The sequence below is a fragment of the Bombus huntii genome, chromosome 13, assembly GCF_024542735.1.
Source record: "Bombus huntii isolate Logan2020A chromosome 13, iyBomHunt1.1, whole genome shotgun sequence".
In the NCBI taxonomy this organism is placed as follows: Eukaryota; Metazoa; Arthropoda; class Insecta; order Hymenoptera; family Apidae; genus Bombus; species Bombus huntii.
In genome coordinates, this window is record NC_066250.1 from 4,652,971 (window position 1) to 4,756,431 (window position 103,461).

Here is a 103,461-nt window from a genome sequence, read left to right on the forward strand (position 1 = left end):
CAAGCATCAATGAGATACGAAGATACGTTGTACGTGTGCGCACTTGTTTATCTGTACAGTTAATTCTGCAGTGGTTGAATTGATTACGGAAAAGGAGCGATGAATCTTCACTATGGGAAATTAATCTTACAGACGACGCTAACAGTAGAGGATTTTTCTCATTTCCTTTTAGAACGTGACTCACCTTACAGGAACGTACGAATGTTTGACCGTGATCGTGACTTTCATCAAGTAGGTTAGAACTTGTCCGTCTTCTCTGTAAAATGGATTTTACACCTTCGTGAACTTACGCAGAATACCGTCTCTATTACGAGTTCTTCGTAACGATTAACAAATTTTCCTTAATTAACATCATTATACCAATTAACCGCTTGAGGCGCAACCGTTCGCCGAATAGAACGCTTCTATCATCTCGGGAAATCGCGGCAAGAAGTGAAAGATATAGCGATCTGTTACGTAAAATTAAGCATCAAAGGAGTTTGAATATGCGAATCAGATTAAGGACGAAGAAAGATTACAAATCTTCCATTCGTATATCTTTTTTCGTGAACAAACATTTATTTAAATACAACTTCGTGCTTATCGAGGACTCGATAACTTTTCAACTGTAAGAGCGTGAACCATTCTAATTTTCTATCCTTTTTAACGTATTCTCATTCTTATCTTTCATTATCGTAACAGATAACGAAATGTTTCTATGTATCGTACTGTTACGATACAATTTCATTGATCACTGCAGTACCTACTCTCAAGGAAAAGATCCCCAAAGCATTTAGGTCGTGACCCCATAACCATGGGAAGGCACCCGCGAGAAGGAATGGGGAGAAACAATCGATGGTCATGACCCAGGACACGCTTGACAAAACTAGGTCAGAATTTAGCTGCGTCTTTTCACGTTCCGCGCATCATTTTTCTTTACCGTTGCTCATACGAATTTACAAGGCTTATAAATATGCGGGCTAAACCTTTCTCCTTCATCCCCTCTTTTCATTCTCAATTTTTTTACAAACAAAACGAGTCGTAGATTTCACTTTTTCTCCTAATAACTGTACCGGTAAATATCGCGGCCTATCGATGTAATGGACTTTCTAAAATAAAATTGACCGCCAAAATTTTCTAACTTTCATACCCATTTTCGGAATTCTCACTTCTAAATTTGTTTCGAAATTTACCAATGAAATCACGATAGACGTATCTCGTTACAATGCTAATGAAATTTCAAGATGTTGCGTATAACGCGTAATATATTCATAGGGGGTGTTTGCAGACATCGGAATAATCTCGCGAATCGCAGTATCTCAATTGCGATAGTCACAAAAAGTGTTAGAGTCCTCGATTCGAAAATACGCAAGCAAAATCCCAGTACAGCAAAACTACAATGGTCGTGTACTATGGCGCCGATAAAGTCTACGTGACGTCATTCTAGTCTACTAAGGTCAGACCATGACCCTGCCCGAGTACGATGGTGATTCGAACAAAATCTGTTGATCGATTAGGGCGCAGTGGCGCGCCAGGCGCCGACGCACCTCGTCCTCGACGTCGTATCGCTCGTTCTAGCCCGGATGAGATCCTTGCAGCGTACCACTTTTCTATACTCTGTTTGCATGTTTAATCGCAGTATCATACGAACGCAACCTGCTACTTTCATTTCGACAACCAAGACGAGGACTGTAAAAAATTAATCGAACACTACGAACGAACACGAGACGAATTTCGTATTTATTATGAGAAATCAGTTTTAGAATTCAGTATTCATATTCAGATTAGAATTGTCTTTATGTTTAGTTTTGGAGCCACCTGTCTTTTACGATATGGGTAATAGAATATTATCTTTTAATATTTTTCAAAGTATCAAATTTGTTCGTCATAAAATATATACGTAACGTACTTATCATATCTTTATCGTGTGATCCTCGGCTACAATAATCGCATGATCAGATATTTCTAATTAAACCATCGAATCTTTCCACGTACTATACACAAGCTCACGAACATTTTCCACGAAGAACTTCTATTATCGTATCGTACGTATTATATTTCGCATAGATCGTAAAATACGTGAACCGTCAATTATCTATTATACTGATAAATCTGGATATTTCGTGGAATCATATTTAACATTTACATGCTTGAAATGATTATTCGTAATGTACGTCTTTTACTAACATTTCTTTCCAATCTCGTAATTGTAATCTGTATAGATTCTCAGATTTGTTTCAAACTGTATCGGTATGATCGTAATAATGACATAACAGCACTAATGACACTGTAAAATATTTCGTATTAAACACGTAATACATTTTCGTATATTCGTAAAAGATATGTACAAGTGTTCGAAGACTTTCGCGAACTCGTCTTCGCCTTTTCGAGGACAAAAATATTGGCTAGGCAGGAATTTGCATGGTTTGTGTCACCATCGGTGGGTGAAGGCCGTCAATGGCTTCTTCTTGACTGCTACCCGCACGGTTTCGTGACTTCATAAGGAAAAGGCGGAGGTAGCTGGCTTTCTCCAAAGCCACTTAACCCGGTCCAGTAACATCCATCCATGAACCGTCACGTCTGTGACATTTTCGATTGCTTTGTATCAGCCACGGTGTAGAAAATCCCTTACGATTACGTTTTCATTGTAACACCCGCGGTATGCAAGAAGTCGGTGTAAACACGTAATTTTACGATCTTCATGGGGCTTGGCAGGATACATAAACCGTGGCGAGAAATTACAAACGATTATTGTTTCTCGAGACACCAGCGGTATTTCATGCGGTTTGTAACAGTTACATTCTTCTGTTACTGTTCCAATTAGAGGTTACACGTCGAAAGGAGAGGCCAGACATTTAAATTACTCACTTTTCCATGAAATTAAAATAAATTACTTAGCACCGAACAACGGTATGCTGTATGTGGATTAACGATAATAGCTTGGCTACTTCGTGACTGAAACTAATAGCATAAAGAAACAATGGTACGAGCAAAACTTCATCGAATTTTCGTCGTTCCTCTTTCGAAGCAACGAACCTTCATCGAAACTGAAATTTCGTCGTATAGCCACGGTGGGATATACATGAAAGGAGCATCTCGCGAAAATAGGTCTCAACAGCTTTTTTCCCTCCTGCTTTTCAACAAGTGCTTTGAACTGAAGTCACGGATACGATGCAAACATTTGGAGAGCACATGCTTTGAGTCACTCCAAGTGTAATTACCTGCTCAATCGACGATAAAATCCACGGAATGCTGTCGCTTATCGCATACCATAGTGTGGAATTTAAATCAAATACGATAGTAACCCGAAAAAAAGTAACGAGATTCGCGATCTAAAAAAGATAGATAAAAGCTTCTATGTTATAGATCGAATCGCGAAGACGGAATTGACGTACCAATGAAATGGCGTGAAAGGAGAGAGAGTTACATTCCCGGCAACATGCTGGCACAATTGGGCGCGACGATCTGTTTGTCCCATTCGACCAGGTCTAAAAACCGCGATACTTTCTAGGCCAGACCGTCTTTTAGCGAGAAAACGAGCGTAAATAATCTTCTGCCCTTGTCTTTTTTCTCCTTTCTTCTCTTTTTGTTATCTGTAAGAATTACATGTAGCTGAACTATCTCATCGATAATTATAAAAATAGAAGTATCGACCTGATTATAATAGTTGGCAATTGCAGCGGATCGCAGTCTTTGGAATCTCTTCAATGATAGATAGTTAAGATTTTCGTTATTTGTAACTATCGTAACAACGCCGAGGTATTAACGTCATAACGCGTTTCTGTTTCGTTATCATAAACTTTCCAATATAACGTTAGGTCAGTTTCTAAAGTGAAAGGCATAGGAAAATTAATGAAATAATCTACATGGGATCACGGTGATATCATGGACGATATAGGAAATACGTGTATGGTTAAGCCGCTCGTTAGCAATGCTCATTGATAAGATATCACCTGGAAATACATGTGGCAATAAATGTGTTTACAAATTCCATGAATTGGAGGTTTCAACTTGTTCCACGGCCACCTGATTCACTTGATTTACGATCGATATCTCGTAATTTCGCTTGAGAAATTAATCAATAAGCGAGCAGCTGACCAAAAAAAAATTAGACAATAGTATTTTTATCTTTACGTTTTGCTAATCAAATGAGCTTCCTGCAAATGTGACGTGATGAAAAGAAACGAGCAAGTCGCAAACCAGTTGATATCCTGTAGATAATCGAATAAAGATTAAATCAATCGTTAATTCGGACTCTTTATTGAGTTAACTATAATAACATAATGACTCGTTGAACATTTCCTATAGATTATTCCATGGAAAATTCTGCTCCTTCGTCCTGTAGCCAAAGTTAAGATTCTACTTGCCTCGAAAATGTCTCACTTCAAATGTCTTTCAGTTAAATAGAAACCACTGTTGGAATACCAATTTCGCATCTACTTCGATTCCAATCAGAAGTAGATCACGTTCATGTAGTTTTACACTATTGATACGGATGAGTGCGAATTACATACTTTACGTAAATGCCAACCGATAATGATATAGCATCGGAAGAAGTTTTCAAATTTTATGGGTATTTTTAACGTTCGATATCCACGCGTTGTAGAAAGTTTTAGAAAATCGTTCCGCTTCCACGAACATTTTTATGAAAAAAAAAAAAAAAAAAATCGATCCGCCTTAATACCGTAATCAGTGGTTATCGCTAATAAGGAATTGTATTTAGTTGACGATGGAATCTCGTACATTTCTTTAATATGGTTCGAAAGAGTACATTATGAAGGTCACAAAAATATTTGTAAAAAGTACGGAGAGAAACAATCAGATAACACCAGGTAGAAATTTCCGTGTTTTTATGTAGGATTATTTTTAACTGAATACAAATAGCTTCTTTTGGTCGAAAAATATGTTCGATTATGTTGTGTCATCAGACACATGCAATATAAACTGCTGTTTACATAACTTTCTTTCGACTCGCGATAAAGAGAGATACAGTGACACACGAAATTATGTAAACACTTAAAGAAACACTTTGTGAATATATTTGTATGTACGTATCGTACAAAATATTTTGAAATTTCATTAGCACAATAATAGAGGACGACGTCATAATTATATAGATAACGTTTGTTTGATAGTTCTTTAGTGCGACCATTTTTAGCACTACTACTACGGTCGAGTACTATTGTTATTCATTCCGTACACAATTTTTCATTGAATGTATATTTACAGCAAATATCTTGTAACTTCTATATACATCTTCAGTTTGGTTTTAAATTTTAACGATATAATCATGGCAGTCGTGTCTCATTACGATATTAATGAAACTAATTAATAATAATGAGTTCATAAAAATTTTCTATGGTAAGTGTTCAAATAAGTACTTTCGTGAGCCACTCTAAATAAAGTACTTGTAAGAGGATCGACGATCTCCATTGCGTTTTCTCTTCCCTTAAATGTTTCATGCCACCTGCTTAATAATCGTTTGCTCCTCGTGACGCTTCGGCAAACAAGCCGTTCCATTATTCTAGAATTTTGCTCTCGCTCTATACAGTTGCAGGCGATGGTGTGGGCGTTGCGTGTAGGTGAGATTTGAACTCTCACTTGAGACCGATTCGTAAATATCAACACCCACGTTGATTGGTTGCGAGGACAAACAAAGTGGAGCGAGGGATTGCACTTGACAAGCAGGTAATTCACTGAGCCTTTCCTCGATGAGGAACATCGATTTTTTTTTTGTCCGTTTTAATACTCGATTGGTAAATACAAAGGCACCGAGGGAGAAACGTGATAGTAAAACAGTAGAAAATAACAGATTGTAATAGAATGAAACACGCACCACCAATCGATCAATTATTTACAAGCTCGGGGTTTTGTATATTTTCACAGCCCCAACTACAACATATATTAATAAATTATTTGTTCGCATACACGACTGGCTATACCAGCGTGTGTATTGTATCTGTACATACACTCGTACAAATATAAACTTTCGTATAAATTAAATTAAATAATTTCTTTACCTTAGGCAATTTCGATCGCACGACAAACGACGTGTTTAGTTTCTTCTTTCTTCCTTTTGTTATCGAATGCTAATTTAGTTTCTTATATACGATTTACATCGTTATTTTATTACATACGATGATATTGCGTGTAACGATAGTTGGTTGTATTTGTCAAAAGGGTAAAGATAGTGAGCACGTTATTTTTACTTTCGATTAAATCAGTCGATCAAATAACAGATCGATTCGTAAACATATTCGTTGATCAGTATTTTGATAAATTACGAAAATTAACGCAAACAGCATCGGGTTCCTCATTTGATATCAAATAAAACTAAAATCATGTAATACCATTAACAGTCTCTATGTAATTCGATAACATTGCATGCGGTATCTACAGCAATTACGGAATTATATCTTATTGAAGGATTCATCCTTGCTTCACGTTAATATTACTAGAAGAGTCGAATCTTTGACGCTCTACATGTTTGTACAGCATATTTATTCTAATTGTTATATGTTATGCACGCGATACTACTTGATAGAATAATATCAAAAGTCACATTGCACGCGTTATTCAGGTTCTAACACCTGAAATATTGGAAGTAACTGGAATTATTGGAAGACGTGAAAATAAACCTGGAAAGAGCCTAGAAGTTGTTGAATATTATGTACTTCCTTCGTCAATTTTCTTCGTAGTTCACATCGTTTTTTCCCGTCCTTACGACGCTGGATATTTTACAAGAAGTACAATTCGTCGTGGTATCGTGATAGGTATTTAATTACGTCTAATTTTGCAAAACTTCTCAGTCAAACGAGAACGTTGCAAATAGTTATCATCGGTCGGTTCGAACGATTCGCTCAGATAATATTCGCTATTAAATGACGTAACGCGAATCGAGTCCATCGAGAAGCGTTGATATCATTGACACGATATAGCTGCTAAATTAACCTTATCATTAACACATATTATTGTCATTGGACATTTGTGAGGGGAACACCGTTGGTATCGTAGAAAGCTTTTCTGTCGACCGGTGTTCGCTCGCTGAAATTGTGACACGAGCAAAAGGCGGCATTAATTATCTACGGACGATCACGCATAGTTTTACGTATGAAACTATGCAACATATAAGCGTGACATACACTGATCAACCCAAAGTCCACCTACACTTAATAACAGAGTCGCGTAATGCGTCATATAAATACATCACACAGTACAAAACATTAATCTTACTAGATATCGCGTTTGATGACATTTCGTGAGAGTAGTTGCACGTACATACGACGACTCGTATTTTTCCTTTCTTTTCCCTTCTTTTCTTAATATCCGCTACGTGGAAAGTTTTCCGCGAGGAAAACTGTCTTTGCATACGATTTGTATAAAATAATATTATGTACAGCCGCGCGGACTTCACTACATTCAACTTGTACATCTTTCGAAATTAACTTTCGAGCGATGGTCTCTTGTCTCGATGTCTCTTTGTGATGGTTTCCACATGTAACCATCATTTTCAAAAAGATACGTGATCCGCTGCTCGGAACTTCCGTCTAGAATTGAAGAATTTGGTTTATCCATTCACGAAATTCGGAGATGCGAGTGTAAACTCCTGGTTGGTTGGGTACCGCACAACCTATTCCCCAACTGATCACCCCAGCAAGTATCCAGCGCTTATCGCGCGCCCTTTGAATCACCATAGGCCCTCCACTGTCACCCTGCAACGATACAAACTCTTGTTTTAGTTCTTGCAAATTTTGTATTCATTGGATGAATGGAGTTACGTATTTCTCTTCCTTCGCTTATAAAAGTACATAAACACTTGTCGAAACTTTTCATGAATACATCGTACATGCTTTCGGAAATGTTTGAAATTTAATTAGCGTTACGTTGAAACACGACTATCATGATTATATCGATTAAATTTGAAACGAACTTGAATACATATGCAAAAGTTACGAAACTGAGCAACCATTTATTCACAGTATTTCATTTTTACAGTATTAAATTTTTTATGTTACGTGAAAGTACTACTAAATGACGCGAAATTTCATACAATTGAATTTAATTAATTAGTATGTGCTACAATGGTGTGCAAATACACACATTTTCAGACCGATTAAAAATTTTACCAACATAACGATGGCAGCCGTGCCCCATTATAATGCTAATAAAATTTCAAAATGTTGTTTGTGATAAGTGCTCAATTACTTTCGTGTGTCATTATATTCGCATCTACATACAGAACGAAGAGAATTAGCATACCTCACAGGAATCGTATTCGCCATTTCGCCATCCAGCGCAAATAAAAATATGTGGAATATGTTCGATGTATCCGGCATTCCTGTACATAACCTCGCACATTGTGTTATTTATAACTGGCACAGCCACTTCTTGAAGAACTGATGGTAACGGGCCCTCTAAGAATTAAGTTTTAATCAATATACCATTTAAATTATGCCATTGCGAGAATACTTATAAAATGAACGTATTGGTACCGTCATAAAGTCGGCCCCAGCCAGTGACATAAGCAGTACGGCCAACGTAACTTTCGTCGTCATCCGGCAAGCAAATAGGCAGAACGTTTGGTTGAAACGGTAACAAAGGTTCGTAGAATCTCAACAAAGCAAGATCATATTCGAAGGTTCGAGGATCGAATTGTGGATGACTGGCCACGATTTGAACTCTTCTTTCTTGATAGCCGTAAGGTTCGTCTTCGTTGGCAAGGTCATGTTCGCCGATTCTCAACAATAAATCGCTTGGTGGTACGCTGCAGATAAAAAATCATATTCAAAGAAACTTTCAAACGAACACTCTTTTTAGATAAAGATATATTTTTCATAAAACTGCGGTTCGATAATATGCTCAGTTAGTTCTTGGAATCGATTAATCGTAATAAGGAAATAATATAGATCGAAGCTAATCGCAATGATAAACATGATACCAACTTTTCGACGCAATGCGCTGCTGTTATTGCCCAATTCTCATTGAGTAAAGCTGCGCCACATTTGTGCAGATACGTCGACGTCCTCCATTGTCGTAACGAGATCTGAAAAGAAAACATCGATCTTACTTAACGATGCTTGGCTGTGCTCGACTTTGTATATCAATTACATGAACACGCAACACGTGTGATATGGTCGTTTACACACACATACATCGATGTACAAGTACGTTGTATAACACAGTGACTGATAAACGATCGCGAGATTTCCACTTTAATTCTGAATGATTTAACGAAGCTCCGAGAACTTTCTCGAATTGTACTCACCTGCCAAGGCCATTTTCCAAACGAACTACGATTCCCACCGACGATTCGCGACTCTGGGAACAATCTTCTTCCGCACACTGCAAGAACAAGCATCGTCGAATTTAAGCCCTTCAATAAATTCGCGAATCTCAATGACACAGCCATGTTGGAGAACGAGTCTTCTATATTGGTCCAACTGGATGAACCGGTACCATCGCGAGCGCCCCTTCCCAGCATGTTTTTTCTTCCTCACACCTCTAATTATGCGTACGATTCTGCTTCGGGTTTGGCAAGTGAAAAAGATCATCGCGTTTTCTGACCAGTTATTCACGATGCAGTCATGAATGGAAACGATTTGTCAATGTTACCTCGCGCGCTTAGTTTTACATATGCAAATACGTTTTTTCATTCTTTCCTCTTTTAATCTTTGTTTCTCACGACCACGCGTTATAATCGTATTGTATAACGTTCAGGTTTCTATATTATCGACTATAGATTCTCATTTCATAGCAGCATTTGCATAAATAAGATTTAAATAAACGTTCTATCGGTTCTGATATGATAGCAGCAAGATTAAAGTTATCCAGAAATTACGAAACATTATCGTCATCGATCGAGCTACTCTTTATACGAACGGAGATTAAACGATTCTATAAGATAAGCTCACCTTGCTTGTAATCCGACATGTTGAGTGTTTCCATCGGTACCGGAAGTTCGGTATCTATCGTCACACTGGCGATCGAGGACAGAGTTGTCAAGATAGTGGGTCTTTTCGTTACTTCGTGTTCTGTACCAGTTTCTGTCGTTGGTTTAGCTAAATAATTGTGAATTTTTTTTTTTATGAAAAACAAGATTTTAAATAAACAACATTTTTAATAAAATTATTAAAAAATAGCTAAAATATAGAGCAGAGAAATCGAAGGACTCGTAACAAAAGCACCGTTATCTATATGTTTGCCCCTTTCCAGAAAAGCGAAAAATTACTCTAGCATCTTTAATTTCAGTTTATCGCGTTTCAATTCTTTTAAACAAAATATTAGCCTTGTTACGTAATTCGCGCATGTCATTATTTTTGGTTTTCGAAAAACCTTTTAGTAGTAAAAATTCGGAAGAATTCATTGGTAAAAGAAATAATCGATAATTGATGGAATATTTCTAAAAGAAGGCGCTATATAAAATATTCGATAAAATATTAATTCCACATTCTATGAATTTATTTCACATTTCGCTACGAGCTTTCGGAATAACTCGACGTTTGCCTCGGGTTACCGTGTACCGAGTAGATAGTTGTTTTTGCAACATCGATCGCATATTGTGCGAGTTCTGCTTGTGATTACCAACTAGATCGATTATTATCTGGAAAGTGAACAAATTTGACGAGCATCGTTTTTGTTTCAAGTCCCTCAAGTTACTTAATCATCGTACCAGAAGTCGAGAATTGCGATGTAGATTCTGGAACAAGCTTATCAGTCGTATCTTCTACCGTTTGTGGTTTTTTGGTAGTGGGTGACTGAATCATAATCCAGCCATCTGGAGTTGTTATCGGAGTCCACTCGCTTTCGGTTTGATCTACAGGATGATTCAGGATTATTAACGATCGATATCGTACATTCGCAGAATTTTCTTATTCGCGCGTCTAACGAATAAAAGTAATTGGAAGCATTCGAAAACTAGAACGGAGTGCAGTTATCGGAAAATAATTCGATTCGTTTAAATTACAACGGAAGAGAGAGGCGAGAGATGGAATGGGAGATCGTGGATGCTGCTCGCGTGGCATTCGAGAGGAAAGATTACGGTGGACGGTTTAAACCGTTACAACGTTCCGACGCAACAGAATTTCATCTTCTATCGATGCGCGGAGAATATGTACGGCCTTTCCTTCTTTAACAAATTACCCGTTCCTAGACACGACGATTAAGACGTCGTATACGGGAATTTTATTTTACACTTTTGTTGCGTGTACGGTTTGGAATGCAATTACCGACTGCAAAGTGAGACTGAACGCGGTCAATAGATACGGCAAAATATTGGCGAATTTCTTCAACTATATCGATGCCTTCGCTGTTGTCTATTTACGAGTAATAAACAGTTTATTGTACAATCGAATGCTCTTTCTAGGTATACTATCGTCCATGAGTACATACGGTGGAATGAAATTTCGCTCACACGATAGCTTTTAAGCGTTAAGCAAAGTGAATATTCCATCCTAACTATGGAATTAATGAATTAATTAAAGAATCAACAGTAGAGAAACGTTCTTCGACAATAGCTTTGAAATTATAACGAAGATATCTACCTATAGATCGAATTGCATTGCGTAAATATCTATGGACGATAGCGTAAGTTACGTGGTAACTTAACAATGTTTCTTATCGAAACATACGATACATGTATAAATATATTACTTAGAAACGAATGATATAGAAGTTCTACTAATTTTGAAATCTAGAAGTTTCTTTAAAAAATATCATTATCTGATAGAATTCATCGAATTTATTAGGAGTACGGATGAGAGAGTAGATAAGAAGATCCTGAGTAATCGATCAAATTCACGAGGCTCCCACGATTTTCTTAATGCTACATAATTAATGCAGGAGGCGTGCAGCTCGACGTGAATTGCCACCGAGATGATTTCCTATGGACGACAAGAACGTCACGTTACACAATGGATATCCGTTTTCTTCGATTTCACCGAGCATCAATTACTGTTTTCGCTCAGCATGCGAATGGAAACTGCAAATGGCCGCGCTCAAACTGATCGCGTATACGAGTTTAATTACCAATTATATAAATTTTACATCGTCCAATTAGATCACGCGTTGTTTAATTGAACTTATTAATTGGATTATACATAGCTCAGTACCGTTGCCGATAAATAATTCAATTTATTAAGCCGGGACTTTGCAACTCGAAAACCTGTATGCAGTAACTTAATAAAGCACCGATAAGACAAAATCTTCATAACTTGAAGATTTGAATTTTAAAACTTTAAAATATAACTATATTTAAATAGATGGTAAATTAAGATTTAGTTTGAAGAACTAAATTAAGGTAGAAACTAAATATATCAAACGTGCACATACTCAAAAAAGATGGTAATAAGCATAAGCCTCGATGTAACAAAAAATACAATACAATACCATGATTTGAAGACTTTGAGATTCCAGTTATTAAGTTTCAAATTCTGTTTTATAACATTGTAGCTATTAAAAAACATTCCAAGGATTTGCATCCTTATTGGACTGCGGATTTTTATGCAAATTCATACTTTTATAAACGTAACTAAAGAAATACAGCCCGAGCAAAGATTTGCCCTATTAAATATCACAACGTGTACTATACTTCAAATATTTTATACGTATTTTCGTATACCATATGCATTCTCTGTATTTTCATACATTTTCATATCTCTCATAAATCCATAAATATCGCTAATCTAATTATGAGAAACTATGGGAGAAATTATAGGAAACTTTGCCCTCAATGGGTTAACTGTTCCTACTCACCCGGTTGCGTAGTTGTCGTTGAAAACGTCTCCGGATTCTTCGTGGTCGTATCGTCAGAACTCGACGTCCATGTAACGAGTCCAGGTGCATAAGTTGTATGAGAAGTTTCTCCAAAGGTTTGATTAACAACCGACACCTTTGTCGAAGTAACGTACGCTGGTGTGGTGGTCGTCGTATTGATGGAAGACGACGACGCGAAACTGATATTCGTTACGGTGGAACTAAGCAAAGTTGTGGGTGTCGTCGAAGAAGGCTTGCTGATAGGTTTAATGGTAGGCTTAACAGTAGGCTTGCCGATAGGTTTGCTGGTAGGCTTACTCGATGGTTTCGTAGGCTTTGTTGATTCTATCGTTGGCTTAGGTTTCGTAATAGCAACGGTAGTAACATTAATCGACGACAAAGATCCAGTTTTTTCGGTGGTTGTTGCGTAGTCGGGCTTGGATATCAGGCTCGGAGTCGTCGTGCTGATCTTCGTTGGTTTTGGCTTTGGAACAGTTGTTAACGGCTTTGGAGTAGTTGTTAACGGCTTCGGAGTAGTCGTTAACGGCTTCGGAGTAGTTAACGGCTTCGGAGTCGTTGTTCTAACCGTCGTAGGTTTCACCTTTTGGGTAGGCTTTGTTGTGGCGATGGTTGTGAATTTTTGAGCAATCACGGTTTCCGTGGTTGAGCTTATTGGTTTCGTCACCGTGGAGAAAGCAACGTTCTCGGTAGTCGTCGCGATGGTTGGTCGTTTGATGGATGTCAATAGAGGTTTCGTGGTAGTCGTTGACGATAAAGTACTTAAAGTGGTATTTACAGACGGTCTTATTGTGGTAGAAGAAGGAGGCCTCTTCGAGGGTGTAATGGGCTTCTTCGTGGTAGCTGTTGGTCTCCTTGTGCTGCTACTGATTACCGGTTTTTTAGTACTGGTAGTAGGTTTTCTGGTGGTAGCATGAGTCAATGGTCTCGCGGTTGTTGCGTTTCTTGGTGGGAACCTCGTAATTGGAGTGATCCTTTGAGTAGTCGTGATTACAGTTTTCGACGTTGTTGATTCGGTTGTTCGATCGACAGTCGATTGAAGAGGTTTGGGTGTGGTTGCATTGGTAGGTCCATGAACAGTCGAGTGGACTGGTTTATACGACGATGAGTGAGTTGGTTTATAAGACGACGAGTGTGTTGGTTTATACGACGACGAGTACGTAGGTTTATGCGTCGTGGTCGAATGAATCGGCTTCTTGGTAACGAATTTAGTCGTTTCGGCAAAGGTTTGCGCGGTGGATAGCGGCCTTGTCGAGATTTCTAATGTCGTTGGCCTTTGAGTGGTCGTCGCCACTGGCTTTTTAGTTGCCACTTTTGTTGTTTCTTTTACGGTGGTTGGTTGCGTGCGGATACTCTGTGTAGTGTACATGCTAGTCGTCTCCTAAGTATTCGTAAGGAAGAAGAACTGGATTATTTCACCGAATGACTATTGGCTACAGCTTATATAAAGAGATGAAGAAAAAAGATTCGTTCTTTGAGAACTTCGATATGATTGAATTCAACGTTGTTGAGGCGATCGTGAGAACGAAACTAAATCTTGGTAAGTATATTCGAAGCCATAACTCACCTCGGTGGAGTACGTCCCAGTTGGTTTCTTTTCGTTGATCGGCTTCGGCCTTGAGAAATATTCAGGTATATCGTTGCTCTCAATTGGCCCATGAGTCGTAACGAACGGCCTTGAAGGAGAACCATCGTCGATACTGTTGTCTTGAGGAAAAATGTCAGGTTCTTCGTCTATCTTACAACAGCTACCGAAATAGAAACGGTCGATGCAAGTGCCAAGATGCGTGCCATTCGCCTTTGCGCAGGTAAACGCGAACATGCAAACACCAGTTTCGCCAGTTCTTCGAGACACACATGGCAAGTGCCTGATATTCCTTCCCGTACCTACGGACATTTTCAGTAGAAACCTTCAAATGAAGTCAGGAATGATGTAGACTAATTTCATCTTTAAAGATTAAATACTGCACCGGCAGTGTACGTTAAACAATTTTAAATCGAACATTGTAATTGAATTTTGAGATCAGAAGATCATTTCTTTTCCTTTCTCTCTTCTATAAGGAAAAAAGAACTGAAAGTTTAGAGAGAAAGAGAGAAAGAGAGAGAGAGAGAGGGAGAGAAAGGGATACGGAGAACAACTTCCGTATTCCGTGATCTCTAATCGAATGAACGTTAACCTTTGCTCGATATCAATAGCTGTGTATTCGCTGTACGCGTTCTACATTCAGTGTGTAATGCTTGAAAATAGGTATCGTCATCGTTTATAATGGCCCTTAATCGTCCTACTATGCAGCCACGATCCTGTCATAGATAATGAACGATAGCAGGTAGTATAATCAATTAATAATCGCGTCGAAAGAAGCTGTAAATCTCTCGACGGAAGCGGGTGTGCTGTTCCTGGTCTTTAATTGCATCCGTTATAGAACGATTATTACGGAACGGTGGGCGTAATTGCTTTAATGGACTCCAAATATGTACTTATTAAGAGGGTAGATCGTGAACAGCGCAGAAAAATTCCAAGATATCGCAGATAAATGCGTAACTGCGTATGGTTTATGATTTATAAATATCGCAAAGTGTTTTGGTTTCATTAAATTCGAACATGTGGATGGGTGAGAATCACAATAACGCGAGCCAATCCGTTGCTTATCTTATAAAACGGTGTTACGCGTTTATTATCATGATAAAATTATTCTATCTTTTTCAAATTAGAGTTGATATACTAAATTAAAATTCTCAAAATTTTTGAAACGTGTAAATCATACGTATCGATCGAACCGACAACTGTTTAGTAATTTTCAATCGTTTATGGAACGTAGCCGATATGTAATGTAGTATAGCGGGCGTTATCGAAGAACGAATTGATGTCAGGCAAAGCAAAGCATCTTGGTACCGTTACGTTTCGATGTATGAGCTAGATGCCCGACCCAAAAGTCGGTCACAGTCATAGCCTAATGTAACAGCCCGTTTTCTTCCAAGACACCTCACAATCTTGGCTTCTCCTTCTCGTCCTATTACGTGTTGGCTACCTAACGAATCCCTCTCGCACATTCCAAGGTTCTTTGACTCAACGTGATTAAATCGACATACCTGACCCGACCCATCTCGCCGGAACAGACACACCTATATAATGAACGTCTGTGGCAGACTTGTTAATAATATATCCCTCTTACGAAAAAACTAGAACGAAATGGCGAATATATAAATCTACTTTTTATTTGTATTACAACCTGGAAAGAACGATATGAAGTAACAATTAATTAATAGAAAATAACACGGAAAATTTATCGAGTTTCTTCGAAAGAAATTCTTTCGCAATTTCTCTTCTTCTTTTGCATTTGAATTTCTAAGACCCTGATAAAGATGCAAATTGAATGATCTATGAAACGTGGGAAACTAGAAGAAACATGTTCGAAATTAGACTATAAAAATTATGAGATCGACGTTGTTATAGATGATAGTAACGCGTTTTTCTCGGAATATTTACTTTCTTCTTGGCAGTGGAGGTTGATGGCCGTAGCGAGTGAAAATCGACCGTAAAATTATATACAAACCCGGCACCCTTGCTTTCGGGTCAGTCGGCCAGTTCCCTTGTCCAAGATGTTCTACGTGTTTGGTGTCCTTCCGCGTAGAAAATGTATGCTACCGGAAGTGTCGTCTGAGTCACAGTCGTGAAAGAAAGTTACCGATTTCATTACGCACTTGTTGGAATTTCAGTCGTGGCTATACCAAGCGCACATGCTTGCGCGTACATGCCCACGCGAATTCGTACCATCGAAAGGATTTCACTGATGGTGATAATGTATTCCGTCAAATCTCGTAAAAGATCGGTCGAAAACAACAAACTTGAACGATGCATAAAGCGACTCGCGAAAGGATTTGAATTGTTAACATTTCATTAAGACTGTTACAAGATACGGCTGTCGTAGTTCTATCGGTAAAATCTAAAACCAATCTGAAACTGTATACAGAAGTTACAAGTCATTTATGGCAAACATATATTTAGTAAAAAAGTTAGTATACAGCACGAGAATTAAATACTGTAACTTGTCAATATACTTAGTAGTTTGGAAACCTCAATCGAGATATGTTATCTTCATCTTCCAATTAGTTTCAAATTTTGCCAGTATGATCATGACAATCGAATCTCGTTACAACGCTAGTAAAAAGATGTCTCGTATGAAACGTAATAAAAAAAGTTTCTATCAATAAGCATTTAAATAGTTTTGCGAGCTGCTGTAATTTCACTTGCCATATCAATAATCGGCAGATTCTTCTCGTTCAATTATGTCGATTAAGGTCTTTAGTTTGATGACCGATTTTTCGTTGAGACCTCGAAGTATGGCTTGAATGAAGCGATCGGAATACCAATGAGAACGAAGATGACAAGATCGGAAAAATCAGTGTAAGTCGTGTACACGCCGATGACCGGGGCTGACCTACTTGTATAGATAACTGACCAGTCCGCCCACGTTGCATTCGAACTCGAATCCAAGGTAGGTTCAATGTCGTCCTGCGACTCATATAGGTAAATAACCGCGCGTATACAACAGGCGGGTACTTTACATGTGCTCGAATACATCGAAGAATATGTATATACAGGTTTAGCCCTGCCCATGTCAGGTATTTGCGTACCGATCCGTTATTCGGCTGACACTCGGGGGAAATCCAAGAATCGCGGAAAGAAAACAACGTGTACGCGAAAAAAGAAAAATTTGTACTGGTCGTTCGTAATTGAACCATGCTACTCATGTGAATGTGTACATATACTATAACTCATGAAAATATTCGAACACTTGTAGACATACTCCATAGATATATTATATGCGTTATACGAAACATTCTGAAATTTCGTTAGCACTGTAACGGCTATCGTGATTATGTTAGGAAAATTTGAAACGAACCTAAAGATGTACATAGAAGCTGCAGAATATTTAGAGCAGGTACGTATGTATTTTGCAGAAATCACAAGAGAATTTTAAAGAGAAACAGATTTTATTAAGACAAATATCCATACTGTATGTTAAATTTTTACGTTTTTAACTAATTCTAGTAAATATCTGAAATTCTATATATATATCTCAGACTTGTTTCAAATTTTACCAATTAAATGACGGGGATCGTGTCTCGTTACGGTGCTAATGAAATTTCAAAGTGTGTTGTACTGAAATTTCAAAGTGTCTAATATAGGTGTTGAAATAATTTAGTGAGCCACTGTATAGTTCTAATGGCGGATTCGAGAGCGAATACGAATTTTGGAATCGAAGCTGTTCGTTAAGGTACGTTTACGTTGGAGCTGCGATAAACGATAAGAGCGGCGATGAGAGCGAAGCCTAGAAGCACGCGTAATTGTTTTACATGCATACACATGTACATACATAAAATAATTGCATGTATTTCTACGCTTCGCTCTCATCGCCGCTCTTATCGTTTATCGCAGCTCCAACGTAAATGTACTCTTAAACGAATGAAAGAGCGTTGATCTTTGCAACGTTGATGATTTCTGTGTTGGAATTTGGATATGTTGAACAGTTTTGGAAGTGAAACGAGTACTTGACACGAGTTTCACTTCGTTCCCGTATACCGGTTGAAAGGCGCGCGATATTTTCAATTTGAGAATAACTATATTCGAAGTGACTTACTTCCTGGAATAAATTGTGGGACATAGATCGGGGAAGCGGTGACGGTATTCAACAGCACATTGGCTAGGAAGACGACGACCCAGGTTTTTCTTTCACGATCCCACATCTGAAAAAGGAACAGAGAAAAGAACATGAATTTTAGATGAGTGCGAAGAACACGTGACATTTAAAAAGTAAAAAGTGGTTAGCGCATTAACACGTTCACAACAATGTCACTCCTTTTAAGAATTGCTGAGAAAATTCTCACGAGATAATTAAGGTATGATTCCTCTTATCCACTGATTAATCTACGCTTTTTGGTATTCCACGATTTAAGTTCTTGATATCAGTTTTAATTTAATAATTGGATAAGCACGATATTATAGATAAAGTATCGTGCTAAATGATGGAAATCGTAAATAGATATTAATAAATGTGACGCAGTTGTAACGCGATAGATTTGTATGACTTGCACAAATCATTTGGATAAGATACAGTTGACCACTTTATCAAAATTATTGCGAGTTGGTTGGCTGTAATTCTAGCTACTCGAACTGTTCAAGTAGAAGGAAAGTACTCAAACAGTCGTTCGTTATAAAAATCAATGGAAAAGATGTTCGATTACGATGTTTTGCGAAAAATATTAGAAACATAAGAAAAATATCTAGATTGATAATTACATCGTGAGAATGGAAAGGTTGGAGTGAACGACCTTATGAGAACAGACATTCGTTTTCAGCAGTAGTACAATATTACGTGAAAGCAGCAATAACACAGAGAAACAAATTCTTGTATTTTCGCCGCGACGTTCAAGTACTTTCCATATATTCTTCCTTTTTATCTGTCCCAACGACGTTAATGTCGTTCACGAGGCTGACGCGACATCAAGCCATGGTTACCCGATATTCATCGTGCAAGAACTAAGTTACAGTTATTCAGAAGCAAGAATTCGGCTGTAACGTTATATCCTGTCCGGTTGAATCACGGATCGTCTTAGACTCGTATATCGTCGAATCCATTTGAAAGAACGTGTCCTTCTTTTCCATTCTTCCACGATTTTTACGCCTTTATATTACCAGGTGAAAAAAGGACAAAAGTAATCGTAACGAAGAGGAAAAGAAACATGTTAGGTTCGATGTGATAAAGATGTAATTTCTCGGTTTTGCTTGAAAATTCAAGTAATTCTCGTTTTCCTTCGAGTTGCCCGAAGAAATGCAATGATCTCATCCAGTGTGCACTCGCTCCTCCTCTTTGAGGAAGTGATAAAAACCGTTACAGTTACCCAGAGGCAGGAATTCGGGTGGATGAAGCAACAAATGTCTACGTGAGTTGTGTCGGCTTGTCGATGGTCAGGTTACTGGTTTTCCTGCTTCTGATTAGTTAGGCGACAGTTATCTTCCCCGTCTCGATTTGGAACAGAATATTCCTTTCTTTTTTTTCTTCTTCCTCTTTCTTTTCGTTTTTCTACGAGCCAGCACTTTTGTAGAAAATCGTACATGTTACCGTAACGTTTCTTCGAGAAAACAAATAAGTAAATGACTTCCTGCGAAGACTATGAATAACGAACGTCGAGCAGATTAACCAGGTGATTATTAGAAATTATCGTTTCAAGTATTTAACGATCACTATTTGATAGTTATACGATGTGATCGGAAATTTGTGTTTCGTATTCCGTTCCATTTATAAGATACTGTAATATCGTATGCAATCATTTAAATGCAAATACCCGTGTCGTTGCTGTTTTTTTTTTTTTTTTTTTTTTTTTATTCTTCATGTATAATCGAATAATTTGATATATGTACGTATTCCCGAAGACGAATACGATAACCACCGGCGTTGAATCGCAAGGTGAATCAAACAAACATCGATACCTAATTTTCGTAATTTCGTAAGGTTCGAGGACGAACGTACATGCGTGTGCAACCGTGTCCCTATATAAAAAGCTTTTGTTGTAGCCTAGTACGTAAGTTGTAACGGTACAAGCCACTTTCATTTGTACGCACGTATCTAATACAAGGCGCACATGTGGGTTGGCGCCGAAGTACGGTTCAGTGGAATAAAACAGCCATTTGGAAGCGAAAAAACGACCGTATCAAGCCGAAATTCGTTAAAAGTACAATCGTAAATACTTTTTGGCTTGATCGATGGGCCTGTATCCGAAGCCACGTCTACCTGTGTATATCCTGAGCAAGATATTTCAGCGCGAAAGAAAGTCGTTAATTGGATATAAGATTAACACAGATACGTTCCAAACTTTGTACAGCTATGTGGATTTTCGAACGGAATACTTTTCCTGATAGCTGTTTGGGGTTGATTACTTCGAAAATAACTAATCGCGGTATAACGTGATTTATGCGTTAGTCGTCTCCGATCGTGAAGCGAAATTATAATGGAAAACAAGTATTTAGGCGTGACCTTTATCGATTTTTTTTCACTTGATCTGCTCGTGAATGTCATACGAAACAAAGTGATATTATCGAGAGGATGACATTCATACTAAAACGTGGCGTTTGTGAAAGTTTGAATTCTGCTTAAAGAAACGAACGGTATTCGTGAACGACATACGGCTCGCATTGGCAAATCTCTGGCAGTTCTGCGATTTCTTTCGATCGGTTATCCGACGAACGGTCTTTCCCTTAACATGTTTTATTAAAACCTTCGAAATTAATCATGAAACAAATTGTCAGAATTATTAGATTTAGACGTAACGTACTATGGTTGCAGATTATATCGTACAATTATCGTGTTCTTTCTATTACAATGGTAAATATTGCTTCGATATATCACGGTGCTTCCCTTCTTTTCCTTTTTTTTCCATTAAAGCGAGGTTCTCTCGAGTTGAAACGATAAGCTTACCTTTTCTGATGACGTCGAGCGACTGCAACGATGAACGCTACTTCGTCGTCAGATTCCGAGGGACATCATCCCCCCAGCAAGCTTAGAATTCTCACCCTCCCGAAACGCTTTCGTAGCTGTGTCGAACTTTGTACACCTTCGAAGAAAATTCACCCTTGAACCCAGGCCGAAGCGTAACAAAATTTCGACCTGCTCACAACAGGTAGCACCAATCGAACTGGTTTGTCGGTGGTCTTTGCGTAGTTCACGACTTCTGGATCATCGATCCAGGTGCTCTCCGGTGCGCTCCGCATGCACGAATCCCAACGCGACGCATCGTTGTCCGTGAAGGCCCCACCATGACCGATAGAACGAAGCCAAGCTAAACTACAGGACAATTCCGCACGGTAGACCGTGGCAGGGTCGAGGATATTCCTCGTGTTGAGACTTTAGCACCGGCTCGAGGTGAGGTGGTGGCAATGACCGTTCTCCTCCGTTGCTTCTCTCCTTCTAAACGAACGATTGTCCTTCTTTCTCTACGAACGGCTACCTTCGTGCCTCCTCTTTTCGAGGGCCTGTTGGTTAATGCTCTTCTGGCCTTTTCAACGTTCCCACTTCGACCTGGTTGTCGTCGCGGGTCGTTGTATAACCAAGACGTGTAACCTCTTCCCGAGCGTTATCCTTGCCCCTTTTCGATCGTTCCTTCTTCCTAATTTCCACATCGAGATCTCCTTCTTCTTCCTCGATCTACTTCTACAACTTTGCAAATTGTTAGCCCCCTTTAGATATATAGAATAGCTTCACGCACAATGATGACAGTGTATGGTTTCGTGAATTGTCGATGAAATAGTACATATAAATAGTTGCTTTAGTCGACGAACATTGCCGTTTGATTGATCGAACAGATCCTAGATCAATTAAAGCAAAAAGTCGGGTATTAATTTATTGGAATTGTTAAATCTTATTCGTAATTACGAGATTATCATTACAGGGTTTGTATATCCTTCGCGACGAAAATTCCTCGCGGAATCTTATTACCATTACTTGGGACTTATCTCTAGACGGTAAGTCTTTCACCTGTTGGATCGACTGGCTTGTCAAGCAATAGCGGTCACAGCGCCCTCCGAGATTTTTAATGCATGCCTATTTAAGATGAAGATTAATAAGTGAAGCGGTCGTTTCAAGTTCGAACGAAGGTATATTTCGCACGGCAGATCTCTTATCTGTTAAATTAATTTCTGTCAGTTTCAATTTCTTATAAATTATAATCCTTTACTTTATCGAATGTATAGAATATACGCGTAGAAAGCCAGTAATCAGCAGAGAATACATAGGATAGAAATTGTAAATCAATCGAACGATAACGCTTGCTGACGAATGTAAAATATAATCACCTAAGAGAGATAAGGACCCCTTTGGTTTCAACTGAAAATGAGTTTTTAACTGTCAAGGAAATCTTTAGCATACTTCCATATTATTGTCAAGTTTATGAAATTTTCTAATCGTATAAAAATACGATTCGATGGAAAACGACACGAGGAACGTAAGACGGTTAAAGTAAATTTACACGAATCCTTTTGTAACAGTTACAGCCAACTATCGTATGATTGTAGTTGCAAATACGAAGAATGTGTCGGTCTTGGATTTTGTCGGAAATTATGAACGAAAACATTTCGTCGAAAATATTGAAACGAGTATGGTAACCTATTGAGAGACGCTATACCCCTGATTCGTAAAATCTAGTTAAGATCGACAAACACGAACATATGTCCTTATTCGTCGAATCGAGAGAACAGTTATCGGAATGACATTTAATCTTTGGCTGTACGAGCTAATGCTCGTCGTTCACTATTATTTATAAAAGGTTTTGTGTTGTATCGATCGGCGAACCGCACACTGAAATTCGAACGATCGAATCCCGAATAAAACGAATTGAGGAAAGATTTCGGGTACATGGAGAAAAGATGCGAGACTCCGTGACTTTACACGTTGGTTGCAACGTCAATTAGTGGCCCACGTTTTACTAAATTTCCTAGAACGTTTAAAGTAAGATAAACTTTTTGGACTAGAAACCTTTCAACATTGTGAACGAATTAGGTAACACCGTCAGAAAAAAGTGCACAAATACAATATACATAATATTCTGCAACAATCGGATGTTACGGTGTAGTATGTACATGTTTATGTATATCTAGTGTATGCTTCAATTTATTACGATTGTCATGGAAAAGTATAGAAAATTCGCGCGGCAGTCAACGCGTTAACGAGAGCCTTCCGAGTAACTTTTATATCCTGGAATCTACGAAACCTGTAGGGTGTCGTTTTATTAATACAGTTTCTTTCCCATGGAGCGCGTACAATGATCCTGTGTGAGAATGTATCTACAATCTCTTGTAACGCATCTATCGATATGCTCATCACGATTCAATCAAGCCAACGTATACACGAGAAATATTACGTCAATATTACATCCATCATTTCTAGCGCGCGTGGCTTTCGAATCGTTATCGTCATTCTTAAGTTCCGGAAAGCCTTGTCTCGTGTTTAACGATCTTAAGATTGACGAATGTATCGCGCGGATATTTTGTTTTTAAAGTCTCAACAGTGGATATCCGTTCGAGTTAGGATCACGTTTTACTTTAAACATAAAGTAGATTGAGGAAACGAGGGTGATTTTGTGAAAACTTAAACGGCCGAATCCGGACAAAAATAATTCAGATGCGATTCAAATAGTAAATTGATGAAGGTACAATTAACGAGACGATTAGAAGAAGAAACCAATGCTGGTGAATAAATCGAATGCTTTTACTTTAAAAAGGAGCGGCTATTTATTAAAATTATTGTACAGTTTTTATCAAAAGAATACTCGCGAAAGTAATATCCGTTTTTACGTCCTACGGGGATGACTTGGTTGCGGAAACGTTTCATAAAATCCACGCAAGACTACATTACAATCTGATTACACTTTTACAGACAGTACTTTTATTGCTCGCAGGAAAGGAACTGCTAGGAAAGGACATTTATCGTAGAATACTACGTTGAACGTAGACATCGCCTTTATAAACGCGCTTCTTTTTTCATCACATTTTGATCAGAGCATATATTGAAAATGTCGTTTCACCGTAACATTACCATAGCATAGAGGAAAGTATTTTACACGATTGACGTTAAACCGCGAATGATAAAAATTACAAAGGAATAATCGATACGCCAGGGATCGTCCTTGTTGGGATAAATCGATCTTTTAAATCGAATTGTTAAGCGTAATCCTTATACAAAGATCGAAAGAAAAGGATCGACGAAGGGATAGTGGGGAAAGTGACTGGTGGGGTTGAACCGCGTGGATTGGCTGCGCGATACGCGATTTGCCGCCGAGGGGGTGCGACAGAGGGTGCGTTCCCAGGTATATATACTCCTGTCCTGCGGTGCGAGCGGCCGATTCGATTTCAACTTCTGAATATTCCATTAGGATACAGGAAATCTTTTCGTCGCAACGGATTGATACTTCAACTAATCGGTGAGTAATAATAATTTACGATAAAACTCTTGAACAACAAGGTACTGATCACGCAAGTCTATCGTTCATGTTGCTTTCGTGTAGTTTACTTTGATTAATAAAATCGTTTTTATCAAACTATGATCATCTATAAACTATACATCCTGTAGTAATATCTTTGTAGTTAGATGCGTAGTTAGATCTAAGTTTCGAAAAAATTCGGCGATTAATGTATCCATATCTATTTCGACATTGATAACATCTTATACGTGATTACACATTTACCTTCCTTACGAGTAACAAAAGTTACGATTTAATTCTACAAGTATAGAGCTCTATCGCTTTGGACTAATATAAAATCATTGTTTTTCGTCAATTCGAAGTAATTCTTGTACTGATAATTCGCATTGTTCTTAGAAATAATTAATAGCATACTTATTATTGACTATTGGAACGTGTTAGAAAGATACAGACAACCAGCACGAATCGTGTTCAGTGTTCTCCTCGTTATTAAAAAAAACTTGAAACGTTTTATAACTAAGACTCGATAGTATTAATGAGATCTTGTAGGATGGACCTGTAATAGCCAGAATCAGCTAAGTTTGAAAGTAATATATCGTGATAGGTTCGATAACTCGTTATTTCTAACGTTAACTCGTTATATTTGATATATATGTGTGTGTGCTACCGTTGTTTGACATAACAATTAGTTTTACATATTCAATAAGAATTATCTTTTTGAATAAGAATTTTTCTTTTCATGAATATGAACTGCACGTATCAACCAGATCGATGCAAATGAACTTATAGTTCAATTATTGTGCGTAGTTACTCTCCTCTTGAACTTTCGAGTTAACATGTTCCATTAATTAAGTCGTTCTTCGCATTCATAAATCTCGCGATATTTAATGCGCCATGAAAAGTTAATGCATTTATAAAAAGACGGGATATGAAACATGCAGCGTATTAAATCTTGTATGAATATTCGTTCTCCTTTACAATCACATTTCTTGCTGGATTATCAAGCTTACGAGAGTATCTTTTATGTAGCTAGTTTACGCCAAACGATGTGTATTCTTTTAGACCACAGACCTCTATAAAACGAGGAAATAGACGACTCGGCGCCCCCTTTATAGCGAGCAATCAATCCACAGCACAAATTAAATCATAGATAAACCTCGCATATTATCATTTTAATGACTCTTAATTGTCACGTAATTAGTGTCGAAGTTTCTTTGTGATTTTCTTAAAATCATATTATCCGTAAAATCAATGCGTGAAAGTCGATTTGAGACGATGGTCAAGTCGGTCAAGACGGTCTAGTTTCGCGGGACTTTGAAAATTTCCGTAAATTACCGTGACCTTGACTTTTGAGACACGCTGCCTCGAATAAATTAATCCGCCGATCAATTGCATTTCAATATTAAATTTTAAATCATCAACTGCTCCCCGCGGAAAGATTTCAATATAGATGAGGTTAAACTCGACTTCATATTCAATTTCCATTTGCATCTGTTCATTCTGTATCATGTTATCCGGAATTGTTCGAAATTGCTTTTCATAATTCACGCTATGCTTTCACGTACACTTAAATACCAATCGAGGGAATTTTAAGCTACAGTTGTACGGCTTATTAAATCAAACAATCAAATGATATTTCCAATCACGATGTACGGTTAGAACGAATACGATTATTTATGCTTTCTGTAGAACAGAGTTGAAACACATGTGAAACATGCTAAATATTATACCAATGAATTAATAACGATGAGAAAATGAAACGATTCGTACGATACCTTTGGAAATCAACCGTTCATTTTATTGTATAATACAACGGTATTTGAATTATGATAGTGAAATATTCAGTGAGATGTCAGGCAACTTGAAAATGAAATGCTTATTGAAACAGTTGTGTTCGAAATATTAAGTGTATTATGAAACGGGGAAATTTGAACAAGTGGATAATGTGCAGCACAGAAATTTCTGTTGATTCGTGAATATTGTGTGGCTTGTGTTTTATTACGTAATTAAGTATGCAATAAAATGTCAAGAAAAAGTGTCGTGTCTACCAAGAATAATTTTTTTTTTTTCAGTAATCGGTGACTTCTGACGAGAAGAATGCAATCGTGTTCGAATAGCATCTACTTGTTTCTCGTTCTTTTTATTCTTGGAACTGGGATTGTTCATGGCGAACCGGGACCGATGGCCAGACCAACTCGGCCAGAAATATTTAAGAATCAGGAAGAATTAAGAAAATACCTCGATCATGTTAGTGATTTCTATTCCCTTAACGGGAAAGCGAGGTAATAATGTATTCTGACGTTATCCGATATATTTTTTTGAAATGTATTGAATTTTCGGTAATTGGTGGTACCTATAATCGAGCAAGAGGCGATTTCTCGTGAAAAAATAAGTCAAACATGTAGAATAAAGTTTTTCCATGACATGAGACACCGTTCCCGAGAAAAGATGTTGATAACCTGCTCGATACAGTGTGTATCAATTCTATGTTTCGACCTGACAAACTTTTGTTCTCGATGTTTTATTAAATCAAAGGTATATTTTAGAAACAAAAGATAAGGGTGCACGATACGTTACAAGAATTGTATAATAATTTAGATCAAAGAGCATAATTGCATATGAAATATTATAGTCGATATTTTCAACAGTTTTCACGTTAATAAAATTAATTTTTGACAATATACATACAGGCCTACTCTTATTTACAAAATCATTTGGGTGAAATACAATAAAAAACCAATAATACAGATCGACAAGAAGTATGATGATCATAATGATAAGAAGCAAATAATCACATTGCGCATATCTGCATAAAAAGACGAGCAGAGACAAATAGAATCACACCTTTTGCTCGGTTGTGTAACGTATTGTTTGACGCAATTAATTCGTATCGCGTTTACAGCAAACGTATAAACAATTTATGAATTTTGATGAATATTGTAAGAATTTGAAACTTTTCCTTCGGGCGTGATAATTGGTAGTTTGAACATAAACGTGTGTATTTGTAGGAGATACGGTAAAGTTATTATAACATTATTATAATGCTTCTAATACGTGAATAGATATGGAAAAAGGGGAAGTGTTCTCTCCTCTGTACCGGAAGTTAATTATGTTTGGGATTCGATGAAAACAATCCTGGAGAATTCTCAACGTTCGCAGCAACCGAAAGCAAACCGACAATTCGAAAAGAGGAAGCAAGAGGAGAGTGGATTCCTCGATGAGGTGGAAAAGTCTGACCCTAAGAAGAGCACTTCACGAATCGATTCTCCGCCTTGTCACGTATTAGACACAGTTGAAAAATACTACGACGATGTGCAATAAAGTAATTTGCGTGTCCTATATCCTGTTTACGACATATACATCCCGTTACATTCGATTGTTTGTCAGTTGCTCTATTTAAATTGCTTATCAATATTATGATAAAAATAATTCTCTTTGTAAACAAGTTCGCCTCAATTTGCAATTGAAGGCAAAAAGTGCCTCCATGAATTTAAAAAAAGGTAAAAAGATGACAACTAGTCGTCTCGTTACGATTTGTGCGAAATAGGAGGTATTAGTACGAAATAAACGACATTTTATTTGATATATTTTTGAATACTTTATTATTAATTAGAATTTCACAATACATATATTTCAATTTCTCCATTACACTGAAGTATAGATATTATGAAAAACAACTATAAGAATTATATACAGAGTTAATAAATGTAAAAGCATTATATTATGCTCCTGCAATTTTACGGGACGGGGTGTTTTTTTCTTATAAATTAAATCTGTAGCAAACAGAAAGATCTTTCTTTTACATTCATCTTACTCACAGCGAACATGTTCTTTCAAGTCGCACGCACCAATTATAGGGTTGTAAAGCGTACCTACTGGACATACTTTTACAGACGATTTTCTTCCATCGTGACATGTGTAATACTTATTGCAGTCAGTTTCATGCTGTATATGTACGACTCCACTTGATGGACAATTACTTACTATTGGCGCATGAGTTGGATTATCATCAGACGGCGAGGTCGATTTCGATGGAGTAGTTGGCGAGGTGGTCGGTTCCGGTGGAGTATTTGGCGAGGTGGTCGGTTCCGATGGAGTAGTTGGCGAGGTGGTCGGTTCCGGTGGAGTAGTTGGCGAGGTGGTCGGTTCCGGTGGAGTAGTTGGCGAGGTGGTCGATTCCGGTGGAGTAGTTGGCGAGGTGGTCGGTTCCGGTGGAGTAGTTGGCGAGGTGGTCGATTCCGGTGGAGTAGTTGGCGAGGTGGTCGGTTCCGGTGGAGTAGTTGGCGAGGTGGTCGGTTCCGGTGGAGTAGTTGGCGAGGTGGTCGGTTCCGGTGGAGTAGTTGGCGAGGTGGTCGGTTCCGGTGGAGTAGTTGGCGAGGTGGTCGGTTCCGGTGGAGTAGTTGGCGAGGTGGTCGGTTCCGGTGGAGTAGTTGGCGAGGTGGTCGGTTCCGGTGGAGTAGTTGGCGAGGTGGTCGGTTCCGGTGGAGTAGTTGGCGAGGTGGTCGGTTCCGGTGGAGTAGTTGGCGAGGTGGTCGGTTCCGGTGGAGTAGTTGGCGAGGTGGTCGGTTCCGGTGGAGTAGTTGGCGAGGTGGTCGGTTCCGGTGGAGTAGTTGGCGAGGTGGTCGATTCCGGTGGAGTAGTTGGCGAGGTGGTCGGTTCCGGTGGAGTAGTTGGCGAGGTGGTCGGTTCCGGTGGAGTAGTTGGCGAGGTGGTCGGTTCCGGTGGAGTAGTTGGCGAGGTGGTCGATTCCGGTGGAGTAGTTGGCGAGGTGGTCGGTTTCGGTGGAGTAGTTGGCGGGAAGGTCGATGGAAAAATGTCATAGCATTTTGCTTCTAGTTCTGGTATTTCAAATGGCCAGTCACAGACCTGCTCTTTAGGATTGAAGACCAGCCGATTTTGTCCAATGCCGAACCTTGGACAGCATAGTAGGCATGCAATATGTCCTAAGCATTTATAATATTTATGACAGTCGTCGAGATAAGGAATATGATGCGTATACGTCTTGTTTCCTTTACCAATGCATTGCTGCATTGGAATACAGTCGTGAGATACTACTTCAGGACAATTTTCGTCCGCCGTCGCTACAGTGACAGCAATGAACAACAGATATAACACTGAAATGTATGAAAAGAAAACATTATTGTAATTTATCAAATTTTATCTTTAACTTACATCTTCAACTGTCATTATTTATTAAGCGTACATATTGAGAGGGTTCAAGCATTTTTGTTTGCCAGTTTGTAAAATAAAGTGCCTGCCGTTTTATTTAAACTACATCTTTTTGTCTCTTACTTATTGTACTAATGGGCATCGCTATCTTCTTTATGAATTTTTTCCTACGAGAAATTGTTAAAAATATTCAAGTTACTTACCCTTCATTCTGTATAATAAAACGAAGTCACCATTCCTTATCTACAGAAAACTGACAAATATAATCTATGCGAATCGACTTTTATAATGGACTGAATCTTATCATTAACATATCATTTATCTTATCTCTGCCAATACGTACATCCTTATTTAACTTGGGATCAGTTTACCGAAGTTTTAGTTGATCATCATTATTCTACCATTTCCTTTATATTTAGAGCTTGATCTATCGAACCAATAATTACATAGGTACAACGTATTCAGCAAATTAAAAGTTTCGCTTTAATGTGTTACGGCATAGAATAAAAGTACTGTTTTACATATAGTATAAGAGAAACAACCCAACTGGATCACCTTAAATATCTCACGTATTTTTGATAAATAAGGAAAAATGACAAAGGAAGCATTATTTGTTTGGAAGTGAAAAATATTGTAACGAACAGAAAATTTTTCTCAATTTTTCGAGAATAATAAAATCGTCTTGCTATTCACCATACTTCTTCAAAATGAGGTTATATATCGTTATCATTATGGCGTAATACTCGAAATCAATTAAATAACTTACTAATAACATGATTTTTACTCTCTTTCTACTAAGCTTTTTAATCTTAAGTACGATAGATCAAAATAGAAAACAATGAAATAACTCTAACAGAAAAATAAATTATTTTATTTCATTATTCGTATTTCATTAATTTATTATACCTAAACAGTTGGACATTTTTCGGACTGAAGGTTACGTGAATAATAATGTATTGGGTTACAAGATTGATATTGATTTTTATTAATGATAGTATGAAAGTTATGTTGAAACATCCAACAATTCAACATTCATTGTGCATTCATGTATAGAACAATGGAAGTTCTGATTTAAGTTACAGAATATACAAATTCCATCGTTAAAAGCGATTTCGAATCGATATCTTATAATATTGTTTTGAAACCGAGTTAGCCACATCAATCGATAAAATTTAAGTGGTTGTGGACAGCAATGGATCCGTTAATGAAATTACCTAAAGTCGCTTTTTCATGAAAATTTTCTATACCTATACTTATACTTTTGACAATTTCAGTTTTTGATAAAAAAAAAAAAAACAAATATCAGCAAATGTTTTAATAAAATGTAATGCGCGCAACTTACGCCAAACAGATACACTACGCAATATACACGATCTAAGGATATTTATTCTTTATTTCAATAATATGTGCGAAATTTGGTAGTACTGTGATATTTTAAAATTAGCTATAAAACTAATTATGATTTACCTCATAACCTTCATAACCCATACCTCTATTGAGGAAACGATGGGTTTCATCGAAAACTAAAATATATTCAAAAATAAAATACAAGTACTTTGCAACAAAAATTATCGTGTTTCAATTGAATTTTAATCTAGTTTTGAATTAGTTCCTTTTAATCGAATCGTATTTCGATATCGTTACCTTTATCAATTTATATTCTATCATAGTGTTACGACCTACATCACGAGTATTGATATGTCTACGTCATGAATATTAATATAACCTATTAAGTGAAAATATATTTATAATTTTAATATCATATTTAACAAATGATTGAGTTAGGGTTGTAAAGCTACCGAGACCATGTCAATGAAAATTGCTAGATCGCGTTTGAAAAGCGCGCAAATTTGGTATCACGATATCATTCATATAATTACGCGCAACTAGTAAACAAAAGAATTAGAATTCATGAATATAAAGAATGTATTTTATCGACGATGTACGTCTCCATATTCAACTTTAAACTATTTACTGTGTATCCATAGGTAAAGGAAATTAAATTAATGTCAGTTAGACGTATATTTCATACCTTGTATAATCTACATATCTTGTCTGCATATTTTACTCTTATTCGTATAAATTGCATTACATATTTATCGGTGGTCGGTTTTCAAATTATTTTCTTCGTTTTTATCGCTCCATAGGTATAGCCCAATTTGATTATTCGACTCCCCTCACGAGTATGCCGGATAATAGGAATTCTACCGTATCTACATCTGGGGGATATTTCGTCATTGCGAAAATCATTTAACATATAGAATACAATGCAATATCGAACAACTTTTATTTCCATCGAATGTTTTACAATCCAATCTTTTGTATTTTACATGGTATCTTTGATTTACGTTTGCTATGTATGTAACTACCATATTTATGGTAATGTTTTTGCTAATCAATCACACTTTTACAACATAAAATAGTAACAATATACATAGCGATGAATCGAATATAATTAAATTGATATAGTTTCATGCTACGCATACATATAACAATGAATGTTAATTAAATGGTGTCACATATCTTTAATTTTATTATTTACAGAAAATTTGCGATCTGTGGTCAAATTTAATGCAGTCATCCTAGAATATTACATAAATTAGACAATATATAAAAATGGCATTGCGTTTTAACCTTGTAACATCGTAATATTATGGAATTCAGAGATACTCTATGAAGCTATTACGACAAACCATTTATCTTTAGCGATTATTCTATGAAAGCGTTTCTTTTTGATTCCACGATTCATTTCCTAGCTTTTAAAGAAAATTGCTCACAAATGGTATATCCGACCACAAAGTTTTCTTTGCCCGTAGGTCGCAGTTGCAAAGATTTGAAGGTACACAGGTCTGCAGTTGACTGTCATACTGACTACATTCAGGGCAATTGACGATATAAGGAGCTCCCATTGAACATACGCAGTATCTGTTGCAATCTTTGTGTTGCAAACGGACAATCGGACTAGAAGACGTCTGCTCCGGACAGTGCCCTATACAGGAATTGATTATATCAGGTGTCGAAAATTCATGATAACAATGGGGCTCTTTATTCACACAGGTTCCGAGTACATAATCAAAAGATGATGCACCAGGGCATTCTGCGAGATATTTGACTCCTTCTATGCATTCATAATAACGTTCACATTGACAATTATGGGGTATAAACTTGGAAGTTCTGGTACAGTCAGTTATGAGCGGGCAGTGCCCTAATGTTAAATTTACGTTTTCAGGCCAGGCACATTCTCCTGACTGGATGTCGTAATACAGACCGCTGGCACAGTGCTCGATATACACGTTCCTACCGCTGCATCTACAATATTTTTGACAATCATCTGCGTAACTACTTGTGTTGTGTTTTGTGGCCTCACAGGTTCCGCATTTCTTAATTGCTTCACATGATGGGCTCACATAACAGTGAGCATATCTACTATCAACGCATCTTTCTGTTCTATAGTCAAAGTGTTCCCCGTTTCCACACCATTCAATTGTTTTCGAATTCCCTGAACAGCTATAATATCCGTCACAGTTACATTCATGAGGAACATAATTGATACCGAAGCTACAGTCGGAAGGATTACACTGCGTCCTCCAGTAACTTATATCTTCTAGCCACTGGCAGTTTTGTGTACCTCGGTCGTAATACATATGGCGGGGACAGGTTTCAACTGTGGTGGTTCCCCGGTAGCATGTACAATACTTGCCGCAGTCCTTGTGGGGCAACCGGCTAGTGCTTGACGAACAAGTGCCTTCGCAATCTTTATTTTCATGGTGGTAACAGTTAGCTATGTCTTGTGCCACACATTCTGACAGTATCCAATCAAACCATTTGCCTGGGCTACACCTGAACCATTGGTATCGTTCGTGGTGACATTCGTAATATTCACTGCATTGACACTCGTGATGTAGTCGCTGTCCTTCAATGCAACGGGGCGGCTTCGTAGTGGGAGTCGTGGGCGTGGGCGTGGTTATGCTCGAAGTTGTGGGTATGCAATGTACATTTTCTTGATAGTCACAAATCTGATTTATATGGTCGAATACTAGATTTCGAGGACAACGCTTTATCACTTTCTGTCCATTTTCACATTGATAATACAGATTACAGTCTTCTGGATAAGCTGACCGAATAATACAATTATTACAATTACACCAAGTGCATTCATTGTCTGTATTATTAGGTGTCGTATCGTCAGGTTCGTTACTGCCACCACCGCCGCAGCCGGGAACGTTCTTAGGTAGATCACACAATTGGAGATTTGGATTGAAGACATGCCCTTCAGAACACCTCCGAAGACATTTCGCACCCCCTTTGCACTCGTAATAAAACCTACACTCCTTATGAGGGAAGCGAGCATGGCTATAGATTGGACAGTCAGTTGAATTATAACAATTTGGATCTAGGTAATTGTCGTCAGTATACATTTGGTTCCAACATATGGCGGTACGCGATAAATCGCAAACTTTTCTAATATAATCATACATCATGCCTTCAGGGCATTGTTGTATAAATCTCTCTCCGTCTTCGCAAGAGTAATATTTGGTGCAAGAGCATTCGTGTGGTAAGAATGTATATCCCTCTGGTGGACAATCTATGATATTTTTTTCCTTCGAACACTCGTGTCTCGGAGACCAAGTACATATGCCCTTGGATTCGTCGAAAGACAATCCATCTTCGCAAGCTTTCTCTACCTTAACACCATCCATGCATTCGTAAAATAAACCGCAATCCGTCTCATGAGAAATTCTCTTAGTGCCGGTTCCAGGACAATAAACTTTAGATACACATTGCCTAAGTTCATTGTCGAATACATGGCCCGATGGGCACCGTCTGACAGCATCTTGTCCATCGATACATTCGTAATACAGCGATTCGCGATAGTGCGGGAGAAGTACAGCCTCCAACAACTTACCTGTTGGACATGAATCGTAAACTTTACACTTGGCGGCATCTTTGTCTACGCATTCTAAAGAGTCAAAATTAAATAGCTGTCCCTCGTCACACATTTTTAAGACTTTCTCCCCGTTCTCGCATTTGTAATATAGGCTACAGTTGGTGGAATGAGGTTGTATGAATTCGTCCTTTGAACAATCCGGAGCTCTTGACGCGCAATTTGCCTCCCATGGGAAAGTACAATTTTGAAGTTCAGGGTCGAAATGTAGCTTCTGTCCCGGGGCAAATTCTGGGCAATTCGAGAGTAGCTTCTGTCCATTGGAACACTCGTAAAACTTGGTACAATCGTGTTTGTGAGCGAGCTGTACGGTTTTGCCTGCAGATTCTGGACATTTTGTGGGAATTTCGTGTATTTCGGCAAAAGCGTTCCCCGTCACTGCCAAAACGGCACTGACCAGTAATAATAAATCTGAAATAGAAGAAAATATCGAATCTGCCATTCTGTATGTCAATACTATTCTGCGTGTCATGAAGAAAAAGCTAATTTCTGTTTAAGTGGAAACTAATGTCCCCTACATCTTAAAGAAATCTTGCAAAAACTTGTTTTGATTATCATCATCAGTGACGGACTAAAACGAGTCCCATCATTGATCATGATTATTGCTAATGAAAATAATTTGGTCATCGTTAATGGTTATAGGTAACTAAAAACCGTATTGATCGTGAGTGTAGCAACCTGATGAATGCATATACGTAGCAGTGTTGAATATATGGGCGCCAATTGTAGCAGTTAACAGCGTAACAATTTTCAATAGTGGTTTCCAATAAGCAAAAAATGTTCGTCTACGATGATTATTCGTAATTGAAAATAGCTTCCTTCGTCGGTAATGTTCATCAGTAACCGAATAAATTTATTTCGTTCTCTATATTTTCTCAAAGAATATACGTCTAAAATATGCGATATAAGGACATACCAAAGTAAGATAAAGCCCCGAAAGCAACATACGTGGTTGCGAACTATATCACAAGTAAAATTACTCACCTCTCATTCCAACAGATATATTTCTGACGATTGAAAAATAACACACCTTCCTATAGTCAGTTTTTAGGAAGGAACTGACATTACAAAATTATAAGATTTGACTTTTATAGGTAACTTATCGGACTATCAACATATCTTGCTACTTTGTACCGGACGATACAATCATTTAACAATGTAAGTTTAGATTATTTTCAAACGATAATTCCTGTTATTACTTTACTCGTTATTTTAGATTTATCGCTCTGATTTAAATTGGCTTATCGTTTTGGAATTCACATATCCAATGATGCGATGGGGCGACAATAGTGCTTAATAACGATACAGAAAATATGTTACATACTTAGATATATATTTAGGACGGCTGTGAATGCAAACTGTTATCAAAGTCTTGAGAATGTCGAGAAATTCGAAGCAAACGATTCTGTACAACAATTTCAATGAGAGAAGTAGACTACTCGTAGAAGAGTATCATAAAAAGAAGTAAATAATAACAGACAACTATAATACATACATGGTATAAACAGGATCACACTTTACATACGTAACAGAATCGAATCATTCAATTGGACTTTACAACGTACTAATAAAGATATAGAACGCAATTCTTAAAATTCTTGTCCTGTTACACAATAATACAAATAAGATCGTAACAAGATTAGATTGTAATATAACTTCACCGATCAAAATATAGATATCAACAATTATAAATTGGAAATATGTTATTCATTCCGCAGATTTCGTATAGTTATCGTGAAACATGTAATAGGAAAATGCCAATATATTATATTATATATATGTTTTTTATTAATTCTTTTATATTAATAATAATAATAAATTAAATATCTCCATGTTTTATTCGTATATCTTTTCAAGGTTTAGTCGCCAAAGCCTTTTATGATTTCTGTTAAGTAAAAGCGATTACGTTTATCTACATATTCCTACGATGATGATTATCTTAAACAACGTTATCAGGGAAGAGAAATTTAGCCTAGATTTCTAAAATATTATGAAATACGCATTATATAGCGTTTTTATTCAATGGAATATTCGCGTACTTTACTTGCTCTTCCGGCCACGTCCGACTAGAATAAGGTTGATCTACTGATTCAGCAGGTGACACCGTTGAATATATTCAGATATTCGATGTGGATTAAACTGGATTTACCTGTGACGATAATTTTTATCATATCAGAGATGACTTATAGCTCATTAAATGCAAAGATACGCCGATTCCTAACCATAATGGCACCCAAATTAGCTTAGAAAATTTTGGTTGTCTATAGAAGGCAACAGTTTGTTCAAGTTAGTTAAACGATGATTATCTTAGTCAATTTACAAAAAATTGAAATTCTGATTTATCCGTATTTCGAATTTAGATGTCCAGTTTACACAAACAAATTTTGGTTAAAATTGTCAAATATTTACAAAATTTAATGAACGAGGATGTATTGAAACAGATGGATTCTTTAAAATCTATTTATATGCTTATATTTGTTGATGAGAATATAAAATTTATCGATAGGCATCTATGCATATTTTGAGAGTTTTCACCTGCGAAATGTGAACGATGGTCGGCAAAGAAAAAGTAGGTGATCCGTATTATTAGCTGCACTATGAATCTACAAATTTTCATCAAAATCGGCATATCACATTTATCGTAGGTAATGTGTCCTGTAGGTATTCAAATAAGGTGCTTTCTTAAGATACTGTATTGTACGAGGTGACGATCTTTGCCTCGGCCCATCTAATATTGTTGCTAGAGAAAATAATCGTTCGACTGATGCGGTAGATGAAAGAGGCTTGTATTGTTCAGAAAACTGTCTCTTATCGAATAATCATTTAACATGAACAAATCGGAGCTTTTATCTTGCCAATTAAAATTTCGATTTAGTTATTTATTCTTATCTTCGGATAACACTCGTGGAATTATTATTGTTTCATCTTCGCCTCCTTCACACTCGGAATCGTTATTTACTTGAGATTTTTCAATAGCGTTAATTACATCTTCGTAATAATGCTTTGCTGATATGACCACATTAATAAAAATTGAGCGTTAAATGTTCAATGTTTTATTTGCCACTTCTAAGAGTCGACGATTTTTAAATCTACGATGTGAAAAAGCAGCAATGACAGCTTCGTAGGAATTGGTATCCAAAGACAGAAATCTTTTGAATCTTTCGTTAGGACTTGTTCTAACCGTTCCTAAGATAGTCTCCCAAATTGGATAGCTTCGAAGTTTTGATTTATTAATTTGCTCCCGAACATATAGGAATCATGATATTAGACGTCCATAGTACATATTGTTTTCAGCCTGCACTTTATATATAACAGTTGCAAGAGAACGCAGATATATCAATGATTCATCCAAGTAAGACAAATTGAAATCTTTCTGTGAAGTTACATAACGTTTCTAGTGTTTCATGTAACGATAAAATCTTCTCTACGTTAGCTAACATTTGAGAAAATGAATCATTCTAGTTTTTTTCTTCAATAATCTCACAGTTCTCAGGACAGGACGACAAATTCCAAAGTGGAGCACATATTTATGATACGCCGTCATGTAAATTTTTGAAACGCAACACGAATAGACGCGATCATAAGTATGTGAATGAGCTCTACGATGAAGATGTGAAGTAAGAAAACCGTCATTGGCACGAAAGTCTATAATTCCCCCAAAATGCACCACATCTGTTTCGTATTGTACACAAAAATTTGGAAAGGCTTTGACAAAATTCAGCCTGTTCTAAATCACTATTGCACCAGTTTTAAGAAAACTTAACTTATACAAAGCGTAAACGTTATGCAATTTCAGAGCAACTTGTTCGAAATGAGCGAATGCGTGCGTTTGAGGCGACGCTATGACGAAGCCAATGATCTTCTTTCCACTTTATTCTCAGGCGAAAAATATCACCAATTTTTCCAGGACCAAATAACAACAGTAGCGGAAACATATTTTACGTTTTGCAATGCTTTTGTATCGTTAGTGACTAGTACTTTATATGCACCATATAATGCCCATATTTTTAAATGTGGTTTTGAATTTTTTATTTTCCATAGCCGCCGAAGGTACAATTTTGTCGACGATGTACATTTCAATATTCGTCTTTAAACTATTGTGGCGGATGAAAAGAGAGTCGTGCGTTTCATCTCGGGACTACCGGCGGACTCGTCAGTAAGGCTATGCCCAGTAGTCCCTGCCTTAGACGTAGAGGGAGTCTCGCTGGGTGCGGTATTTGTATCAATCGCTCGTATATTCGACCGCTAGCGAGTTAGACAGACTCGTTGTCGTCGTAGCCCTCTAGTGTTGGCGGCTGGTACCAGCGGATCGCCCGGGAAGTGTTGCGCCGCGTTGATACCTCAACCTGTCTGTTTCCTATTGATACCGATCCGCCACACTATGTACTATCTCTAGCTACTGGTAAAGGAAATTAAATTTTTATCACTCCGTAGGTATAGATCCAATGATAGGTGCACATCCAATTTGATAAATCATTTAACATATAGAATAGAATGCAATATCGAACAACTTTTATTTCCATCGAATGTTTTACAATGCGATCTTTTATATTTTACATGGCATCTTTGACTTACATTTACTTTACATGTAACTACCACTGTTTCGACCACTCGCGGGGAGACGCAATCGCGAAGAAGTACGTCAACGGGAGTCGTAAATTCCCGTTACGATTGGATAATCGACGCCACGAAGTGATCGATCCCCTGATTTCGGTTGCGATAATAGGGGTGGTTAAATTGATTTTACACTGAAGTAACGAATACAACTAATGTTTATTCCAACAACTTAACTAGAAATGTACAATTAAGTCGATTGATAGCTAGAGTAACAAGGTGTTGTACGCGACGCACGCTTAGATGCTGAAGGTTCAAAAAGCGTATAAAGACTGACTTTCTGTAACGATGATGCAGCGGAGGGCACTTGCGATGGGTGGGTCTAATGATGCGAGAAAAGCTGATTTGTTAAGACGAAGTTCTTGTTGGGAGAGTGAGGGAAGGACTTCTCTGGTAATAGGTTAATTTTCTGGATTGGTGTGGAAGAGTGGAGGAAGGGTGTTAACCGCCCCGAGAGAAAGTTGCCAGGGTAAAACATCGTACATGAGAAAGACGAACTTCTCCTATCTTTCCGTAGTAAACAATAACCTTTAGACAGTGACTTAGTGCAGATGTTTGGCTTGGTCTGAAGGACCTTAGAAATTCCTCTAAGATTTATAATCGGCTCTTAAGACTATTGAAGGTACGCAGTGAAGGCGTGCGGACATCTGGTTGCCATCCTGTCCGCGGTGTGTGGCCTGGCCTGGATAGAATGTCGCACGACGGTACAACCACATTTATGGTAATGTTTTTGCTAATCAGTCGCAATTTTACAAAATAAAATCGTGACAATATACATGGCAATGAATCGAATATAATTAAATTGTTAACGTTTCATGCTATGCATACGTATAAGAATGAATGCTAATTAAAGATGTCATTTATCATTAATTTTATTACTTACGGCTAACTTGCAATGTATAGTCAAATTCAATACAATCATCTTAAAAGATTACATAAATTAGACAATATATAAAAGCAGCATTGCGTTTTAACCTTGTAATATCGTAATATTCTGGAATTCAAAGATACTCGATGAAAGTGTTACAACAAACCATTTATCTTTATTATTCTACGAATTCGTTTCTTTTTGATTCTACGATTCATTTCCTAGCTTTTAAAGAAAATTATTCACAAATGGTATATCCAACCATATAGTTTCGTTTGCCAGTAAGTTGCAGTTGCAACAATGAACATTTTTACTCATACAGCTTCCGAGTACAAAATCAAACTTTAATCCAGTATCGCATACCTCGCAGTATTTGGATCTTCCGTCGCATTCATAACAAAGTGTACATTTACAATAACGGGATGCAACACCAATATTACTGCTACAATCAGTTAGAGACGGACAGTTCGACGATAAATTTATGTTTTGAGCCACGTTCTCCCGATATCGTAGTACAGAACGCTGGCACATTGCTCGATATACACTTTCCTACCGCTACATCTACAATATTTTTGATAATCCTTAATCAAATCTTTACATAACAGTGAGCATATTTACTGTCAACGCATTTTTCTTCTGCATAGTCAAAGTATTCTCCACTTTTACACATCTGAAGAAATTTCCCATTGCCTGAACAATCATAATATCTGTCACAGTAACAGTCATGAGGAACATAATTCTTACCGAAACTACAATCGGTAGGATCACAATGCGCCGGCAAGTTCCGTATGGCTTCTGGCCAGTCGCAGTATTTTTTGGACTGGTCGTAATACGTATGGGCTTGACAATTTGCAACTGTGGCAGTTCCATGATCGCATGTACAAAACTTGTTGCAGTCCCTGTGGGGCAACCGGTCACTACTTGACGAACAACTACCTTGGCATCCGTTGTTTCCAGAGGGGCGACATTCAGCAATGTTTTGTGACATGCATTTCCTCTCCGCCCAATCAAACATTTCGCCTGAGGGACATTTCATCCATTGGTATTCTCCCTTGCGACATACGTAATATGCATAGCAGTTACACTCGTGAGGCATTTGGTTTCCTTCAATGCAATAGGGCGGGCGCCACGTTGTAGTGGTAGTTGTCGTAGTCGTAGTCGTGGTAATAGGTTGATCACCGTTGCAGCCGCCAACGTTCTCGGGTATATCGCACTGTAGCTTTTCGCAATTGAAAATTAATCCTTCGCCACACGACCGATCGCATCTGACACCGCTCGTGCACTCGTAATAAATCTCAGAGCACTTTCCATCACAAGAGCGACGATAGTCACTGGGTGGACACTGAGGCGAATTATAACAATTTTCATATAAATAACTATCCTGAATATATTTTTGGTTCCAACATATGGCGACATTCGGTAGGTCACAAACTCCTTTACTATTATCATATATCATGCCATTAGGACATATGGCAAGAATCTTATTTCCTTCTTCACAATAGTAATACTTGGTGCAAGAGCATTCATGATGGAGAAGTCCGTATCCCACTGGTGGACAATCTAGAACATCTTTTTCCTCCGCTACATGAGGTAGAAAGTATGTAGCAAGGTCGGTTTGATTGAAGTTCGATGAACATTCGTGTCTCCGAGGCCAAGTACATATACCCTTGGTTTCGTCGAAAGACAATCCATCTTCGCAAACTTTCTCTACCTTAACACCATCCACGCATTCGTAAAACAAACCGCAATCCGTCTCATGAGAAATTCTCTTAGTACCGGTTACAGGACAGGGGACATTAGACACACATTGTCTACGTTCAGCGTCGAATTCATGGCCCGATGGGCACCGTCTAACATCGTATTGTCCATCGACACATTCGTAATACAGCGATTGACGATAGCAATCATGCGGGAGAAGTACAGCCTCCAACAATTTGCCTGTTGGACACGAATCGTAAACTTTACACTTGGCGGCATCCTTGTCTACGCATTCTAGAGACTCGGAACAAAACAGCTGTTCTTCCTCACACGTTTTTAAGACTTTTTCCCCGTTCTCGCATTTGTAATATAAACTACAGTTGGTGGAATGAGGTTGTATGAATTCGTCCTTTGAACAATCCGGAGCTCTAGACGCGCAATTTGCCTCCCATGGGAAAGTACAATTTTGAAGTTCAGGGTCGAAATGTAGCTTCTGTCCCGGGGCAAATTCTGGGCAATTCGAGAGTAGCTTCTGTCCATTGGAACACTCGTAAAACTTGGTACAATCGTGTTTGTGAGCGAGCTGTACGGTTTTGCCAGCAGATTCTGGACATTTTGTGGGAATTTCGTGTATTTCGGCAAAAGCGTTCCCCGTCAATGCCAAAACGGCAATGACCAGTAATAATAAATCTGAAATAGAAGAAAATATCGAATCTGCCATTCTGTATGTCAATACCATTCTGCGTGTCATGAAGAAAAAGTTAATTTCTGTTTAAGTGGAAACTAATGTCCCCTACATCTTAAAGAAATCTTCCAAAAACTTGTTTTGATTATCATTATCAGTGACGGACTAAAACGAGTTCCGTCATTGATCATGATTATTGTTAATGAAACGAATTTGTTCATCGTTAATGGTTATAGGTAACTAAAAACCGTATTGATCATCAGTGTAGCAACCTGATGAATGCATATACGTAGCAGTGTTGAATATATGCGCGCTAAGTGTAGTAGTTAACAGCGTAACAATTTTCAATAGTGGTTCCAATAAGCAAAAAATGTTCATCTACGATGATTATTCGTAATTGAAAATAACTTCCTTCGTCGTTAATGTTCATCAGTAGCCGAATAAATTTATTTCGTTCTCTATATTCTCCCAAAGAATATATTGTTCTTATAATATATGCGATATAAGGATATGCAATACTAAAATAAAGTCCCAAAAGCAACGTGGTTACGAACTATATCACAAGTAAAATTACTCACCTCTCATTCTAACAGATTTATTTCTAACAATGGAAAGATAACACACTCTCCTGTAGTTGGTTTTTTGGAAGGAACTGACATTACAAAGTTGTAAGATTTGACTTTTATAGGTAACTTATCGGACTATCAGCATATCTTCGTGCCTTGTATCGGACGATACAATCATTTAACTACTCAAGCTTGCAGTATTTTTGAACGATAAATATCATTATAATCTTAATCGCAATTTTAGAGTTGTCACTCGTATAAATCGACTTATCGTTTTGGAATTCACATATCAATGATGCGATGGGGCGACAATAGTGCTTAATAACGATACAGAAGATGTGTTATGTACTTAAATATATATTTAGGAGCGCTGTGAATGCAAACTGTGATCAAAGTCTTGAGAATGTCGAGAAATTCGAAGCAAGCGATTCTGTATAACAATTTCAATGAGAGAAGTAAACTACTCGTAGAAGAATATCATAAAAAGAAGTAAATAATAACAGACAACTATAATACATCCATGGTATAAACAGGATCACACTTTACATACGTAACAGAATCGAATCATTCGATTGGACTTTACAACGTACTAATAAAGATATAGAACGCAATTCTTAAAATTCTTGTCCTGTTACACAATGATACAAATAAGATCGTAACAAGATCATATTATAATATAATTTCACCGATCAAAATATAGATATGAACAATTATAAATTGGAAATATGTTATTCATTGCGCAGATTTCGTATAGTTATCGTGAAACATGTAATAGGAAAATGCCAATAAACGACCTTTTATATTAATAATAATAATAAATTAAATATCTCCGTGTTTTATTCGTATATCTTTCCAAGGTTTAGTCGCCAAAGCTTTTTATGATTTCTGTTAAGAAAAAGCGATTACGTTTATCTACATATTCCTACGATGATGATTATCTTAGACAACGTTATCAGGGAAGAGATATTTAGCCTAGATTTCTAAAATATTATGAAATACGCATTATATAGCGTTTTTATTCAATGGAATATTCGCGTACTTTACTTGCTCTTCCGGCCACGTCCGACTAGAATAAGGTTAATCTACTGATTCAGCAGGTGACACCGTGGAATATATTCAGATATTCGATGCGGATTAAATTGGATTTACCTGTGACGATAATTTTTACCATATCAGAGATGACTTATAGCACATTAAATGCAAAGATACACCGATTCCTAACCATAATGGCACCCAAATTAGCTTAGAAAATTTTGGTTGTCTATAGAAGGCAACAGTTTGTTCAAGTTAGTTAAACGATGATTATCTTAGTCAATTTACAAAAAATTGAAATTCTGATTTATCCGTATTTCGAATTTAGAAGTCCAGTTTACACAAACAAATTTTGGTTAAAATTGTCAAATATTTACAAAATTTAATGAACGAGGATGTATTGAAACAGATGGATTCTTTAAAATCTATTTATATGCTTATATTTGTTGATGAGAATATAAAATTTATCGATAGGCATCTATGCATATTTTGAGAGTTTTCGCCTGCGAAATGTGAACGATGGTCGGCAAAGAAAAAGTAGGTGATCCGTATTATTAGCTGCACTATGAATCTACAAATTTTCATCAAAATCGGCATATCACATTTATCGTAGGTAATGTGTCCTGTAGGTATTCAAATAAGGTGCTTTCTTAAGATACTGTATTGTACGAGGTGACGATCTTTGCCTCGGCCCATCTAATATTGTTGCTAGAGAAAATAATCGTTCGACTGGTGCGGTAGTTGAAAGAGGCTTGTATTGTTCAGAAAACTGTCTCTTATCGAATAATCATTTAACATGAACAAATCGGAGCTTTTATCTTGCCAATTAAAATTTCGATTTAGTTATTTATTCTTATCTTCGGATAACACTCGTGGAATTATTATTGTTTCATCTTCGCCTCCTTCACACTCGGAATCGTTATTTACTTGAGATTTTTCAATAGCGTTAATTACATCTTCGTAATAATGCTTTGCTGATATGACCACATTAATAAAAATTGAGCGTTAAATGTTCAATGTTTTATTTGCCACTTCTAAGAGTCGACGATTTTTAAATCTACGATGTGAAAAAGCAGCAATGACAGCTTCGTAGGAATTGGTATCCAAAGACAGAAATCTTTTGAATCTTTCGTTAGGACTTGTTCTAACCGTTCCTAAGATAGTCTCCCAAATTGGATAGCTTCGAAGTTTTGATTTATTAATTTGCTCCCGAACATATAGGAATCATGATATTAGACGTCCATAGTACATATTGTTTTCAGCCTGCACTTTATATATAACAGTTGCAAGAGAACGCAGATATATCAATGATTCATCCAAGTAAGACAAATTGAAATCTTTCTGTGAAGTTACATAACGTTTCTAGTGTTTCATGTAACGATAAAATCTTCTCTACGTTAGCTAACATTTGAGAAAATGAATCATTCTAGTTTTTTTCTTCAATAATCTCACAGTTCTCAGGACAGGACGACAAATTCCAAAGTGGAGCACATATTTATGATACGCCGTCATGTAAATTTTTGAAACGCAACACGAATAGACGCGATCATAAGTATGTGAATGAGCTCTACGATGAAGATGTGAAGTAAGAAAACCGTCATTGGCACGAAAGTCTATAATTCCCCCAAAATGCACCACATCTGTTTCGTATTGTACACAAAAATTTGGAAAGGCTTTGACAAAATTCAGCCTGTTCTAAATCACTATTGCACCAGTTTTAAGAAAACTTAACTTATACAAAGCGTAAACGTTATGCAATTTCAGAGCAACTTGTTCGAAATGAGCGAATGCGTGCGTTTGAGGCGACGCTATGACGAAGCCAATGATCTTCTTTCCACTTTATTCTCAGGCGAAAAATATCACCAATTTTTCCAGGACCAAATAACAACAGTAGCGGAAACATATTTTACGTTTTGCAATGCTTTTGTATCGTTAGTGACTAGTACTTTATATGCACCATATAATGCCCATATTTTTAAATGTGGTTTTGAATTTTTTATTTTCCATAGCCGCCGAAGGTACAATTTTGTCGACGATGTACATTTCAATATTCGTCTTTAAACTATGTACTATCTCTAGCTACTGGTAAAGGAAATTAAATTTTTATTACTCCGTAGGTATAGATCCAATGATAGGTGCACATCCAATTTGATAAATTATTTAACATATAGAATAGAATGCAATATCGAACAACTTTTATTTCCATCGAATGTTTTACAATGCGATCTTTTATATTTTACATGGCATCTTTGACTTACATTTACTTTACATGTAACTACCACATTTATGGTAATGTTTTTGCTAATCAGTCGCAATTTTACAGAATAAAATCGTGACAATATACATGGCAATGAATTGAATATAATTAAATTGTTAACGTTTCATGCTATGTATACGTATAAGAATGAATGCTAATTAAAGATGTCATTTATCATTAATTTTATTACTTACGGCTAACTTGCAATGTATAGTCAAATTCAATACAATCATCTTAAAAGATTACATAAATTAGACAATATATAAAAGCAGCATTGCGTTTTAACCTTGTAATATCGTAATATTCTGGAATTCAAAGATACTCGATGAAGGTGTTACAACAAACCATTTATCTTTATTATTCTACGAATTCGTTTCTTTTTGATTCTACGATTCATTTCCTAGCTTTTAAAGAAAATTATTACAATCAGTTAGAGACGGACAGTTCGACGATAAATTTATGTTTTGAGCCACGTTCTCCCGATATCGTAGTACAGAACGCTGGCACATTACTCGACATAACGTTCCTACCGCTACATCCACAATATTTTTGACAATCCTTAATCAAATCTTTACATAACAGTGAGCATATTTACTGTCAACGCATTTTTCTTCTGCATAGTCAAAGTATTCTCCACTTTTACACATCTGAAGAAATTTCCCATTGCCTGAACAATCATAATATTTTTCACAGTAACAGTCATGAGGAACATAATTGTTACCGAAACTACAGTCGGTAGGATCACAATGCGCCGGCAAGTCCCGTATGTCTTCTGGCCAGTTGCAAATTTGTCTGTACCGATCGTAATACGTATGCCTGGGACAATTTCGAACTGTGGTAGTTCCACTATCGCATGTACAATACTTGTTGCACTCCCTGTGGGGCAACTGGTCACTACTTGACGAACAACTACCTTGGCATCCGTTGTTTCCAAAGGGATGACATTCAGCAATGTTTTCTGACATACATTTCCTCTCTGCCCTATCAAACTTTTCGCCTGAGGGACATCTCATCCGTTGGTAACTTCCGTTGCGACATACATAATATTCATAGCAGTTACACTCGTAAGGCATTTGGTTTCCTTCAATGCAATCGAACGAGAGCCACCCTGTAGTGGTAGTTGTAGTTGGGCGCCTTGTCGTAGTCGTAGTCGTGGTAGTTGGTTGATCACCGTTGCAGCCGCCAACGTTCTCGGGTATATCGCACTGTAGCTTGTCTACGCATTCTAGAGACTCAGAACAAAACAGCTGTTCTTCGTCGCACGCTTTTAAGACTTTTTCCCCGTTCTCGCATTTGTAATATAGGCTACAGTTGGTGGGATGAGGTTGTATGAATCCGTCCTTTGAACAATCCGAAGCTCTTGACGCGCAATTGGCCTCCCATGGGAAAGTACAATTTTGAAGTTCAGGGTCGAAATGTAGCTTCTGTCCCGAAGCAAATTCTGGGCAATTCGAGAGTAGCTTCTGTCCATTGGAACACTCGTAAAACTTGGTACAATCGTGTTCGTGAGCGAGCTGTACGGTTTTGCCTGCAGATTCTGGACATTTTGTGGGAATTTCGTGTATTTCGGCAAAAGCGTTCTCCGTCACTGCCAAAACGGCAATGACCAGTAATAATAAATCTGAAATAGAAGAAAATATTGAATCTGCCATTCTGTATGTCAATACTATTCTGCGTGTCATGAAGAAAAAGCTAATTTCTGTTTAAGTGGAAACTAATGTGCCCTACATCTTAAAGAAATCTTGCAAAAACTTGTTTTGATTATCATTATCAGTGACGGACTAAAACGAGTTCCATCATTGATCATAATTATTGTTAATGAAACGAATTTGTTCATCGTTAATGGTTATAGGTAACTAAAAACCGTATTGATCATCAGTGTAGCAACCTGATGAATGCATATAATACGCAGTGTTGAATATATGCGCGCTAAGTGTAGCAGTTAACAGCGTAACAATTTTCAATAGTGGTTCCAATAAGCAAAAAATGTTCATCTACGATGATTATTCGTAATTGAAAATAACTTCCTTCGTCGTTAATGTTCATCAGTAGCCGAATAAATTTATTTCGTTCTCTATATTCTCCCAAAGAATATATTGTTCTTATAATATATGCGATATAAGGATATGCAATACTAAAATAAAGTCCCAACAACAACGTGGTTACGAACTATATCACAAGTAAAATTACTCACCTCTCATTCCAACAGATTTATTTCTAACAATGGAAAGATAACACACTCTCCTGTAGTTGGTTTTTTGGAAGGAACTGACATTACCAAGTTGTAAGATTTGACTTTTATAGGTAACTTATCGGACTATCAGCATATCTTCGTGCCTTGTATCGGACGATGCAATCATTTAAATACTCAAGGTTACAGTATTTTTGAACGATAAATATCATTATAATCTTACTCGCAATTTTAGAGTTGTCACTCGTATAAATCGACTTATCGTTCCGCGTTTCACGTATCAAAGGTGCGATGCTGGGACAATAGTGCTTAATAACGATACAGAAGATATGTTATGTACTTAAATATATGTCGGAGATGAAAGAACACCGGAGCCTCTGGAATTTTGGATAATCCCGCAACATTGTAACCTAGAGTCTACTATAGCTGTAACTGAACAATTGTAGTTATTCAATCCGATTGTAATTGTTCGAGAGTTGTGATAATGAGCTTGGGCTCGAGGCGACAGTCAGTCGCCGAACGCGGTCACGGGATGAACGCTTTGTCTAACAAAGGCATGGAAGAATTCTATAGCTCTCCTTTTTTTTATTTATTTGTTGAAATTACAATCAATTCTCGCGTTGAGAATTTTCAGTAATTTTTCTGGCGTGGCGCAGTGACATGGCTGTTTATTTACAATAAGTTAATACTTATTATAGATAGATATAATTTATAATCTATAAGTACTATAAGTAAGTGCATATGCTTAATTTGGATAATTAAATGAATCTAACGTTTAGGTCTAGCGGGTAGTGCCTCTTCAGCCTGCGAATCTGGTCCGTCGTATCGAGTAGTCCAGTGATTAGGGGGTTTCGGTGTTTGTTGATTCTTTTGCTGTATCTGTCGCTATATTTTGCTATTTCCTCTTTGACGGTGGGTATCTTGAGGTCGCGGTGTATTGTTTCATTGGTTACATACCAAGGTGCGTCAATTAGGGATCTTAGCGTTTTCGATTGAAAGCGTTGGAGTATTTCGATGTTGGAGTTACTTGCTGTTCCCCATAGTTGGATTCCGTAGGTCCAGACAGGTTTTATTACGGTCTTGTAGAGGGTAATTTTATTCTGTATGTTTAGTTTGGAGCGTCGGCCCGTGAGCCAATAGAATTTTTTTAGTTTGTCCTTTAGTTGCTTCCTTTTATCTGAGATGTGTGTCTTCCACGTTAGTCTCCTGTCCAGAGTCATGCCCAGGTATCGGACTGTGTCCCTGCTAGGAACTGTTGCATTGTTGATGGTGACCTGGGGGCAGGTTTGTTTTCGGAGCGTGAAGGTTACATGTGAGGATTTCTTTTCGTTGATTTTGAAGCCCCATTTGTGAAACCACTTTTCCATGAAGTCGAGACTTCGCTGGAGAGTGGATGAGGCTATTACCGGGTCTGCGTGGGAAGCTAATAGCGCTGTGTCGTTTGCAAATGTCGCTATTGTTATATCTTTTGATATAGGTAGGTCGGCAGTGTAGATGGAGTACAGTAGGGGTCCGAGGACACTACCTTGGGGTATGCCGGCTTCTATTGGGAATGTTGCGGAAGTGGCGTCTAGGTATTTAACCATGAATTGTCTATTGGTTAGGTAAGATTTTAGGATGGAGTAGTAGGGGTGGGGTAGGATCTTTTTAAGTTTGTATAGTAGCCCTTCATGCCATACTTTATCGAATGCCTGTTGGATGTCTAGGAAAACCGCTGAGCAATATTTTTTCTTTTCGAGTGTTTGGCTGATCGTATGAGTTAAGCGGTGGATTTGCTCTACTGTAGAATGATGTTTTCGGAAGCCGAATTGGTGATCTGGGAGTGTTTTCAAGTTCTCTAGGATTGGAAGGAGTCGGTTCGTGAGCATCTTCTCGAATAGTTTGGACAGGGTAGGTAAAAGACTGATTGGGCTTAGTAACAGTGACGCGAGAAAAGATAAGCAGCGTCAAAACAGAAGTACGGTTTCATATTTCAAGGAGTGGCAATCGAGAGGCCAGAGTATGTGAGCCGAAAGGTGTGTGTGTGTGTGCGCAGGACCGAGCAGGAATGCATTGGCGAGGGGCAGAGTTGATCGAGACGTCGAAGCATAGAGTCCTTAGAATTGAGTTGCAAGTGTTGTCGAGTGTTAGAGTTGCTAGTGAGAAAGAGAGAGAGAGTTACCAAATAGTTGTCAAGTTATTTGTTGTAAATACGAGCGTTGCATTTAGTTTTCCTGTTAATCAAAAATCGTTTCTCTGTCTAACTAATATCTGTATTTTCAATCCATTATTAATAAATTATAATTAATCGGACAAAATTACGCCTTTAATATATTCCGATATTACAATATAGATATCAACAATTATAAATTGGAAATATGTTATTCATTGCGCAGATTTCGTATAGTTATCGTGAAACATGTAATAGGAAAATGCCAATAAACGACCTTTTATATTAATGATAATAATAAATTAAATATCTCCGTGTTTTATTCGTATATCTTTTCAAGGTTTAGTCGCCAAAGCCTTTTATGATTTCTGTTAAGTAAAAGCGATTACGTTTATCTACATATTCCTACGATGATGATTATCTTAAACAACGTTATCAGGGAAGAGAAATTTAGCCTAGATTTCTAAAATATTATGAAATACGCATTATATAGCGTTTTTATTCAATGGAATATTCGCGTACTTTACTTGCTCTTCCGGCCACGTCCGACTAGAATAAGGTTAATCTACTGATTCAGCAGGTGACACCGTGGAATATATTCAGATATTCGATGCGGATTAAACTGGATTTACCTGTGACGATAATTTTTATCATATCAGAGATGACTTATAGCACATTAAATGCAAAGATACGCCGATTCCTAACCATAATGGCACCCGAATTAGCTTAGAAAATTTTGGTTGTCTATAGAAGGCAAAAGTTTGTTCAAGTTAGTTAAACGATGATTATCTTAGTCAATTTACAAAAAATTAAAATTCTGATTTATCCGTATTTCGAATTTAGAAGTCCAGTTTACACAAACAAATTTTGGTTAAAATTGTCAAATATTTACAAAATTTAATGAACGAGGATGTATTGAAACAGATGGATTCTTTAAAATCTATTTATATGCTTATATTTGTTGATGAGAATATAAAATTTATCGATAGGCATCTATGCATATTTTGAGAGTTTTCGCCTGCGAAATGTGAACGATGGTCGGCAAAGAAAAAGTAGGTGATCCGTATTATTAGCTGCACTATGAATCTACAAATTTTCATCAAAATCGGCATATCACATTTATCGTAGGTAATGTGTCCTGTAGGTATTCAAATAAGGTGCTTTCTTAAGATACTGTATTGTACGAGGTGACGATCTTTGCCTCGGCCCATCTAATATTGTTGCTAGAGAAAATAATCGTTCGACTGGTGCGGTAGTTGAAAGAGGCTTGTATTGTTCAGAAAACTGTCTCTTATCGAATAATCATTTAACATGAACAAATCGGAGCTTTTATCTTGCCAATTAAAATTTCGATTTAGTTATTTATTCTTATCTTCGGATAACACTCGTGGAATTATTATTGTTTCATCTTCGCCTCCTTCACACTCGGAATCGTTATTTACTTGAGATTTTTCAATAGCGTTAATTACATCTTCGTAATAATGCTTTGCTGATATGACCACATTAATAAAAATTGAGCGTTAAATGTTCAATGTTTTATTTGCCACTTCTAAGAGTCGACGATTTTTAAATCTACGATGTGAAAAAGCAGCAATGACAGCTTCGTAGGAATTGGTATCCAAAGACAGAAATCTTTTGAATCTTTCGTTAGGACTTGTTCTAACCGTTCCTAAGATAGTCTCCCAAATTGGATAGCTTCGAAGTTTTGATTTATTAATTTGCTCCCGAACATATAGGAATCATGATATTAGACGTCACATATTGTTTTCAGCCTGCACTTTATATATAACAGTTGCAAGAGAACGCAGATATATCAATGATTCATCCAAGTAAGACAAATTGAAATCTTTCTGTGAAGTTACATAACGTTTCTAGTGTTTCATGTAACGATAAAATCTTCTCTACGTTAGCTAACATTTGAGAAAATGAATCACTCTAGTTTTTTTCTTCAATAATCTCACAGTTCTCAGGACAGGACGACAAATTCCAAAGTGGAGCACATATTTATGATACGCCGTCATGTAAATTTTTGAAACGCAACATGAATAGACGCGATCATAAGTATGTGAATGAGCTCTACGATGAAGATGTGAAGTAAGAAAACCGTCATTGGCACGAAAGTCTATAATTCCCCCAAAATGCACCACATCTGTTTCGTATTGTACACAAAAATTTGGAAAGGCTTTGACAAAATTCAGCCTGTTCTAAATCACTATTGCACCAGTTTTAAGAAAACTTAACTTATACAAAGCGTAAACGTTATGCAATTTCAGAGCAACTTGTTCGAAATGAGCGAATGCGTGCGTTTTTGGCGACGCTATGACAAAGCCAATGATCTTCTTTCAACTTTATTCTCAGGCGAAAAATATCGCCAATTTTTCCAGGACCAAATAACAACAGTAGCGGAAACATATTTTACGTTTTGCAATGCTTTTGTATCGTTAGTGACTAGTACTTTATATGCACCATATAATGCCCATATTTTTAAATGTGGTTTTGAATTTTTTATTTTCCATAGCCGCCGAAGGTACAATTTTGTCGACGATGTGCATTTCAATATTCGTCTTTAAACTATGTACTATCTCTAGATACTGGTAAAGGAAATTAAATTTTTATCACTCCGTAGGTATAGATCCAATGATAGATGCACATCCAATTTGATAATTCATTTAACATATAGAATAGAATGCAATATCGAACAACTTTTATTTCCATCGAATGTTTTACAATGCGATCTTTTATATTTTACATGGCATCTTTGACTTACATTTACTTCACATGTAACTACCACATTTATGGTAATGTTTTTGCTAATCAGTCGCAATTTTACAAAATAAAATCGTGACAATATATATGGCAATGAATCGAATATAATTAAATTGTTAACGTTTCATGCTATGTATACGTATAAGAATGAATGCTAATTAAAGATGCTAAATAAAGATCATTTATCATTAATTTTATTACTTACGGCTAACTTGTAATGTATAGTCAAATTCAATACAATCATCTTAAAAGATTACATAAATTAGACAATATATAAAAGCAGCATTGCGTTTTAACCTTGTAATATCGTAATATTCTGGAATTCAAAGATACTCGATGAAGGTGTTACAACAAACCATTTATCTTTATTATTCTACGAATTCGTTTCTTTTTGATTCTACGATTCATTTCCTAGCTTTTAAAGAAAATTATTACAATCAGTTAGAGACGGACAGTTCGACGATAAATTTATGTTTTGAGCCACGTTCTCCCGATATCGTAGTACAGAACGCTGGCACATTGCTCGATATACACTTTCCTACCGCTACATCTACAATATTTTTGACAATCCTTAATCAAATCTTTACATAACAGTGAGCATATTTACTGTCAACGCATTTTTCTTCTGTATAGTCAAAGTATTCTCCAGTTTTACAATTCTGAAGAAATTTACCATTGCCTGAGCATTTATAATATCTGTCACAATAACATTCATGGGGAACATAATTCTCACCGAAACTACAGTCGGTAGGATCACACTGTGCCGGCAAGTCACCGTTCTGTATGGCTTCTGGCCAGTTGCAAATTTGTCTGTACCGATCGTAATACGTATGCCTGGGACAATTTCGAACTGTGGTAGTTCCACTATCGCATGTACAATACTTGTTGCACTCCTTGTGGGGCAAAAGTCTATTGCTTGACGAACATGTACCGTCACAATCGTTGCTTTCTGATTTGCAACAATGAGCACTTCCTTCTGGCATACATTGCCGCTTTATACAATCAAAACTTTGGCCTGTGGGACATCTCATCCATTGGTATTGTCCGTTCCGACATAAGTAATATGCATTGCAGTTACAGTCGTGATGCGTTATTTCTCCTTCCGGGCAACCGGTCGGGCGCCATGTCGTAGACGTGGTTGCAGGCGGGCGCCATGTCGTAGACGTGGTTGCAGGCGGGCGCCATGTCGTAGTCGTAGGGGTAGGTATATAATCGTGGCAGTTGGGAACGTTCCTAGGTAGATCGCACGAGCCGATTAGTGGATTGAAGACGTACCCTTGGAAACACGACATACGACATTTGCGACCGTTGTAGCAATCGTAAAATAATGTACAATCACTTTCATGAGGATAGCGATTATGGCCTTCAGATGGACAATCAGATGAAAAATGACAATTTTCACTTAGGAACGTGTCGTTAGTATATATTTCGTTCCTACATATGGCGGCATGCGGCAAATCGCAAACTTCTCTAATATAATCATATATCGTGCCTTCAGGACATTTACCCAGATACTTATTTCCGTCTTCGCAAGAGTAATACTTGGTGCAAGAACATTCGTGTGCTAAGTATGTATATCCCTGTGGTGGACAGTCCATGTCATCTTTTTTCTCCGCTACATGAGGTAGAAAGTATATAGCCGGATCGGTTTGTTTAAAGTTCGATGAACACTCGTGTCTCGGAGGCCAAGTACATATACCCTTGGTTTCGTCGAAAGACAATCCATCTTCGCAAACTTTCTCTACTTTCACACCATCCACGCATTCGTAATACAAACCACAATCCGTATCATGAGAAATTCTCTTAATACCGGTTGCAGGACAGTGGACATTAGACACACATTGTCTACGTTCAGCGTCGAATACATGACCCGATGGGCACCGCCTTACAGCGTATTGTCCATCGACACATTCATAATACAGCGATTGACGATGGCAATCGCAATCATGCGGGAGAAGTACAGCTTCCAACAATTTACCTGTTGGACATGAATCGTGAACTTTACACTTGGCGGCATCCTTGTCTACGCATTCTAGAGACTCGGAACAAAACAGCTGTTTCTCGTCACACGTTTTTAAGACTTTTTCCCCGTTCTCGCATTTGTAATATAAACTACAGTTGGTGGGATGAGGTTGTATGAATTCGTCCATTGAACAATCCGGAGCTCTTGACGCGCAATTTGCCTCCCATGGGAAAGTACAATTTTGAAGTTCAGGGTCGAAATGTAGCTTCTGTCCCGGGGCAAATTCTGGGCAATTCGAAAGTTGCTTCTGCCCATTGGAACACTCGTAAAACTTGGTACAATCGTGTTTGTGAGCGAGCTGTACGGTTTTGCCTGAAGATTCTGGACATTTTGTGGGAATTTCGTGTATTTCGGCAAAAGCGTTCCCCGTCACTGCCAAAACGGCAATGACCAGTAATAATAAATCTGAAATAGAAGAAAATATCGAATCTGCCATTCTGTATATCAATACTATACTGCGTGTCATGGAGAAAAAACTAATTTTTCTTTAAATGGCAAACTAATGATCCCTGCATCTTAAAGAAATTTGTCAAAAAATTTAATGACAAATTTGGTGATTTTAATGGATAAGTTACTGATTACAAATGACTATTATAAGTGATTAATATTTTTTGATTATCATCATCAGGGACAGACTAAATCGAGATCCATCGTTGATGTTGATTATTGGTTGATCAAAGGAATTGTAGAGAATGGTTACCAGTAAGCAAAAATGTTCATATACGATAATTATTCGGAATTGAAAACAATTTCCTTCGTCAGTAACCAAGGAATGTATTTCGTTTTATATATTGGTCCATAGAAAATATAGAGTGTTCGGCTACAGGTAATTTGACAGAAAATTTGAAAGGTGTTTGTTGAAACTGAAAAAATGTAGGATAAAAAAATTGCGTTTCGTCTTTGTTTTTTAGTCATCGACAATTGAAATATCCTGCCAGAATATCCTGCACACGAGCAAACCTCTTTACACGAGCGGAAGGAGGTCAGTCTGTAGAGATGGGCGCACAGTGATCCTCAAACGGAACGACACATGGGCGACAGCTTACCTTGTACAAATCGTAGAGAAGAACGGCAACAAACGGTAGATTGAACATTAAACCTGTTTACTTATGAAAATCCATAGGAACATATGAAAAACCGCTGTATGGAGTTTCCTAGTAGAGAGAATTAATGTTTTCTCTAATTCTTTGCCTCATACAATACAGCCACGTAACACGCTAACTTTATATTTTCAATTTGCTGAAAGTTTCTCGTCGACTGTCCGAATAATTATGTTGTGCCAAAATCATTTTAGTCTCTTGCCTTAAAATGGCTAAAACATGACAATGTAGTGATAGAGAGTTAATTGAGAAAGAAAAATTTATGATACTCTTTAACTAATGCTTTCATCTTCTTTGTATAATTCCGAATTATCCAGGAACAGTCATAATATTGGAGAAGTTCCTTTTGATAGCGAGGTTATGCAATTAAGGAAGGGAACAGGCTGTGCGCCAGATGATTTTAAAAAAGGCGCAAACCTTTTTTGTACAATCATCAAACTTTACATTGCTCGAGATTTATTCATATTTCATGTTTATCTGATGGGCTTCGGAAATATCACTATCTTTTTTTAACATTCCTTCAAGCCTTAAATAATAGCCAATAAAACGATAAAAATATTGGAATATTGTCTTCATTTTTCATTATTTTAGCGTGTTACGTGGGTGTATTGTGTATGCAGCGCGCGTAGCGCGCGTGTTATGCGCATAGTGAATGTTGTATGCAGTATAGCAATACTATACGTCGTTTATTGTTTATATTACCATATTTATTACATAATATCGTATAGATTTGGAGAACTTTCGGACATGCACTTTTATTACAATACGGGGCAATAGCATAAAAGCGCAACGATTATACGGCGAAAATTATACCAGTGCTATACCCAGCACAGCATGGTATACCACCACAATCTACCAACTCCGTACAAGAGCGCCTGACTAGCTATTTTGGAAGCAGATGGATTAGCCAACGATGACCGCTGCTTTGGTTTGCTCACTCCTCAAATCCAAATCTTCTCGACTTTTACTTCTGCAGTTCGCTGTTGAGTGCCGAAGCGTACAGACGTGTCTCTAGTGCCCAGTGTAGTCCGAAAACAACACGTGTCGCCCAACCGTCGAAAGTGAACACAGCCAAGTGTTTCCTACCCTTTAGGGAGAAGAAAATCCCACGCACCTAACCCCAACCCGAATACTAGCCTCATAGCCTCACGACTAGTTATTCATTTTGAATTGACTAGCTCGATGATGGCCCAGCAATCGCGACCAGGCTCTCTGGAGTAGACTCGCAACTACCCCGCGCTACCTCCTCCGTGGCAGAAGTGTAGCAGAACTCTCCGCACCAACGACGCTAATATTACAAAGAAACGGAAAATAGAAACATCAAAACCAAACACGATCGACACCCGGAACGAACAATCAACGATACAAATAAACACCCACAACAGGTTCGCCGTATTGCAATCCACTAACGACGCCATGGAAATCGCGGACCCGCCGCCAAACCAACAAGCACAAAGAATCCCCCCTCCCCCACCAATATTTGTGGATGACGTCATCGACATACATACAATGATTAAGTCCTTAGAGAGAGATATCTCCAAGGACGACTACAACCTGAAGATCAACAACAACAAAATAAAAATTCTGCCGACAACCCCTGACGCATACAGAAAAATCACCAAACTACTCAAGACCTTGAACGCCAACTTTCATACTTACCAGCTCAAACAAGAAAGACCTTTTCGAGTGGTTCTACGCAACATCCACCACTCAGCAGACATAGATGAACTCAAATTCGAACTCTTAAAACTCGGCCACGAAGTCATCAACGTTAGTAATATAAGGCATAGAGTCTCGAAAGACCCGTTATCCTTATTTTTTATAGACATAAAGCAAAAGCCTAACAATAAGGAAATTTACAACATCAGTCGCCTAATGAACGCAATAGTAAAATTCGAACCACCGCTTGTTAAAAAAGAAATAGTGCAATGCAAAAGGTGCCAAAGATACGATCACACGCAGAAATACTGCAACCATACTTTCCGCTGCGTTAAATGTGCAGGCACTCACTCCACTGACCAGTGCGCTAAATCACCGGAAACCCCAGCGAAATGCATCCACTGTCAAGGTGACCATCCTGCCAACTACAAAGGCTGCTCAGCCTATAAAACTCTATACACAAACAGGTACCCTAAACTCAGAGCAAAAGGGGTAACCAACCAAACACCCAGCCCGCCGAAATTCACGACTACCCCAATCCCCTCAACCAACCAAACACCCAGTCCTACCAAATTCATCATCACCTCAACCTCCTATGCCCAAGCAGTACAAGGCATCCAAAATAACCCGAATAGTCAAAGGAATCTTCCCCAAAATAGTGTCCCCAACCCACCTAACACAGACAACTTCTCTAGGCTTGAAAAGCTAATAGAGAAACAATCAGAGCAAATAAATAATTTGCTATCGCTACTAACACTCATCATGGATAAATTAATACGCCCCGACGCAAAATAAAACCAAGGCGCATAGCTCTTTGGAACGCCAACGGTCTAGCGCAACACAAACTTGAACTAGAACTCTTCCTAAAACACCAGCAAATCGACGTAATGCTCGTATCGGAAACCCACTTCACCGACAAAAACTATCTGAAAATAAATGGTTAGAAATTCTACCATACCCAACACCCCAGCGGAAAGGCCCACGGTGGCACCGGAATAATAATCAAAGCAAGTATTAAGCACTACGAACTTCCATCATTCCAGAAAGACTACCTCCAAGCAACAAACGTAGCAATAGAAGACTGTCATGGCACAATCACCACCTCAGCAGTATACTGCCCTCCCAGACACTCCATCGCCAAAGAAGACTTTGATAACTTCCTGGACACACTGGACAATAGATTCATAGCTGGAGGAGACTATAACGCCAAGCACATCCAATGGGGCAGCAGACTGGTTACAGCAAGAGGCAAAAACCTCTTAAACAGCATAATAAACAACAACCTCAACTACCTCACCACATACGAACCCACATACTGGCCCATTGACACCAACAAAATACCCGACCTTCTCGACTTCTTCGTAACTAAAAATATCTCATCAAGACACGTCCAGATCAACTCCTCGGCTGATCTCTCCTCTGATCATTCCCCCGTGATAGCAACAGTCAGTTCAACAATCATCGAGAATACACCTAATGGCTCCATTCACAACCAACACACCAACTGGCAGCTCTTTAGAGAAGTCTTTACACACTCAACTTCAGCCTTAACTCCACTAAAAACAAAGGAAGAAATCGAAGCAGCCACGGAATACTTAAACACGAGCATAATAAACGCAATCCGCCTCTCCACACCGATAAAGACGTCTATCAGAAAACAAGAATATCCCCAATACATACTAAAAAAAAATAGCAGAAAAACGTAGACTAAGAAGAGTATGGCAGACCCATAGAACACCGGATGACAAACGCAAACTAAACAACGCAACTAGAAAGCTATCCAAAACCTTAAAAAATTATAAAAACGACTGTTTCCAAAAATACCTCGCCAGCTTATCCCCCACAGCCGACCAACTACTCTCTATGGAAGGCCTCCAGGAAACTCACACGCCCCCCACAAATAATCCCACCTATCCGCCGTCCGCAAGGTGGATGGGCGCGAAGCCCAATAGAAAAAGCCGACCTGTTTGCTAAATACTTGTCTAAAGTATTCAAACCCCATTCCCCCAAAGCTGCCGCGGACGTTACTAAATACTTGCACACCCCCTTCCAAATGTCCCCTCCTATCGAACCCTTCACTTCTGCAGAGACTATAGAAACAATCAGTCGCCTAAACACCAAGAAAGCAGCAGGACACGACCTAATAGGCAATAAAGCAATCAAGGAACTTCCCATAAAAGGGATAGCACTCATCACATCGATTTTTAATGCTATCCTTCGCCTTGAACACTATCCTAAGGCCTGGAAAATCTCATTGATTACCCTCATCCCTAAACCCGGTAAACCGATATACGAAACCAGCTCCTATCGCCCAATCAGTCTTTTACCTACCCCGTCCAAACTATTCGAGAAGATGCTCACGAACCGACTCCTTCCACTCCTAGAGAACTTGAAAACACTCCCAGATCACCAATTCGGCCTCCGAAAACAACATTCAACAGTAGAGCAAATCCACCGCATAACTCATACGATCAGCCAAACACTCGAAAAGAAAAAATATTGCTCAGCGGTTTTCCTAGACATCCAACAGGCATTCGACAAAGTATGGCATGAAGGGCTACTATACAAGCTTAAAAAGATCCTACCTCATCCCTACTACTCCATCCTAAAATCCTACCTAACCAATAGACAATTCATGGTTAATTGCCTAGACGCCACTTCCGCAACATTCCCAATAGAATCCGGCATACCCCAAGGTAGTGTCCTCGGACCCCTACTGTACTCCATCTACACTGCCGACTTACCTATACCAAACGAAATAACAATAGCGATATCTGCAGACGACACAGCGCTATTAGCTATCCACGCAGACCCGGTAATAGCCTCATCCACTCTCCAGCGAAGTCTCGACTTCATGGAAAAGTGGTTTCACAAATGGGGCTTCAAAATCAACGAAAAGAAATCCTCACATGTAACCTTCACGCTCCGAAAACAAACCTGCCCCCAGGTCACCATCAACAATGCAACAGTTCCTAGCAGGGACACAGTCCGATACCTGGGCATGACCCTGGACAGGAGACTAACGTGGAAGACACACATCTCAGATAAAAGAAAGCAACTAAAGGACAAACTAAAAAAATTCTATTGGCTCACGGGCCGACGCTCCAAACTAAACATACAGAATAAAATTACCCTCTACAAGACCGTAATAAAACCTGTCTGGACCTACGGAATCCAACTATGGGGAACAGCAAGTAACTCCAACATTGAAATACTCCAACGCTTCCAATCGAAAACGCTAAGATCCCTAATTGACGCACCTTGGTATGTAACCAATGAAACAATACACCGTGACCATTGTCTTTTGTTTTGCCATTTGTTTTGCAAAACGTCGCGCGGCAAACGTCGTCCGGTTTGAGGATCACTATGCGGGGAGAGATATTTTGACCGATTTTTAATTGTCAACGACTAAAAAACAAAGCCGAAAACGCAACTTTTTTATTCTTGTCTTTTTCAGCTTCAACAAACACCCCTTAAATTTCCTGTGAAATTACTTGTAGTCTAACAACACCTTGTACAATATGTACGATATGAGAATATCCCAAAATAAGATAAAGTCTCAAAAGGAACATATGTGGTTACGAATTATATCTCTTGTAAAATTACTCACTTTTCATTCCCATAGAGAATTCGTACAATTGAAAAATAATAAAAACTCCTAAACTTGGTTTTTAATAAGAAACTGACAGTTCCTAACGTCAAGTTTTGACTTTTATAGCCAACTTATCGTACTTTTAAGATATCAATATCTCTTCTTGCTTTATTCCAGACGATAATATCACTAAACAATGAAAGTTTAGATTGTTTCCAAACGATAATTTCCATTATTATCTTACTCACAATTTTAGAGTTATCATTCAGATTTAAATCGGATTATTTTTTCGGGCTTCACATACCAAAGGTGCGATGGAGGGACAATAGTGCTTAATAACGATACAGAAAGTATGTTATATACTTAGATATATACTTAGAAGGGTTGTGTATGCAAACTGTGATCAAAGTCTTGAGAACGTCGAGGAATTCGAAGCAAGCAATTCTGTATAATAATTTCGATGAAAGAAGTAGAATACTCTTAGAAAAGTATCGTAAAAAGAAGTAACTAATAACAGACAACTACAATACATACATGGTATAACAGAATAGAATTATTCGATTGGACGTACTGACGAAGATTTAGAACGAAAGTTTTTAAAATTTTTATCCTGTTACACGATGATACAGATAAGATCGTGACATTATTAGATTGTAACATAATCTTACTGATCAAAATGTAAATACCTGCAATTATAAATCGGAAATATGTTACTTATCGCCCCAATTTCGTATATTTACCGTGAATTATATATTATCGTAATGGCAATAGACGGCTTTTTATATTACTCGGTATATTATATTTATATTGGTATTTTCCATTACAACGTGTGATTTAATTCTTTCCTTGACTTGTTATACTTAATTTCCTACAGATTTTGGCACGCTAAATTTAAACCCAGCCTAGACCTGCCCAAATTTTATTCAGAATGACGATAAGAAGCAACTATTTGAAATAATTTATTTTGGATCTTTATTTTCACTATTATTATTAGAAAATAAATGGGAAATCATGAACGGGAAAGATAAGTGTTTACTGACCCTATTAAGAAACGAACACACCAAAATCACTTACGTCCTCCAAACAACTCATTCTCAGCAAAATGGACCGAACATATTGCACCACCTGCGGAAGTCAGCCGCTAACAACACACCACATACTATATATCTAACATCTAAGAAATACAATTCAGCTTGTTAAAGAGTCCAATCTGTATAAGAAAAAATGTTACCTTAAGAAATCTTTGCAGCAATTTGCCGTAAGCAAACCTCTCTCTTCAAAATGTTCATCCGTGAGAGATCTTTGCCTGGGCCTATCTAATATTGTTGCGAGAGAAAATAACCGTTCAACTAGTGTGCTAGATGAAAAAAGCTTGTTATTCTTCAGAAAACTATTTCCTATCGAATAATCATTTAACACGGACAAATCGAAGCTTTTATCTTGTCAATTAAAATGTCAATTTAGTTATTTATTCTTATCTTCGGATAACACACGTGGAATTGTTAGCTGTATCATCTTCGCCTCTTTCAAATCCGTAACCTTCATTTACCTATGATTTCTCAATAGGGCTAATAACATCTTCGTGATAATGCTTTGCTGACATGATCGTATTAATGAAAACTAAGCGTAGAAGGTATACCTGATAAATAGGTCATCCGATATTATTTCAAAGAACAATTTCACAATTATTTCAAATAGTTATAAAATAAAGTAGCTTGTTATTTGAAATAATATTTCAAATAATGTAATTTCAGAAGTGGTCACAGGCATGAAAATAATTATGAAATAAAATAACGTCTGAGCGTGCTAGTAAGTGATTATAAAGAAGATGTTAATTAGATAAACAAATAAAATCACGATTTTACTGAGTTAACATTTGGGTTTATATTTTTTTTCTGCATTGTATTTATTCATATAGAGTACAGAAAAAAATATCGCACGAAATCGGTAAAATCCTTTACGAGATTACGACACGATACTCAATCGTGGAATCGTATATATCTGTACTAATTACCACTATTTTCATATGTTAAACCGTTGTAATATGAATTTGATCAAAATATATATGCATGAGCGATAGCAATCTAGCCACTCGATAATATACGATTACGAATCTCTGAGCAAAATCCCATTACATAGTTAAAAAAACATATTTGAATATTATAAATAACTAACAAAAGATCATTGATGCTGTATATATATGGTATCTCACCTAAAATTATCATCTTAATTTTTGTCGTTATTACTATTCGCAGCGAATTCGATGGAAATTGAATGGTTTCAGGGGGTGCACATTTTGATGTTAATAACTTTTTCTGTGGGTAACTATATGGCGGATATGTTGAGAAATACATTTTTAGAACAATAAGAGTGTTTATTTTAAGCTACAATAGTATAAAAAAATTTTCAGTTAAATAGTTTTAAAATCAGTTTTGAAGTCGGTTTACTTCAATCAATCGATAAGATTTATGATAAATTCCTGTAGATAACGAGAACCCCGAGGCGAAACTATTCGTAAAGATAAGAATTCAAAATAATTTTGACGTCGTTTTTCGTGGAAATTCTGTTTACGTTAAAGTATACATACGTCGCGATAAAACATTGTTCTTGTCATACCCCTTATTTGTACCTTTGACATACATTAATTAATTTGTAATTTTCATTAAGAAACTAAGTACCAACGAGTGTTTCGATAAAATGTAACGTACATAACTTTCGTTGGAAGAAAATATTGTTTAAAGAATAAAGGAAAAACGAGAGATTTAAAGCCAAAGATAGTACCTGCTATTGCACAAGATCTAGGAATATTTGTTCTTTATTTCAGGCACCATTAACGAAATTCGACGAAACTTCGATATTTTAAAATTAACTTCTTCAATTCAATTCAATTCAAACAATCAATCAATAAGATTACAATAAAAATTATTCCATTTCGATCGATATTTTCAAATTGGTTCCTTTCAATCAAACCAATAGCCGTTTCTATGAATTTAGATGTCGCTAACTTGAGCAGTTTATATTTGTAATACAATCTCTATATTACGTTAAGCGAAGCGAAAATATGTCTATAATTTTAATATTTTACAAATGATTTGACATAAAATGTCAACGTCGCCGTTAATATATCGGTAAAATCGAAATTATTAGATCATGTTTAAAACTTACGATTCGTGAAAAAATTTGATATCGCGACATTACTTGTACATTTACATGTCAGTGAAATACAAAAGGATTATCTTTTGTGAATAAATTTTACTTATGAGTAAAGAAAATATATTCCATCGATAAGGTAGATTTCGATATTTAATTTTAAGCTACCGACAGCTGGAAACATTTTGTTATTATGAAAATTGTGAAATTCACAGAATACAATGCGATATGACAAAACTTTTATTTCCATTTTATTTTCTACGATCAGATCTTTCATATTTCACATGATATTTTCGGTTTATATTAGTTGTGTACTGTTGTGTGCTAATGCCTTTGGAAATGGATTATTTTAGAAATCAGTGTACAAAATAAAATAGTGATAATAACAATGAATAATATCAATAATGATAAGGAGATAGATAGTAATCAGAATGATCGAATATATAAATCAAATTAATGTTTTGAACCACTGAACAACACGTAGTATTGTAAAAATTCTATTTCGGGCAATGTCCTTCACCTTGATCGGTCGCGTTCGAATATTTATGATAACAACGAGGATCCTTATTCGCACACTTTCCGAGTACATAATCAAAACAAAATCCATCGTTGCGTTAATCACGATATTTTGATCCTTTTTCACATTTATAGTAGACTGTACATTCACATTCATGAGGCATTATACTATCAGCATTACTGGTACAATCAAACGATATGCAGTCCGACAGTAAATTTACATATTCAGGTCAAGCACATTCTCTAAATATTTTATCGTAATACAAATCTTTGGAAGGTCTTTGCCCGAGAATCACGTTCGTACCCTCTCACCTATAGTATTTTGTGCAATTTTCGTGAACGAAGTTGTTGTGAGTTAAATAGATTTTGGCGCATTCCCCAACGTCGTATGGGCTATTCGCGTAGCAGTGAGCTTCTGCGCTATCAACGCATCTTTCTTGTTCATAGTCAAAGTATTTTCCGTCCTTGCAGAATACAAGATATTTCATTCCGTTTCTGCATCTGTAGTATTTGTCACAGTGGCATTTATGAGGAATATTGGTTCCCGTAGAATTAAGCCAGCAGGGGAAAGGTTCGCACGACACGTTACGCAGATTTTCTGGCCACTCGCATTTGTGTGTTTCCCGATCGTAAAATTGTTTGTTAGGACAAATTTCAATCTTGGAGTTTCCATTTTCGCATTTACAATACTTGCGGCAATCTTCGTGGGGCAACGTGGTATCTGTTGACGAACATTTGCCTTCACAGCCATCCATAATCCCTTCGGGATAACAGCGAACCCTGCCTGATGGCCTGCATTCCAAATCTATCCAATCAAATTTTTGCCCAGATGGACAGTACTGCGATTCTTTCTCACCGTGGCGACATACGTAATATTTATTGCATTCGTAGTCATGATGATAAAACTTTCCTTCTTCGCAATCGGAGACGATGCATTTTGCATCTTTTGGATAGGTACAACTCTGACTGTCACGACTGTATTGAAGATCCCGAGCGCATTCCTTTGACACTTTCTTACCATTTTCACACTCATAATATAGAGAACAATTTTTGGGATTAGGGAAACGACGAATCCAATTCTTACAACCACAATCACACTCGTCTTCTGATGGATCAGAGCCGCCTGAAGTAAAGCAATTAGGATTATTCTTTGGTATATCACACGATTCGATTAATGGATTAAAGACGTATTCTTTAAGACACGACCGAAGACATCTGTAGCCATTTTCACAATCGTAATACAACCTGCAATCTTTTTCATATTTAAGGCGTTTACTACCATATGTTGGACAATCATTCGAATAATGACAATTTGAATCTATACCTCGCAATCGAATCTTATAATGAGTCATTTTATTTTTACATACGGCAGCATACGGAGCATCACAAACTTTTCTAATATAGTCGTATACCATACCGTCCGGACAATTTTCAATAAACTGACGTCCGTTCACGCAAGCGTAATATTTGGTGCAAGAGCGTTCGTGAGGCACGAACGCATTTCCATTCGCTGGACATTTCATCATGAAAGTTTCCTTGGTTGCGTCAGGTAGAAAAGATGTAGCCAGCTCGGTTTGTTTGAACAAGTTCAAAGAACATTCGCTGCCCGGTGGCCAAGTACACATACCTTTCATTTCGTTGAAAGATAATCCATCTTCGCACGTTTTCTGTGTTTTAACACCATTCACACATTCGTAATACAAAGTGCAATCCGTCTTGTCAGGAATATATTTAGTACCGTTTTCAGGACAATAGACGTCAGACACGCATTGTCTGCGTCTATTATTGAACACTTGACCCGACGCGCAATCTCTTTCAACGTATTGCCCATCGACACATTCGTAATACAGAGATTTGTATTTGTAATTACATTCGTGTGGGAGAAGTACAGTCTCCAACAATTTGCCCGTTGGACACGAATCGTAAACTTTACACTTGGTGGCATTTTTGTCTACGCATTCTAAAGAGTCAAAATTAAATAGCTGTCCCTCGTCACACATTTTTAAGACTTTCTCCCCGTTCTCGCATTTGTAATATAATCTGCAGTTGGAGGGATGAGGTTGTATGAATTCGTCCGTTGAACAATCCGGAGCCCTTGACGCGCAATTTGCCTCCCATGGGAAAGTACAATTTTGAAGTTCAGGGTCGAAATGTAGCTTCTGTCCCGGGGCAAATTCTGGGCAATTCCAAAGTTGCTTCTGCCCATTGGAACACTCGTAAAACTTGGTACAATCGTGTTTGTGAGCGAGCTGTACGGTTTTGCCTGAAGATTCTGGACATTTTGTTGGAATTTCGCGTATTTCGGCAAAAGCGTTCCCCGTCACTGCCAAAACGGCAATGACCAGTAATAATAAATCTATAATAGAAGAAAATAACGAATCTACCATTCTGTATATCAATACTATTCTGCGTGTCATGAGGGAAAAGCTGATTTTTGTTTAAACGGGAAATATTGTTAAATAGATTGTTCAGAAAATTAAATGATTAATAGATTTTGATTTTTAAATGTTTCGATTCGCTATAAATGATCAATTTTTTTTCTTCTGTTACTATTATTAATAACGAACTAACAGAATTCCATTATAGATAATAATTATTAGTAGGAAAAAAAATTCCGTCGCCGATAATGAATGACCAAAAATAATGTCTGTTATCGGTAATATTTGTCGGTATATTTTGATTAGAACTGTTATGACGATTTTAACTTATCGAATATCTAGTGATCAGAATGTATCGCGATCGGGTAATTTTCTACTTATTTATCTAACATCTTAAAAAATAATTACAAATTATTTCCAAATTCAAATTACTTACATTTCATTGCAACAAATTTTATTGTCATTTTTCGCTACGCTTTCATCACTTTACGCTATCTTAAATGCGAAAATAACGCACTCTTTTATAATCACTTTTTCAAAAGAACTGGCATTTTCAAAATACAGTATTAGACTTTTATAGCTAACGTATCGAATTATCGACCTGATAACTTACATCAATTTCTTTTATTTGGCGTACCACGTGACGTTATCTTTTAAGAATGAAAATTAAGTTATTTACAAGCGATAACGTTTCGAAATCTACGTATTTAGGTGATCCATGAAGCAAGTGTAGCAAGATTGTGTAATAATTGTTTACAGTAGACGAAATATAGGCATCTCGAAGGATTAAGTTCTGAGTAACGTATTCAAAATACCACGAAATTCGAAGCGGTTGATTCTGCGTAACAATTCCAAAGAAGGTAGGATATACGTAAACTATCGTTAGAAGATTATCATTGATAAAATTATCTAATAATGGATAATTAAAATACTCTTATAATAGAAATGGAATCATCCCTTATATTGTAAGAGAATCGGATTATTCGATTATAGCTTAAGACTCCTTGACAAAAATTTAATGCCAGCGTTCTTAAAATATAATCTTAACACAATTCGGCTGTATCACAATTATCCCGATAAATGCATATAGATACAATCGTAAATTCAAAAAGTGTTATTCATTTTAGCGGTTTCGTTTGATCTTTTCGATGAATCGCGATAATGGTAATGGAGGTCTTTTTATATCATCGAATTTGTTCGTTTTCTTTGTACAGCTTTTCAAGAGCTGATTACCAAAACTGTTTCGTATGATCGTTGATAGGAAAGTATACTTCTAAGGAACTATGCTTACATATTTCGATGTTGATAAGTATCATCAAGAGAGATGACAGGCAAAATAAATGCAATCTTGAATTTATTTATTTATTATCTATTTAGCAAATCACGGAAACAAGACCTATGGTACGAGGAAGAAAACGAGTTACAATATCGTGTAACAGGTATACAACAAAGAAAACAAAAAGAAATACATATATAAGTATATAAGAAAAAAGACATACGAAGGAAGTTAAATTATAACACATTAGGTTTTGAACAATTGCAACACTGATCATCTTAACTAATCATGTATGCAGTAAGATCCAGAGAAGAGATCTGCTTGTTGCTATTTGCATAATTGCATATTCTGGTGACGAAATCACTAAATCCAGGATCACTCGAGAAGTGAATCTGAAAGACCCAGAGTATTGTGTAAAGAACGTGAGCAAGCATCGAAATTAATAAGTTAAAGTAACAGAGGATTGACAATGTCATTATTGACGATTTTAAATAAAAAGAAATTATGAAATTTTATCAGATATATATTACGTATCTCTGATTAAAATTTCAGAGACTTTTTCAAAAAACATAATGCATAGAAGCATATACAACTCACAGCAAGCGGAAATCTCAATCTTTTACATTTCCTTCCACTTTCGACTATGTTTGACTACGATGAAGTTAATCTACCGTTACGACAAAGGATTACCGTCAACAATATTTTCAAACATATTTAATACATATCTATGTACATTCATTTGTGTCGAATTTCTTCTGCTTTCACTTGTTATCCATTTGCTAGTAAATGATTTCATATCTATTTTGTACGTCGATAGTGTATGTAGCTTGGTGTTATGTTACCGATGGTCGATAACAACGATGTTCAGAGGATAACAATAATCTTGTAGTTGCATGGAATAAATACATGCCTCGCAAATGCAACGCGAGCGTCTCTGGCATCGTTGCATCGGTGATGCACGTCTTCGTCGCGCTCCCTCAAAAGTAACGATCCAATGAGAAGCGTGTAAACAATGGTTGGAAAGCTTAGGATTGGCTGCGTTGTCGCCAAGTCGAGTCAGAGGAACCAATCAGGTAGAACGAATCTCGATCCAAGGGAAAATGCATCGGTCGTCCTTTACCCCCACCAGTGACGGCGGCACGTCTCATATTCAGTAGACTCGGCCATTTCTATCGTGAAGCGTAGCTACTCGCTCGGCCGCGACATTTTTTCTGTAAAATCGTGCGGGTATTCCCGTAAGCTTTGCAAAATAACGCGACGCAAAAGGATGATACACTCCGGGCGCACCAGGCTCGAGGTAAGTCAATCCATCGTCTGACAGTAAACGGACTGGCTATGAAACGCGCGTCAAAGTCACTACGGGGGGGTCGTGCGTGTGTCCAATGTTGTCATTGCCGAGGCGAACAGCTGATCCGCTCCCCTGGCCTCCGTAATGCTTGGCAACGTTTTCTCGGTTGGTTCTCGGCCTCTTGCCGTGACGGTGAGCAATCAAAGTCGACGGTGAACAACATATTTCGACGATGCGTCGTTCACGAACAGTTAAAGGAGTTCTTACTTTTTGATCGCTACCATTTCGCGTATATCTCCCTTCTCGCTCTCCTTCCTTCTCTTTACCTCTCTATCACCGCGCGCTCTTGCTCTCTCTCTGTCTCTATCTCGGCCTCTTTTTCTCCTTCTCGTTTACCGTCTCTATTTCTCTGATCGACCAACCAACAACCAGCCAACTCCATCCTTTGTTCTTCTTTCTTTCTGTACCTTGGTTCGTTCCCTTTCAATTTCTACGTCTTCGTTTTCGTCTTCGTCGAGCCCGTTGTCACCCTCGTCATCGTCGTCATCGCAATCGCTCATCTAAACGATAACAGTACATATCTACATTTGTGTAATGTTTTGTTCCCACATTTCGCGCATTGTCTTTCTCGTTTGTTCCATCGTCGTCGTCGTCGTCGTCGTCGTCGTCGTCGTCGTCGTCGTCGTCGTCGTCGTCGTCGTCGTCGTCGTTATCGTCGTTATCGTCGTTATCGTCGTTGTCGAATACGCAATCCGGATATTAGTCTCTCAAACTGTGCTGTTCTGCCAGTTGTGGGTTACTTCGATCCATCTTCGATGGATGTATCCTATACAAACTCGAAGAATATCGTCGTTGACAACGACGAGGTTCGTACCTCGCTACCTCTCTTTTTTTTTTCCTCACTCACATCGTACCTCTCTTACTCATTCGACGATCGTTACACGCTATTAGAATATGAATGAGCGTTGTCCTCGCCTGATAAACAATCGAACAATTGTCACGAAAAATCGTCTCTTTATTTTCGAATCCGTTTTCTGTCTCTTCGCGTCTTTGTCTTTACCTACCTCCCCACTCTACCTTCCCAGCCGCCCTCCCCTCCCTTCTCTCTTACCACCCCTCCTATCCGTCTGTGCAGCGTCTCATTTGTGTGGGTGCCTTTTACGCTCACGGATCCTTGTTCCGCGTCGAAGTGCCACGGATGAACGGATCCGTGCATCCATCCACGTCGTCTTCGTCGTTCCCTTTGTCACCGTACGTTTGTAGCGAAGAAGAACGTGGCCTGTCCGCCACGCGGTGCTGTTCGATTGTTGCAAGAAGCACGTTGCAACCTTGCAGATTTGGAGGGAAACTGGCTGACCGTGGTCTATCTGGCTGGCTAACGTGGCTCGTGTGTAAACAGAAACGGCGCGCGTTGCTGATCAGAGTCTCCAATTCGGAGATATCTGCGACGTTGGCCTGCGTTTCCTCGTGATCTCAACCATGTTTCTCCGCCGAGTCATTGGTTCGGTGTCTCGTGTTTTCTCCGCTGTGTCCATTTCTATCCGAATATTCTCCTCGTGATCGAAACTTTGGAATTGGAGGAAATCGTCGTGTACGGATGTATCATCGCTTTAATTATCCGGAATAGGGTTGAACACCTGGCCAACTTCCATGGCCTTTAAATATCTTGCCAGGGTCAAGATTCTGAGTATGTAACTTTTTCCTATACATCTGTAATCTGTTGCTAGGTTTTAGTTTTCAAGGTATAGAAGACAACCAATGTTTCACGCTATATACAGGTACATCGTTGTTCTAAATTAGAAATCGGTACAATTCCTAAATGAAGGGAGATTCTGTCGCTGAAAATAAGACCAGGAATAATGAATTTACGAATATACTCTCGAGAAAATCAAATTCGAGAACCTGGAAAACCTGTTCAAATATTTTGTTGATTTTTGCGAACCGTGTGTTTGCAACGTGTAAATACATATCTTATAACATTGATATCCATCATCAGTTTGGTTTCACAGACCAGCATATTACGATCATGACAATCGAAATTTCAAAATGTTTTACGTCGTATGTACAATATACGCATAAAAGTTTTCTACGACGAGTGTCCAAATACTCTTGCACGAGCATCGTGTACGGACGCGTAATTAATTGATATGGCGTGTATCTCGCGATGATTTAGAATTGGATCTCCCTCGTGTGTTTGGAGGTCTTGAGCGTTAGAAACAGCAGTCACCCGTTGTATCTCCTCTAGATCCAAATGGAACGGTTCTCTCTTAGATAATAAACATGGTCGGCGCCGAAGCGCAATCATTAAATCGCGTTTTATTATGCCGCGATCCGACGCAGCGATCACGTTAATTTCGTCGATCTCTCCGCGTTGCACAAGGAATCTTTGCAAAATCGATCGAATTACCATTCGAATTTTGATGTACACTTTCTCCTGAAATCAGGAAGGAACATCACGAGAATGTTAAAAAACATCAGGTTTACGTACAACAAAGGGAACAATGCGGTCGCGTGTGTAAACACGGCGATAAATCGATACGATGTTCGTATCGGCTTACGCAACGTGTTTCTTAACGAAGAAATGATTTCGCAGGAAGGATTCGTCGGACAGATGTATTCGCGAATGACGTTACATTGGGAATGTCCATCGAATGGTCGATCGATTTCTCTACACCGCGCCGGCGATTGATACAATCTTCTTGAAATTTCGAACTCACGTGCAAAGAACCGTAGCTTGGATTGCATACAAAAACGATCGTTAAAGGCGAGCTTACGAACCAAACCTTATACTTAACGCTTTAACTCCAAAATCATTAAATCGATCTCTAAAAATAGTAAAACTGATAAACCTATGCACTGACGAAAGTTTTCGAACGTAGCTCTAGCGACCTCTCGTAAATATAATCCGCGTGTCTTACGAAAGATTTTGATAAACATTCTAATCAGGCGCAACTATCGTGATCATATCAAAAGTCATATTAGGAAGATTTAAAAGAAATTTGAAATTTATAAATTGTATACAGATGTTACAAAATTGTCACGTTTAATTATTCGTTTAATATCGATAAGCCTTCGTTTTAACACTTATTATATATATTTAAGATTGTTATTCACGATACATATTAATTTCTTATTAAATGTTTTCCAACTTGCTTTCAAATTTTACTGATGCAACCAGTCGTGTCTCGTTGCACAAAAGTTTGTCACGATAATTATTCAAATACACACTTTCGCGAGTCACTGTATGCTATATTTTGTTGTTTTCAAGTCAAACGTATCTGTATTATACCGATGTACGATTGTTTCGTCGTCTAAAATTGGTACCACAGATGCTTCCGTTCATAAATTATTTTCATACGTGAAATCTAAAACGACTCCATGACGCTTCTGCACACCTGATACAATTTCCAACCCAATGTTATAGTAAACATATTAATGAAAAAGAGCGTTTCTCTATTTTCCAACGATTTATATATTTGAGTAATGCGAGGTAACACAAAAAAAGAAGCGTGCGTACGCGCGCGTGTGTGTGTGTGATAATAATGCAAATGTAATTTTTTTGAGTCTAAGCAATTTGCTCAAACAAGAAAGCCTTGTCAAAAGTAATTATTATTAGATGGTTATTAGGTACGTAGATATTAATCGGGTGCAGAATTTGATCCATGTTAAAAATACATGATACCCCGATGCTGCATTGCGAGCTAAAGGGCTAACTGAGATGTTAGGACGAGTTCAGTGACCTACATCGCAAGGTCATCGAAGGTCACATACAGGTGACGTGGTAGGTGAGCGAACCTTAGAGATTCTTCGTCGTTGCATGCCATTTATATAAACTGATACGATAGAAATACAGGTATAAATTTCAATTTTTAATCTGTTGTAATAATTCATTCCTCGCCGACTGCAGAATTCTGTTTTATCATTACATGCACAATAGAAAATTTATGCATCATTAACGAGGCAACGTTTCATTTACGTTACTTTTTTTTCAATTTATTGTAGATCATCGAATTCTATCTTTTCACGTTGTAATTATGAAGTGAAATTCAGAGTATTTTTTATTCTGATTTCTTACATATATTCTATAATTTTATGATATTTGAATTCAAGTTTAATTATTGCACTGTTATAAAATACGTTTCCTTGAAGTCATGGAAATTTGTCTTATCTTTTCGATTAGTATAGAGAACTTCTGTTCAGTAAGACATGACTGTGATCTTCGATCTTTGAATTCGGTTCGTCTAAGAAAATGTTATTCTATATTTTCGATTTATTTTCTCACATAGAATCAGCCCGTGCTTGATTGTTCGTTTCTTTCTCGTTCAGATAGTTTTACGAAACATCGCCAGTTTCTATACCTTTTGACGCAATCGACGAACACGAGGCGCACTGGGCCTCTTGAACGTCGACATCAAGTGCGTTTTCGCTAATCCATTGAAAATTCAACGATCAACGTACATACTAATTTATCAGATGATTTGTGCAAATCGACGAGGAGTGGAGGTAATTAATGCAATCCTATCGGAAAACTGTTGCGCTGCCTTCGATCCACAGGTCGATTTCCTTTTCGTTTCATCCCTCCACATTGCTTCTGAAACGTTAAACGAAGTTGTTAGCATGTCAAGAGCGGTGTTCTAGAATTGAATTCTTGTTTAGCCGATTTGCATTTATTTTGTATTCACGTTAGAAGATTCGAAACTGCGAAACGTTATTTATAGAAGGATCGATAAAACGGATCGCGTATTGATCTCGCGACCGTTCCGTTCTCTCGGATTGCTGGCTTAGAAGTCGGAATAAGGGTATCATTTTTAACTCACGTCGCTGTGCTATTAACTATTTATTAGCCATACCTCAAAAATCAATGAACGCGGCGGTTCAATGCACCGCTCTGATTTCTACTTAACTTGGTCGAGAGAGAACGTTAATAAGAATTAATCCTCTGTGTTACGTACAATCTTGAAAATTTACGAGAGTATCGAGTTTTAAGGAACTATAGAACGTAGAAAGAACATAGACAAAAGACAGGAGTGCGATACGACGAATCGCATATATTATCATTTAGGAAAATTTCATTATCGATCAATTTCATTTAAAGAAAATTCTCGTATATCAAAAGTATTGATTGTCATAGCATTAGATAATTTCTTACGAAACTTTGCGGGCTTATCGCGTATTTTGGAAACTCTTATAATTTTAAATCTAGCAGGTCGTTCTCTTTTTCAACTATGTCGCTGCGAACTGGTATAAAAATTAGGAAATCAACGAAACATTTCGCTAGTTGTTCCCGCGTCGTCTTCCTACACGAACATGATAAATGAAAAACGTATCTAATACACGTGACAGACATACAAAATTATAAGAGAGAAAGATTGTAACAAGAAGGGAACGCGCTTAATTTATAACGGTTGATATTAGTAGGATAAGGATTTACGTAAAAAGCGAAGGATTTCCATGATCGATGATAATGATCATTGTTCTAGAAAAAAGTAAGTCGCGTGGGCGTGGGAGGAGGGGGCCAGGTCGGGCAAGGGGTACAAGCGGTTGAGGATTCCGGTGCAAGCGGTCAATGGTGGAGGCAACAGCATCCATCGTATCACCATCATCATCATCATCACCAACATCATCACCATTACCATCATCAGGCCGGTTATTATACGTCGCAATCGCACACTCACAACAACCCTGTAACGACCATGAAGCAGTCTTACATGCAGGTTGGTCAACTTGTACTCTCACGCATGTCACTTTGTTCTCGCTTTGCGTTATCATCTGCTAAACGCTGTTGTGTCCTTTGAAAATGAAACTCGTGTTCGCGTTACCGCGGGCTCGATCTCATCTTCCGCTAAATCCCCAACGAAACGATCTCACAATTGTCTCAAGGTGAATTTATTCGGGTCTGTTTCTTTTTTTTTTTGGTTCCAGCTAACATGGGTGTTTCATGACGACGAGGCGCAGATTAATAAGAAACTGCCAAAAGAATTGCTGCTTAGGTATCGTAACACGTATAACACCTGTATCAGTTGTTCTTTTTTTTTTTTTTTTTTTTCTTTTTTCGTCGACCTACTTTGCTTAAACGACTCTCCTCTTTTCTTATTTTCTTTTATTTTCATCGCTGTTGTTGTTGTTGTTGTTATTATTATTATTATTATTATTGTTATTGTTATTATTATTATTATTTTATTATTATTATCGTTGTTATATTTCCTTCTTGATGGTGCCGTGAGTTTCTTTTCGAAAGAATAGTCAGACCGGGAAACGTGTAACATAATTACCGTACGTACTATTGGCAGAATTCTTTCGTATCTCGACGTGGTATCGCTATGCCGGTGCGCGCAAGTAAGCAAAGCCTGGAACGTGTTGGCGCTCGACGGATCCAATTGGCAAAGAATCGATCTCTTCGATTTCCAACGAGACGTGGAGGTAAATCGAACCTTCGACGCGTTGTTTACCACTCGGCCAAGTTTTTCGCCATTTCTCTCTGCCTTCTTTTCAGCGTATGGCAAAAAGATGAACGATGTTACGTCGAACTGTAAACTTACCGAACTCGATTTTACTATGAATCTTTAAATACAGTTGATCCAGCGCGTATTACCGAATCTCTTCGAGATCCGAGTTGAAAACCTTTTCATTAAGGTGGTAAGCAACGCGTTGATCGCCCAGAGAAAAATCTTTCTCGAAGATCGTTCATTCGTTGCAAAACTAACTAGAACGTTCGAAACGCAGGGACCAGTTATAGAAAATATATCGAGACGATGCGGAGGTTTCCTAAAGCAGCTGTCTCTCAGGGGATGCCAGAGCATCGGCAACAATTCGATGCGCACGTTGGCTCAGTCCTGCACCAATATCGAGGAACTGAATCTTAGCCAATGTAAAAAGATCTCGGACACTACCTGCGCCGCCCTAAGCAGCCACTGTTCGAAACTTCAACGACTAAACTTGGACTCGTGTCCCGAGATAACGGACATATCCCTGAAGGATCTCTCGAATGGTTGTCCGCTTCTCACTCACATCAATCTGTCCTGGTGTGAGTTACTTACCGACAAGGGAGTCGAAGCGTTGGCGAGAGGTTGTCCAGAACTCCGTAGCTTTCTATGCAAAGGCTGCCGACAGTTAACAGACAGGGCTGTCAAATGTCTCGCCCGCTACTGCCACAATTTGGAAGCGATCAATTTGCACGAATGCAGGGTACTTGCAAATGCAATTAACGTAACTTCTATGTTTTAGCGCTCGTATGATTTGCCAACAGGGACTCGATATTACGGTCACCTGGATATTTTCTAGATCGTTTCTAAAGCTATGATCACAATAGACGCGTGTTCAGACGAACAAGATATCCAAAGACCGAAATGTGTACACTCATCGACGGCAAAAAATATTTGCACGTGATTGTATTTATTATAATATTTACATACTGATTAATTAAATCCAAGTACATTAATTTTCCGGACCATTTACAAATATTTTCATATAATTATGTATACTAATTTGATACTATGAAAGTTAAAATGTAGAATCTATTAAGGTTGTGTGCAAATACTTTATTCTAATTACTCTACATATGTATTTGCTTGCTCTGAAGAATTTGTCGGAACAACAACTCGTCAAAACAGATACATCATCTAACCGTAGTCTACATCTATCGCGCGTATTATGAAATTCCCGGTTAATCAGAAATTACGATCGAATAACAAGGCCAAGCATACGAGTGTAAAGATTACGGATTGGGCGTCGTAATGAATATCAAACCGATGAAATCTAAAAATTGTTTCTTGTTGAAATATTTGATCGAACGTTTTCTTTCTTGCGACGCCGAATCTATTTGGAAAGCTATCTTCTATTTGGCGTGTGATTCATGATAACGAATTCGTTGCAGAATATAACGGATGACGCAGTCAGAGAACTCAGTGAACGATGTCCACGATTACATTATGTTTGCCTGTCGAATTGTCCTAATTTAACGGACGCGTCTTTGGTCACGCTGGCGGAACACTGTCCACTCCTTAGCGTGCTCGAATGCGTGGCTTGCACTCATTTCACCGACACGGGCTTTCAAGCTCTCGCCAAAGTGAGTTGATCAACGTGACTGAATTCACTGTGATTCCAAACACACACGTGATATCTGGAAGACACGTTCTCTTCGTTATTTCAGAATTGCAGATTACTAGAGAAGATGGACCTGGAAGAGTGCGTTTTAATAACAGACATCACCCTCGTTCACCTGGCCATGGGCTGTCCAGGGTTGGAGAAACTGGTAAGCGGATTTGAACAACCTTAAGCTGTGTTCTCGTCGAAGCAACGTCGATGCTCCATGTTTCTTGAAAAAATCACCCAACGTTTCCCTATGTTTCTTCGCCTTTTTGTCGCCAGTAACAAAAGCTGCTGGTTATTACCTTTCGAAGTGAAGTAAGGACCAAAGAAAGAGAAAAAGCCGAAATAAAATCCAAACGTTCGTTGCCTCGGTATGAATAAAACTTTTTAAAATGATATCTGTTGAATATTGTTTGCAAAATGCAGCAACGACAAGCAACAAAAAGCTCCCGGTTATTGCTTCAACGAGGACGCAGATTGAACTTGATAAAAGAAATAGTTTTGGATGCAAATGACTAATTTCTCGGATCGGTTACTTTCTTTACGCAGAGTTTGTCTCACTGTGAATTGATCACCGACGATGGCATCCGACAGTTGGCCATTTCGCCGTGCGCAGCGGAACATCTGGCGGTGTTGGAATTGGACAATTGTCCCCTCATCACAGATGCTAGCCTCGATCATCTTCTACAGGCCTGCCACAATCTCAAGCGCATCGAGCTTTATGACTGTCAACTGATCACCAGAGCTGGCATACGTAGACTCAGAGTACCGTATCATACGTTCCTAATTTCATCCTCGAAAATAATATTTCGCTTATGGAGTGTTGAACGTCCTTCGACTCGATATCGATAAAATGTCGTATAATCAAGGATTATCTTCAAACTGGTGAAATCTTTACTTCTTTTCTTAGTTAAAATGCTCTATCTATTAATTGAAACATAAAAAAGCATTTTCGTTTCGTCTTTGTTTCTCTTCGTGCAATCGAATTTTACTTAAAAGATAAAAAACACAGAGAGTTTCAAGTATATGTAGTATCTACTAAAAGTATCATTTATTATTATATTTATTACGGTACTTACATATCAATTGATTAGGTCCAAGCGTATTAAATTTCTTATTGTTTTCGCTGAATTTTCGTTTGACTCCAAAAATTTGTCTCCAAATATGATACCATAAAAATGAATAGATTCTACGTAGGGCATTTTAATCAGGATAGCCTAACTGTGAATACTAACAAAGCAAACAAACAATTTTTCCCGAAATCCCGGAACGATTCTGTTCGCTTCTTCCTCCATTGTTTTTTGTTTTAAATTAAAAAACAATTTGATTCGTTCTGTTTCAGGCACATTTGCCCAACATTAAAGTCCACGCGTACTTCGCTCCAGTGACACCGCCGCCGAGCGCGGGAGCGTCACGGCAGCGATACTGCCGATGCTGCGTCATTCTGTGATTTCGCATAAAAATGACTCTGATGCAAATCGTCCGATGTACCACGCTACCGGTGGACTTGTAACTTCGATGATCGCCGATACACGGCGATCGTGGGACCTTCTCTCTTCCGGTTGCCAGACCGAGACTCTGGTTGCCATTCGTCAACAGTGAGAACAAGCCTCGTCGGGAATGAAATCGCGATTCCTTCGACAGATATACCAATTCGACTCGCAACACACGCAACAAGTACAAAAGGACAGTACGTCACCGTCACCTAACTGACACACACACACACACACACACACACACACACACACACACACACACACACACACACACACACACACACACACACACAAAACCACACACACACACACACAAAACCACACACACACACACACACACACACACACACACACACACACACACAACCACCAGCTGCTGCTGCAATTGTTACTAATGTGTCGCTGCTACTACCGCTCACTATAAAACTGTTTCTATCACCGCTGTTCGACACTGTACAACGGTGTACAATGATATCGTTTCTACTGGAACTCTATTGAGTTTCGATAGTACGTGCTTTGCTAATAATCGCCGTCGTTTCATCACGTGCGTAAGACCATTCAGCGAAGGAGAGGAACAGATATTCTTGGATTTTGTTGGCGGTCGTTTCGTTCCCGGATTTCACACTTGTAGAGCATAGATTTTTCGAGAAAGTAAGAAACGAACAAAACAGAAAAAAAGAAAAAAGAAAGGAAACGGGACGACAAAGGACAAAGACGTTAATAACATTGTGGACGACGAAGAGGACGATGACGACGCGTGCGATAGAGCGGGCAATCTTTTTATCCAAGCGACACGGTCCGCTCCTATACGGGCAAACGCGATCGTACGTATCGATCGAGAGCCTGAAATTTTCGCGGTCGGATGTTCCACGTGAAACAAAACGATAAGCATATATACATACGTATATGTATTATATACATACATATATACATATATACATATATTTTTTTAGTACGACGCATTCTCTCTTCTGCTAAACGTTAATCGTCAAAGAAAAATGTACGCGCAATCCGTTTCGTGTGGTAACGGTATACAGCATGCGTCCAGTGATCTTTTCTCGAACTCGAAAAGGGGAACGAAAAGAAAAAGGAATGATACGAAGGAGGGAATGGAAAACGACGTCGCGTTAAAACGTGTTTCAAGCTGCGTATAAAAGCCGTGCTATTATTCTAGACATTCAATTTCTATCGAAGATTCGTATCTTTGTGTGTGCGTGTGTGTATGTGTGCGTGCTGCGTGCGCGTGTGTATGTGAGCGCACGCTTTCGTACGTGCATGTGTATGCGTGTGTGCGTGTTGCTGTAGCAGTTTCTCAAACGAACACTGCCTATTATAAAGTTATTGATAAAGAAAAAGAAGAAAAAGAAAAAAAGAAAAGAACACAAAGTAAACTCGACGAAGAAAAAAAATGGTTTAAAAAAGAGAAAAAAATAGAAAAGACACGAAACTACCAAAAAACAGAGAGAGACAGAGAGAAAAGAGAAGAAGACACGCGAGAATCGTAGAGATGATCGCGGGTTGTTTGAATCTCACCGCGAAACCATAGATCGACCCGTGTACCGTCGTTCGTTTTAAACTAAATATATACACATTGTTCGTGAAAACGGACGATACGTGTTTCTGTCTACCAAAACCGAAATTCTCGATCTCGCACACGCGACTGGTAACTGCGACACCTACGAATTTCTTTCTTTTCCTTTTAATGAGACCGGCGTGCACATCGCGAGATTTAACACACCTAACGAGAACGGAAACGTGAAACTTAGATGAATCCGGCACGGTTGTTGACTTCGCTTCTTCTTAGGGAAGAACCGAAGAGAAAACGACAAGAAAGAAAAGGAAGAAGAAGACAGGAGGGAAAGAAAGACAAAGATGCGATGGTCTGTCGTGTTCGAAGCTCCCATCTAATTACTGTTGGCGTCCGTTGGTAGCACGTTTATGATACATTTTACAAGAACTCGCAGACGAACGGCTAAATACACGGACAACTGGTTCTGTTCGCGAGTCGCGCTTATTGAGTCTCTAATGTACTATGTTCCACCTCCTAACGACCCAAACATTCATATATACAGCTTTTTATTTTCTTTTTTTTCATCTCCTTTCGTTTTATTATTATTTTGTTCGTATTTTAATTCGTCATGGACTAGGAGAGCACAGACTGAGAAAACGAATCAAAACGTTGATACGTTGAATAACCCGATTCACTTGGGCCCAGCGATCGACTCGCTGGCGGATTCTTACTTTTTAAGCTTAGTTTTATGGTATGGTGGCAGTACGAGTACCGTGGACGTATTACGCACGTTCCCGTGACCATACGTCGTGGACGTGCCAGTACTAAGAAATTCGTTTGCTTCGCGATCTTCGAATCGTGAGTACATATAGCTATATAACATATGAAGAAAGAACGAGAAAGAGTCGGACTAATTCGGAATAAAACAAAATAGGAATATAAAAAGAGGACAGAATAGAACGGTACACGAAACAAAGATGTATTTGTTCCCGTTCGTTGGAAAAAAAAAAAAAAAGAAGAGGAAGAAAGATCGAGATTAACATTTGATAGGATATTTGTCGTTTGGAAGTATGAGGTTCAGGATGGCAAAGCGTATACATAATAACAATTAACTGGCGAAGAAAATTTTGATCACGTCTTCGTGTCGCGTGAGTAATAGAACAAAGAAGAGGAAAGGAGCTTTTTTCGATTATGAGAAAGTTCTCATGACGGAACATTCAACTTTTAATTCCAACAGCTGGAAACAACGCGGAAACGACAGTCAAACGTTCGTATTTTTCTCGCATTGGTAGCCAGGATGTCTGATTGCTATGACGATGAAGGTTTTCGCGTTGCCTGAATTGGCGGAATGTTCGATTATTGAGACAAAACGAACTTATATGAAAAGGAACAAGTACGATGGTCCATCCCAAAATATACAATAGAATCGCCACGTGACGCACTCTATTTTTCTTCTTCCCGTTGTTTCGACGAATTTCGAGGAGCCAGCCATGTACGTGAATCGCGTGTCGTTGCGTCGAATAAAAGAATCGTATAGATGATTGTTAATCCTTGTTAGCGCGTAAGAACGTACACCGCATATATATTTAATATATAGCGTGTAAACAGAATACCGGATGAAGGAACTATATATATATATATATATATATATATAAATGCAAATATACAAGAGGTATATATATATATATTAACAAAAAAGGGAAAAAATTCAGTAAAAAAATAAATATATAGATATGATATGTTTTATACGCTGCATGTCATCCTTAGTGAGAAATAACGTGATCATCGTAATGTGTCGTTCGGAATCGAATCATTAATTTTTTTCTTCTTTTTTTCTTTTTTCTTTTTTTTTAGCGATTAAACGATGCACGAAGGGGAATCAGCAGGATAGGCGTCAACGCGAAAGGACGAACAAACAATAACACCACTCTATATCCATCACTCGTGAAACTTTCTCCGACCTCTCGCGGGTCTCGTTGAAGGAATCTGTTGCGTTGTTTCGTCCACGAACTTAGTTGAAATTTTCCGCATATTCGATTAATCGTGAAAAAATAACACGCGAACGTACGCACGACTGTCGCCTGGCGCCTCGTTCGATCGAGTTCGGCTCAAAATATGAAGTCAATCGCAGTGCCTGAACCGCCGCAAAACTTGTAAATTATATAATCACGTAGTCGAAATTCCACGAAGAATTACTGTGTGGCGGAGGATGTACAAGATTTAAAAACTAATAATAATGAAACGAAACAAAAGACTCTCATATGTGCCAGCCACTAAGAATTTTCGAGGGTCTCTCTCTTTCTCTCTCTCTCTCTTTGGCTGAAACGAAACTCGTCGAGCGCCCGACAGCCGTGCACCCACGCGCAATTATTTAACGATGGACATTCGGTGTATCAACGATTTTGATACACCTGAAATCTCTTTTAGTATCGAAAAATTAAATACTTGGAGCAAACTCGAAGAAACCACGAAAGATCGAAATATTTTCTTTTATGAAATTCTTGGCATAGCGATATCGTGATCCGTGTAAATAGTCAAAGTTAGCCGGAAACTTGTATATTTTGAATACCGTTCGAAGCGTTAAGTATTTCTCAACGTTTCCCGTGAAACAATTCCCGTGCTGCAATTTTCGAAACTTAGAATCGAAAAGAACCGCCAGATCTCAAGAACGTCGAATACGTTTTAACCTTCTTTCTCCGTGTTATACGATATTATACATTATACAGGCGAACGTTTATGCATTTTTACGATGTTACAGGTAGAAAACCTAGTCTCGATACGATGAGGCTATTAAATTATTCGCATCGGTTAACCCGTTACACGGCATTTAATAAGATTGTAAATTATACGTACGGCTGGTTCGATTTGGCGTAGAAAACGGGGAAAAACATTTGAATGTCCATCGCTGTTGCACGATTTCTTAATATATATTCCTTCAACGTATTGAAAACCAGTTCAAAATCGTCCGTGGCAAAGGAAAAAGAGAAAGTCAAACGGATAGAACTATCGAGAGGAAAATGTATAGTTTCTTAGTCATTGTAAACGCTCGTGGAAACGTTATTTTTAGTAAACGATGGGTTGGTGATCGATGATCAAGACTCGGTGACTTGATGATCGATTACGAACGATTCGCGACTCTATGAAATGAACGAATCGTTAGTACAACAAATTGCATGTTGAATATAATAGAATCGAGTCCCGTTACGTGGAAACATTACGAGACGTAAGAGCCTGTCGGGAATCCTGTTGGTCGTGCATTAGGAAATCGTGGTCGATTTTCGAAAGCGATGTACGTTGGTATTCATTCGCGTTTGAAATCGAAGATTATCGTAATAAACGAACGAAACATTGAAAAGAAGAAACAAAAGGGAACACGAAGAAGAGGAAGGGAAAAAGAATTGTTCACCGATGGCAGTGTGTAGTCTATTGGTATAATAGTACACAATATGTCGCCGTAAGAAAGAGATCGTGTTGTAACGACGGTTGAAAAGAGTGGTGCGAAAGAGAGAAACGAACAGGAAGAGGGAAGAGGAGGGGTGAAAAGAAGATAAAACGAAGCTTTTGAAGGCGAGTGATCGAGCAAGTGTTTGGCTGTGCTGTAGAATAGGAAAGAAACGTGAGATTCGAGAGAAAGAATGAGAGAAAGAGAGGGTGTGAACGAGAGAGATAAAGAATTCAGATGTTAATCGAAGCCAGCGAAAGTATCAAATACTATAGTACTATAGCACTATGTATATATACATACATATATGTATATATATATATATGGGTATATATATAGTAGTATAGTACTATATATAAAACAAAAAAGAAACTCGATCACGATCGAGATCCATTCGGTTCACGGTTGAAAAAACAAATTCTTAAAGATAAGAGCGTAACGTATTTAATGGTCTACACGTGTCGGCCTATACGTGCCTCCTAAAGTCACGACGATCTCTGCCTTTAATCAAGGAGAAAAGTAAGGGAACGTCGCGATAGCGTATCGAAAAAAAAAAAAAGAACAGTAATTGTTACACGGAAATTCGTGTGCGAATACTGTAGCTGATTATACATTGACATTTCGCTGCTTCGACAAGCTACAGTCTACCATGTATATATTTTCATTAATGTATGTATAATAAAAAGTATATTCGAGACAACGATCGGCTCTGTTTAGTGTGCGCTGTCTTGTCATTCTTCACGTGGGCTATATTATGGTCGGAGAATCGATACACATTTGGAATCGATCGAAACTGTTCCCGTTACGGAGAATATTTTTGGCTTCTGAATAACATATAACATATATATATTACCGCAATGACGTATTTCTTCTAGAAATAAATTTTAAATGAACAAACTTCGTCGGCTTTGTTTATGTTATGTAAAACGTTACCCGTTTACGTTCATCTTTTTTAATAAATTTTCAATGCATTCTCAATATTTTACACTTTATATTATACAACGATCATAAATAAATATATTAGATAAATGCGTGTGATTATAAAGAAAAAAGAAAAAAAATTGGAGAAAAGCATAACTAGGTGAATCAAAAGAACGATGAATGAAATAGCGCGCGTACTTTTTTATTGAATGAATTTACGCATGCTGTGTGTCACGTGATTTCGCACGCGTTGCTTGGCAACGTAATCCATTTGTACGATTCGTACAGTCGCATGGCTGCGAGTCAGTTTGTCAGTTATTTGATTCACAAAAAATAGTTGATCGTTTAAATTGCGGTTGATAAGTTTTTATCGTTCTTCTCTGTGATGATCGTACAAATTATGTTATTCTTTCATGAATGAAATGAAATGAATGAACATTAAAAGGCATAGAGTCCTTTTCACGTAGAAACCAAAGAGGTTAAGGGAACCTAACCTGGAACATTTTGTTTTGCTCCCTATATTTATATTCTAATATTTGTTATTCCAATAAAATGACAGATATCGTATGTTACTTACGTTCGAAAAAATCAGTGATATCGAAGTAAGGAAAAGAAAATAATATTACGGTGGTTTATATAGCTTTCTTGTCATTATTTGACACGGTCGTGTACCGTGTTGATAGATAAAAGGTAAATATAACCTGCTGGTGATTCCAAATACACAATGAGCAAATACAGAAAAAAGGAATCCTCGAGTGAGGACAGTGATAGTGAGGAGGAAAGACGTAAGAAAGATATTAAAGAAAGAGACGAGTTTGCTAATCGACTGAAAGCAAAGGATGAAAGTAAAATACGAAAGGTGGCTATGTCAGCTGGTTCAGGTGCAGGTAGACTATGATCCTTTATAATCTTATGCTTTAGAAACAATTACAAACTTTATAAAAATATTAAATAAAAATATTTGGTACAATAAATACATTTGACAAGACTTATAAACAATTTATTATCATTATTATACTTAATCTGCACATATTGTGTCATAATTAAGTAATATATTGTAATTAGTTACATTTAAATATCAATGTGTATTAGTATTATTATTAATGACACTATTAAGTGTTAATAATGAATAATACTTTTTTGTAAAACCAGCTGAAGCTGCGAAGAGACTCAAAATTATGGAAACAGACATGCGAGAGAAATTGGTACCCAAACTGCGTGTTGAGTCTCGTAGAAAATACTTGGAGAAACGTAAAGAGGATAAGGTGGCTGAATTGGAAGCTGATATAATTGACGATGAATATCTGTTTGAGGAGGAAATGTAATTTCTTATTAATACAACACAATAATTACACAAAGCAATTGCACAATTACATACTCTATTAACATCTTTTTTTTTAATGTCAGATTAACAGAACGGGAAAGGAAAGAGCGGGAGCATAAAAAGCAGTTGCTTCAGTTAGCCAAAGAACATGAGAAAGCCAGAGAACTTGAAAGGTTGCAACGTTACTATATGCCTTTGGAGAAGGGAAAAGTGGCACCAGAATTGGAAGTTCCCGATAACGAACCGCCACAATCCGAGCAAAGCAAATGGGAATCTGATCAGATGTCTTCTGCTGTCTTTCGATTTGGCGCAAAAGACAGAAAAGGTACACGGTATTCAATGTCGATACGTGTTAAAATGTTCGTATCTTATTTTTTACTAATTTCTATTAATTTCAGCACAACAGGACTACGATCTTCTGCTGGAAGATGAAGTGGAGTTCGTTCAAGCGTTACGTATGCCTGGCAGTGAGAAGAACAGGAAACGCGAGGATAGTCCTCCTCCGCAAGTAAAGGCGTTACAGACTATACAGGAGACAAAAAGGAGTTTACCGATCTATCCCTTTAGAAATGATCTCATTCAGGCTATCAAAGATCATCAAGTACTTTACAGAATTCGTTAAATCAAACTTAAATTATATAAGATAAGCATTGATTGCTATCTTGCGATTTAATTCGATTTAGGTGCTGATAATCGAGGGAGAAACGGGTTCAGGGAAAACTACGCAAATTCCTCAATATCTATACGAAGCTGGATTCGCGGAGAATAATAAAATTATTGGCTGTACGCAGCCAAGAAGGGTAGCTGCCATGTCTGTTGCTGCGAGAGTTGCTCACGAAATGGCTGTTAAATTGGGAAATGAAGTGGGTTACGCGATTCGTTTCGAGGATTGCACCTCTCATCGTACTCGTATCAAATATATGACCGATGGTACCCTGCACCGTGAATTTCTCAGCGAACCAGATTTGGCTTCTTACAGGTATAAATGGCATCATACAATGAAAATATATAAATATATACGATATACAATACATATCATATTTTATGGAATGTAATAGTTAATTATATTTATATATTTCATTGTTCCCCATAATCGAAAATAATACAATTCGTATGAATAGGAACTTAATCGAAATCAGCTCCATGGTGAATGTATTAAATTTAGATTTGCCAACACTGTTCAAACTGATTCTTAGTTACTAACAAACGTCTTCGTATTTGCTTTAACGAAACAACGTTATTTTCAGTGTTATGATCATCGACGAAGCACACGAACGTACCTTGCACACGGATATCTTGTTTGGTTTAGTAAAGGATATAACAAGGTTTCGAACAGATCTAAAACTCCTAATTTCGTCCGCTACGTTAGACGCTACGAAATTTAGTGAATTCTTCGACGATGCACCGATATTTCGGATACCTGGTCGCCGGTTTCCCGTTGATATTTATTATACCAAAGCACCAGAAGCGGATTACATCGACGCTTGCGTAGTCTCCATTCTTCAAATACACGCCACTCAGCCACCTGGCGATGTACTGGTGTTCCTAACAGGTTTTTCAATCAGATACTTCTACAAGCAAGTACAATAACTTTTGCTGGAATTTCAAAAGAATTATTTCGCCTAAATTTAATTAACTCAATCCTATTACTATTAGTATTAGTATATTACTTTAATCTCACTCCTAATGACAAGAACAATAACTAGATTTAGCAAGAAATATTGTGTCTTTTCTTTGTGCTCGCTGGATCTATTTCTTCTCCTTGTGAAAAGGTTCGAGAGTATTTCTAGAATAAAACCGCTACCTGTTTCACGATAATGACAAACTAGACCTTTGACTTATTGAAATTTAAAGTACTTAAAAAATTTAAGCACTATTATATTTTTTGGTTTGGTCATTTGTTGTTACTTTTTAATAAATTTCTACTAGGTCAAGACGAGATAGAAACATGTCAGGAAATGTTGCAAGAAAGAGTAAGGCGACTAGGTTCGAAATTAGGAGAACTGTTAATCCTACCCGTATATGCTAATCTTCCAAGCGATATGCAAGCAAAAATATTTCAACCCACTCCGCTTGGAGCGAGAAAAGTATGAAAAATAAATTGTATATTTCTCCTTCATTAAACGTATCACTTTTGCTATTTATCTTTTAATGTTTCCAATTGTTAATTGTACAGGTTGTTCTTGCTACGAACATAGCAGAGACATCATTAACGATAGACAACATAGTGTACGTGATAGACCCTGGATTCGCGAAACAGAACAATTTTAATTCCCGAACAGGCATGGAAAGTTTAATGGTCGTACCGATTAGCAAAGCTTCTGCGAATCAGAGAGCAGGCAGAGCTGGAAGAGTAGCTCCAGGAAAGTGCTTTCGACTGTACACAGCTTGGGCTTACCAACACGAACTCGAAGACAATACCGTGCCTGAAATTCAGAGGATCAATCTAGGTATGAATAACTTTGTTACTAGACTAAAAATTTTCGCATTTTCATTTATGCAAAATTTAAAGATGTAAAAATGTGTAGAATGCATATAATATAGAGAATACAGTACTTTTTATAATTCTTAATAGATGAAAGGAATTTCTGTTTAAATTCCACTTCTTTAGTTATATCCATAAAAATATAAATTTCCATAAAAATTCACAGTCTAGTTATCATGAAATGTCATTTTGCCTACTTGTCCCGTGAATTCTCTATGTTTAATTAAATTATCAAACGACAGGAAATGCCGTGCTGACCCTGAAAGCTCTGGGAATAAACGATTTAGTCCATTTCGACTTCCTGGATCCTCCGCCGCATGAAACGTTGGTCTTAGCTTTAGAACAGCTATACGCGTTGGGAGCTTTGAATCATCGCGGAGAATTAACGAAACTGGGTCGAAGAATGGCTGAATTTCCGCTAGATCCTATGATGGCGAAGATGTTGCTGGCTAGCGAACAATATCGCTGCTCGGAGGAAGTAGCCACGATAGCTGCCATGTTATCTGTGAACGGAGCCATATTCTACAGGCCTAAGGACAAGATCATTCACGCAGACACGGCTCGAAAGAATTTCCATGTGCCTGGTGGCGATCATTTGACTTTATTGAACGTGTACAATCAGTGGCAGCAAAGTGATTTTAGTACTCATTGGTGTTACGAGAATTTCATTCAACATCGTTCAATGAAAAGAGCTAGAGATGTTAGGGAGCAATTAGTCGGATTGATGCAGCGAGTCGAGATGGAACTTGTGTCGGGTATCACGGAAACGCTGAATATCAGGAAGGTGAGTGGGTTCAGATTAACGTACTTTGCCAGTCTTGTTTCTTTTCGTTGTACAATAGAGAGCTCCATTTGTTTGAACTCCATTTATTGAAACAAAATCTTAGTGAGGACTCGATTAAATAATCTATTTGCATTTTGGTCTGTTTCTTTTTTGTAGCTCTTCTTTATGTAGCTGAAACAAATTTTAAATATTGCCTGACTAATATTAGATCTACCAAACCAATCAGAATGATCGGTATCAGATCTTTGTTTTTACAATTATTAAGTAGTAATATTAAATACAAAGTATTTTTGGTAATATTATTATCATTTCAGGCTATCACAGCAGGATATTTCTATCACGTGGCAAGATTGTCAAAAGGAGGTCACTATAAAACTGCAAAACATAATCAGACGGTTTCCATTCACCCTAATAGCTCGTTATTTCAAGAGCTGCCGCGTTGGTTACTTTATCATGAGTTGGTTTTCACTACAAAGGAATTTATGAGACAAGTAAGTAATTAAAACTTAAATACGGAAACTTAAAAATTGCTTTGTCTATAATCATTTGTGAAATGAATATTGTTTCAAGCAGTTGAAAAAGAGAGATATAATTCTATGTAATTATACAGGTGACAGAGATCGAAAGCAAGTGGCTTTTGGAGGTAGCACCTCATTATTACAAACCAAAAGAACTAGAAGATTCTACGAATAAAAAAATGCCGAAAGTTGCAGGACGATCGCACCCAGACGGAACCTACTAATGGTCCTAATGATTAAATAACCATGAATCTTTTTATTTGTATAAAAAAACTGTACAAACAGCTCCGACTTTTGAATGCAATTTTTTATAATATAGAAAGTAACAAGCCTAGCCACAATGTACTATACAAGCGTTTGTAACTAATAAATCGTACTATTTATGTTACTCTATTGTAAATGCATTTTATTTTAATAAAAATTTACACTAAATATAAATCGTCCCTTCCATTTTAATATTCCACACCCCAAGGTAAGTAAATAGAAATTAGTGGACAATATTATAACATACAAATTGCAATTCGAGAATCGTTTATAAAGGTAATTAAAGAAAATAGCAAGAATGCAGAAAGAAAGGTAAGTAAGGAAAACAAGGTAAGCAAATTTAGCCATTTCCTTACACATCATATCTCCCTGATACACATCCCCAATTTTGGAACAAAAATCTTTACCCGAAACCTTACTTACCTTCCTTATTCTATTTGTTTCAGAGATTCCTAGAATTGCAGAAATTTTGTACTTATGTTTTTAAACTTTTTACTTATTCACTGCATACTTATCTTAGAGGGTAAGATGTGAAATAATGGCACAAAATTATTATGTTTTACAATTTATTTAAATTTATCTATAAATTCATTTATATTACAAAGCACAGAACAAATACTATTTTTGTAACATGAATGCTTTTGCATTCCTATTTTCATGGACTATGAATCATTCTTCGCGTGCAGGGTGTTCGACTACAGATGTAAGAAAATTTAAGGATTGATTCGTAAAGCTAAAATAAGAATTTTCTGAAATAAGTTTCCTCAAAGTGTTTCCAGCTTTTTCATTTGGTATCATTTTTATTATTCATTTGTCGTAAGTTAGAGCTTCCTCAAAATAAACGAATCGATTTCGTACAAACGATGTTGTGCTTGTGTACAATAAATGATAAAAGACTCGAGTTCTAAGTAAAGCGGTTATCCGAAGAAATTCATAAAAATGTAACTTCGCAAATGGCACTGTAACACACGATAGACATTACGATAATGATACGGTGCGTGCATATCAAGGTAGGCGAATGTGGACAATATCTTTCTTGTGAAAAGAAAGCTTTCTATAGGTACCATTCTGTAAAGATATAGCTAATCCTATAGTGGTCAGTGTTTTATGAAATTTCTCTGAGATCTTTATCTACGCGATTATATAGAATTTTTTTTATTTAAAAATCGAAGAGTAAATAAACAGCCAATTGCGTTTTGGTTGGAATTGTTCTTGTTAAACGACGAAATAGTAACCAACAAATATAATTTCGGTTTAGGAAGACGTGTAGTTTGCCATTGATTCTTAATCACATACTCGTGTACAGCATCAAAGGATTCGCAATTGTTTCTTGTAACTTTCTTAATACGATTTTCTTTTCTCTAACATGTAGTGTAGCATATAAAACAAGACTTACGGTTAACAATAGGATATTATTAGACATACACATTGGAGTACACTTTGCAAAAATACGTACAGTATTCAAAATATATTGCCCATTATGATATCTAGCAAATAAAACAATCGTTTACCTGGCTTATCGTTTTCCATTTATTTAATCACACTCGTGAAAATATGAATTTGCATAAATATTAATTACACAATTAGTCAATGTTTCCAATCTCCGTGTTGTTCAAGGGTCTACTGTAATAATGACACGATCAATGAAGATTATTCTTAATAATAATAATAATAATAGACTTATCTTTCTTTTTCAAACTCCTGTAGAAATTCCTTCCGGGTGGAAAATGAGTATTCTGCAGCCAGCTTTTAATATATTAATCGTCTGTGGATGCTGGATACCACCGTCTTGTCGAACATTCTACGGAAAGTTGTTGTACACTGCATACACGACGTTCGTGATTTTTCTATTGTGCAGTTTCTGCATCTCGCAATTTCTGAACGTGATATTGAACGTAAGAACGGCGGAAGAGTTAAGCGACAGCTTCTACATGTTCATCGCGTCCATTCTTTCCTGTTGCAAGATCTTTACGCTTCTGGTCAACCATAAAGTGATTAGAATCCTCAGCAGGAAGCTCGACGAGGAGCCTTGTAAACCAATAGATGAGCAGGAGATTACGATCCGAAGAAGATTCGACAAAAGCATCGGGTATATGATTATTTTCATTATTATATAGTTTTTTCAATTATTATTTTCAATTATTTAACACTAATCTTATTATTTAACTCAAATGACCGGTTTCAAAATTTAATTTAAAATTCAATGTTTGTTAATATAAGAATTTATCTCAACGTGTCTTATCTCTCCTCGAGGAGATTCCTCCTCGAAGAAGAAATTTCTTGGCTGTCTGTACAATCTACGCTCGCTTGCTAACAAACAATTCAGAAATGGACATAGCGGCATACTTCGAATTTTATGATATTTTCTAATACGAATATTGTATGCGGTATTTTTCGGACGCCGAAATTATCGATATTATGTAATTCGCATTACCTTTATTCGAAAACAGTGAGAAGATGGCTAATTTAAAAAGAAAGAAAAGATTCTTCTAGATGAATATTTCCATTTCCAAAAACTGAAGCATGTATAAACAATATACTACAAATTACGTATCGTCAAAATTTCAAAGAAATCGTAAGAATGTCGATCTACACTGTAAATACCTTAAAAAGAACCAGGAATCTCATTAGGCTATTTGGAGATAACGTGGATTGTTAAAAGCTAAAATAAATTGTTCTAACATTTCCTCCGCCATATTTCCTGGAAATAGTGTATATACATTCTTTCTGGTTAAAAAAAAATCATATTTCATTGCTTTTCATTTAATCACGTGATAGCTGTATCTTCTACCATTTCGATTTTTCAATTATAGAAATCGAAGATAACTGAATTTGACCAGATATAGCTTCTTAAAGAGAATTACAAAACCCTTCAGCAGGCCATCTAGAAGTAAACTAAATCGTTTTTTATTTTTTATTATTTTTTCTTTATTAGAACAAGCGCACAAGTGCCTTTCAATCGCTCTCGATTTTCAATCAGGTATCAGCATAGGTAAATCGATCGACAAACCTTTATAGACGCTTTACAGGTCGATCACGATCTACTACACGATTATGGTGATGCTTACGGTTGCCTGTATGATATTATTTTCGTTCCTCACTGACTTCGGCGACCGGAAGCTCGCGTACAAAGCCTGGCTGCCTTTCAACTATTCTGTGTCCAATTGCTATTACATCGCGTACGCTCATCAGATCATCGCACTGATTGGCACGGCGCTTCTAAACGTGGCCTGTGATGTGCTGGTTTGCGGGTTGCTCGTTCACGTCTGCGGCCAGCAAGAAATCCTGAAACATAGAGTAATGGAACTGAAAAAAGAACCGAGACCTGACATTGGAAAAATCGTGCGTTTTCACGATTATTTATACGGGTCAGTGTTATCCGTTTGAATAAATAAATAGAATTATTTCAGCATCCAGTAACTAACGTAATACATAAGAACATAAAATATTATAAATACGAATTGCTTTCTTCATGTAACTTGAGAATATACGTACAAAGAAAAATATACACTGCCATTTAATGCATACAAGCTGACTTTAGCTTCTTATGGAGAAAAGATAAAAGATAAAAAATGATATACATTCATATCGAGCATTAAAACTGTAATTTAATTTTAATGAAGAGAGTATTACAGAGAGTATTTTAATTGTTCTACATTCTACATTCATATCATACATCAATATAATACGATATTTAGTTTAAGTATATATTTACTATAAAATTTATGCGCGGTATATATTAAAATTTGTTAAATCATAAGGCATTTTTCTCGTATTTAACCAACATCGTACAAGTGTATTTTTATTTCTTCATAAAATCCTCTTCAAACAAATCTTACATTCGCGTTATGTTTAAGCGCAGATACGTTTCGATAATACAGCAGAAGTTTCAAGAAATAATAGGTGTTCAACTTCTATCGAGCACCTTCGTGGTGTGTTTTATCCTGTACGAATTGTCGAACGCGCCAGTGAACTCCAAATATTTGCAATTCGTCTTATACTTGACCTGCATGATGACACAGGTCTTCTTCTACTGTTGGTATGGAAATCAGCTCAAATTAAAGGTAAATTTTACTGAACCGAGTTATCTGATAAAATTAAAGCTACTCGATTATGGATTATAATTCGACGATGTGCGAAACAATAGAGTGTCGAGGTTGCGAATGCAATCTTTGAGGCGGATTGGATATCGTTTGATAATAGCAGCAAGAAGAGTTTGATAAACGTAATGAGAAGAGCCACGAAACCGATCGAATTGACCTGTGCCTACATATTTACGATGGATTTGAAAACTTTCGTGGACGTTAGTACATAGAATAAAATATATATAGTCATGAAAGTATTTGGATATCTACTAATAGAAACCTGTTATGAACATATTGCGTATGTTGCAAAAAACATTTTAAAATTGAAGAGATGAGTTATGACTAGTCGTAATCATTAAATTGCAGATTTTTATACATTTATGCGTATAAGTGCACAGAATGCACATAATTTGTGAAAGTATGCAAAATGTTCGAAGTATAATACTCTTTACATATAATATACATCTAGCAAGTAAAATAGTGTTCTATCTATGTTCCACTTATTTAACAATGTTTCTAAAAATATGAATTTACATAAATATTCATAGAGTTTCAAACAAAAATTCCATAAAGTTTTCTATATGCATATGTATACATACATAGCACGTATAATATGTTTATAAAATTTCTATACTAATTGTAAATGTCGAAATACATTTGTGAATCGATATAGACATGTGTCTCACAAAGCAAGGATTTCACTGATTTATTAATACGTTTACGTCTCTTACAGATACTGAAAATGTCGTACTCGACGTACAATTTGCTCCAAAGGACGAAAGAATCTTAAAATACGAGGATTCTCGTAAAAATTAAAACTGATCGTCACAAGCAAACAAACGCGTCGAACTTTTGGAATTCGAAGCTTTTTGGATGTCGAAATTAAAAATTTGGAATTTCTGCGGTCAAACAATATTCCACACCTTTCCGCAGGAGACGATCGATGCTAATTTTTACGTGTTACCTTCAAGAAACGCTAATACAATGAAATCTGTCCAACGATATGTAAATCATGCAATTGCCACGCTAAAGATACTAAAATTCAACTTACCTTTATACGAAGCCTGCTTCATATTCTCTCGTCCTCTTTTCCTTCCAAAATGAAATTTCTATCGATACTCGTGAACGTTTTTTTCGAAATAAAAGAAATGTCTATGTTCTATTCCATTCTATGTCCATGGCATCTGGTCAATTTCTCTGCTTGCCAGTCGTTAAATATTTAAACTTGTTGTCTTATGCATAAGACGATATAAATTCAAAAGACTCGAAAATAAATAGTTGCGAGGAATTTTAAATTCCTTCTGGACGTTTTCCATGCATCTACCTGGAATTACAATAATAATATAGTCCATGCACCAGAAAGGGGGAAGTTTTATGAACGATAATCTTCGTGCGATACGTATCGATATTCCGTGTCTATACATTGTCGCACGCTATTAAATATATTATACGACAACGCATTTCGTCGACATTCGTATCTTTCTTCTCTTATATTTCCAGTTTGTCAGCATACCGTACCAAATAATATCAAGGGTCTTCGGCTATTGTAAGCAAACGCTCTTTCAAGCAAGTGTTAAGAAGAAAAACTCGTATCGATCGGATACTTTGTTATTATTTTCAGAAGCTAATCTCTACATCTATTAAAACATCCATTAAAATTTACTATTATTTCCAAATAATCGTTATTTTCACAGGAAACTTTACTTTTCAAGAAATCATCGGACGATGATTAGAAACGTCAGAGACGAAGAAGAGAAATATATTAGTGCAGAAATTTAAAGATACAGAAATATCTATAAGAACGAGCAATCGGTGCAGAAATTTAAAAAACTGAGCGATGCACCTGTTACGATTGACATATCGTTTTTTGACAATATGCGCCTGTTGGCGACCGCCGTTGCTATCGCCATTAAAAAATGTTGCATACACCGTCTACCGTTATTACGTGATACTGTTGGTGTATGGTGGCTCAATTTGTCAATTCATCGATCTAATATTCATCGTGGAGACCTTAGATGAGTTCTGCGACAATATTTACCTAACTCTGACATTTTTCATTTCGTGTCTCAAGATGTACAGTATATTGTCCAATCGTAAGAATATCATCGTCATAACGGATATGCTAGAGAGCACACCTTTTCAACCAGAGACGAAGGAGGAGATCGAGATTCGAGAAAAGTGTGAAAGACGAGCCAGGTAAATATTTTACGTAATATAATTTTGGTATTGAGAGCAAAAGTGTACCAAACATTTCTTTCTTTTCTGTGAACGTGACTTTACAGTTTTCATAGATTCCAATGAACGTTATTAAATCATACAAAAGAGGAAGAATTAATTTTTTCAAATCAAAGAATACATTACGTTACAATGAATACAAATACGTGTGTTTTAGACAGAGAATTATTGATTTTGTTGCGTATCGAACTTAGTCCGCTTTGCTCTCGACGACCCAATTATTTTCAATATGTTTACTCTTAGTTCCTACGATATAATTTTCTATATCATTCTCGTATATATGATTATCAATAAAGATAGATATATTCCACATGACATTACCTATCACCTTACGAATCGCCACAGATCGAACGCGTTTTATTACGCACTTCTAGTTGAATCGTCAGTGGTGGTAATGTCGGTGTTAACATTGCTCGGTGCATTGTACAAAGGCGAACATCACAAGCTAGCGTTTCGAATGTGGTTACCTTGGAACAATACTTCGACAGCCACCTATAGCTTCATCTACAGTCAACAAATTTTAATTCACGCCTTCAATGGTCTGCTGCACGTTGCCTGCGACAGCCTCATATGGACGTTGTTGATGTTCATCTGCAATCAGATCGAAATCTTCGGATATCGCTTGAAAAAGATCGAACAAGGCACGAATGATTGCAAACTGTGCATTCGTTATCATAATCTCATCTATCGGTACGGTATACCCTGTATTTCAGCGTTTCATTTTCTTCTACTCCCTTAACTGAAGATAGAATATCGCAGTTTACAACGTACAATTCATATAAGACAATTTCTTTAAGTTTCGATACACAATTATCACAGCTTATTATCATTCTACGTATAATCAACTTTCCTACGTCAAAAATCTCCATTTATAAAATTTACGTCATTTATCATTTCAACTTTTGTATTCAATATTTAGCGAGTAAGCTAGAAACTCGTTGCACAGTTAAGGGATTACCGATATCGTGGAATAATATTCATATTCGATAATATATAAAATAATATCATATATTTCGTAATTCGTTCGTCGACGAAACAATTGCAGATTCGCCACCATGATAAACGAAGAGTTTAAACTGATGATTTTCGTTCAGTTCGCAGTGAGCACGCTGACGATATGCATGAATCTTTACATCTTAACGGGAACGAACATCTCGCTCGAGATGATTGTGAAAATAATTATGTTCAGCAGTTGTATGTTAACACAGATATACATTCTATGTTGGTACGGGAATGAAGTTGAACTGAAGGTATTTCCCTTAACGATAACGCAATTATCGTTTGGTTTAATCTTCTTTTGTTAAATCTTTCCAGTAACGTTGTCTGTTCTTCATTTAGAGCCTGGAAATTTCCAATATGATTTTTGAAATCGACTGGCTAGCGCTCAAGGAAACCACTAAACGGGACTTGTTAATGATCATGATGCGTGCGAGATCTCCCATACAAATGACTAGTGTTTACGTGGTGACGATGAATCTCAAGTCGTTCGTGATCGTTAGTATGGAAAGAATCGACCTTTTTTTTTTTTTTTTTTTGACTGACTGACGCTTCCTTATTGTCTAATAATCGCTAAAAAATCAGATAAGTCTATCGCAGAGTTTTCTGAACTAAACTAAACGAAACTAAAAACTTTTTCATCTTATTGGATATTTTTTTCCAGATGAAGTCTCATAAAGAAGTAAAAACGAATTAAATACGAAAGTTTCAATTCTCCCTGTAAAATAAGAATCCGCAAGAACCAATATACGTAATATGTTCTTTTTCCAATAAAAGTAGACATTGATATTACCAATAATATACTTCATATTTCCAGTAATTGCAGAAATGAGAAATTCGATACCAGACGTTCCGACTGGATTGATAGTTTTATTATCAACGTATAATCTGTGTTTCATACCATCATACGAAATTCTCTTTGTCGCAGTTGTTGAAAACTTCTTATTCGGCGTACAATCTGCTGCAAGGTATGTAGCAGAGGTTAGCGAGCCAAGCAGCAGCTTCTCGAGAGACGAATAAAGGCACGACCCTTTCATGGACACACACAATGGAGGAATGTAGAGTATGCGAAAGGAATAAACGAAACAATAAATAATATACAGAAGCGTTACGTTTATAACGGAACTCATTCCTCTTTTACCATTAATTTCTCTTCTCTTCTCTCGAAGAAGCCTGGACACCTTTTAAATATTTATCTATGGAAAACGACCATCGCGTTCCATTCTGCACGCTGATCATTTATATTTCAAGCAAACCGCCGTCAATATCGCCATCGACATTAACAACGTGTATCGTGAATTCACGTTGAAAGAAGAAAGGGGAAACAGCAAGACATAAAATTATCGGTATCTTGTTTTGTAACTGTTGCAAAAGTAATTGCGCGACTGCGTACTTTGTAACGGAAGATAGAGGTTTCCAAGGTAAAATCTAAAGGTACAGCTCTGACAATTAACTGGTTCATTTGAGCGAACTCGATCTAGAATTTAGGTACTGTGTTATTGGTAATATCTTTCGGCAAAGAATTAACCGATCGGAATATACTTTGTGGATATTTATTTAAATTCATATTGTTATGAAAACAACTGAAGGAATGGGACCTATAGATATTTGTTTCGCATATTTTTGCATACTGTGTGTATTGCGTGTATTTTTTCATGTTTAAATTTCCCACAAATGTGTGAAAATTTGCAATCTATTAATTATTAGTTCGCTTCTACGAACGCGTACAATATTGCCTTCAATTATTATTTTTTATTATTAGAATTATTTTACATTTGTAAACATATCGAGGATTATAAGAAACGAAGTTTAGAAAAATTCGAAATGCACACTTTACGTTGGACATTCGCGCTTCTTACTCTGACCGGTCTTATACGACCGTCCACGTGGAAATATTTATGGAAAAGAGTTTTGTACGATGTTTACACGATCGTCGTGTTGCTGTTGCTCTTCAGTTTCGAAACTTCGCTGATTCTGGATCTTGTCATCAACGTGGATAATCAAGATGATTTTAGTGAAAATTTGTACGTAACGCTGGTACTGTTCTCCAGCTGTTGCAAGGCTCTTGTGCTACTAATTTATCGAGGAAATATTGAAATTTTAATGGGCATTCTACTAGAGAAACCTTTCGTACCTGTGAACGACGAAGAGATTGAAATTCGAACGAAATTCGAGGAACGAATCGAGTAAGTTGGTATTATAGTTACAGTACGATAAAGATTGAAATAGCAGTCGAGCCTCGATTATTGAAAGATTTGAGAATGATCCCTTGTCGGAAAAATCGAGAAACGAGAATAGTAATTGAGAGAAATTATTACATTTTTATTTAAAAATTTTTGTTTTCGTTTAATATCGATATTTATGAAACAGTTTAAAAGCGTTTGCTTCTATTTAATATTTATAAAACAGCTCAAGCGTAAATGCTTTTTTATTCAAGAGAAAATAAATTTAAAAACAAAGAAATTCGAATAGCATGCCATGATTAAAATGCAGATAATCGAGGTTTCGCTGTATTTGTAAAACGACAATGGTAGAATTAATTGTATTACATTTATAGATGGAATTCCAAAGCTTACTCGTTTGTACTTCACTTCTTCGTGGCCTGGCTATGGATAGGCGCATTTCTTACAGACTTCAGACATGGAAGACTGAAATTTCGAGCCTGGATACCTTATGACTATAATTCACCGCTTCTCTTTCTTTTTAGCTTTATTCATCAGATCCTGGCCACGATATTCAGCACGAATTTGAACATCGTTTGCGATTGTTTGTTCAGCGGTATACTGATTCACATTTATTGCCAATTCGAGATCCTTGAACACCGTATGAAAAACATTACTACGGACAAAGATTACTCGGCGAAATTCTGTGCACATCATCATCACCGCATATACAAGTTTGTTTTAATATTATATTACTATATAAATAAATATAAGCAAATTTCTCAATCTTCGTTCATTAGAACCGTTCTCTTCTTCGCAAAGTTTCTCAATTACCTAGATATTAAGCAATTAATTTTGAGAATCCCCTCGAAAGCAAAATCTTTCAATATATTCCTTCAAATAAAAAATATTTCATGTATCTCTACGTGTATTTTTCATAAATGAGCAGACTTTCGCAATACATGGTTATGTATCTGGGGAAATAAATTACAGATTCGCATCGATGGTGAACGATAACTTCAAAATGATCATGTCGATGCAATTTTTGATAAGCACCGGAGCCGTGTGTTTCAATCTTTATCGATTGTCGGTAATGGAATTTGGCCCGAAATTTATGGAAACAGCGACCTACACGTTGTGTTTGCTCATGCAGGTATTCTACTACTGTTGGTACGGCAACGAAGTCAAGCTGAAGGTACGTTTTACTTGTGATCTAATGGTCTTGCTAGAGGCCGAATTGCGAGATTTTACAATTTCAAATATTTCCGTTCTATAGAGTCTGGAAATTCCTAACGCGGTGTTGGAAAGTAATCTACCATTTTTAAACGACAGCTCGAAGAAGATTCTTTTACTGATCATGAGACGCTCGTTAGAACCTATCGAATTCACTAGTTGCCATGTCATCTCCATGAACCTCGAATCTTTCGCTATAGTCAGTATCAAAGAAACAAGTAACACTTTAACCCTTTGACAGTGTAATAAAACGACGAAGAACTCAGAAAATGATTAATTTCGAAAATAATTATATTATATGATTGCTATATATTAGAAAATAAGGATGATTCCAATCAAAAGAAATGATTGGAAGGTGATTTTATTATATTTTGCAATTTTTGCCACACTGCCCAATAATCTTTGAAATGAATGGACATTTTTACGTCTATTGTTCCGCTTTAGTGCGTACGTGTTTCTGCTTACGTGTAAATTGTAAAGTTATTGTACTATTTCGTGACGTAAATGGAAGTCAAATCCGCAAGACAAGCGAAGATAAAGAATTCTAGCACTATATTTGACTTGCCTCGATCTGTTTTGGACTGTAATACTGTCAAGGGGTTAACGCGATTCTGTTACCATTAGAAAGAAATATTTTTACAGAAATAATTTCGCTACTATCTTAGTAATCGTCTCTCTATCGAATGTTTTGTTTGTGACAGTTGCTGAAGACTTCCTACTCAGCGTACAATTTGCTTCAACAAAGCAAACTAAACGACTAAGAACCGTCGTATTTTAATCCGAGTGTAATAAGAAACATGGGCTACTCACATGCAGACTAATACAAATGTTCTTTTTTTTTTAAGACACACATCAATAAATCAATACGTTATTTCCCGTCCTGTGTTTTCTTTTGCTCGAAATAAAAGTCAAACCATTCTTTGGCTAATTAGAGCTCTGATAAAACTAGAAATGTCAACATTAGTTGAACAAGCGTTGTATTTTCTAATCAATAAAGGTAAATATAAAAATAGTATCTAGATAATACACACACAATATATGACATTTTTCGCTGTCTATCAAACGTCTGACAATGACTTCAATTAGTTATTTCCAAGAGCCGTTGGCACGAAAATTTGTCGAAAATAACTGAGAAAGAAAATAGCCTAGCTTGACATTAATATTACACTGATTCAAATAATCCTACCTCAATTTATATTCCCTTCTTTTCTCTGAATCTTCCAGTTTCCTATCCTATAAGCAACCATAATTAAAAGTTGTCTTCATTGTTCGATTC

At 37.3% G+C, this 103,461-nt stretch overlaps 12 protein-coding genes and 1 long non-coding RNA gene across 16 annotated transcripts; 5 read left to right on the forward strand and 8 right to left on the reverse strand.

Annotated features, from left to right (window-relative positions):
- Positions 1-4,714: 4,714 nt before the first annotated feature.
- On the reverse strand, positions 4,715-21,748 carry LOC126872249 (serine proteinase stubble). The gene is made up of 11 exons (XM_050631958.1): positions 21,225-21,748; positions 18,390-18,495; positions 14,315-14,634; positions 12,730-14,128; positions 10,649-10,792; positions 9,891-10,037; positions 9,245-9,321; positions 8,922-9,022; positions 8,472-8,743; positions 8,239-8,393; positions 4,715-7,691 (listed from the first exon to the last, which is right to left on the reverse strand). Exons 2-11 carry the CDS (start codon positions 18,493-18,495, stop codon positions 7,527-7,529), a joined length of 2,886 nt encoding a protein of 961 aa, XP_050487915.1. The 5' UTR covers positions 21,225-21,748; the 3' UTR covers positions 4,715-7,526.
- Positions 21,749-24,556: 2,808 nt separating this feature from the next.
- LOC126872278 (uncharacterized) lies at positions 24,557-28,303 on the forward strand. Its single transcript, XM_050632006.1, has 3 exons — positions 24,557-24,720; positions 26,793-27,002; positions 27,783-28,303. Exons 2-3 carry the CDS (start codon positions 26,818-26,820, stop codon positions 28,039-28,041), a joined length of 444 nt encoding a protein of 147 aa, XP_050487963.1. The 5' UTR covers positions 24,557-24,720; positions 26,793-26,817; the 3' UTR covers positions 28,042-28,303.
- A 199-nt stretch (positions 28,304-28,502) lies between these two features.
- On the reverse strand, positions 28,503-30,099 carry LOC126872602 (mucin-2-like). Its single transcript, XM_050632709.1, has 2 exons — positions 30,093-30,099; positions 28,503-29,834 (listed from the first exon to the last, which is right to left on the reverse strand). Exons 1-2 carry the CDS (start codon positions 30,097-30,099, stop codon positions 28,531-28,533), a joined length of 1,311 nt encoding a protein of 436 aa, XP_050488666.1. The 3' UTR covers positions 28,503-28,530.
- Positions 30,100-32,648: 2,549 nt separating this feature from the next.
- Positions 32,649-35,276, reverse strand: LOC126872603 (chitin-binding domain protein cbd-1-like). Its single transcript, XM_050632710.1, has one exon. The coding sequence runs from the start codon at positions 35,274-35,276 to the stop codon at positions 32,649-32,651; it is 2,628 nt and encodes an 875-aa protein (XP_050488667.1).
- A 5,488-nt stretch (positions 35,277-40,764) lies between these two features.
- Positions 40,765-43,284, reverse strand: LOC126872604 (chondroitin proteoglycan 2-like). Its single transcript, XM_050632711.1, has 3 exons — positions 43,278-43,284; positions 40,935-42,704; positions 40,765-40,877 (listed from the first exon to the last, which is right to left on the reverse strand). Exons 1-3 carry the CDS (start codon positions 43,282-43,284, stop codon positions 40,765-40,767), a joined length of 1,890 nt encoding a protein of 629 aa, XP_050488668.1.
- A 3,833-nt stretch (positions 43,285-47,117) lies between these two features.
- LOC126872605 (probable chitinase 10) lies at positions 47,118-48,206 on the reverse strand. The gene has a single exon (XM_050632712.1). The coding sequence runs from the start codon at positions 48,204-48,206 to the stop codon at positions 47,118-47,120; it is 1,089 nt and encodes a 362-aa protein (XP_050488669.1).
- Positions 48,207-54,235: 6,029 nt separating this feature from the next.
- LOC126872606 (uncharacterized) lies at positions 54,236-56,119 on the reverse strand. The gene has a single exon (XM_050632713.1). It carries the CDS (start codon positions 56,117-56,119, stop codon positions 54,236-54,238), a length of 1,884 nt encoding a protein of 627 aa, XP_050488670.1.
- A 9,889-nt stretch (positions 56,120-66,008) lies between these two features.
- LOC126872608 (balbiani ring protein 3-like) lies at positions 66,009-68,087 on the reverse strand. The gene has a single exon (XM_050632714.1). It carries the CDS (start codon positions 68,085-68,087, stop codon positions 66,009-66,011), a length of 2,079 nt encoding a protein of 692 aa, XP_050488671.1.
- A 1,364-nt stretch (positions 68,088-69,451) lies between these two features.
- LOC126872257 (F-box/LRR-repeat protein 2) lies at positions 69,452-85,740 on the forward strand. Of its 3 annotated transcripts, none has more exons than XM_050631970.1 (9): positions 69,452-70,651; positions 76,123-76,356; positions 76,565-76,632; positions 76,933-77,062; positions 77,366-77,827; positions 78,516-78,707; positions 78,792-78,893; positions 79,280-79,615; positions 80,073-85,740. In XM_050631970.1, the coding sequence occupies exons 1-8, from the start codon at positions 70,622-70,624 to the stop codon at positions 79,580-79,582; spliced, it is 1,521 nt and encodes a 506-aa protein (XP_050487927.1). In that variant the 5' UTR covers positions 69,452-70,621; the 3' UTR covers positions 79,583-79,615; positions 80,073-85,740. The 3 variants fall into 3 exon arrangements, with proteins under 3 accessions (XP_050487927.1, XP_050487926.1, XP_050487928.1); XM_050631969.1 differs by having other exon boundaries at positions 69,456-70,651; positions 79,280-79,495; XM_050631971.1 differs by lacking the exon at positions 76,123-76,356 and having other exon boundaries at positions 69,559-70,651; positions 79,280-79,495.
- Positions 85,741-86,024: 284 nt separating this feature from the next.
- On the forward strand, positions 86,025-91,642 carry LOC126872250 (pre-mRNA-splicing factor ATP-dependent RNA helicase DHX16). The gene is made up of 11 exons (XM_050631960.1): positions 86,025-86,986; positions 87,252-87,420; positions 87,507-87,748; positions 87,822-88,024; positions 88,107-88,402; positions 88,671-88,975; positions 89,353-89,510; positions 89,600-89,873; positions 90,151-90,692; positions 91,007-91,183; positions 91,303-91,642. Exons 1-11 carry the CDS (start codon positions 86,824-86,826, stop codon positions 91,432-91,434), a joined length of 2,661 nt encoding a protein of 886 aa, XP_050487917.1. The 5' UTR covers positions 86,025-86,823; the 3' UTR covers positions 91,435-91,642.
- A 1,963-nt stretch (positions 91,643-93,605) lies between these two features.
- LOC126872271 (odorant receptor 94b-like) lies at positions 93,606-96,604 on the forward strand. The gene is made up of 4 exons (XM_050631998.1): positions 93,606-94,842; positions 95,337-95,538; positions 95,622-95,777; positions 96,293-96,604. Exons 1-4 carry the CDS (start codon positions 94,529-94,531, stop codon positions 96,347-96,349), a joined length of 729 nt encoding a protein of 242 aa, XP_050487955.1. The 5' UTR covers positions 93,606-94,528; the 3' UTR covers positions 96,350-96,604.
- LOC126872284 (uncharacterized) lies at positions 94,613-98,388 on the reverse strand. Of its 2 annotated transcripts, none has more exons than XR_007691933.1 (3): positions 98,262-98,388; positions 96,611-96,883; positions 94,613-94,759 (listed from the first exon to the last, which is right to left on the reverse strand). It is a non-coding gene; the product is annotated as an uncharacterized LOC126872284 (long non-coding RNA). The 2 variants fall into 2 exon arrangements; XR_007691932.1 differs by lacking the exon at positions 98,262-98,388 and adding an exon at positions 98,116-98,257.
- Positions 98,389-98,610: 222 nt separating this feature from the next.
- LOC126872609 (uncharacterized) lies at positions 98,611-103,203 on the forward strand. Its single transcript, XM_050632715.1, has 8 exons — positions 98,611-99,044; positions 99,133-99,321; positions 99,719-99,758; positions 100,553-100,976; positions 101,498-101,686; positions 101,946-102,147; positions 102,229-102,384; positions 102,887-103,203. The coding sequence occupies exons 1-8, from the start codon at positions 98,850-98,852 to the stop codon at positions 102,944-102,946; spliced, it is 1,455 nt and encodes a 484-aa protein (XP_050488672.1). The 5' UTR covers positions 98,611-98,849; the 3' UTR covers positions 102,947-103,203.
- The last annotated feature ends 258 nt before the right edge of the window (positions 103,204-103,461 follow it).

What these genes read in the sequence shown, in the direction of transcription:
- LOC126872249 (XM_050631958.1), bottom strand. Translation starts at nt 18,495, where the DNA reads ATGTGGGATCGTGAAAGAAAAACCTGGGTCGTCGTCTTCCTAGCCAAT. An exon ending in AACGACAACTACGCAACCGG is followed by an intron (nt 10,793 to 12,729) that starts GTGAGTAGGAAC and finishes ATCATCCTGTAG; the next exon opens with ATCAAACCGAAAGCGAGTGG. An exon ending in ATCGCAATTCTCGACTTCTG is followed by an intron (nt 10,038 to 10,648) that starts GTACGATGATTA and finishes ACAATTATTTAG; the next exon opens with CTAAACCAACGACAGAAACT.
- LOC126872278 (XM_050632006.1), top strand. Translation starts at nt 26,818, where the DNA reads ATGCAATCGTGTTCGAATAGCATCTACTTGTTTCTCGTTCTTTTTATT. An exon ending in TCCCTTAACGGGAAAGCGAG is followed by an intron (nt 27,003 to 27,782) that starts GTAATAATGTAT and finishes ATACGTGAATAG; the next exon opens with ATATGGAAAAAGGGGAAGTG.
- LOC126872257 (XM_050631969.1), top strand. Translation starts at nt 70,622, where the DNA reads ATGATACACTCCGGGCGCACCAGGCTCGAG. An exon ending in TGAAGCAGTCTTACATGCAG is followed by an intron (nt 76,357 to 76,564) that starts GTTGGTCAACTT and finishes TTTTGGTTCCAG; the next exon opens with CTAACATGGGTGTTTCATGA. An exon ending in GCTTTCAAGCTCTCGCCAAA is followed by an intron (nt 78,708 to 78,791) that starts GTGAGTTGATCA and finishes TCGTTATTTCAG; the next exon opens with AATTGCAGATTACTAGAGAA.
- LOC126872603 (XM_050632710.1), bottom strand. Translation starts at nt 35,276, where the DNA reads ATGGCAGATTCGATATTTTCTTCTATTTCAGATTTATTATTACTGGTC.
- LOC126872271 (XM_050631998.1), top strand. Translation starts at nt 94,529, where the DNA reads ATGGTGATGCTTACGGTTGCCTGTATGATATTATTTTCGTTCCTCACT. An exon ending in TTTCACGATTATTTATACGG is followed by an intron (nt 94,843 to 95,336) that starts GTCAGTGTTATC and finishes GTTTAAGCGCAG; the next exon opens with ATACGTTTCGATAATACAGC. An exon ending in GAAATCAGCTCAAATTAAAG is followed by an intron (nt 95,539 to 95,621) that starts GTAAATTTTACT and finishes GCGAAACAATAG; the next exon opens with AGTGTCGAGGTTGCGAATGC.
- LOC126872608 (XM_050632714.1), bottom strand. Translation starts at nt 68,087, where the DNA reads ATGGTAGATTCGTTATTTTCTTCTATTATAGATTTATTATTACTGGTC.
- LOC126872609 (XM_050632715.1), top strand. Translation starts at nt 98,850, where the DNA reads ATGATAAACGAAGAGTTTAAACTGATGATTTTCGTTCAGTTCGCAGTG. An exon ending in GAATCGACCTTTTTTTTTTT is followed by an intron (nt 99,322 to 99,718) that starts TTTTTTTTGACT and finishes TCTTTGTCGCAG; the next exon opens with TTGTTGAAAACTTCTTATTC. An exon ending in ACCTCGAATCTTTCGCTATA is followed by an intron (nt 102,385 to 102,886) that starts GTCAGTATCAAA and finishes TGTTTGTGACAG; the next exon opens with TTGCTGAAGACTTCCTACTC.
- LOC126872605 (XM_050632712.1), bottom strand. Translation starts at nt 48,206, where the DNA reads ATGGCAGATTCAATATTTTCTTCTATTTCAGATTTATTATTACTGGTC.
- LOC126872250 (XM_050631960.1), top strand. Translation starts at nt 86,824, where the DNA reads ATGAGCAAATACAGAAAAAAGGAATCCTCGAGTGAGGACAGTGATAGT. An exon ending in CCAGATTTGGCTTCTTACAG is followed by an intron (nt 88,403 to 88,670) that starts GTATAAATGGCA and finishes CGTTATTTTCAG; the next exon opens with TGTTATGATCATCGACGAAG. An exon ending in CAAAGGAATTTATGAGACAA is followed by an intron (nt 91,184 to 91,302) that starts GTAAGTAATTAA and finishes GTAATTATACAG; the next exon opens with GTGACAGAGATCGAAAGCAA.
- LOC126872606 (XM_050632713.1), bottom strand. Translation starts at nt 56,119, where the DNA reads ATGGCAGATTCGATATTTTCTTCTATTTCAGATTTATTATTACTGGTC.
- LOC126872604 (XM_050632711.1), bottom strand. An exon ending in AGAAGAAAAATGCGTTGACA is followed by an intron (nt 40,878 to 40,934) that starts GTAAATATGCTC and finishes AAAATATTGTAG; the next exon opens with ATGTAGCGGTAGGAAAGTGT.